The sequence below is a fragment of the Somniosus microcephalus genome, chromosome 13 (assembly GCF_052327205.1).
Source record: "Somniosus microcephalus isolate GS21.2 chromosome 13, FLI_Smic_1.0, whole genome shotgun sequence".
NCBI lineage: Eukaryota > Metazoa > Chordata > Chondrichthyes > Squaliformes > Somniosidae > Somniosus > Somniosus microcephalus.
In genome coordinates this window covers 25,522,253-25,644,148 of record NC_140999.1, presented here as the reverse complement: position 1 = coordinate 25,644,148, position 121,896 = coordinate 25,522,253, and the positions used below count along the sequence as shown (strand labels likewise).

The 121,896-nt window shown below is 42.5% G+C and overlaps 1 protein-coding gene across 2 annotated transcripts; it reads right to left on the bottom strand.

Annotated features, from left to right (window-relative positions):
* Positions 1 to 13,716: 13,716 nt before the first annotated feature.
* rexo1 (REX1, RNA exonuclease 1 homolog) lies at positions 13,717 to 116,035 on the bottom strand. Of its 2 annotated transcripts, XM_086004653.1 has the most exons (16): positions 115,662 to 116,035; positions 85,533 to 87,424; positions 78,282 to 78,377; positions 75,965 to 76,169; positions 72,349 to 72,512; positions 67,270 to 67,404; positions 65,647 to 65,770; positions 61,902 to 62,027; positions 57,496 to 57,636; positions 39,184 to 39,297; positions 36,501 to 36,574; positions 32,701 to 32,811; positions 31,792 to 31,907; positions 29,430 to 29,568; positions 27,698 to 27,818; positions 13,717 to 17,711 (listed from the first exon to the last, which is right to left on the bottom strand). In XM_086004653.1, exons 1-16 carry the CDS (start codon positions 115,810 to 115,812, stop codon positions 17,623 to 17,625), a joined length of 3,798 nt encoding a protein of 1,265 aa, XP_085860779.1. In that variant the 5' UTR covers positions 115,813 to 116,035; the 3' UTR covers positions 13,717 to 17,622. The 2 variants fall into 2 exon arrangements, 1 of the variants encoding a protein (XP_085860779.1); XR_015080534.1 differs by lacking the exons at positions 13,717 to 17,711; positions 27,698 to 27,818 and adding an exon at positions 31,069 to 31,328 and having other exon boundaries at positions 29,480 to 29,568.
* Positions 116,036 to 121,896: the final 5,861 nt, after the last annotated feature.

Genomic DNA, 121,896 nt, shown 5'->3' with positions numbered 1-121,896 from the left:
CACGGTACTGCACCCGCTGAATGCTCTTTTACAGAAGGGGGTACCATGGGAATGGAGCGAAAACTGTAAGAAGGCATTTCGCAAAAGCAAAGAATTGATCACCTCAGAGGAAGTGTTGGCTCACTTCAACCCGACACTGCCTATTCGGTTGGCTTGTGATGCTTCTCCATATGGTATTGGGGCAGTACTCTCACACAAGTTGCCAAATGGCACGGAAAGGCCAGTCGCGTTTGCATCCAGATCATTGACCTCCGCTGAGCGCAACTATGCGCAGATCAATAGGGAGGCTCTCAGCCTTGTATGGGGAGTGAAGAAGTTTAATCATTACCTGCAGGGCCAAAAATTCACACTTCTGACAGACCATCAGCTGTTGGTATCCATTTTTAACCCTAAGAAGGGTGTTTCGGTGATGACAGCACAGCGACTCCAGAAATGGTCCCTTTTCCTAGGGGCACATCAATATCAAATAGAATTCAAAGGTACAAAGCAGCATGGCAATGCTGATGGGCTGTCGCGCCTGCCACTACCTGAAGTGGAAGAGATGACGAAAGTTGACCCTGTTGAGTTATTTCATTCGACCATCATCGAGTGTTTACCAGTCACCAATGCAAGTATTGAAAGAGAAACCAGGAACGACCCGACACTGTCCCGAGTTTACGAGGTGACAGTGAAGGGATGGCCAACACATGGTGATCCTCTGTTACTGGCATTCTTGGCAAGGCGAGACCAGCTGTCCGTCTGCCATGGTACTTTGATGTACGGGACAAGAGTGATTATTCCTCCCAAGTTACGGGAAAGAGTTCTAAAGGAACTGCATGAAGGTCATCTGGGGGGAGTTAAGATGAAAAGTCTTGCTAGGGCTTATGTATGGTGGCCGGGCATTGACCAACAGATAGAGGAGTTGACAAAAAGCTGCGCTGGGTGCCAAAAAAGTGCAAAATGCACCTCCGATCGCACCGCTACACCCATGGGAATGGCCTTCAGCCCCATGGCAACGCGTACATATTGACTTTGCTGGTCCATTCATGGACTCCATGTTCCTAATTGCGGTGGACGCACATTCCAAATGGCCAGAAGTGATCAAGATGAATACCACTTCAGAAAAGACAATTGCGGTGTTAAGAACAATATTCGCAAGGAACGGATTGCCAGAACAGATATGTTCGGACAACGGACCACAGTTCGTGTCGGAAGAATTCCAAAAATTCTTAAAGAAGAATGGGGTGAAACATTATACCTCTGCCCCATATCATCCGGCGACAAACGGGTTGGCCGAGAGATTTGTCCAAACATTCAAAAAGGCCATGAACGATGATCAGATTCCATTACAACACAAGGTGGACAATTTCCTAATGGCATATCGAAACGCCGCTCATGCAGTGACTAACCAAAGTCCTGCCATGATGTTTTATAACAGGAGGTTGCGGTCCAGGTTGGACTTGTTAAAACCAAATGTGCGGAGGGAAGTGGAAAACAAACAGTTCCAGCATATTAATAACAAGTCCACTCGAAGTTTTGACGTAGGACAACCAGTGTTGGCAAGGGGCTATGGAAACGAAAAATGGCAGTCAAGGGCCAGACAAGGACCTCTGATGTACACAGTAGATATTGGTAACAATGTGATAAGGCGTCATGCGGATCAACTGGTAGAATCAAGAGCAAGGGTCGAACCCATGGTTGCGACAGAGACAACTGTGGAAGACGTTAATGAACCTGAAGCATCTACCTCGGCAGGGACTGTACCTGATGATGACGTCCAATACATAGGAAACCAACAAGAAGAGTCACCTCAGCAACAAGAATCAGAGACCACTGAAAGGCGTTATCCAAACCGAATCAGAAGGCCTCCTGAGAGACTGAACCCTTTGAACTGTTTATACCTGAAGTTATATATGTATATATGTTATTATGTTATGTTAAATGGGGATATGACTGTTAAGCTAAAAAGGGAGGATTGTGGTGTATGTAACCTGTTCCACCTTAAGAGAACTTAAGCCTGTTCCACCTTAAGAGATGTACTACTTTCTCTGGCTGCTGTATACGTAATACCGGTGGTGACCACCGGTATATAAGTACTGTGTAATGATATTGTATTTAGTATAGTCCTGACCTCCAACTAGTAAAGACCTGTTGAAACTTTATTCTTGTAGTCTGTGTCAGTAATTAATCTTAATACAACTGGAACACACAGACTTAACACACGTGTAAAAAAAAATGAACACTCAAAATATGCTGTGCAGCATGAACAGGTTAAAAATGGTCTCTCCCATTCAAGTCGCATTATTTTACTTAATTTCTCCTTTGGCAGTTTAGCATTGTTACTCCCCTCCTTTTAAAATTGCTTTCAATACGGGTACTTTAAAAAGTCACACCATCACCCTTGACCCCTTTGTCCTAATTACGTTCCCATCTCGAAATTCCCTTTTTTCTTTAAGGTCCTGAAATACATCACTACCTAACGCCACAGCTGCCTCTCCAAGTTAGATACTCTTCCAGCTGCTTTGCATTCCCCTAAAGCATGGAATATCTCTTTGTCAAAGTTTCAGTGTGGTCATGGTATAGCTTCCCTCCTCATTCTCTATGTGGCTCTGGCTGTGGTTCACCAGGGTCCTTCTCTATGGCATCATTCCATAATAGACCCACTCCTACTGGTCTCACTGTATTTAATACTTATCTAATGGATCATCCTCCACAGCCATACAGGCACCTCCTGAATGCCCCAAGACTCCATTAGGGTTGCCAACCCTCCTGGATTGGGGCATGAATCTCCTGAGCACTGCTGCTAGCAACCTTGGAGAATATTTCCCTTTAAATTTCTCACTGCAGCACTGCGCAATGTGATGTCACTGGCCGCCAGTGGAGGCGATGTCAACCCCCTGCCATAGAAATGACCACATTCAAGGTGCCGAACGCCTGTTTCAGGCAGGTGCTCTGGACTCACGGAAGTCTGCGGCTTCCAATTTGGCAGTCGGCGCACTTCTGGGGGTGATCGAGCCGGTGAGATTGCGTCCTTGAAATTAGTCCCTATGCTATTTTTTTGCCCAACAACAGGTACGGCAGCAACCAATTTCCCCCCATTCTGTTCACTTCCACCGGAAACTATATGCATCAGGTAGTGATCCATCACTCGTCACTCAGACTGAAGCGGAGGGTGTGCAAGCTCCGATGTCATGTATAACTTTGACCTAAATTGATTTTCAAGCCCCTCATCCAGTTCATCTACTTCCAACTTCACACCATTGCCTATCCATGTCCCTACTGCACCTCCATCACTGCAAAAAACCTTAATCCATGCTTTATTCACTGATAGGCTCTCTGGAGCTGTACCTTACTGTTACGTTTAAAAAAAAAATCTTATCCTAGATTATTTTGACTTTCATACCTTAGATCATTCTCATGGGTGAGTTCCAATTCCTCTACCAGTGAGTAGCTATCCTTGCCTTGAAAACTAGATAGGCTTTTAGTAATGAGCCCAGGAAATGTCAAATAATTGCTTTCAGCTACTGGAAATATCATGTCTCCATAAATCTCACTTCAGTCCTCAAAAGCAACAAAGCAATGTGATATCAAACCTAATTTTAAATTTAAGATATTAAATTTATTTTGAATAAGCACATGCGCAACAGCCTACATAGTTATACATTCATCGGAGACATTCTTCTACTCAATTCCTTGAATGGACAGAATAATTTAATAATTACACCTCTGAGAACCAAGAGAAAAAAACACTTGCATTTATATAAAAATAACAGAAAATGCTGGAAAAACTCAGCAGGCCAGGCAACATCCGTGGAGAGAAATTAGAGTCAACGTTTCGGGTCAAAACCCTTTATCAAGACTTGACCTGAAACGTTGACTCTAATTTCTCTCCACGGATGTTGCCTGGCCTGCTGAGTTTTTCCAGCATTTTCTGTTGTTATTTCGGATTTCCAGCATCTGCAGTATTTTGCTATTGTACTTGCATTTATATAGTGTCTTTCACGACCTCAGGATGTCCCAAAGCACTTTACAGCCAATGAAATAGTTTTGAAGTGTAGTCACTGTTGTAATGTAAGAAATGCAGCAGCCAATTTGCACACAGCACGCTCCCACAAACAGCAATGTGATAATGACCGGATAATCTGTTTTTAGTGATGTTGAGCGATAAATATTGGCCAAGACACCAGGGATAACTCCCCTGCTCTTCTTCAAAGTGGTGCCATGGGATCTTTTACATCCACCCGAGAGCAGACAGGGCCTCGGTTTAACGTCTCATCTGAAAGGCAGTACCTCCGACAGTGCAGCACTCCCTCAGTACTGCACTGGAGTGTCAGCCTAGAATTTGTGCTCAAGTCCCTGCAGTCGGACTTGAACCCACAACCTTGGGACTCAGAGGCAAGAGTGCTACCCCCTGAGCCACGGCTGAGACTAAGCTAACTCTTGGTAACTATTAAAAAAAACAGTATTTCTTTCCCAATGATTTCTTTACTACTGTGGGAGCTTAATATTCTTGGAAGTTCAAACCAATTTTTCTCTTTGAAACTGATGGTTCTTTTCAATCTGACTCCTCAGATTTTCAAACAGCCCCTTTGATTTGAGTTCTGGGACTGAATATCCCATCACTCGGATTTAAAAAGAGAACCAGTAATGTTTAAACTGAACCAATTACACATCATTGTTTAAATTTGAATGATTTATCTGCCCATTCCGTTAACTGACGAAACTTCCAACCTTGCATCAAAATAAGCTTGGTACAAGAGTCTGATCTTTACTTGTAAAATAAAGCTGCTTATGTACTGTGACTGCATTTAAAGGACAGTCGCTACATCAAAACTAGACAAAAAAAACTTAATTTTTTCTCCACGTCCCCTTTTGAAATTGACACGTGTGCACGTCACCAATGCGACATTTAGGATCGAAAGTTCAAATTATAAGAACATAAGAAATAGGAGCAGGAGTAGGCCAATCGGCCCCTCGAGCCTGCTCCACCATTCAATAAGATCATGGCTGATCTGATCCTAACCTCAAATCTTCTATCACTCTGCATCCACCCGAACCCATGTGATCTCCCGGGAGAGGCGAAAAACCAGATAAAGACCCAATGGCCAATTTGGGAGAAAAAAATCCTTGTGTGACAATGCGTTCCCATTTTGGAGACCGTAACGATGCTGACTGGCCGTGTTATATTCTTGCAGGGCAATGCTCCATTGCAACAGATGTGTAGTTTCATCGTGAGTTGATTGTGACCCTACTACAGAACGGTGGTCAGAACATACCCTAAATGCAGTTCTGCACAAGTACAGTTGCAGTTTCTAGTGCACAAAGGACACGCAAACATTCTTTTTTCATGTCTAGAATGTCATATTTCGTAATTTGCAACTTAACGTCATTTACTTGGCCCCGTATAACACAGATGCGTCAGTATGGATCAGGAAGGAGCTTGAAAACGCGGGGCACATCAGTCTGCACCCAGGCATTTCTCAGATTTTCAAAAGCATGTTCTGCCTTGAAAAACCTGATCACTTGATTGGACTTCCTCTTCCTTGTCAGTTAACAATACAGTTATTTGACTATAACTGGGAATGGTACTGCAATAAGAGCTGGCCAACACAAGGAATCCCTGCACTCGTTTCTTAGTTGTAGGATAGATCCAAAGTGCGAGAGTCCACTTGCACCTAATCGGGTCTCCACATGGTGACCCGAATATAAAACGGCAGCCATATATTTTGTGGCCTTGACCATCAGCCTTGCTTTACTTAATCGGGTTCATGCATCAGTGAGATGGGCGAGGTTTTTCTCCCATCTCTAACTATAACTAGCAGCACCATCAATGTACGATAGGAAATAATCTCCAGCTCATATCAGGAGGATAGTGGAATAACTACAGAACGTAACTGTGCTATGGTGGCGAATTTGACATCTGCCAATAAATTTCCTGCAGGTCTAGAGTCATCAGACACACAATGGTTCCTAGCCTCGCCAGGATCTCCTTTGTGCGAGGGATCGGGTAGACTTCAGCCTCGATCAAATCGCTTAGTTTATAAAAGTCTTCATAAAACGGTGTGGTTCTATGCGGCCGGGAGACCAACACCGCTGATGATTAAGGGCTCCGGATAACTGCATTACGCCCAGTCACAACATCTTGTGCCTCCCTCCACTTCAGCCCTCGTAGCTGAACTTTGATCCAGCTCACCGCTGCCCAATCAATTCTCTCCCTAACCCCACCCCCGGTCTTCCTCTCCCCATTTTTCAAAAGTGTTCTCAAAACCCAGTTCTTTGACGATACTTCCAGCCACCTTCCTGTCTGCCTGTGGGACACCCCACCATCCTGTGAAGAAGTACCCTTGAATATTTATTTACGTGAAAGGAAGTTGTAAATGAGTGGACACAAGTAATATTACACTCTTTCATACACTTTCCCCCAATATAGATTTAAACATGGGTCAATACTGTGGAAAGCATGTTATGTCATCAGACTTTTATTCCAAAAAATGATAAAAGCTTTAGTAATCTTCACCTTGGAAACCCTCAATCACGTTGTCGGCTCCAGCCTTGATTTCTTCAATGTGCTCCTCGTTGACCTTCCTATGCTCCTTAATCTGCAACTTGTTCAAAACCCATCCACCCATATCCTGTCACAGGAGTCTGCCACCGTATTACATTTTAAATCCTCATCTTCAAATCCCTCCATAGCCTTCCCCACTCTTATCTGTACTACTTCAACTCTCGTCCCCCTCCCATACCCTCTGACCTTTTATGTATCCACCCTCTGTCCACCATTGAGGTCAGAGCATTCAGTCAACTCAGCTTTCGCTCTGCCATTCCCTGCATAAACTCCTGCCCTCATCCATTTCTCCTTTTATCTTTAAAAGCTTTTTAAAAACGCATCTTTTCAACTATGCTTTCAATCCATTCCATCAGTCATGGTATTTTTTATTTCTTCTACCCCCATGTAAAACACCTTGGGGCATGGTCTATGTAAAAAAAAGTGCTATTTAAATACAAACTGTTGTCCCAAATCATAACTAGTCTGTTCGGGCCACAGGCTGATAAAGTGCAATGAACTATGATAATTGTCGTCTATGGTCCTCCTCCGTAAACAGAGAAAAAAATCATGTTAAACCTTGTTTATCAACATCGTCATACTGCCCTTATATATTCAATTAAAAAAGCACTGCAGCAGGACCATCAAGACAAACGATTTAATGACCAAGATCAAGAGTTGTAGGTCATAATGACAACTTCACAAGAAGCATATAATTTGATAATTAACATGCTATTGTGAAAGATCCGAGGATCCTTCTTGCTTTATTTTTTAAATTAAATTTTAACTGGGCTAATTCGCGGGGATTTAACATTTGACTTCAGCCACTGATTCCCTAGGTGATGCTATTATTTCTGTAGCTTGGATTCTAAAATTGGTTCATCTAGTTTGATGCCCCAGTAGCCCATTGAATTTTGCTAACCAAGTTTTGTATTCTTTGAAGAACAAAGGAATCCAGACAGGTGTCAAACAATGTAAGCTAATTGCTTGCGATTGCAGTTTATAGAAGGTGCCAACATGTAATCATATGTCTAGTAGTACATTGAGTCATGTATGATGCACTCTGTGGCCCATTATTCCACATCCTTAATACAGATGGGGAAGTTTCGGTTTATAGGCTTCCCTATGGAAGCAGACTTATGTATTGAGCAAATATAAAAATTATACTCAGAGCTCATCTCGTCCAGGAGGCCTACCTCCTGCTCCCTCGACCCTATTCCCAAAAATGCCTGACCATCCAGCTTCCCTTGCTGGTCCCCATAATGTTAACAGTTCTCTCCTCAGGTAATGTCCCATGCCCCCCGCCTCCTTCAAATCTGCCATCACCCCATCCTCAAAAAACCCACCCTTGATCCTTCTGTCCTTGCAACCTACCATCCCATCTCCAACCTCCCTTTCCTCTCCAAAGTCCTTGAATGCATTGTCACCTCCCAAATCCATGCCCATCTTTCCTGCAACGTCAGGTTTGAACCCCTCAAATTAGGTTTCCACCCTGCCATAGCACTGAAACGGCTCAGTCACAAATGACATCCGATGTTACCGTGACCATGGTAAATGATCCCTCCTCATCCTTCTCGACTTGTCTGCAGCCTTTGGCATGAATGACCACACCATCCTCCTCCAACACCTCTCCATCATCCAGCTGGGTGGGACTGTGCTTACCTGGTGTCATTCTTATCTATCCATTCGTAGCCAGAGGATCACCTGCCATGGCTTCTCTTCTCACTCCCACATTACCTCTAGAATTCCCCAAGGATCTATCCTTGCCCCCCTACTCTTTCTCATCTACAGACTGCCCCTCAGCGACACCCTCCGAAAACAAGTCAGGTTCCACACGTGCACTATTGACACCCAGCTCTGCCGTACCACCACCTCTCAACTAGTCCACTCAGATTTCTCACGGTTTGTTCCTCAAACTAAATATTAGGAAGACCGAAGGTCCTCGCCCCAAACTCCTTTCACTGGCCACCTACTCCATCCCCTTCCCTGGCTACCGTCTGTGGCTGAACCAAACAGTTCGCAACCTTGGTGTCCTATTTGACCTCAAGATAACCTTACGTCCACATATTCACTCCATCACCAAGGCTGCCTTCTTCCCCATCTGTTACACCGCCCATCTCCATCCCTACCTCAGTTCATCTGCTGCTGAAACCCTCATCCATGCCTTTGTTACCTCAAGACTTGACTATTCTAATACTCTCCTGGCCAACCTCCCACCCTCCATAAACTTGAGCTCATCCAAAACTCTGCTGCCTGTATCCTAAATCAATCACCAAGTCCCATTCACCCATCACCCCATGCTCGCTGATCCACATTGGCTCCTTGTCTGGAAACTCCATTTAAAAATTCTCATCCTCGTTTTCAAATCCCTCCACGGCCTCACCCCGCCCCATCTCTAACCTCCTCCAGCCCCACAACCCTCAAGATCTCCGCGCTCCTCCAATTCTGGCCAGTTGTGCATCCCTAATTTTAATCGCTCCACTATTGGCAGCTATGCTTTCAGCTGCCTAGGTCCCAAGATCTGGAATGAGCCCCCTAAACCCCGCTCTGTTCCCTTAAGATGCTCCTTAAAACCTACCTTGTTGACCTCAGCTGTTCCAATATCTCCTTGTGGCTTGGTGTCAAATTTTGTTCAACACTCCTGTAAAGTGCCTTGGGATGTTTTACTGTGTTAAAGATGCTATATAAATGCAAGTTGTTACACTAAGTAAATAATTCAATAAAACTTGACAAAAATAAATTCAATTAAAAGTAGACTCCAATAACTTATTTAGAAGTGCATATTTTGTAAATAGTTTTAATTCTCTTGCAGCCAGTCACCACCTGACACCTTTCCCCAGGTTGAGCTGAGCTGCTTATTGGTGAACATCAGTGCCTGTATATCAGCAGATGGCACAATGAAGCAAACTGAATAAAGTGGTTTTGTCTTCTTTTCGCTGGATGGGTAAATGGGGCTCTGTGCATTGTCCTTCAACCAAGCAAGAACTGAAAAGAAAACTCACTTAACTGAAGTAGAGGCTTGTGGCCCTGTTTCAACACCAATCATCTGGTCTAGAGCTGTGCACTCTAATGATTTCCGTATTCGGCTGCCATCAGTAACCTAAGCAGGTAGTTTTCCATTGCCCTAGAAAAATTACTTTAAACTTCTCACTAAAGCTTTGGTAACATTCTACATAGGAAAGTATTCAGAATAAAATGGCCAATGTGAAGGGAGTATGGATAAAATAATTAAACAGCTTTTTGTAAAACCTATTCACAAAAGAATTTGCACCTTCCACGACTTCCGAATCTCCCAAAGCGCTTCAGAGCCAATGAAGTACTTTTGAAGTGTAGTCACTGTTATAATGTAGGAAAACACAGCAGCCAACTTGAGTACAGAAGAGCTGACAAACAGCATTGAAATAATAACCAGATAATCTGTTTCAATGATGTTGGTTGCGGGATACATGTTGGCCAGGACAGTGAACAACTTCCCTGCTCTTCGAGTAGTGCCATTAGATTTTCTATATCCACGCGAGAGGGGAGATGGGGGCTCCAACTAACATCTCATCTGAAATAGAGCACCTCTGACTGTGCAATGCTCCCTCAGTACTGCACTGAAGTGTCAGCCTAGATTATGCACTCAAGTATCTGGAGTGATAATGATGACCTGCTTTTATACACTTCAAGAGCAAAATTTGATATCCACACCCCACATGCAGTGCTTATAGTACTGGACCAGCAATCCAGAAGTTGAGTGTTCAGATCCCAATGTGTGAAATTTAATTCAATACCATTGGTCATTTGTGGGCTGGCAACAGAAACAATGAGCATGAAAAGCTGCTGAATTGTCCCTAGTTGGTTCACTAATGTCCTTCAGAGAAAGGAACCTGCCACCCCTAGCTGGTGTGGTCTCCACATGACTCCAGTCCCACACTACATGGCTGACTCTCTGCCTTTCATGAAGTTTAAATTTTGGCCCCTTGTTCATAGGAACATAGGAATTGCTAGATGAAAAAAGACCACGTTCCATCTAGTTCTGGTAGCCGTATAATACAATGGTGTTGTTGACTATCACAGAAATCAATCTTCATCAATTAGTCTTCTAATATCCTGGTGTAGTACATCTGTTTTAAATTTGTTTCTCCAAACTAAAAATTGAAAACTAGCAGCAGTTATAACAGCACCCATTTTACTCAAATCTTTTAAAATTGTATTTCTTAATACATTCCTACCATAGGCACTGTGCAGTTAAGGTGTGTACTGACTTCATAAGCTATGGTTGCATATTTTTATAAAATGGGTGTGCTTGTACATCTAAATATACAATGACCCCAAAATATCAACATGAATATGCCCTTAATTATACAATGGATTTATAAAATATATGTACGAAAGTATACCCATTTGTAAAATAACTTGATTGTAAATGTACATTCTAGATCCCAATAAAAATGTTAATTAAAAAGTGTTCTAAAAACACACCTGAAAATAGCAATGTGATCAACATTTACAGAGGAAAGGGAGTTTACTACTCAAAGTAACGAGAGATTAAAAAATTACATCTTGCAGAAGAACTTACATTTATATATACTGTAACGCATAATATAGCAAATGGCACAAGGTCAAGACATTATAGACAACCATCTTTTGATGATTCTAAGATTCTGTGCCAGTTATTGTAATGAAGAACTACTTTTTAATACAATCACAAAATTATAACAGATGACAAAGGCCATTTTTGGGCCATCTTAGTTCATCCATTTAGAATGACTCTGTAGTCCCCCTATTTATGCATCCAATGGGTTCTCAAATGATTCCAGGGGTTTCAGCTCCACTGCCCTTTACAGGAGTCCATTTACAGGAGAAACAAGAGTGTTTCTACAATGATCGATGGGGCGCCCCACTCATTATATCCCTGCCACCATAACTCCTCTAGCAACTACTCATTGTTATCTATTTTTCTGCCAATTTTTAAGCCATATTCATGATATACCCTAAATTCCCACAGCTTTTTGAGCTTAACTAATAGCCTTTCATGTGGAACTCTGTCAAATACATTCTGCAATATGTCCAACTGAATGCCGCTTTTTCCAGAAGTCAAGATTGGTCAGGCATGATCTTCTTTTAAATCCACGTTGACTGCCATGTACTGTGTTATTATTGTACAAATAATCTTCAAGTTTACACCTGATAATCGATTCCATTAGTTTACATAGGATTGAATAAATTCTCCCAGTGTCCTGGCTATTACTTTTTTCCAGTTGCACATCGCCCACTAGTCATAGTCAGAGTCATAGAGTTATAGAGCACAGAAAGAGGCCCTTCGGCCCATCGTGTCCACGCCGGCCATCAAGCCCTGTCTATTCTAATCCCATTTTCCAGCACTTGGTCCGTAACCTTGTATGCTACGACGATACGAGTGCACATTTTGTTTAGTTTCAAAATTACATTTTGTTGTACATCTTTGATTCAGATTAGCCAATAGGTTAAACCAGTTATTCAGCACTACTGAATTCTTATTTGTACTTTCAGAAATGAAATATACTGATATTTAAATAGTGCTTTGCAATGAACTAATTGAAGGCAGAGAAAAGTGACCCACAACAATTAAATGTACTTCCCATCAGGTTGACACAGGAGTGGCACTGAACTCCACAGAGCTGTATGTGGCCTGACTTGTCCAACTCTATTAGCTAAACTCAGCTTGGGGAAAGAAAAATCGATTTAAAAAGGAAACATCTGTGGCTCACATGAAACTGATTTTTTTGTTTTGTAATTCTTCGCCAACAGACTCTTAGCGTAATGACAGCAGATAGGAGTGCACATTTTGTTTAGTTTCAAAATTACATTTTGTTGTACATCTTTGATTCAGATTAGCCAATAGGTTAAACCAGGTATTCAGCACCACTGAATTCTTATTTGTACTTTCAGAAATGAAAGATATTTAAATAGTGCTTTGCAATGAACTTACATTCCAATATTGTTTAGATTTGTTATAAAACCTAACTTTGAAAATATAATATATTTGAGCAGGTGAAAACTTGGTTTCTGACATTTGCATCAGCTTTATCTTTCTACAACAGATGCTCAATCAGCCAATCTGTCCAAGGTTAATTTGATAATCACCAATCAATATAGAAATTAACATTGGTATTCACTGGTCAGTTAAGCACTTAAAAGCTCTTTACAGCTCTGCAAAACTCAATTGGTGATCAATATCACCACAATGTAGCTTTTCAACTTTAAGAAACAGATGACAACATACCATGTGCTTCCAAAAGCACAATAAAGAAAAAGTTAAAAGACTTCCTGATTACCAAAATCGATCTCCTTGGTCACCTATAACCCCAAAGGTCATAGACATTGTATAGAGGTCAAGAGATGAGGCTATCCTCTGGGAAACAAAAATCTACATGGATCAGACATTCACCCAAAATCCGAGCTTTTCTACCCAACAGGATTTAAGATATAACAGATTACGATAAAATGTTGGTTACTGTTTAAAAGGTAGGATTGCAATGTATTTCTTCAATTAAATAAACTGTTGTACTGATGGGTTACTTGTACAAGAAGCTTAAAAAATGTTAGCATTCAGTGGTTTTTCAACTTTAATGCTAAAAAGACATTATTGTGCGATTTTAGTCGTCTTAGTTAAGGTATACTTTCCATTTCTGTTTAGAAGCAGACTTTAAAATTACCAATACCTCGCACTCATCCACAATGCTGTGACCAAACCAATTTAAATCAATGACCAACACCAATTGATGTAGTTATAATTCTTAACGTCCACTTGGATCTTTCAAATGTTTTATTTCACCTTCCTTTTTATCACCCACAGGGGCTGCTTTGCTGCCATTCAACCTCCTTCCACAATTCCTGGATTATGTATTTCTCTACCGATTTGTTCCATGACTTTTTAATTTGGTGGCGACAGAACGAAAGTGTTAGACTGACAAAGTCCTCTTTCCCCACCAGCCCCAAACCCTCCAAAAAAAATTATTAGACGGAATGTTTGATCACAGTATTCCACCTGGCTAATTACTGAGAAAAGCAATGAGACAACCAATCTCCTCAAAACTACCCAGTTGGAAGCAGGTGTTCTGTTACTTGTGCAATCAGGCTCATAGTAGCAATTTTCATTTTTACTGTAACTGGGATGTATCTTAAACAGCCATTTTAACACTAAAGAGTAAGCAAGTGTACGACGAGTGTTTTGCATTTTTTAAAAAAAAAGTTTATTGCAAAACAGGGAATGTAAATTACTACAGAATATATATATATATATATATATATGTATGTATACTCACAGTTCCAGCTCTTAGCAATGCTTATTATATGCTACAGAATTTAGTTTTCTATCCAATGTGCAAGATGTAATTTAAATTTATCAATAGATCTTTCCAAATTATTAGCACAATTATTTTCTGTTCAGAGACCAGTCATAAAGACCTAGGAATAGAACATTTTTAATACTGTGTCTTTACATAATTCACTGCATTTTCATGCTTACTGTACATCAGGGCTCTGCACTGATCTGGTTCACAGGACAAAACTCATCCCTCGCTGGGATTATTCTCACGTAGAACCTTAGTACTTTACATCCAAAATGAAAGTTAAACATGTAAAAATCAGAAACTTTAAACATGTAGTACATTAAACAGATAAAAATATTAAAGGGGGGTATCATGTTTTAGTACTGATTTGGGAGGTGATGACAGTTTGCAAATATTTTCTCCAGCTCTTGCACATGTCAAGTGAAATTTGTTCACCATTTACTATTGCTTAGTACTTATGATAATAAAATTAAACAAACAATCTTGATGAATAATCCGTCTCCTAATCCGCACTTCGCCACCAGGCAGTTATAACAACTTTACAAATATGCTTATTTCCTCATTTTGCCCCAACAAAAAATTTCAACCAAAGTCAAATTATGACTTGTCGCCCACTCTTTCCACCACTTTAAGCTTTCTCCCTTACACCAATGCTGTTCAACAATAGGTGCAACTCCATAGGACAGCAGTTGCTTTGTCCTGAAATGAACTGTTCTGCGATCATGAAGTAGCCGATTTAATTAGTAGTCTAGAAGCTGGTTTGCTGAAACAGAATGAGTGCCAGTGGAAGCAGAGATTCAAATTCAGGCCACCTGAGTAAAACCCATCTAAAGTAACTACTATCCTGATTTACTGAAGCCTGGGATTCTGTCGGAAGAGGCTGCCCAATTACTGCCAACACAGGGCAGACATGGCATACACTTTTGAGAGTTTAATTCAACTTTATTTCTTTGCCGTTACTCAGTAACTGAACACCTTCGTCACCTTTTCTGAAATAAGCCAAAAGATAAAGCTCAAGACAGTGAACGTTTCTTTAGCTGCAGCTCTGAACAATAATGAAACTTTGTGCATTTAACAAAAAATTTAAATGACAAATATGAACACAGTTTTCCCATTTGCTCCTTCCACAACAGTCCTGTACCTCATTTAAGTGGTCACAGCAAGTGTTAGGAGGCTATTGACAGCCCATCACAGTCAACTCAGATTCTGTCCTCGCTAGACACCCATAAATGTGACCTTTCCAGCAGTGGTTACTGGATAGCAATCAAGCACAGGAACCCTAGCTGATCGTGCCTTTAAGGAAAAGAACAAAGGCAAATTATGGTGCCCCAATTGCTGCTCTAACCGAGATCAGCTAACTGTTCAAATCAGGACTAGAACAGAGGACCATCTGTATGGCTTTGGACCACACCACATGATGCATTTGCCCACTAAGCCAGGAAGCTCCATGAAAATAATTTGAATAAGATGCTAACTTTTCCTTACCAAAAGTATTCAGTGCAGACGTTTGTCTTTATTAATCAAAGTAATAAAAAAACGTATTTAAAAGCATTAATTTCCAAACAAAGGCTGAAGAATCCAAACAAAGACTGAGGAATTTAGACGGTGTATATTTACTAGCCTTTACCTATCCCTTCCAGCCTGTACTAATTCATGTAGGGTGTGGCTGCATGTACACTGCCAGCCCTCCAGTACCCCACCCTGGTCTTCACCAGTTGCCCTTACATGTGCACCGTTGTGGATAATAATTAGGAGTGGGAACCCTGGCTGATTTTCCCTTCCCTAGTTCAGAGGCTAGAATTAGTACCCCTACCGTCACCCACTGAAATTAATCAATTCAGCATAGATTAGGGACTAAATTTGAAATCCTTCCAACCTGTATGTTCTGTTCCGCACTGAATAATAAAATCAACTGAGCTTTCAGGGAGCCTACAGTAATTATCTTGACCAATAACATTTCCTTATTTTACATCGTTGCAGCAGAATTCCCCCCTACATCACTAGCTATCTGTCACATGACACAATGTATCTAGTCACATCATGACTGTCATACTAACTTGTAAAGTCTAGATCCATAACCACTGCCTTCAAAAGATAGTTCATGGCAAACTTAATTGTGCCAAGCCACCTTAAGTATAAAATTAACAACCATTTTAGGAATATGTAAAGCAGTTACAAGGTATAACACAATCTTAGGGTTCCAGTGATATACATGAACTGCTGTCACACAGTTTAGGAAACTTTAGAATCTCTCTAGTGTTTCAGCCTTAAACATCAAACCAATATATATATGTAAACTTTAAAAAGATAATATTTCTAATATCTACTGAAAAAACAAGAAAATCAACTGCAACTGTCAGGACATGATTATGCTGCAGGTCAAATATAATGTGCAACTAAAGCCCTGTCTGAATTCTCATTTATAGCAATGTTTAGTGCTATCATAGGAGCTTTTTAAGCAAGTTCAATTCATCTAATATTCTGCATATAAAAGCAGTTCTTGGTTTTTAAAAGACATATTGCCATTGAGGTACAATTTTAAGCTACTAAAAACAGCCAAACATTTACCGTAAAAATACCTACATTCCATCTAACAGTTGAGTCCTCTCTCCTTTCTAAAATGCAGTGGGATTTTAGACTTGTTGTCCACTAAAGGTGGTGTAGGGGAGTGCGTCCATGTTGCATGCTGCAGCTAAACTATGCAGCACATTTTTAAGAATGATGTATTCACTAAAGATGCTCCCCAACAATTTCTCTCATTTCTGATGCAATAATTGGTGTGAAGATAGAAAGTAAAGATACAGTAATAAAAAGGAAATCACATGGGAAATAACACACACAGGATCAATCCAGTAACAAAGCCACACTAAATCTGCCAGTCCTGTTAAGTTATTAGTATGATGAAATGAGGCAGTAACATATTAGGCAGTGCAATGGATATGATATTGGAGGCAATCTGTCTTGGTTGGTCTACAATTGTCTCAATATGGACCCTCATGGCCAATTAAAAGACATAACAGAGGGGAGGTTAGGCTTAACCAGAACAAGAGACAAACAAATGAAAAAAGTCAGTCTGTCCTAAGTTGGAGGGAAACAGGTGAGGAAGTGACATCTGAGCAACAACTCTCCAAGTAAAAGCATAATGTAACTGTAGACATAAACAATAATGTACCAAGTCATTCTTACAAAAACACTTGAAAAATCATGTGCAGCTAAAGTGAAAAAGTTATTCAGCAGGCACTACTTACAAAAGAATCAGATTTTTTTAATCCTTTCAGCATTGAAAATCACGTAACGCACAAAATTGAAGAAACAAAACAAAAAAGTTAAGAAAAAAGCATACTCTCTCTTTGGGTCAATAGTCAAAATGTTTTTTCTTAAATCGGATTTAAAAAATAATCCACTGGCTTTGTACTGTTGAGTTATACTTACCCATACATACTAGTTGCTCAGCAGCAAGAATGACTGCATTTCTTGGAATGCCACTTTAAAGAAATGTCAAAATGCTACCAAGTCAAATTGTGGTCATTGAACATTTACAATGGGCGTGGAGTGATTCTTCTGAAAAGATCTCTACATGTATAAAAACACAAATAAATACTGTAAACAAAAAAGGCAGTTTTGGATTTTTTTTTTTTTTTATATATAAACAGCCTAAACTTTGCCTTTTGTTTTGCAAAACAATTATAAATCACAACATCTGTATCACGTCATATTCCTTATGAACCTTGCTGGCAATGTCAGTCCTTTATGCACATGACAAGAGATGGGGGACGGGAGACGTCATCTTCTCAGTTTCGCATCTTCTTTTAATCGCCACATCATTAACTCCATGCAGGCACAAGCATCTTCACTGGAATCGTGGCCTTCAACTAGTAATGGAAACAAAAATGCTGTCTCAAATCAGTTCAAAGACGACATGATTCCACAGTAAGACATACTGGGGGAAAAATTCAGTTGCTTTGCACCTCTTAGCGGGCGCAAAGCAACTAGTGCCTGGGCGCGGCAACGTTTGCGCCGCTTGCGAAATTTACCAGACATTTTGCAGCGGAGTTAAACACTACCACCACGATCTCCTGTGCCCGCAGATCGTGACGTCAGTCGAGCGTGCAATGCCCCGGACCGGATATTGAGTGGCGCCCCCTGCCTTACCGCCTGCAACGATGGGTTGAGGGGAACGTTTTGCAGTCGGGAAAGGACTGGGGGAGCGCTATTTAAAGGCAGCCGCTTCCTGACTTTCTTTGTACCACACATTCTGAGAGAGATAGAGAGAGAGAGAGAGAGAGAGACTGACTTCTGGTGAGATTCAACGCTGTGTGAAGGAGTTTTGGGTATTGAGCAGCACTTTACAGGTTCATTTTGATTTGTCCTTCCTTGCATCGATTTGAGAGAGACTGGGGGCTGCTCTTTCCCTGGGCCTCGCCATTGTTCTTTCCAGCAGAATTGATGTAGAGGTCTCTCCAGGCCAAGATTCAAGGCTGCAATGAGCAGGGTGTGGATGGAGAGCAAGATCGACCCTCCCCTTTAAGAACCGGCCGGTGCCAGTGTGTCTGTGTTCCATTGCTGACTGACATCACATGAGCTTCGCCAGCGCTCTGAATTACATAGAAACATAGAAGATAGGAGGAGTAGGCCATTCGGCCCCTCTAGCCTGCTCCGCCATTCAATGCGATCATGGCTGATCATCCAAGTTCAGTACCCGGTCCCTGCTTTCTCCCCATACCCCTTGATCCCTTTAGCCTTAAGAAATATATCCAACTCCTTCTTGAATATATTTAATTAATTGGCCTCTACTGCCTTCTGTGGTAAAGAATTCCACAGGTTCACCACTCTCTCGGCGAAGAAATTCCTCCTCATTTTTGTCCTAAAAGGCCTACCCCTTATCCTTAGACTGTGACCCCTGGTTCTGGGTTCCCCGACCATCGGGAACATCCTCCCTGCATCTAGTCTGTCCAGCCTTGCCAGAATTTTATAAGTTTCAATCAGATCCCCTCTCATTCTTCTAAACTCCAGCGAGTACAAGCCCAATCGATCCAATCTCTCCTCATATGTCATTCCTGCCATCCCAGGTATCAGCCTGGTGAATCTTCACTGAACTCCTTCCATGGCAAGAATATCCTTCCTCAGATAAGGCAGCCAAAACTGCACACAATACTCAAGATGTGGTCTCACCAAGGCCCTGTACAACTGCAGCAACACATCCTTGTTCTTGTACTCAAACCCTCTTGCTAAGGCCAACATCCCATTTGCCTTCTTAACCGCCTGCTGCACCTGCATGCTTACCTTCAGCGACTGGTGCACAAGGACACCCAGGTCTTGTTGCACTTCCCCTTCTCCCAATCTATTGCCATTCAGATAATAATCTGCCTTCCAGTTTTTGACACCAAAGTGGATAACCTCACATTTATCCACGTTATATTGCATCTGCCATGCTTCTGCCCAATCACCCAACCTGTCCAAATCATCCTGTAGTTTCTCGGCATCCTCCTCACAGCACACAGGCCCATCCAGCTTTGTCGTCTGCAAATTTGGAGATATTACATCTAGTTCCCTTGTCTAGATCATTAATATATATTGTGAATAGCTGGGGTCCAAGGACCGATCCCTGCGGTACCCCACTAGTCACTGCCTGCCACTCGGAAAAAGACCCGTTTATTCCAACTCTTTGCTTTCTATCTGCCAACCAGTTCTCTACCCAAGTCAACACCTTTCCTCCAATCCCATGTGCCTTAACTTTACACGCTAATCTCTTATGCGGGACCTTATCGAAAGCCTTCTGAAAGTCCAAATACACCACATCCACTGGTTCTCCCTTATCTATTTTACTAGTTATATCCTCAAAAAATTTCAGTACATTAGTCAAGCACGATTTACCTTTTGTAAATCCATGTTGACTTTGTCCGATCCGGTCACTGTTTTCCAAGTGCTCTGCCATTACGTCTTTCATAATGGACTCTAGCATTTTCCCCACTACTGATATCAGGCTTACCGGTCTGTAATTTCCCATTTTTTCCTCTACCACCTTTTTTGAATGGTGGTGTAACATTAGCTACCCTCCAATCCATGGGTACTGTTACAGATTCCATCGAATGTTGGAAGATGATCAGCAATGCATCCACTATTTCTAGGGCCACTTCCTTAAGTACCCTAGGATGTAGATCATCAGGCCCTGGGGATTTATCAGCCTTCAATCCCAATTTCCCTAACACCATTTCCCTACAAATACTGATTTCTTTCAGTTCCTCCCTTTCATCAGACCCTATGTTCCCCGACATTTCCAGGAGGTTATTTGTGTCCTCCTTTGTGAAGACAGAACCAAAATATGTATTTAATTGGTCTGCCATTTCTTTGTTCCCCATTATAAATTCCCCTGATTCTGACTACAAGGGACCTACGCTTGACTTCACCAATCTTTTTCTCTTCACATATCTATAAAAGCTTTTACAGTCAGATTTTATGTTCCCTGCAAGCTTACTCTCATTCTATTTTCCCTTTCTTAATTAATCCCTTTGTCCTCCTTTGTTGAATCCTAAACTGCTCCCAATCCTCTGGATTACTGCATTTTTTGGCCAATTTATATGTCCTCTCCTGGGATCTTATGCTATCCCTAATATCCCTCGTTAGCCATGGTTGAGTCACCTTTTTTGTTTTATTTTTATGCCAAACTGGGATGAACAAATTCTGTAGTTCATCCATGCAGTCTTTGAATGTTTGCCATTGCCTATCCACTGTTAACCCTTTGAGTGACATTCCCCAATCAATCCTACCCAATTCGCGCCTCAGACCATCGTAGTTTCCTTTATTTAAATTCAGGACCCGAGTCTGAGTCAACTACTTCATTCTCCATCTTAATGAAGAATTCAATCATACTATGATTGCTCCGACCCAAGGGGCCTCATACAAGGTTGCTAATTAATCCTTTCTCGTTACATAATACGCAGTCTAAGATGGCCTGATCTCTGGTTGGTTCCTCGACATATTGGTCCAGGAAACCATCCCATAAACACTCCAGGAATTCCTCCTCCACAGTATTGTTACTAATTTGGTTAGCCCAACCTATATGTAGATTAAAGTCACCCATGATGACTGCTGTGCCCTTTTTGCACGCTTCTCTAATTTCCCTTTTAATGCCATCCCCAACCTCCGCATTACTGTTTGGAGCTCTATATACTACTCCCACTAACGTTTTCTGCCCCTTGGTATTTCTCAGTTCTACCCATACAGATACCACATCATCAGAACTAATATCCTTCCTTACAATTGTGTTAATCCCTTCTTTAACCAGTAATGTTACCCCACCTCCCTTTCCTTTTTGCCTATCTTTCCTGAATATTGAATACCCCTGGATGTTGAGTTCCCAGCCTTCGCCACCCTGGAGCCATGTTTCCGTAATCCCAATCAAATCATATTTGTTTACCTCTATTTGCGCAGCTGATTCATCCACCTTTTTACGAATGCTCCTCGCATTAAGACACAAAGCCTTCAGGCTTGTTTTTTTAATGCTCTTAGACCTATTAGAATTATTATTTACTGTGGCCATGTTTGATTTAAACCGTTGATTTCTCTGACTGCCACTTTTGTTTTTCTCCTTCCTATCTTTTGCTTTTATCCTCGTTTCCCTTTCCTCTGTCCCCCTGCTCAGGTTCCCAACCCCCTGCCATTTTAGTTTAAACCCTCCCCCAGAGCACTAGCAAGCACTCCCCCTAGGACATCGGTCCCGGCCCTGCCCAGGTGCAAACCATCCGGTTTGAGCTGGTCCCACCTCCCCCAGAACCGGTTCCAATGTCCCAGGAATTTGAATCCCTCCCCCTGGCACCATTCCTCTAGCCACGTATTCATCTGAAATTAGTGCCCAAATAACTTCAAGGGGTGATAGAAGCCAAGTCTGCAGTCAGAGGCGATAATTAGCGGCAGGCGCTAAACTTTGCGCCCGGCTGATAATTGCGCCCCAAACGGGGAGATACCAAATTTCTCCCCCACTGTCTTTAAAATGACAAAGGGCAGAAAATTAAGAAAATAAGTTGGGTGTTATAAATGCAATTCATGCTTGTGATTCACTAACTGTGGTAGTGTAATATGCATCACTGCCCTTCCTATATGTTGGTATTAATTTTATTTTATCCTTTTTGAAAAAAAATGTATAATTCATTTCCACAACCCCACTCTCTAACCAAGAACGAACAAGTAATCTGGAAAGAATGGGCAATCTTTGACCAGGCCTCTACTCCATAACCATGCACTAGGAAATATTGCAATTGTGGCCAATGGTTATATGTTGTCCTACGCACAGCAATGATATTCAATAGTTATGGACAATGTTCCCTTTAAGCTGCGCAGTTGTGCAGCACGCGAGGCCCGCGCAGCCAGCTCTTACAAGGAACAACCGTGCATTTATGGAATTTTGAACAGGCTGCACAGCCCGCTAAAGAGACTGCGTAGCCCCCCCCAAAAAATTAGACGGAACATTGGTTATGGATACAAGGTATATACGCTCTATATTATGCAATCCAAGTTCAATAATAAAGAAAATGTTTAAAATATGAAAAACTGCTAGATACATTAAAGGAACTTTCAACGAACTTTAAACTATGGCTTCTCTTTCCAGTAGTAGGGCGACCGCCTTAGCACTGTAGGAAAGTTCTTAAACCCATGATAGGTGAGCTTTTAAAGAAATAATGCAAACAATGGTTATTGGATTCCTCCCAAGCTTTTACTGTAGTGTATGTACCTTTAAGAGCCCGTGTACTGTCGTGCCGGTAGTGGCCACTCGGGTATATAAGCCTGTATAGCGTCTTGTATCTTTTAGTTCACCTCCAGACTTCGTTCAGTAAACACCTGTTAAACCAACTCCTGCATTCCGTGTCTCCATTAACACACGGATACAACAGTGGCGACGAATTGGAAACGGACTTACCTGCAATTCGGCAGCACCTCAAGGAGATCGATTCCTCAGACGAAGGTCGAAGAAAAAAAAAAAACTGAGTTCACCAGCTAGCCGGGCTGGTGGCAGGTACTGCACTAATCCTTCCTGGGCGGCAGGCTGGGGCTCGATCGGGTGGCTCTGCAGCAGGGCCGAGCAGCGAGTCGGAAGGCGGAGGCAAACAGAAACGGAGGGTGGAGCACTCGGGAGACGGCCGGCGCTACAAAGCAGGTCGGCGTTTGGACCAAGCAGAGGGAGGGAAGAGTCCCAGAGAGTCCGGCGGGAACGAGTCTCCAACTATTAAAAATGTGTAAATAAAAACCGCGGAGAACAGCGTTGTCAGCAGCGGCAGCGGCGCGTGGGAGGCGCCATTTTTTTCTCGGCAGGGAAGAAAGGAAAGCGCGGGAGGCGCCATTTTTGATTTTCAGGATGCCGAAGACTGGCAATATTACTGCTTTCGATAGTGATAGAGGATTGGACCACATATGTGGAAAGAGTGGAGGTATATTGCACAGCGAATGAAGTAGAGGATGATAAAAAGGCATCGCTACTTCTAAATCTGATGGGCGCAAGGATATACGGGCTGTTACGAATCTTAATCACTCCAGCCAAACCGATGGACAAGAATTTTAAGGAGATTGTTGATACCCTACAGGAGCACTTAAACCCAACACCGCTGCTGATAGCGGAACGATTCAAATTCTTCAGGAGGAATCAGCACAAGAATGAAAGTAACGCTGATTACCTCACCGAATTAAGAAAGCTGTCAAAGCACTGCCAATTTGGGGCAGGACTGGCAGATTCTCTACGAGACAAATTCGTCTGCGGTCTCCTAAGTGAAGGAACACAGAAAAGGCTACTTTCTGAGAAAGATTTGACACTGGACAAGGCTTTCAGTGTGGCTGTATCATACAAAGCAGCAGCAAGAGGAGCTGCAGAGATACAGCAAAAGCCACAGGACTTCGGCACCCATGAAATGACACAGGGTTTCGAGAGATGTTATCGCTGCGGCAGATCCACCCATGACCAGAGGGACTGCTGGTTCAAGGACAAAGCATGCAGGCAATGCGGAAAGATGGGACACATTGCACGTGTATGCCGATCTGGAAACAAAAAATCCACTGACAGAAAAAAAATCAGTAAGGAAAAGTACAGAAAGGTACAAATGATGACGGACAGTAGCTCCGAAGACCAGAAGAGCGATAGCGACTCCGGAAACAAGAGACTAAGCTGTCTCAAATTACATAATGTAATTGCCAAAGAAGATTACCAGACCATTTGGGTTACCCTCACGATAGCGGGGTCCCCAGTTAAAATGGAGCTAGATACAGGATCAGCTCTGACTGTCATAAGTAGACGGGCTTACGAGCGGCTATTTCTGCATATACCTTTGAAAGACACATCCATTATCTTGAAGACATATACGGGGCAGAAAGTATACCCCAGAGGGAAAATAAGGGTGCCTGTTGTATACAACGGCAAGGAAATACAGAAGTTGTATTTATACGTTCTGCAAGATGGTGGTCCACCGCTGTTGGGACGTGAATGGATCAGGAAGATACGTTTAGACTGGCACTCCATTCAGGCACTGACGGTGACCAGTAAGAAAAAAAATGATGATGACGTCATACCTGAACGATTAAAAGACCTCTTGGCCAACGCCAAAGAAGTGTTTCAACAGGAACTAGGAAACTTGAAAGGCGTCACCGCCTCAATAAAAGTAGAAGATGCGGCAATTCCCAAGTTTTTTTTAAGGCAAGGCTGGTGCCATACGCAATTCGTCCAGCAGTTGAGGCAGAGCTGGAGAATTTGGAAAAGGCAGGCGTGTTATCCAAGATAGATTGGAGCGAGTGGGCAACACCCATCGTCCCGGTCATGAAGAAAACGTTGAATAATGATAAATCTGAAGAACAGAGAAAAATTCGCATCTGTGGGGACTTCAAGGTGACTGTAAACCCGGTCCTTCACACGGTACAGTATCCTCTTCCGAGGATAGAAGATATTTTCGCCTCACTATCCGGAGGGAAACGTTTCACCAAAATTGACTTGGCACAAGCATATCTACAGATGGAGGTTGAAGAGGCCTCTAAAAAGTATCTCACGATAAACACACACAAAGGCCTGTACCAGTACAATCGACTGGTTTTCGGAGTAGCATCAGCTCCAGCTATCTGGCAAAGAGCTATGGAGCAAGTCCTGCAAGGGATTCCGGGGACTCAATGCTACCTAGACGACATCCTTGTAACAGGAGAAAACGATAATGAGCACCTTGCCAATTTGGAGCAGGTGCTCACTAGGCTGAGAGAACGGGGCCTACGAGCAAATCGCCCCAAGTGCGAATTTTTCCAGAAACAAATATCATATTGTGGCCATATAATTAACAAAGAAGGGTTGCATAAGTCACCTGAAAAAATTGAAGCGGTCATAAAAGCCCCAGCACCTGAAAATGTCTCACAATTAAGGTCGTTCCTGGGATTGATAAATTACTATCATAAATTTTTACCGAACTTGTCAACTGTTCTGCACCCTCTTAACGCACTGCTACAAACGGGAGTAATTTGGAAATGGAGCGAAGACTGTAAACGTGCCTTCCATAAATGCAAAGGCTTGATCACGTCCAAGGAAGTGTTGGCTCATTACAACCCATCACTGCCAATCAGACTGGCGCGCGATGCATCCCCTTACGGCGTAGGAGCGGTATTATCGCATAGATTCCCTGATGGCTCGGAGCGGCCGATAGCTTTTGCGTCACGCTCATTGAACCCAGCAGAGCGCAACTATGCCCAGATCGACAGGGAAGCACTCAGCCTGGTGTGGGGAGTGAAGAAATTCAACCATTACCTACACAGACAAAAATTTACCTTGTTGACTGACCATCAACCCCTCGTCTCCATATTCAACCCTAAAAAGGGCGTTCCCATTATGACAGCGCAAAGGCTACAGAGGTGGTCCCTTTTCCTAGGGGCACACCAATATGACATAGAATACAAAGGATCAAAACAGCATGGGAATGCTGACGGTTTATCGCGCCTACCGTTGCCAACGGTAGAAGAGGCACCTACAGTAGACCCAGTGGAGATGTTCCACTCAACCATAGTGGAATGTCTACCAGTAACAAATTCTACCATTGAAAAGGAAACGAGAAATGACCCGACTCTACGATTTAACGGTGAAGGGGTGGCCAGCACATGGCGAACCACTGTTGCCAGCATTCTCGCAAAGAAGAGAACAGCTGTCAGTGTGCCGAGGAACCTTGATGTGTGGATCCAGAGTGGTGATTCCACCCAAACTCCAGGATAAAGTTCTAAAGGAGCTTCACGAAGGGCATCTGGGTGGAGTGAAAATGAAGAACCTAGCCAGAGCGTTTGTGTGGTGGCCAGGTATCGATGGAGACATTGAAGAAATGACCAAGAGCTGCCTAGGATGCCAGAAGGTCCAAAACGCCCCACCACAAGCCCCTCTACATCCATGGGAGTGGCCCTCATCTCCATGGCAAAGGGTACACATCGACTTTGCTGGTCCATTTATGGACTCAATGTTCTTAATCGCGGCTGATGCACACTCCAAGTGGCCGGAGGTAATAAAGATGTCCTCCACCACCACGGAAAAAACCATCACAGTATTAAAGGACCATATTTGCCAGGAATGGGTGGCTGAACAGATCTGTTCCGATAATGGACCGCAATTTGTGTCCGAGGAATTCAGGAAGTTCTTAAAAAACAATGGGGTTAAGCACTACATGTCCGCCCCATACCATCCCGCCACCAATGGATTAGCTGAAAGGTTTGTCCAGACCTTCAAGAAGGTCATAAAGGCCATGCGTAATGAAGACATAAATCTACAGCATAAGGTAGATAACTTCTTGTTTGCGTACAGGAATGCAACACATGTGGTTACAAACCAAACTCCCGCCATGATGTTTTTCAATAGAAGACCAAGATGCCGGCTGGATTTGATCAAGCCAAACATCAGAAGGGACGTAGAGAACCGGCAATTTCAAGGCATGAATGAAAAGCCAACTAGAACCTTCCAGATAGGTCAACAAGTTTTGGCCCGGGACTACCATACTGAGAAATGGCAGCCTGGAACTATTTGCACACGACTAGGACCGCTGATGTATACCGTGGACATTGGAGAAAGCATAATAAGGCGCCATGCTGACCAGATCATAGAGTCATCCGAAAAGGGACAACCTACACAACTCTATACGCCTAATGATGAAGCAGAGATACCCATAGTATCTACCTCCGATCCAGTGATACTGGAACCAGATGAACCCGACACTGGCATTCAAGCCAAATCGACCTTGCCACAAGAACCTACTACACCACCGAGGCGTTATCCGGACCGAGTCAGGAAGCCTCCAGAGAGACTGACTTATAATTGATTAACTGCAGCAAATGTGCAGATTATTGTTCTTGTAAACATGTTAATTAACATGATTACTTAAAATGTTATGTACTAATTATCTAAAAAGGGGAGGAATTGTAGTGTATGTACCTTTAAGAGCCCCTGTGTACTGTAGTGCCGGTAGTGGTCACTCGGGTATATAAGCCTGTATAGCGTCTTGTATCTTTTAGTTCACCTCCAGACTTTGTTCAGTAAACACCTGTTAAACCAACTCCTGCATTCCGTGTCCCCATTAACACACGGATACAACATTTACCAGCTGAAAAACAGAGTGCTTTCCAATGCAACTCCACGCATTTTCCATCTTCAAAAGAAAATATTAGGCATCTGTACTCTGGAGGAGTTATGGGATGGTCAGGCCTTGTACATTCAATATCAACAATCTCAAAGCCTAAAATTACACTCATGCTTAAATATAATTGTACGATAAAATTATTTACACAACTAGACCTTCCAAATCCCAGTCCTGATTATGCTTCTAATCATAGATGAAGATCCTTTGTCTTTTCGTCACCAACTACCACTTACCATTATCCTGGATGATGCGTTTGAGGTAGTCTGCCATCAAATTTTTCAGTGCTCTTTTATACGGCAATCCCAGTCGATGTGGAAACACAATCGCTGTGTCAACTACTATGCTATGTATAAGCTGAAGGAGAAGAAATACAGTTTAATTATTCTACGTTATATTGTATCTATCCCGCCACCTCTACTTATTGCCACCATAGAGTTCATGAGAATCAATTTCCTTCCGTATTTATTTTGAACTTTCCACCAAATTACCCTTAAATTTATTAAAATGCAATCCACAACAGCAACGTACATTTATATAGCACCTTTAACATAATAACATGTCCCAAGACGCTTCACAGGAATGTTATCAAACAAAAATTAGACACCGAGCCACTTAAGGAGACATTAGGATTGATGACCAAAAGTTTAGTGAAAGAGGTAGGTTTTAAAGGAGCGTCGTAAAAGGAAAAATAAGTAGAGGCATAGAAGTTTAGGGAGTGAATTCCAGAGCTTAGGGCTAGGCAGCTGAAGGCACGGCCATCAATAGTGGGATTAAAATCGGGGATGTGCAAGAGGCCAGAATTGGAGGAGAGCAGGGCTGGAGGAGGTTGCAGAGATAGGGAGGTACAAGGCCATGGAGGTATTTGAAAACAAGGATGAGAATTTTAAAATTGAGGCATTACCGGACAGGGAACCAATGTAGGTCAGCGAGCACATGGGCGATGGGTGAACGGGACTTGGTGCGAGTTAGGATTCAGACAGCAGAGTTTTGGATCAGTTCAAGTTTAAAGAGGGTAGAAGAGGCCGGCCAGGAGAGCTTTGGAATGGTCCAGTCTAGAGGTAACAAAGGCAAGGATGAGGGTTTCACCAGTCGATGAGGTGAGGCAAAGGCGGAGACGGGCAATAGTACAGAGGTGGAAATAGGCGGTATTGGTGGTGGAGCGGATGTGTGGTCGGAAGCCCATCTCAGTCAAATACAACACCAAGGTTGCCAACGGTCTGGTCCAGCCTCAGATAGTTGCCAGGGAGAGGGATGGAGTCAGTGGCTAGGGAAAGGAGTTTGTGGCAGGGAAAATCTTCAGCACATTTGATGAAACTTGCAGCTACTGGCAAGTATAATTAGATTGGACTCAAAGTTGTGCATACTTCATAATCTTTATGGCATATATGCATATAGCAGAATGTCCTTTACACGTGCATCAAATGTGGCATATTAAAGTTTCAGCTTTTGGTAACGAGCAACTTATGCAATAATCAAGCACATCAGTGATTGCGAACGTGCTATTGCATTTTGAACATATTTTATAGCCTTTGCCAGATTTGGTGTAGAGACATGCTGTCCCAACATGTGGAAGGACATATTGTACATAAGGACTCTCCCAGGTATGTATCTGCAAGTACTGTGTAACCTATATTCTTTTTCTGCATTGTGTAGCTACACATGAATATGTAAACTCCTGTATAACTTAATAGCCAATACATTTTAAAAAGACATTAGAGTGCTTCAGATATCCAAATCAAGAACCGTTTCAGTTTTTCCCATTAAGGTAACTGCAAAAATAAAAATTTGTAATGTTCATTATGAAATATATGCTATGTTTTTCTAAATAAAAAAGTAAATCCTTGTTATAATTGCCAATTTGCTGTGGAAACATTACTGCAAGCTTCAAGTTAACAGCTGCATTAGTTGCTTGTGAGAATGGATTTAAAATTATCAATTTTATTTTATTTTTTTAAAAACGCATACCTTTAGTGCAAATAAATCACTTTCCAAGCTGTGCCCAATTAATATGGTGCCAGCACTGAACATGTTCAGTAATACTGCCTGTACATCACGGATAGTGATTGTTGTATTCTCCATATCCTCCTCTGTTACACCAGAAAATCTACAACGAATAACAAAAGAATGAGGCCCCTCACTATAAACACAGTGGGGCCTGGTGTTTCCTCCACATTGGCACCAAGATACAACTGCAATTTGGGCACAAACAAGTTATGTGCTTTAAAAGATTGCTGAATTTTGAGCGCGAGTTACGCACTTAACTACAATATGTCCAAGTCTCCTTGATCTTCTGTCTGTCCAAACAATCCGTCAGATCGAAGTTGGAAGAACGCAGGGTTCTTGGAGAGTTGTAGGGCTGGAGGACAATAGAGATGGGTTGAGGCAAGGCCATGGAGGGATTTAACATGAGGGTGAGAATTTTAAAATCAAGACGTTGGTGGATCGGAAGCCAATGTAGGTCAGCGAGCACAGGGTTGATTGGTGAACAGGTCTTGGTGCAAGTTAGGAATCGGGCAGAGTATTGGATGAGCTCATGTTTATTAAGGGTGGAAGATGGGATATCGGCCAGGAGAGCGTTGAATAGTCAAGTCTAGAGGTAACAAAAGCATCGATGAGGAGTCCAGCAGCAGATAGGCTGAGGAAGGGGCAGAGACACGGGATATTATGCGAGGTGGAAATAGGTAGGCTGTGTGATGGAGAGAGTATGGGGCTGGAAGCTCAGCTCAAGGTCAAATAGGACAGCAAGTTGAGAATAGTCTGGTTCAGCCTGAGAGATTGGCCAGGGAGGGGGATGAAATCGATGGCTAGGGAACAGTGATTGTGTCAGGGCTGAAGACAATGATTTCAATCTTCCCAATGTTTAAATTGGAATAAAAAAAAATTTTTTTTATAAATCGAAAAGCATCCCCGATTGCAGGTTCCTAAATTTGCTGTGCCTGAATGATGGTTAAGAGTTGAAACTAAAATTTTCATGCTTAAAGAAACATAGTTCTGTTTGGTGCTTTACTTGGGCTCTGATTGTTTACACCCATTTTAAGTTTGGCCGCTTTAATGAGATGGGAGGATACTTGGGCCTAAATTGACATTGACAAAATGTATGCAAAATTTGGTGCATTTTCAGATCTAAATTTCAGCATGCACCAAAGGAGGAAGCTCCAGCCCAAAAGAGCTAAAATTCTGCATGAATAAAATATCCACTAACACAATTGCCTAAAATTAGATCAATGCCCAAGCTTCATAAGCATAGAATTTACAAGTTTTGAATTATACAATAAAATACAAAGGATGGTCTGGAGTGGATAACAAAGCAATGGAGGTGTTGAGGATGTCTAATCTTAAGAGAAAAACTATTACAGCCCATTAGGCAACTGATGCCCCAAATCAAAGTACAGGTACTGTCTCAATCCCGAGCCATCTGTCTAGTATTTTTATTTCATAATTTAAAGTATTTTTCTGTACCCTGGATGATGTAAAGTGACAAGCCCTTCCCACAGGACCAACCCCCACACCCTCCTGCCATAGAGCATGGATTGTTATAATTGTCAATTGCAAGAAATTCACCACTATGGGGCTTTCCCAATGGCGCAGGTAACAGGTACATCACCTGGCATGGTACTGAACCAGTTCTGACTCAGATTTGATCCTTGGCTGTGCGGAGTTAGCAGATCTCATTTGAGTAGCAGTAGTTGTCTCACTGCTAGTGTGCATCTGTGCACAGGACTGGTCTTAACTGCCTTGCCCTCCTTGGTTGAACAGTCTGCTGGCAATCACCATCTGGGCTCGCACAAAGGGCTGTCACTTAGGCCAGGCCGGTACCGGGGTGCTGATGGCATGCATCAAACTGTATCCCAGCAAGAGCCAAACCTTTGGAAAAGAAAGAAAAATGTATGGGGGAGGGAAATACCAATTTTCAAAAAGGTAGGAATGGGACCAAATAATTGGGAAAGTTTATAATAATATTTATGTAAGTAAATTAGTTATCACTTGCATTATTGTCCCCAACAGTCTAAATATTACATCCAAGCAACTCTGGAAGAATTCACAAGTTGCTGGAAAGTACGGAAATTGCAGAATTGAATCAAGACTTTGCTCCTGATTCAGTACAATGTCTTGAGTCCACAAAATAACATTTACTCTATAGAAATGACTGGTAACCCTTCTGCATAATTACAGTAAATGCTCATCGCTGCAATTCATTCTCGACAGTGATTCATCTGATCAAAGCCCAAGCTAACTACTAACTGCAGGAACTAAAGTGAGTGTTTGTGATGACAAGCTAAATCTAACAAGTTGCTAAGACCTCCCACTGTTGACTTATTAAACATACCTGGTGTTATAATCAATGACTTTATTGTCTGGTTTGATAAATGTATCATACACCACCTTTAGATCAGAGTTGATAACAGTCAATCTGGTCAGCTCCAAACCTTGCTTTGTGTAGCACTGGAAAGAGAGTCATCCAATTGTTAAATAAAGATGAGAAGGAAAACGAAGATAATGTAAAACTTCACATTACTGTAAATGGGTACATACCCAAATCTTATTTTTATTTATATAGCAATGATATATAAAGTAGTATTTCTGACATCTACAGAATTGCAATACATGTTCAGGGTGGATAACATTTCGCAAAGTTAGGGTCCTCAAAACTTACCATGCATATTTTTTTGTTGCACAGATTGTATTATGTTCCCAATAAATGACACTGAACAAGGCACCATGGGTGCAAAATAGTTCCGCACATCTACAGTTTGAATAAGCATATTCAGTGGAATCCTTTTCTAATGATTAATTTGACCAGTAGCCCAAATTATCACTTAAACCAACTGATCAGTAATCTCAACGTATACCGTTAATCTCATGTTTGCTACACTGCACAGAATTCACCAATGCTTGAAACAGCTGTTCAGCCCCTCTGCCCAGAAGTACAGCTCAGCACGTTAGTGCTTCTGTCTTGTTCAATTCATTGCTCTCAACACAAACCCAGCATGATGAACACTGCTCAGTGATTTAAAGTGCTGTTGAGCACTGAATAACAATGCACAGCAGCGGACCTGCTCCCATGCCTCTGCCAACAGTGGTGGCATGCATCATAAACCAGGTTTTAGGAACTCAGCAGTATGGAAGATAACCAGCACAAACCCACAGCTCACCATTCGGTGGTGCCATGTATTTGCATTTCTTTCCCCCAGTTACATACATGGGAAGAATAACGCAGTACATTGATATTACCTACCATTTCACAATCCAGAGCAAAGACCCCTGGGTTTTCATCTGGTGGCATTGCTTTTTCAAATGTCTTCATGAAACCAGCTAAGTTTTCTTTGCGACCATCCTGAACATGTTGCTGCAAGAAGAATACATTCTCCAATATACATTCAACAATACGATAAAGTTTTAACAAAAAGTTACAGTATATCAACATTATGCAATTTTAATACTTTTTTCTAGGAAATGGTCACTTCCTGTCTCAATAAAGTGCCCCTCTGACAGCTGCCTTTGTAGCTATTGCTATTATGCTTCGGTGAAGGTGTTGACGATGGTTTGGAGTTCGACCTCCGAGTGAGCGCAGACGCTAAACATCCGTAAGACAAAAAGGTCCTCCACCAACCTGCCCCCGCCACACAGTACTGCCCCCCCGATTATCAAAATCCACGACAAGGTCTTGGACAACGTGGACCACTTTCCATACCTCGGGAGCCTACTGTCAACAACGAAGTCCAACACCGCCTTCAGTGTGCCAGTGCAGCCTTCGGTCGCCTGAGGAAGAGAGTGTTTGAAGACCAGGACCTCAAATCCGGCACTATGCTCATGGTCTACAGAGCAGCAGTGATACCCGCCCTGCTGTATGCCTCAGAGACATGGACCATGTACAGCAGGCACCTCAAAGCACTGGAGAGGTACCACCAACGCTGCCTCCGCAAGATCCTGCAAATCCATTGGCAGGATAGGCGCACCAACGTCAGTATTCTTGCTCAGGCCAACATCCCCAGCATCAAAGCTCTGACCACACTCGATCAGCTCCGATGGACGGGTCACATTGTCCGCATGCCCGATACGGGACTCCTAAAACAAGCGCTCTACTCGGAGCTCCGGCATGGCAAGAGAGCCCCAGGTGGGCAGAGGAAACGCTTCAAGGACACCCTCAAAGCCTCCTTGAAAAAAGTGTAACATCCCCACCGACACCTGGGAATCCCTAGCCCAAGACCGCACAAAGTGGAGGAGAAGCATCCGGGAAGGCGCCGAACACCTCGAGTCTCTTTGCCAGGAGTAAGCAGAAGCCAAGCGCAGACAGCGCACGTCAACCCAAGCACCCCACCCGCCCCTTCAACCACCGTCTGCCCCACCTGTGACAGAGACTGTAGGTCCCACATTGGACTCATCAGTCACCTGCAAACTCATTTTTAATGTGGAAGCAAGTCATCCTCAGTTCCGAGGGACTGCCTAAGAAGGAAGTACTGCTATTAACTGTAGTAATCCAGATAAATCATCCTTGGTTTATTATAACTGGCGTTGAAAAGATGGTCACAAGTTCCTATCATTTACTTGTGATGACCACACGGTTCACTAGACAACCATCAGGGGTGGAAACCCTGTCTGATTGGGAATAATCACTAGCATCCCTACTGCTGTTCTGACATCAGCTAATTCAGCACAGATCAGGGACTGGACCTGCAGCTTCTTGTTCTAGCTGGCTTAGTTCTGCAACAGGTAGTATATTTAGATACGGAGCTGTCAGGGGAGCTATGCAATGTAACTACATTACAACAGTGACTACAATTCAAAAATACTTCATTGGTTGTAAAGCACTTTGGAACTTCCTGAGGGAGTGAAAGGCGCTATATAATTGCAAGTCTTTCTTTCTCTCACATTATATATCATTTCATTCAATCTTGATATCGTACAAGAAGGAACAAGAGTACTTCCTAATAAGTACAATATTCACATTACCTTTATTCTGTACTAATAAAATATTTGGCTGAATACAAAACAGGCTTCCCAATTTTTTTTGCTAACAGTAGCAAATGGAGGCAAATATACCCCTATATCACTGTAAACTAAATTCTTAAATTGCTTTCCAAAGTCCAGGGTGCTACAGACAAATTTTGATAAATACGAGAACCATTAAGCCAAAATAAAAAAATGACACCAGCATTTCAGGCTTTTACAATCAAAGATATTACTTGTACTAAGCACATCAGTTTAAACATTCGCTGTTCAATTACTATTACACATTTTTACTACTGCTTGGTCTGAAAGGATGTATAGTTTGACCACTAGTTTAAAAACAAAAATCAAAGAATACTGTAAACAAATTGGTGCTGTACCAACATTGTACAAATTATTCAGGTTTGCATATACTATACACGGTGGGGAAGAGTAGCAGCTTATATAAGCATAAACATTGTATCTATGAAACGTGAAGGTTGCCAAACTGCACAGAATGCCGGAGGGGAAAGGGGCAACTTTATAAAGTCACAGAGCAAAGAGACTCTGTCCTGGATCTCCTTCAGGTGGGTTTTCCGATCTCGGCTCTGTTGCTGAAACTATGCTCCAAGCAGAAGCCCAGCATTCTCCTCCCTAAAGGATGCCTGTGAAGATCAGAGACAGCTGCAGCCACTCCACTTCTGGCATCGGTCTCAGGGGGCTGAGAGCAGTTTGCACAACTACCCACGCTCTCTGCTGCCACTTATAAAAGCTTGTTTACTTGTTCAGAAAGTGATCAAAAGGATGTCGGGATATTGCGTCTCGTCACAAGTAGTTTCAAATATTGGACACTAATTGAATCAAGGGATATGGGGATAGGGCGAGAAAGGGCGTTGAGGTAGATCATCAGCCATGATCTTATTGAATGGTGGAGCAAGCTCGAGGTGCCATGTGGCCTACTCCTGCTCCTATTTCTTCTGTTCTTATGGAGTAGCTAAGTATTGCTGCAGTCACACAGATCACTGGTCAGACTTCATTTGGAGCACAATGTTCAGTTTTGAGCTCATCACCTTAGGAAAGATATACTTTCAGTCCGTTCCTTAAGGTGTAAAATACACTAAGTAAATAGGGCTGATATGTTGAAGGCTGTCCATAGTCCGTAATTTGCGAGTGTCCATTGTTTCCAGAGTGCCTCTTGTATCTTTTATAATGCAAAATATTTGGGACTGTCATGAAGTGTCCGTATTTTACGGTTGTCAGTCATTTGAGTGTCCATAGGACCAGGTTTCACTGTATATGTAAAGCACACCACTTCAGTGCAGCTCTGAGGCAATGCTGCATTGTTCAGGTGCTGTCTTTTGAATTAAGTTTTAAATCAAAGTCTTCCTGTTAGACCACCATGAAACTAGCAGCCATTCTGTTTCTCCAGGTAGGATCCCATGACACGATTTGAAGAGGAAGAGGGAGCTCTCCAAAGTTCTGGCCAACATCCCTTCCTCAACCAACACGGCCAAAAACAGATTAACTAGTTATTCATCTTGTTTCTGTTTGTGGGATCTTTGTGTAAATTGGCTGCTGCATTTGCCTACACAGCAATGACTACTTGTAGTTCAAAAATAGTTCATAGGATGCAAAGCATTTTGGGATGTCAGAGTCGGTCTTGAGATACTGTATAAGGGATAGTTCTTTTTTTCCTCTTTACAGTGACATGGAGTTTGATACTTGCACACAGAAAAGAGTAATACATATGGATGTGTGTGACTGCAACAGTTCTGCTAATGTCACCACTTTGTGCATGAGCTGCAGATTACCCAAAGTATGGGGGAAGCATTCTACACAGCATAAATGAGAACCAGATACCATTAACCTTCCCATTCCAGTACAAAGAAATCTTCAACTCTAGCAAACAGTATTAAGCTTGGGTGCTTACACACCCATCTTACTGCTGCCAGTCTTCAAATTAGGTAGTATGGACATTCTGATCTGCAATTAATTTACACCACATTACTACAGATACATGTGGGATAAGAATATTTCTCAACATTTTCTTTGTTCCTACTAGTTAATGAAGTACATGATCTGTCACCCTTAATTATCAGTTCTTCTTACCTTTGATGCCTGACACCCTGCAGATCCCACTGCTCCTGCACAGCAGCTGTACAGTGTTTCCCAACCACCGGGTACTGCAGCATAAACAAGATGATTAGAAAATATTCTCATGATTTCAAAAAGGAAGAAATTCTAAAATTTCATTTGGATTCAGTGCGGTCAGAAGTAGAATGTTCATATAGTACTCATTTGCTGAACTGTGTGTGGGTTTTTTGTAACAAAAAAAAATCATAATACAAACTATAAAGGACATAAACTACAAGTCAAAAATGTCAGAAATATCAAGGGGCTTAGGTGCTTTAGCCACTCAGCAGCCTCAGAGGTCAGCATTGTGGAGCCTGGAAAATCTTTGTGGTATATCACCACGAAATTACTTAGAATATACAGCACAGAAACAGACCATTCAGCCCATCGAGTCTGTGCTGGTGTTTAGACTCCACACGAGTCTCCTGCTAGTCCAGCTGCCTCATCTCAGCCTTTCAGCATATCTTTCTAGTCCATTTTCTCTCATGTACTCGTCTAGTTTCCTTTTGAAGCATCGAAGCTATTTGCTCAACCACTTCCGGTGGTAGCGAATTCCACATCCTAACCACTCGGAATAAAGAAATTTCTCCTCATTTCCCGATTGGATTTATTAGTAACTATCTTGTAGTTATGGCCCCTAGTTTTGGATTCTCCCACAAGTGGAAACATTCCCTCCACATCTACCCTGTACAACCCATTCATAATTTTAAAGACCTCCATCAGGTCACCTCTAAGTCTTCTCTTTGCTAAAGAAAAAGTTCCAATCTGTTAAATCTTTCCTGATAGCTGCAATCTCTCAGTTCTGGTACCATTCTTGTAAATCTTTACTTTCTCCAGTGCTTCTATGTCCTTTGAGACCAGAACTGTACACACCTTTGCTCTTCTACCCCATTCAGTTTCTTATTTTCTAAGGTGTAGGTGATGTTTCTATTTTTCCTACCAAAGTGCATCACCTCACATTTATCTATGTTAAAGTTCATTTGCCACTTAACTGCCCAGTCTGCAAGTTTTCTTGTATTATGTTTCATTCTTCCTCAATGTTAGCTAAATACACCCCACCCCCAAGTTTGGTACCTGCAAATTTTGTTAAGCGTTTCTTGTTCCTAAGTCCAAATCATTATTTTAAATTACAAACAGTGGTCTCAGAACTGATCCTTATGGAACACCGCTTTCTACCTTTCTCCAATCTAAACTACCCTTTACCACTACTTTCTTCATTTTTTAGCCACTTTTCTATTAATTCAGTTATTTATCCCCTAATCTTGTGGTACCTTATTGAAGGCCTTTTGAAAATCCAAGTATATGACATTTACTACATTAACCTTGTCTACTCTTTTCGTTACTTATTCAAATAATTCAATCAGCTTAGTTAAGCATGGCTTAGCCTTTTGGAATCCATGGTGACTATGTTTTCTGTCTCTAGATGCTCTATCACTTCTTTTAGTATAGATCCCAGTAGCTTTCTTATTATTGATGTTAAGAGATTAATTAATGTTGTTGGAGGTTGCTCTACACAGGCAACTACTTAGTTCCCCTCATTATCTCAACAACTTCTTCAGGTCCTCAAGGGCAGATACATACACACATTGTTTTGGTATGGTTAATGATAAGTATGGCAATATCCAAGGACAGCATGGTTAGAAAACTGTTCGAGTCAACAATCACTATGTATGACAGACAGGCCTTGTTTCAGTTCTTAAGAACTGCAGATGATAATGGTATAGTACAAACACAAGTAAGCAAACAGGGTTAAACTTGAACATTCAAATTTTGAGCATTACCCCAGCAAATATGGCAAAGGATCAGTGAGTATTTCTGGTCATTTGAAGTAGAGAGTGCACTTTAGTGCAGAAACCCAATAGAGGTCTTTAAGATTATGAAAGGGTTTCATAGGGTAGATGTACAGAAAATGTTTCCACTTGTGGGGGACACCAAAACTAGGGGTCATAAATATAAGATAGTCATTAGTAAATTCAATAGGGAATTCAGGAAAAACTTCTTTACCCAAAGAGTGGTTAGAATGTGGAAGTTGCTATCACAAGGAGCAGTTGAGGTGAATAGCATTACGTTGATAGGGTTAGATGAAGTAGGGTAGGAGGAGGCTAGTGTGGAGCATAAACACCAGCACGGACCAGTTGTGCCAAATGGTCTGTTTCTGTGCTATATATTCTATGTAACATGTTCACTCCAATGAGCTCACACGAAGGAAGAGATTCTTAAATTGGCCACAGCAAAAAAACTCTTCAAATATTCACTGATGTACAGGAAACACTATTATCCGGCACCAACGGGACCGGCGTGGTGCCGGTTTATCAAAAAGTCCGGATTACAGAGAGGTCTAGTTAAAAGGTACGAGAGCTCCGTACACAGCAACAAATCCAGGCTTCCCTGTTGCTTAGCAACATGTGCAGGAACTCTGGCCACAGACCAAGCGTCCCTGTTGCTTAGCAACAAGTGCACGAACCCCAGTTACACAGCCACAGATCCAGGAACTGCCACTATTATGAAGTAAAGCTTACTTGAACCTACTCCTGCATTTTGCCGGTTAACAGAGATTTCCGGTTATTTAGGTGCCGGTAAATCGAGAGTTTCCTGTAACAAGTTTTCTCTGTATAATTCTCATTTACTCAATTTAAATATTAATAAATATCGAACTCACCTTTATGTCGGCGCAACCGTCCCCAGTGGTAGTTGCACTCTTCTTTGCGGATACAATTCCCACTAACGGAAACACTGTACTCGGCTCCACAACGACAGCAGATCCTTATTAAATCTAAACATAAAAACACAAACCTGAAATATCTGAACATTGTTAGGCAGTCAAGTATAAGCATACACTAATTTAGCTACATGGGCATTTCCAGTAATCACCTTCACACCATCCTTTGAGCATCCCAATTTGTTATTTTAGCTCAAATTTTCTCCCCTGCTGAGATGCTTCCATGAGTTCTAACAACCCTGCAGCACTTCTTCATGCCCGAGCCGAGACAGGGAGATCAGTAGGATATTCAATTAAGCCCAATCCAATCACCCAACATCCAAACACTTGTAACTTCCAGAGGTCACTGGGTAGCAATTATGATCAGGAACTTCGGGTAACTTTTCTCCCCCATAGTCCAAGGGCATTAAGGCCATTTTTAAATACCCCAACAGCTACCAGGATGGAGAACAGCTGATTCAGCACAAGACCAGATTGTGAAGACAGCAGAGCTTTGTGATGCCTAAACAAGAACATTTCTGTTTGCATATAAACCATATATAGTACACACGGCCATTAAGCATTACACTTTCCCAGTCACATTTTGTTGGTAACACCGCTATTGCTAGAGAGCAGCATGTCCTCCAATTCATCCCAAGCAATGTCACAGGAGATCTGCTAATTTATTTATTTACTAATTACGTGGTTGTTTTTCAATGAACCAGAGTTGAGTGACAGCTGTCATTACTTGCTAGCTAGAAAATGGAAGCCCAATGCCAAGATGTCTATGAGGTGCAGGCAAGGCTCTTTGATCTGCAGATTAGCCAGAATGCAGGACTTGTATCTTGTGGCTAATCAGATTAAGCATTGCCAAAGCTTTAGTCAGGTGAGAGGGGCCGGGGTAAGGTGCAAATGCTAACTTGCCATATTATTCCATGTGTCTTTCAAATGGCTTGATTGATAATTCTCTATCCAGAAATCTTTGACAGAGAACAATTTTAGAAGTTGGCCTCCATTTGGAGAGGCAGGAATATCACCTCACATTTGTACAAACATTGCACCAGGATGTGTGCAAAATCTATCGGCCTCTAAATGTCTTAGATTATTGTACTATGTTGGAAATATGTTCTGAAGATATATAAACTCCCATGGGGCTAAATTTGATTGATTTGCACCTGGGCGCGGCGCCTCCAACGCCGCCTGTGAAATTCAGCGGAAGGTTAGCGGCGGCGCTAACATTATCGCCGTGCGCAGTGTCCCGCTCGCGCCCCGGCTAATATTGGGTGGCGCCCATGACTTACCGCCGGACGCTATGTCTGCTGGGGTCAGGGGGGCCTACCTGCGGCCAGGGCAGCGCTAGTTAAAGGGGAGGTGGCGGGCGGCCATTTTTGTTGCTGGCCGCCTGCCAGTACCTGCCCCCATTGCTGTCCCCGGCCCCCGTGAAGCCCCCCAGCGGGGTGTCGGCTGCTCTGCGTGAACCCAGCACTCCCGATCCCTGGTGGCCCAGCTGGGCACTGGGACGCTCTCCTTTAATAAGGGAAGGCCTGCAGTACCGCGGCGCGACGTGCCACACCGCAATATTGGCTCGCAGCACCCCAAGAGGGATGCGGGCACTTCCAGTAGCGCCCCTCCGCCCTCTCGGGGTGCTACCTGGGAAAAGTTGCCACGCTAACTTTTTTGGGGTGCTAAAATTAGCGCCCCGGTGAAGGTAGCGCGCTACCCAATTTTTACCCCTTGTGGTCTAGCCTTTTAGAAAAAGACCCAGTGTCACGTGTTTTTGTTTCAATGTATTACTGCATGTAAATAAATATTGCTATTAGATTTAGTCTGATGTTAACAGTTTGAGAGAGTGTGGTAATTCCTGCCTATCGAGTGGACAAGAACATAGGCATCTCGCACAGGTCTCTGGTGCAAAATACCTTGGTAAGAGAGTCATTGTTAGTCTTGTAGCATGCTATCTTGTTCACATCACACAAGCTACAATTCGCACAAAATGCAGGTCTACCGATAGTAATTTCCTATTCGAAAGGAAGTAAAGCACTAGGAGCTTGAAACACTCATCTGTTCTTTCAGTTTTAACTCCATCATTATAGTGCAGTAATCCAGACTACTCAGTCACACACGATATCCATTAGTAGATTGGAATGAATCCTATCCTTATTTGAGATTTATTTTTTGTTTGATACATGCAGAAACCCATCACCAAGTTAAGTGTTTCAACTAAATTGCCTTCCATGATTAATCTATAAAGGTAGTTTCCATTTACTTTACACGGAGTGCTCTCCCCTCCACCCTCTTCCCCAGTAGGGACACAGCCCATTTATCTCAGCCCAGATTGCAGGTTGGCAAAAGCAAAGGATTAGGAACCTCAAGTATACACAGATGAATTGCTGGATTGTAGCCAGACAAAACCGCACCATTTGATAGCACACAACATTGGCAAGCATTCTGCTTTATTCCAACTAGAACCACCACCTTTAAGAGCATTGGCTTTTTGGATTTTATAGAATGCAGTCAGAATCAGGGGAATTTATAATGGGGAACAAAGAAATGGCAGACCAAATAAACACATATTTTGGTTCTGTCTTCACAAAGGAGGACACAAATAACCTCCCAGAGATGTCGGGGAACATAGGGTCTGATGAAAGGGAGGAACTGAAAGAAATCAGTATTTGTAGGGAAATGGTGTTAGGGAAATTGATGGGATTGAAGGCCGATAAATCCCCAGGGCCTGATCATCTACATCCGAGGGTACTTAAGGAAGGGGCCCTAGAAATAGTAGATGCATTGCTGATCAGCTTCCAACATTCGACGGAATCTGGAACAGTACCCATGGATTGGAGGGTAGCTAAGTTACCCCACTATTCAAAAAAGGTGGTAGAGAGAAAACGGGGAATTACAGACTGGTAAGCCTGACATCAGTAGTGGGGGAAATGCTAGAGTCCATTATAAAAGATGTAATAGCAGAGCACTTGGAAAACAGTGACAGGATCGGACAAAGTCAACATGGATTTACAAAAGGTAAATCGTGCTTGACTAATCTACTGGAATTTTTTGAGGATGTAACTGGTAGAATAGATAAGGGAGAACCAGTGGATGTGGTGTATTTGGACTTTCAGAAGGCTTTCGATAAGGTCCCGCATAAGAGATTAGCGTGTAAAGTTAAGGCACATGGGATTGGGGGCAAGGTATTAACTTGGATAGAGAACTGGTTGGCAGACAGAAAGCAAAGAGTTGGAATAAACGGGTCTTTTTCCGAGTGGCAGGCAGTGACTAGTGGGGTACCGCAGGGATCGGTCCTTGGACCCCAGCTATTCACAATATATATTAATGATCTAGACAAGGGAACTAGATGTAATATCTCCAAATTTGCAGACAACACAAAGCTGGGTGGGTGTGTGTGCTGTGAGGAGGATGCCGAGAAACTCCAGGATGATTTGGACAGGTTGGGTGATTGGGCAAAAGCATGGCAGATGCAATATAACGTGGATAAATTGGAGGTTATCCACTTTGGTGGCAAAAACAGGAAGGCAGATTATCTGAATGGCAATAGATTGGGAGAAGGGGAAGTGCAACGAGACCTGGGTGTCCTTGTGCACCAGTCGCTGAAGGTAAGCATGCAGGTGCAGCAGGCGGTTAAGAAGGCAAATGGTATGTTGGCCTTTGTAGCGAGAGGCTTTGAGTACAGGAACAAGGATGTCTGTTGTATCCATGTGTTAATGAAGACACGGAATGCAGGAGTTGGTTTACAGGTGTTTACTGGACAAAGTCTGGAGGTGAACTAAAAGATACAAAACACTACACAGACTTATATAGCCCGAGTGGCCATTACCGGCATTACAGTACACAGGGGCTCTTAAAGGCACATACACCACAATTCCTCCCCTTTTAGACAACCAGTGCATAACATTTTAAGTAATTGTTATTTAACATGTTTACAAGAACAATAATATACATATTGCTGCAGTTAATCAATTATAAGTCAGTCTCTCTGGAGGCTTCCTGACTCGGTCCAGATAACGCCTCGGTGGTGTAGTAGTTTTCGGTGGTGTAGTAGGTTCTTTTGGCAAGGTCGATTCGGCTGGAATGCCAGTGTCGGGTTCATCTGGTTCTAGCATCACCGGATCGGAGGTAGATACTATGGGTATCTCTGCTTCATCATCAGGTGTATAGAGTTGTGGTGTAGGTTGTCCCTTTTCGGATGACTATGATCTGGTCAGCATGGCGCCTTATTATGCTTTCTCCAATGTCCACGGTATACATCAGCGGTCCTAGTCGTGTGCAAATAGTTCCAGGCTGCCATTTCTCGGTACGGTAGTCCCGGGCCAAAACTTGTTGACCTATCTGGAAGGTTCTAGTTGGCCTTTCATTCATGCCTCGAAATTGCCGGTTCTCTACGTCCCTTCTGATGTTTGGCTTGATCAAATCCAGCCGGCATCTTAGGCTTCTATTGAAAAACATCATGGCGGGAGTCTGGTTTGTAACCATATGTGTTGAATTCCCATATGCAAACAAGAAGTTATCTACCTTATGCTGTAGATTTATGTCTTCATTACCCATGGCCTTCTTGAAGGTCTGGACAAACCTTTCAGCCAATCCATTGGTGGCAGGATGGTATGGGGCGGACGTGTAGTGCTTAACCCCATTGTTTTTTTAAGAACTTCCCGAATTCTTCGGACACAAATTGCGGTCCATTATCAGAACAGATCTGTTCAGGCAGCCCATTCCTGGCAAATATGGTCCTTAAATACTGTGATGGTTTTTTCCGTGGTGGTGGAGGACATCTTTATTACCTCCGGCCACTTGGAGTGTGCATCAGCCGCGATTAAGAACATTGAGTCCATAAATGGACCAGCAAAGTCGATGTGTACCCTTTGCCATGGAGATGAGGGCCATTCCCATGGATGTAGAGGGGCTTGTGGTGGGGCGTTTTGGACCTTCTGGCATCCTAGACAGCCCTTGGTCATTTCTTCAATGTCTCCATCGATACCTGGCCACCACACAAACGCTCTGGCTAGGTTCTTCATTTTCACTCCACCCAGATGCCCTTCGTGAAGCTCCTTTAGCACTTTATCCTGGAGTTTGGGTGGAATCACCACTCTGGATCCACACATCAAGGTTCCTCGGCACACTGACAGCTGTTCCCTTCTTTGCGAGAATGCTGGCAGTGGTTCGCCATGTGCTGGCCATTCCTTCACCGTTAAATCGTAGGCGAGAGCGAGAGCGAGGTCGGGTCATATCTCGTTTCCTTTTCAATGGCAGAATGTCTATCAGTAACAAATTCTACTATGGTAGAGTGGAACATTTCCACTGGGTCCACTGTAGGTGCCTCTTCTACCGTTGGCAACGGTAGACGCGATAAACCGTCAGCATTTCCATGCTGTTTTGATCCTTTGTATTCTATGTCATATTGGTGTGCCCCTAGGAAAAGGGACCACCTCTGTAGCCTTTGTGCTGTCATAATGGGAACGCCCTTTTTAGGGTTGAATATGGAGACGAGGGGTTGATGGTCAGTCAACAAGGTAAATTTTTTGTCCGTGTAGGTAATGGTTGAATTTCTTCACTCCCCATACCAGGCTGAGTGCTTCCCTGTCGATCTGGGCATAGTTACGCTCAGCTGAGTTCAATGAGCGTGACGCAAAAGCTATCGGCCGTTCTGAGCCATCAGGGAATCTATGCGATAATACCGCTCCTACGCCGTAAGGGAATGCATCGCACGCCAGTCTGATTGGCAGTGATGGGTTGTAATGAGCCAACACTTCCTTGGACGCGATCAAGCCTTTACATTTATGGAAGGCAGGTTTACAGTCCTCACTCCATTCCCAAATTACTCCCGTTTGTAGCAGTTCGTTAAGAGGGTGCAGAACAGTTGACAAGTTCAGTAAAAATTTATGGTAGTAATTTATCAATCCTAGGAACTGTAAAGTCTGTGGGTTGTTTAGTTAATTAATACACAGACTCCAAGAGTAACTTAAAACAGGACTTTACTATTCGAAGGTCAGGGCGAATCTGCCCAATAACTCCTGGCACAACACTTATATACTGGTGTGGTCACCGTCGGTATTACCGTATACAGAAGCCAACAAAGTAGTGCCACACCTAAAATAGTTCTCTTAAAGGTGAACGGTTACATAAAATAGTTCTCTTAAAGGTAGACGGGTACATACACTACAGGAACGACCTTAATTGAGAGACATTTTCAGGTGCTGGTGCTTTTATGACCGCTTCAATTTTCTCAGGGGACTTATGCAACCCTTCATTAATTATGTGGCCACAATATGATACTTGTTTCTGGAAAAATTTGCACTTGGGGCGGTTTGCTTGTAGGCCCCGTTCTCTCAGCCTAGTGAGCACCTTCTCCAAATTAGCAAGGTGTTCGTTGTCGTTTTCTCCTGTTACAAGGATGTCATCTAGGTAGCATTGAGTCCCAGGAACCCCTTGCAGGACTTGTTCCATAGCTCTTTGCCAGATAGCTGGAGCTGATGCTATTCCGAAAGCCAGTCGATTGTACTGGTACAGGCCTTAGTGTGTGTTTATTGTGAGATACTTTTTAGGGGCCTCCTCAACCTCCATCTGTAGATATGCCTGTGCCAAGTCAATTTTGGTGAAACGTTTCCCTCCTGATAGTGAGGCGAAAATATCTTCTATCCTCGGAAGAGGATACTGTACCTTGTGAAGGACTGGGTTTACAGTCACCTTGAAGTCCCCACAGATGCGAATTTTTCTCTGTTCTTCAGATTTATCATTATTTAACGTTTTCTTCATGACCGGGACGATGGGTGTTGCCCACTCGCTCCAAATCTATCTTGGATAACACGCCTGTCTTTTCCAAATTCTCCAGCTCTGCCTCGACTGCTGGACGAATTGCGTATGGCACCGGCCTTGCCTTAAAAAACTTGGGAATTGCCGCATCTTCCACCTTTTTTGAGGCGGTGACGCCTTTCAAGGTTCCTAGTTCCTGTTGGAATACTTCTTTGGCGTTGGCCAAGATGTCTTTTAATCGTTCAGGTATGATATCATTTTTTTTCTTACTGGTCACCGTCAGTGCCTGAATGGAGTGCCAGTCCAAACGTATCTTCCTGATCCATTCACGTCCCAACAGCGGTGGACCACCATCTTGCAGAACGTATAAATACAACTTCTGTATTTCCTTGCCGTTGTATACAACAGGCACCTTTATTTTCCCTTTGGGGTATACTTTCTGCCCCGTATATGTTTTCAAGATAATGGATGTCTTTTTCAAAAGGTATATGCGGAAATAGCCGCTCGTAATCCCGTCTACTTATGACAGTCAGAGCTGATCCTGTATCTAGCTCCATTTTAACTGGGGACCCCGCTATCGTGAGGGTAACCCAAATGGTCTGGTAATCTTCTTTGGCAATTACATTATGTAATTTGAGAGAGCTTAGTCTCTTGTTTCCGGAGTCGCTATCGCTCTTCTGGTCTTCGGAGCTACTGTCCGTCATCATTTGTACCTTTCTGTACTTTTCCTTACTGATTTTCTTTGTCAGTGGATTTTGTGTTTCCAGATCGGCATACACGTGTAATGTGTCCCATCTTTCCGCATTGCCTGCATGCTTTGTCCTTGAACCAGCAGTCCCTCTGGTCATGGGTGGATCTGCCGCAGCGATAACATCTCTCGAAACCCTGTGTCATTTCATGGGTGCCGAAGTCCTGTGGCTTTTGCTGTATCTCTGCAGCTCCTCTTGCTGCAGCTTCGTATGATACAGCTACAGTGAAAGCCTTGTCCAGTGTCAAATCTTTCTCAGAAAGTAGCCTTTTTTGTGTTCCTTCACTTAGGAGACCGCAGACGAATTTGTCTCGTAGAGAATCTGCCAGTCCTGCCCCGAATTGGCAGTGTAGGGTATCAACAATCTCCTTAAAATTCTTGTCCATCGGTTTGGCTGGAGTGATTAAGTTTCGTAACAGCCTGTATGTCCTTGCGCCCATTAGATTTAGAAGTACCAATGCCTTATCATCCTTTATTTCATTCGCTGTGCAATATACTTCCACTCTTTCCACATATGTGGCCCAATCCTCTACATCACTATCGAAAGTAGTTAAAAAAAAATGGCGCCTCCCGCGCTTTCCTTTCTTCCTTACTGAAAAAAAAATGGCGCCTCCCGCGCTTTCCCGCCGCTGTTGCTGCTGACAACGCTGTTCTCCGCGGTTTTTATTTATACAAATATTAATAGTCGGAGACTTGTTCCCGCCGGACTCTCTGGGACTTTCCCCGCCTTCTGCGTGGTCCGAACGCCGATCTGCTTTGCAGAGCTGGCCGTCTCCCGAGTGCTCCACCCTTCGTATTTGTTTGCCTGCGCCTTCACTGCTTGGCCCCGCTGTAGAGCCAGCCGATCGAGCCCCAACCCGCCGCCCAGAAAGGATTATTGCAGTACCTGCCACCAGCCTGGCTAGCTGGTGAAACAACAGTTTTTTTTCTTTTTTTCTTCTTCCTTCGTCTGAGGAATCGATCTCGTTGAGGTGCTGCCGAATTGCAGGTAAGTCCGTTTCCAATTCATCGCCACTGTTGTATCCGTGTGTTAATGAAGACACGGAATGCAGGAGTTGGTTTACAGGTGTTTACTGGACAAAGTCTGGAGGTGAACTAAAAGGTACAAAACACTATACAGACTTATATAGCCCAAGTGGCCATTACTGGCATTACAGTACACAGGGGCTCTTAAAGGCACATACACCACAATGTCTTGCTGCAGTTGTACAGGGCCTTGGTGAGACCACATCTTGAGTATTGTGTGCAGTTTTGGTCGCCTTATCCGAGGAAGGATGTTCTTGTCATGGAAGGAGTTCAGCGAAGATTCACCAGGCTGATACCTGGGAAGGCAGGAATGATGTATGAGGAGAGATTGGGTCGATTGGGCTTGTACTCGCTGGAGTTTAGAAGAATGAGAGGGAATCTCATTGAAACTTGTAACATTCTGACAGGAATGGACAGACTAGATGCAGGAAGGATGTTCCCGATGATCGGGGAGTCCAGAACCAGGGGTCACAGTCTAAGGATAAGGGGTAGGCCATTTAGGACAGAAATTAGGAGGAATTTCTTCACCCAGAGAGTGGTGAACCTGTGGAATTCTCTACCATAGAAGGCAGTAAAGGCCAATACATTAAATATATTCAAGAAGGAGTTGGATATATTTCTTAAGGCTAAGTGGGGACCGGGTACTGAATTTGGATGATCAGCCATGATCGCATTGAATGGCGGAGCAGGCTCGAGGGGCCGACTCCTGCTCCTATCTTCTATGTTTCTATGTTATGGGGGGGGGGGGGGAGCTAAACACGATCAAAATCACTAAGGAAGTGGTACTCGGTAAAATAATGGGACTCAAGGCGGATAAATCACCTGGACCTGATGGCTTACATCCTAGGGTCTTGAGGGAAGTGGTGGTAGGGATTGTGGATGCATTGGTAATAATTTTCCAAAACTCCCTGGACTCAGCAAAGGTCCCGGCAGACTGGAAAACTGCTAATGTAACACCCTTATTTAAAAAGGGCAGTAGACAGAAGGCTGGAAACTATAGACCGGTTAGCCTAACATCTGTGGTAGGTAAAATTTTGGAGTCCATTATTAAGGAGACAGTAACAGGACATTTGGATAATCATAATTTAATAGGACAAAGTCAGCATGGTTTTATGAAGGGGAAGTCATGTTTGACAAATTTGCTGGAGTTCTTTGAGGAAGTAACATATAGGGTGGATAAAGGGGAACCAGTGGACGTAGTGTATTTAGACTTCCAAAAGGCATTTGACAAGGTGCCACACAAGATTATTGCTTAAGATAAAAAATCACGGGATTGGGGGTAATATTCTGGCATGGATAGAGGATTGGCTATCTAACAGAAGGCAGAGAGTTGGGATAAATGGTTCATTCTCAGACTGGCAATCAGTAACTAGTGGTGTTCTGCAGGGGTCGGTGCTGGGTCCCCAACTCTTTACAATCTATATTAACGATTTGGAGGAGGGGACCGAGTGTAACATATCAAAGTTTGCAGATGATACTAAGATGGGAGGGAAAGTAGTGAGTGAGGAGGACATAAAAAAACCTGCAAGGGGACATAGGCAGGCTAAGTAAGTGGGCAGAGGTTTGGCAGATGGAATACAATACTGGAAAGTGTGAGGTTATGCACTTTGGCATGAAAAATCGTAGAGCAAGTTATTATCTTAATGGCAAGAAACTGGAAAGTACTGAAGTACAAAGGGATCTGGGGGTCCGGGTGCATGAAACTCAAAAGGTTAGTATGCAGGTGCAGCAAGTGATTAAGGCGGCCAATGGAATGTTGGCTTTCATTGCTAGGGGGATAGAATATAAAAATAGGGAGGTATTGCTTCAGTTGTACAAGGTATTGGTGAGACCGCACTTGGAATACTGCATACAGTTTTGGTGTCCATACTTAAGAAAAGACATACTTGCTCGCGAGTCAGTACAAAGAAGGTTCACTCGGTTAATCCCGGGGATGAGGGGATGGACATATGAGGAGAGGTTGAGTAGATTGGGACTCTATTCATTGGAGTTCAGAAGAATGAGAGGCGATCTTATTGAAACATATAAGATTGTGAAGGGGTTGGATCGGGTGGATGCGGGGAAGATGTTCCCGATGATGGGTGAAACTAGAACTAGGGGGCATAGTCTTAGAATAAGGGGCTGCTCTTTCAAAACTGAGATGAGGAGGAACTACTTCACTCAGAGGGTGGTAGGTCCATGGAATATGCTGCCCCAAAAAGCTGTAGAAGCTACATCATTACATAAATTTAAAACAGAAATAGACAGTTTCCTAGAAGTAAAAGGGAATTAAGGGTTACGGGGAGCAGGCAGGAATTTGGACATGAGTCTAGGTTCGGATCGGACATGGCCCTGTGGGTAGCGGAGCGGGCCCAGGTAGCCTGATCCTGCTCCTATTTCATGTGTCTAATTCTGTTAGATTCAGGAGATGGTTCTGTGATAGTAGATTGGCGGTTAGGATCAGATCAGCCATGATCTTATTGAATGGCGGAGCAGGCTCGAGGGGCCGATTGGCCTACTCCTGCTCCTATTTCTTATGTTCTTATGTTCTAAATCAGAAACAGGTGCCAGGTCAACCACTCTAGTTCCAATGAATGAACCAGACTGGCTGGTCAATTATCAACAGCATCTGAATACTGTGGACCTGTCTGGATTAAGTATCAGATTATCAAATCTGCCACAATGGTACAACCCATCACCAGGCATGTCATTTTACAGCTGATTCAACCCCAAAGAGCTAACACTTACCACTCTCCTTTCCCTGATGAATAGCCACTACTTGTCATTAAAGAGCTGATAATGGTTTGCTTCAGCTGTAGCTAGGCATAACTATTGCCACCATCCTCCTGAGCACAGTAGGCACACACACCATACCCCACTTCTACCAGATGAAGGTGCAGAACTTCAGCAGCAATTGCTTGCTACACTGCAACCCAGTCATGATTTGTAAAGTATGGATAAATGAGCACCTCCAGATAACACATTCCATCATCGATCATCCCAACAGTGAACAACTTATGATATGCCAACCACCTTGATAGCTCTCAATGTCATCACCTACAGATTAAACCAAGTTCTCATGTAAAGGGCTTTGGGAAAGAGGCATGCCTGCCATGAGGCCACATCCCTCCCCAGGAGTAATGAAGATCACGAACTATTTTACCATTGTTACAAATCTACCAGATAGCTTGGCCCTGGATCTTGACCTGGCTGAAGGAAGCCTTTTAGCTGCATGCCTAGAAAGTTGAAACTAGGAGAGAAAACTGCTTGTACACATTTTTTATATACCAAAAAGCTCAACCTCATCGGGACTTTTGGGGTCATTAAATAGGGAGGTGAGAAAGACCTAAACACCTTTATTTGGGATAAATATAATTCTGTTGAAAGGAATATTATCAATCATCCCTCAAGTAAAATTCAAGTTATAAAGAACTATCACCCTATTTCAGAACACTCATTAATTGTACTTTATGTTCTGCATTAGTGCAACAGATTAGTGCTCCAGGTCACTGCACTCTGGACTAGCAGAACAAGGTTCAAGCCTGCAATTCCTTACATAGGGGGAAAGACATCAAGTAAAAGCACCTTTAGAATGTCTTCTCCAACTCCATGCTGGGAGAATAGCTTCAATTCTTTTGACTCTGCGTAAAGTATATATGGGAAAAGCAAGTCAAGTCAATACAATTAATTAACAACACATGTATGCATCTGTTTTTTTTTTATATAAAAGGGATTAGCCATCGCATCCCTAAGCATTGGTCTTTCTTGAAATTACTTAGGCTAAGAATAATTAACATGCACAACTAGGCTACCCCACTCACAAACAGCACCTTTCAAACACCACAGGTAGCCATCAGCACGCTTTAGTGCATGCATTATGGAACTTAGGATTTATTCAAGTACTACTGTCGCCTAGATTAAAATAAGCTCTTGTCTTTGAGCAGTTTAATAGATACAAGAATCTAACCCATTTGATGCAATAGTTATGGTTTTCACCTAGCCACAAACAACAACGACGAGTATTTATTTAGCGCCTTTAACGTAGTAAAACATCCCAAGGCGCTGCACAGGAGTATTTTAAGACAACAAATTTGACACCGATCCATGCAAGGATAAATTAGGGCAGGTGACCAAAAGCTTGGTCAAAGAGGCAGGTTTTAAGGAGCGTCTTAAAGGAGGAAAGAGGTAGTGAGGCGGACCGGTTTAGGCAGGGAATTCCAGAGCTTGGAGCCTAGCCAACAGAAGGCAACCAAAGGTTGAGCGATTATAATCAGGGATGCTCAAGAGAGCAGAATTAGAGGAGCACAGATCTCTCAGGGGGGTTGTGGGGCTGAAGGAGATTATAGACATAGGGAGGGGGGCGAGGCCATGGAGAGATTTGAAAACAAGGATGAGAATTTTGAAATGGAGGCGCTGCTCAACTGGGAACCAATATAGGTCAGCGAGCACAGGGGTGATGGGTGAACGGGACTTGGTGAGAGTTAGGACACGGGCAGCCGAGTTTTGGATGACCTCAAGTTTACGTAGGGTGGAATGTGGGAGGCCAGCCAGGAGTGCATTGGAATAGTCAAGTCTAGAGGTAACAAAGGCATGGATGAGGGTTTCAGCAGCGGATGAGCTGAGGCAAGGGCGGAGATGGGCGATGGTACAGAGGTGGAAATAGGCAGTCTTTGTTATGCAAAGGAAAGATGGCATGTGCAGGAATGCCCAAGTAATTCCAGGAAAGACCAACAGGCAGGGATTGGATGCTTATTTCCTTTCCAAGAAGTGTTTGCCAATTTTGGAAAGTTCTACAAAGGAAGCCAATCAAAGGAACTTACTCAATATAATTGCAAAATACTGCAGATGCTGGAAATCTGAAATAACAACAGAAAATGCTGGAAATACTCAGCAGGCCAGGCAGCATCCGTGGCGAGAGAGAGTTAACGTTTCAGGTCTGGGACCCTTCATCAGTTCTGATGAAGGGTCCCAGACCTGAAACGTTAACTCTCTTTCTCTCGCCACGGATGCAGCCTGGCCTGCTGAGTATTTCCAGCATTTTCTGTTGTTATTTTAAAGGAACTTACTCATTTGTCTGATATTTTCTTGAACTAGTTCAAAGCTGCTATGATATTTGGATTAAATTCAATAACTTTGTTACTGCTCATTTCGCTAAACAAGTATAAACCTGTTAGGTAGTTTAATCTGTTGCGAAAGTGCCTAGGTAGTCATTCTCTGAAGTGATGTGGGTGCAAAACATTAGCCCTGCGTATAATCCAGAGACAATCAATCAGTGGGTCTGCGGTCATGCAGGGAAAGGGTATCCCAGATTTCTTTGTGCACACTGCTGCAATCTACGTAAGCGATAGGCTTACCTATGGGCGCTTGTCTATTATTTGTCTTTCAATTGTTACAACTATCATTCCTTATGTGCAAGTCCATACAATGAGGGTCGGCAGCACATTGAGCAATAAGGCAGCACCAACACCAGAATCTCCTATGGTTAAGTAACCCGCATTCTTTAGGCGGACACAAAATGACCATTTGAGGAGATGGGGTGCTCGTACAAATCATCACCTTCAGAGAAGGGAAGTGATCCCATCTGGTGCACCCAAGGTAAAACATATCTACAATAGGTAATACAACTTTTCATGCTTCTTCACAATTGTTCCTTCAAAAACAGCCACTGAGTTGATTTGCCAACACTTTGCAACTACTTCCCACATCTCAGTCAGGGAAGCGGTTACAAGCCACTGCCACATCACCTGGACCTTGAGAACAGACAGACGGAATGGTGGCAGCCGACTGCACAGGATTCTACACACACAGAAATGAAGAATTGTATTTTCAATACCAGTAAGTCTGGTTTCTTAATATCTTAAGCTACAGCTAGAACATTCATTTAAAATGTCTGATTGATGTCATCATCTATTTGGAAGAAAGTGACAATGTTCAGTAATTGGCTATAAAATGCAGCCTTACAATTGATAGTCTTTACATGAGGTTTCACAGCCAAGAGTTCCAGCAGGACAAATGATTTTAATTCATTTATCTGAATGTATGTACATTTTACAAGTCCAAAAAGATTTGGTGCAGTTAAAAACATTGTTGTGTACTGCTCTCTGGGTGCAATACATCTGAAGTCAAAATAAACGAATTTTAACATATGTTTAGTCATATTGTAAATAATTCACTCAACCCTCAAGACTATTAACAATAAGAATGTAGTCCCTTGTTTTTAGGGAATATGGGTGAAACTTGATGCTTGTTGGTTACAAATGGCATTCTGCAAATATATGTCTCAAATGGATGATTCTAAAATGAAACCATAAAAAGGACTTTGGAATTTAGATTTGCTCAGAGCATGCAAGACTCATTTCTAATCCAAGAATAAAAAATTACATTTTAAAAAAGTTTGAAAGCACCATTTATTTTACAATATCTGTTAAAAAGCTTACATCTGTATCTAATTCCCGTCTACAAAACCTTACTTTTGTCACACTTGTCAACTTTTCCATTATAAAATCCCATCTCCACATTTATAATGGAAACTATTCGTTAGGCTGTAATTACACTGTCCCACAAATGGTGGCACTGCCATAAATTCTGTGATTTAACTTTAAATATATAAAGTCAAAGTATTATGTAAAAATGAGGGTCGACTTTGATGCGCCTCAATAACTTCAAGGCTCAAAGTTAACTGGATAAAACAAGGCTTTTATTAGCAAAGAAAGATGCCTGTCTTCACCTAGCTTTCTGCTGTTCTGCTGCAAGACAAGCCTGGGCTTGTCTTAAGTAGGGCCAGGTATGGGCGGAGCCGACACACCCAAAGGGGAGAAAGGGGGCAGTGCACTATATACAATACAAGGTAAAACACCGGAGCAGGCAATACAATATATGTAGTTAAATACAGAGTCTGATGAATGACATATTTCATCACAGACTTTATGACTCTTAAAATGGGGACTCAATTACATAAATGCACCATGGTACAATTATTCTCTGACATCTAACCCAACTTCACCAGAAGACTACATTTGGTCATGACTTCTCATATGCAATGTTATGGATGATCAAACTAGTATAATTTAATTGTCAATATAAAATATTATATAAATGTATCACTGCTTTAACTGGCAAGGCCAGTTTTGTGTCCTTCCTGGGCAACTTGTTTGAGTAGACAAGTGGGAGGCATAATCAGGATACCAAGAAATGGCAATCACTTGCAGAATTTTTGAGAAGTGTAATTAAGTCTTTAAAGAGTTCATCTCGTACATTTCCTAACAGGAATCAAGTCCAAGTGCTGAATCAACTCAGATGGCTCAGCTGGTTCAGGCAGTGAGCAGCTAAATTAGCCAATCTAAGCTCCGGCAGCAGTAGCGGTGTTGCAAATCGGCCTAGGAATTTTATCTCCGAATCACTAGCCAACAACCCACACTGGAAAGAAATGTGTGAATAAACTTGCAGAATCAGCGTTTAATTGGCAAATTAATTTCAATATAGATAAGTGCGAGGTGGTGCATTTTGGTAGGAAGGCGGCAGCGGCCACATACTGCTTGGATAATAAGAGTCTAAACAGGGTCGAGGAGCAAAGGGATCGAGGGGTACATATACACAAATCACTAAAAATAGCGATGAAGGCTAATAAGGCCATAAAAAAAGCAAACCAAGCACTGGGGTTTATTCCTAGAGGGATAGAATTGAAATGCAGTGAAGTCATGTTAAACTCATAGAACCTTGGTTAGGCCACACTTGGGAGTACTGTGTACTGTTCTGGTCTCCATATTATAAAATAATAAAGAGGCATTAGAGAAGTTGCAAAAAGGATGATACCAGAACTGAGAGGTTATATCCAACAGAAAAGGTTGAACAGGCTGTGGTCTTTTCTCAAGAAAAGCAAAGGCAGAGAGGTGACCTAACAGAGGTCTTTAAAATGATGAAAGGGTTTGATAGGGTAGACAGAGAAAATGTTTCCACTTGTAGGGGATTCAAATACTAGGGGCCATAAATATAAGATAATCACTAATAAATCCAATAGGAAATTCAGGGGAAACTTCTTTACCCAAAGAGTGGTTAGAATGTGGAATGTGCTACCACAAGGAGCAGTTGAGGCAAATAGCATAGATGCATTTAAGGGGAAGGTAGATGTGTGCATGAGGGAGAAAGAATAGACGGGTGTGCTGATGGGGTTAAATGAAGAGGGGTGGCTGGAGGCTCATGTGGAGCATAAACGGCGGCATAGATCAGTTGGGTCAAATGGCCTGTTTCTGTGCTGTAGACTCGATGTAACGTCTGGTGACAATAGGTGTCGGCTCCGTTGTGATGTCTCCCTAGTTAAACAGTCTGCCAAGATTCAGCCTGGAATTTCTGCACATTTCCCGCCCAGTTATCAGCGCATTCTAGGTGGAATCGACTGAAATAGCATAAAAGATCGTGGAATTTAAAACGCAAACGAGTTACGCCCATAACCACTTGCGCTCGAATTGCCATGAGTTACACTGGCTCAAAAGTCAATTCGGCCGAAGCAGTCCCTGCCCACAAAACTGGCACACCCCCCAGGTCAGCATGGCAAGTTTCCACAGATTACAGCCATTCGGGGGCTTTCAGCACATTGCGCCCAGAATGTCAGGTGCGCAGGTGATGTGAATCCATTGTTGATGACCTACAGTCAGAAGCCTCACTCAGGTCTGTTTCTTGTACTGATGCTACAATTACTTTAAATTCAATTTAAAGGGGTTCAAATTCAGTCAATTGATTGTTCCTTGGCACACAAGATCTGTGACCAGCAGTCAATTGAAATCACTGATTGGCCTGGTTCTTCAGCTGTAGCAATTACTTGAACACATTTTCAGTTTAAATTAGCTTAAATCAGTAATCTTGAGGTCCCACTGGCTATGTTCCAATAAATAATCAATTACATTCGATTATGCTGCTCGATTGCACTGATTCATGGGAGATTTTACATTTGGATTTATGCAAATGAGTGTGCAGAAACCTGGGCATGACTTCACTTTGGCAAAACCAGCACATTTTTCCAATTGCGCCCCTAGTGGACACTCCAGGCCTGTCTAAACCGGGAATGTCCAAACTGTGGCTCGTGAACCACAAGTAGCCCAGGAGCCCTGCCAATCAGCTCAAAGCCCATGCAGCTCTGTTCTATTTACACATTTCTTAATTGCTGGGTTTGCCCCATTTGGAAGTTTGGAGTAGGCTGTTTTTAGCAGATTGTTTCCTTTAATAGACACATTGTCAGAGCACCTAGATCTGTTAATATCAGCAACTTGAGATATATGCAACTCAACCAGAGGATTTAAACTTTACATATAGCCCAGGAGCCTTCAAGCTGCCCATTAAGAGAAAATGCTAGCTTCAGACTCGCACACACAGAATTGTCACTTGAGCAAAGCCTTGGATGGCAACGTGTTGTTGCTTAAACAATGATATTCTGCCAGTATGGCAAGTTTGGAAAGTTTGATTCTAAAAAGCTGTTCTGCAAAGAGTCATTATCAAGGAATGTGGAGAAGAGAGAAAACTGGCAGAAAAAATAATCAAATTTAAGATTTTAGACAATACAGTGAATTTTCATTTGGCCATTGGCAACAGAAATTATTTTACTGGTGTTGCAACTCAGAATTGGTCGCTTTAGTTATTATGAACATTTCAATTTTCACAGTGGAAAAATTAAAAGGTAACTGAAAGGAGGACCCCGAGACCATAAATCCGTTGGACCCTCTTAGTTTTTTAAAAAAAAACCTTACTAGTGGTATACATTTACTTACGGTCAGTGTTACTCTTTTTCTCATCCTGATTAAAAAGCACTGCAACACCAGACTTCTCTGGATGAGGCCTTGGGTAGCAATTTTCTTGCAATTGTTCTTCAGTTAAAACATACTCGCTCAGCCTCCTGTATAACACAGCACCTGCAATGAAATAAACTCGTATCATATTTGAAACTGGTTGCACATTAATCATTTCAATTTTAGGATCTATGTTTGAATCTAGCCCAAATTGATGGGTAAAAAATCTACTCTGCCCCCACAACTGTAATGAAGTTAGTTTCAACAGTCTAGAACCTCTTCCTAGTGCATGGAAATGCACAGCACAAAATTATTCTCCAGTAAAAAGTGACAGTTTCATTCAAAGTTGAAATGCTACACTGAAGCAACAGAGGGAGCTCCAAGGTTTTGGTTCAGGCACGGTATTGGGGCAAATGCAGTTTGAGCTTTCTGCATCATACCAATCCTACATCTGAATCTGACGGTTTTGATGTTAAAGTGCATAAATGTAAATACAACCTAGCTCTGATATTTTCCCCACACATACTTCACCCAAAATATAGATCCGATATATTTTTATTTAAATACCATTCGGTAAATTTTACAAGGTTCTGCTGATGGCGCATAAAATTTGTTCCACGCCCATTCTTTTTTTTTTGGAGATGCTGGGGGCACATTGGGGCTGCGCTACATTAGAGCCTCATTTATCTAGGGAAATTACTACAATGAGATCCCACAACGAATTTCACGATTTTGGCTAAGGATCCACCCAGAGCTTACCCATACAAAATGGGCACATGGGAAGTCCTGGAACCTGGGCTGTTCAAATAGGCTTCTTACAGGAAGGGGGATAGTTCGCAATTATATTTTGCTCCATGCATTAGTTGGTTTTGCTGGATAGTCCACCATTACTATCGTTTTTTTCCCCTAATACTTTCCTTTATTATTCTTGTTGCTGCCAAGATTTAAATTGCAGCAGACAAATTGGTGAAGATGGGCATTCTGTTAAGGGTTCCAAGCATACATGAGGTAGATCAAGAGGAGCTCATGAAGAAGCCAACAAAGACAGGTGCACGGACACCTGAAGTATTGTTTGCACTCTTCACTACCTCAAGACTGCTATCTAGAGAACTTCCACACATACCTCAATGTCATAGGAGAACCCAAAATGTAACCTGCCTTTTCCCTTACAGATTCTGCCTAACCTGCTCTTTTTATTTTAGTTTTCCAGCATTTGCAAAGTTTTTATTTTTATATGTCAGAGACCACGAGGTTTTGCAAGCTCCACTTCAAAAGACAGACTGTCGCAAGATGACCTGCAGACATCTGGAACAGGGATAGCTCTTTCCTTAGAACTATAATGGTTAGCACAGCATGAAGCTTTCATGCTACTGGATACTTCAAAACTGCCACAGCGTCATCTGCTATTCAGATGGTCTGTAGTGCAGACATGCAACAAGCAAGTGACAAACACTGCTGGCAGTAGACAATATTGCGTGTATGGTGCATGTTATCACTGATCACAATATTTTCTTTGTGTACCAAGACCTTTACCATACAAATAGCAGGAAGATTTGAAAACTTTTTTTTTTTTTTTTTTAAATCCAGAGACATTGTATTACTGAAGACAATCTTTCCTTCCTAAATTACTAAAGCTCCTCTTCCCAATTGCTCTGTGTAATGCACTGTCTGATATGGCACTGAATCATACTGACCAAGAAGATACTATGATACTTTTTATTTGGTCAGCCAGATGTGGAAATCAGTCACCATGTGAAGGAGTCTTCAAGTCAAATTGCCAAGAAATCCACATGTGGAGTCTATTTTTGCCCGATACAGTGCACACTCGCTCCTTGTTGCAATAGACCTCTCTTAGCTAAGCCTGGAAAACCTAGGCACAAGTTGGCAAAAGCCAAGGCTCGAGCACCTTGATGTTTGCACAGGTACACCGTTGGAAGTTCAAACAACTAAAAGTGCACTGTTTAACAGCACCGAGCACTAGCAGACTACCTGTTGCTTGTCCAACTTGTCCAAGGGGGTTCGGATGGTTGTTTTACTTTCAAGTTTCTGAAGTGGCCAGAGATTGTTTAGTCTTTTCTTTCCAAGGTCAGCACTCCCTCCTGGAAACCTTTGCAGAGTGTGCTGGAGCCAGTGACAGTGCTACCATTTCAGGTCCCATCCTGAGCAAGGCTAATTGATCCACAGGGTTCTGGAATACCGTGGATCTGGCTGGCTTAGGTATCCATAAGATCAGGAGAAGGCCATTCAGCTCCTTTAGCCTGTTCCACCATTCAATCAGATCATGGCTGGTATGTACCTCAATTCCATTGAGCCACCTTTGCTACATTTCTCTGGATACCTTTACCTAACAAAAATCGAGCGATCTTAGTCTTGAGAATTTCAATTGACTCAGCATTCACATCATTTTGGGGGAAGAGAGTTCTATATAATCACTACCCTTTGTGTGGAAAAAGTGTTTCCTAATTTCAATTTTAAATGACCTAGCTCTAATCTTAAGATTACCACCCCCCACACTGTTCTGAATTCCCCCACAAAAATGAAAAAGTTTCTCTATCTACCCTATCGAATGCTTTTATCATTTTAAAGACCCCCTCAACCTTCTAAAGTCAAGGGAATACAAACCAAGTTTATGCAACCTGCCCTCATAATTTAACCTGTAATCCCTTGTATAATTCTAGTGAATCTGCACTGTACCACCTTCTAAAGCCAATCCAGATGTTTGTTGTCCAAAACTGAATATAGTACTGAAGATGGGGTCGGGCCAAGGCTCTGTACAACTAAAGAATCACTTCCTCACTTTTGTATTTCTTGATGGTCTAGAATCCAAGCTTAGTGCCTCATTCTAGGCTTACTTGTCACTAACTGTTTAATTCAGGTCCAGATTTAAGGAATTTTAGCAAAAGACATGCCTGCTGACAGGCTACCTTGCTCTCTATGTTGTGGAGGGACTGGTCAGTGCAAGCTGAAGACCTCGCTCCCTGCAACCGTTTCCACATTATGCCATAAAATCGACCCCACACTTTGATCCTGGATGCTGCAAACGAGCCAAAAGAAACACTTCCAATGCATGCTTGCGGGCTTTGAATGATGGAGAGCCGTTTAGAAACACCATACACTACTTGCACTTCATTGGAACTTTGCTGTCATTGAGGACCAGTGTCTTTCATCCCTTCTCTGCGCAGTCCCAAAAACTGTTCAAGAGTTGGCATGCACCAGAACTGTAATTGGGACAGACGCCTCTCCCTGTAACTTCCAATTAAGGATTTGAGATCACCACAAACTATACAGAGCCACAACAATCTTGGGGGACCCTATCCCACTGGTTTGTCCACTGGATCACTAGACAAGTCCACAATCAATTCACTGTGGACAGCTTTGCTCCACTCCTTTTTCTATAGAGTCCCAATGAGTCTTTTGCCTACCCGCGACTGTTATCCAGCAACTACTGCTAGAAAGTCAGTGTGTGGGGACAGGATCAGGCTAAAATGTGATAGCCCCATGGTAAAATAACCTGCCAGCATTCAGAGTCATGAACTGCTAGATGAGCAAGGACAAAGACTGGTGTTCATCTAGCCATATGCCAAGAATCAGTCTTTTCAGAGAGGAGGATGAAGACATACCAAGAAAAGCAAACAAAATTGGGGAAAATGGTAGCTATTTCCATTTAATTATCTAGAAATGGAAAACCAAGTGAAATTCAGCAATTTTTCTCAAAAGAATCTAATCATGTAATTACAAAATGCACTTGTGTAACAACTCACACTTTTGAACACTGGCCCCATTATCTCAGTTCGTTTGTCGTCTTCTTTTGAACAATTCTTCAAACCCCTTTGTTCTCCTTTCACGACTTAGTGACCAAATAGAAATATAACCATCAGATACTTTTAGCTCATTATTTTATGGCACTAAAATATAGACTGAACACAAACTAGGTTACAGCCTTTGCAGTTCACGCCTAGATGCTCTTCCAATCTTCAAAAGTTTTATTGTACAACACATCATACCATGGGGGCAGATAGGGGATCTGCTACTCATCTTCTGCCAGTGCTTCTTTGATAGGTGGCCAGATTTAACTTACCTACCAATTTCTTCTCTTGCTGGTGAAAAGTATCTGGTCTCCATTCAGTACCTCCCCAACATCATGGCCAAGATCAGCAATCCACTGTGCTGAGAATCATTGGCACAATAATTCCATGGCACAGCACATTGGGAGTACTAATACACTATCACATGACCCCACAGGTTCCTTCTTAGAAGTTTGAGTAAGAATGGATAAAAATCGATATGAGTCTGGCAGTCACTAAATTTTCTTCCTTCACATTTTGACTTACAAACCACACAGCCTAACCAATGCGTTCAGTTTGATGATCAGAGAAACCTTCACTTACCCTTCAGTTCAACATCTTGCTGCTTTCCAGATCTATTTAGAGTGTAACTTGTCTTCATGGCCAACTTTCCCCCAAGCAATGTTTCATGTGACTGCACTCTCTTGTTTGTAGATACAATAGCAGTCTCTGATAGAGTGAATATACACAGTCAGTATTGAAATAGGATTCATCACAACCCTTTCAGAGTACTCATAACTGCCTATAATCAGCATAATTCTAGGAGGGAGCATAAACTATTCCCAGAGACTTCAATGCATTACAATTCTATGGTGGAGGAATTTTGCCTCTATTTTTTCCATCAGTTTTCTCTCTACCGACAGTTTTCTCTATTGTAATTGTATCAGAACCAATGCTTGTTGTATCAATAACAGACGTCTCGTTCTGAGTGATGTCAGTTGACACAATCTTGATACTCCTATTGATTTGTAGTTTATTAATCCCGCGCATTTCACACTTCACCTCTAATTGAAGTGCGCAAAGTGTGAAACGTAGATTATATAAACCCACTTAACTTGGCCCTTTAATAAATTGGGACTTTGCAAAAACTCAAGTCAGTTTAGCAAGCAATATGTGGAAAGCGTAAAATGCAAGCAGACTAGTGTCACTTGAAACGATTCAAATTTAGAACACTAGTCCACTAAACACCTAGCTTATGGAAGCTGCTGTCGTGATGTGCACTTACAGTTTTGGGGAAAAGCCCAACTTGTAACAGGGCTTCTCCAGCAATTTCTGCTGGCACCCACCACTGCCCCCTTAGATTCTGCCAGCGGATCAACAATCACTGCCCCTCTCCACATTTCACTCCAGAATGTCTGTTCACTCGCAAACAAGGCCCTTCCATCTATGACCTTATTGTAGACAAAAGCATAGACATCGTGGCTTTGACAGAACCTTGGCTCATGGGTGGCGACATCTTGCCCCTTATTGAGGCCTCCCCACCTGGCTATAGTTTCCGTCACTTTCCCTGCCCTAATTGCCAAAGTGGCGGTTTAGCCATTATCTCCAAATTTCATGGTTGCCCCTCCCTGGTCATCTGGCACCTTCTCTTCCTTCAAACACCTCACCTGGTTTCACATCTCTCATCGCTCCTTTAAAATTCTTGTTCTCCAATACCCTCCCAGTTCCACCCTGAATTTCTCCCAAGACGTCCTCCCGCAGCCTTTGCACTGCACATCTTATACTCGGTGATTTTAATCACCATCTCAACTCACTTTGCCTTCGCTCCTCTGATATCACCGACATCCCGTCCTTCATAAATCACTCGCTCCATATAAGCTTTCCTACCCATATTCATGGACACCCCTTTGGTATTGCCATCTCGCATGACCCCTCCACTTTCATGGTCTTAACCAATGACAAAGACATCTCTGATCACTCCCTTGTATCCCTCACCACCCAAATTCCACATCCTTCTAAGTCTTCACCTGGTAGAAATACTCTCCCAAGACACTTGCCATTGCATTTTCAAGCTGCCTAATACCAAGCTTTTGTCCTTCCATCCATCTATTGCCTTACATCTACCTCTGATGTCCCTTTCCCCAGCAAAACTTTTCCCCATCTTAGTCATTCCCCTAGTATGTCCCACCTTCACTCCCTCAGGTACAAGTGGTGCAGACTTGAATGCGTCTGTTGCACGACTAGTTTAGCCATCCATCACCAGATCTGGTTGATATCAAACACTATCGGGCTTCACTCACTATCGCGTTAAACAACTCAGCCCTTCCCCCTCACCTCCAAAAAGTGGGAGGAGCTCAGGCCTCAGTCACCTAAAATTGAGATCATCCGTTCAGCTACCTCTGCTGCTACCCAACAAACCAAATGTCCTCCCAGGTTCTCCCTTGCCCTAGCCCTGATCGCACGTCTTTCTCTAGCCCTGATCCCACGTCTTTCTCTAGTTTCTCACCGATCTCACCTCATGTCCTTTTTAGGCTTATCTTGTCCATGAGACTCGCCTCCTGCTCCCTTGACCCCTTTCCCATTAAACTGCTGACCATCCAACTTCCCTTCCTGGCCCCATGCTAGCTTAACATTGTAAATGGTTCCATTTTCCCAGCTACTGTCCCACTCCCTTTCAAATCCATCACCCCCCTCCTCAAAAAACACACCGTCAACCCTATTGTCCTTACAGCTACCACCCTATCTCCAATCTCCCTTTCCTCTCCAAAAGTCCTTGATGGTGTTATTGACTCCAAAATTAGTGCCACCTTTACCACAACGCCCCGTCTGAATCTTGCCAATCAGGTTTCTGCCTCTACCATAGCACCAAATCAACACTAGTCAAAGTCAGAAATGATTGTGTCTGTGACCGTGGTTCATTTTCTCTTTGTCCTCTTCGACCTCTAAGCAGCCTTTGAGAAGGTCAACCAGACTATCCTCCTCCAATGCCTCTCCTCTGCTGTCCAGCTCACTGGGACGGCCCTCACTCGGTTCTACACTTACTTAGCTAATTGTAGTCAGTCAGAGTATCTCCAGCAGGGCATCGCTTCTTGCCCCCACACCGTTATCTCTGGAATTCTCCAAGAATGTTTTCTTGGCCCCCTCCTCTTCCTCATCTACATGCTGCCCCTTGGTGATGTCATCCAAAGACCCGGGATCAGCTTCCACATGTACGCCGATGACACCTAGCTCTACCTGTCTCGACCCCTTAACTGCCTCTGTGCGGTCATACTGCTTCTCTGCCATCCAGTCCCCCAATTAAACACTGGGAAGACTGAAGCCATTGTCTTCAATCCCCACCATGAAGTCCATACCTTAGCCACTATCTTAGGCTGAACCAGACTGTTGACAACCACCGCGCCCTATTCAACTCCAAGCTGAACTTCCAACCCCATATCCTCTCCATCACAAAAGACTGCCTTGCTACCACCTTGCTGCCTCAGCCCATCTGCTACTGAAACTCATCCATGCCCAAGTCACCACCAGACTCGACTATTCTAATGCTCTGCTGGCCAGTCTCTCATCTTCTATGCTCTTTAAACTTCAGTTCACCCAAAACTCTGCTGCCTGTATCCTATCCTGCATGCATTCCTGCTCACCAATCACTCCTATCCTTACTGACCTACAGTAACTCCCAGTTCAAAGCCTCCAATTTAAAATTCTCATCCTCATGTTCAAATCCCTTCATGGCCTTGTTCCTTCCTTTTTCTGTAACTTCCTCCAGACCACAATGACCCGCTCCCCTACCCACCCTCCCCCCTCTCCATTGCTCAGATTCCAGCCTTGTGACTCCTCCTCCCTTTGCTCCATCATTGATGGTCGTGCCTTCAGCTGTCCAGGCCCATACTCTGGAATTCCCTCCCTAAACCTCTCCAGCTCAGTCTCCTCCTTTAAAACCCTCCTTAAAAACCCCACCTATCTGACAAAGCTTTTGGTCACCTCCTAATAATTCCTTTGGTTCAGCATGCATTTTTGTCTGGTTACATCTCTATGAAATGCCTTAGGACATTTTTCTACATTAAAGGCACTATATAAATGGAAGTTGCTGTTCAAATGCACTTGTGGATGCCATTTGAAGAGAAGATTGGGCTATCTATGCTAATCCAAGGTCAAACAGGCAAAAGACCATCACCACAGAGGCTCCGTTGTGACCAGACACTTGGACAAGTTACCAGAGGCCGCCAGTGAAACCATACCTTACTAAGCAATCAATGCCTTCAGGAGGGATGGGGAAGGGGAGAACACTGGTAAGAAAAAAGTACTATAGCCTGATGGTAAGCAAACCAATCAGCATCATATAGCAACATACTGTTGTTAGGCGATGGCATGGTATCATTTTGACTCCTCAACTTCTTTAAGGTATTTACAGCCACATTCAGGTACACTGTTCTACTGGTACTTCGGTGATAGACAGTCTTCTCTTCACTCAAAGCCTGCAACATTGAAATGGAATTATCACAGAGCTGGTCATGTATACCTTATGTCTAACAATTAACTATACAACCATAAAAATATATCTATACTAGCTAGGGGGGCCTGGCGTTGCCAGGGCAGTTTAGAGGGCCGCGCTGTTGACGGCCAGCGGCTGCCGCTCCCCCGCTCTATCTCGGGCCGAGCGGTTGAGAGGCCCGGCCCGAGTGACCCCAACTCACCTCCCGCTCCGGCGGGCCGACGCAGCTGCCCCGCTCGCTGTTGAGGAAAAGCAGGGGAAAAAATGGCAGCGAAGTTTCGGGAGGCTGCAGGATTAGGTCCCGCCCGTGACGCACCGATTGGTCAACCATCAGGTCACTGAACTGTAGGATTGGTCAACCATCACGTCACTCAACGCTAATGAGCGGTAGGATTGGTCAACTGCTAATGAGCGGATTTTTGAACGTTTAGTATACTGCCGGAACAATTTTTGTCTGACCAAAAAGTAAATACGCCTATGACACTTCCCTGATCATCAGCTTTCTTTTGATACAACATATATGTAGGATAAAATATTAGATAGATAGATGGCATAGGTTCCAATTTTCTACTGTAGCAAGATTAACCTGCATTTATTCAGTCGATAGTAATTACAGTAAAGTAACAGGCTCACAGGTCATTTTCAAATTTACCAGGTTATTTTCAAAATCAGAATTAAGACAGCAAATATAACTGGGGTAAAGTTCCAAATTTCCTGATATTAAACAGCATTTTTTATTTTAACACTATAAAAAGAGTTGTGCGCACAACACTTTGCAAGAATTAAAAATTCTGTCCCCCAAAATATAGAATTTAAAATCCTTGCCCCCATCTTGAAATTCCTCCCCAGCCTTTTCCAATCCTGTCTCCACAACTTCCTCAACCCCCTCCTGAATTGTTTGGTCCCCAGATTCTACCTTTCTATTGCCTTACCATTGTTGGCAGAGCAGTCAGCCATCTTGGTCTCATCCTCCGGAACTGCCTCATCAAACCCCCCTGCTTTCTCTAATTCTCTCTACATTTTTTTAAAAGCCTTCTTAAAAACCTAATTCTTTGCCACTTCTTCTAATTCCCTTTCTATGAGTTAGCACTATGCTTTATATCCCTGATAAAACATCTCGGGGCATTTTACTACATTAAAGGTGCGAGATAAATGCAAGTTGTTATTGATTGTATACTCATAACACTAGTTTATATTTCTCTTCTATTTTGAACATTTTTAAGTTATATTTTATGACAATAAGGAGAAAATAATAACTACATTGTTATTTAATTAGTTAAGGACTAATTCAAAGAGCAGCTCCAGATTAAAACAAGCACATTTATGCTAAATAGCAGATCACTTGACATGTGCTCCTTTAAAAAAAGCTTTTAGCAATTTAATTACATTCTTAGAGAGCTCCATTATTAGGATTGGTGCGCATTTGCCAGATAATCATTTGAATTATTTCAATAAAATGTACTATAAATATAAAATCTGTACCTTGTCAAAGGCTGTTTCTTCAGATCCACAGAATTTCAAACATTCATCGATGAAGGCATTCAAATATCGTTGTCTCACATTTGTTGGAACTTTGGAGCCATATTCTGAAGGAATTGTTGGTCTCCTCATGCTTAACTAATTTGCAGAAAAAAACCAGTACAGAAAATAATTTTACAGTATTTAGTTCCTGGTGCTTTTTCTAATCTGTACAACAGATTTAGACCTTTCAACTTCTCCAATAGCAGAGCCAACATGATTTTGATGCAAATGTAGGCTGCTTTGTGTAAATACTGCACTACAAACTTGAACCCTCCCTCAGGGGGAAAAAAAAGAGACTTCAATAATAGGACACACCTCTCAACCCTCCCAAGTGTAAACTATTTTTTTTTGCTTCAAAAAAGTATAGTCCATATGTGAGTTAATCCTGTAGTACACACTACTCTTCCTCTACTTTCAGCAAACATCTAAATATGTATCACCTATCCAGAAATTGAGTGTGAGCACCTCGGCATCTCACTGATGTTTTGATAAAGCTGATGATTTCATGTCGCAAGTATTGTTCTGTCTTTAGTCAAATGAAGGTGACAGCATCATTGAACAAGGCAGTGCAAAATACAAATCAGAATGGAAAAACTCAATGCTGGTGGGAATGGAAGAAAGTGTACAACTTAGCACACATGGATGCACCAATATCATACAAAACAGTTAACTGGGTGTGTTTCACCAAAACTGCTACACAATCTTCTGGATACTGATGATTGTATAAAATGATCAACGCTTCACGGTTAACAGTTCACAATATTATAGGAGCTGCTCCTATAACAATGCTGCTCCTGAAAATGCAGCAATACCCCTAGCCACTAGTTATTCTGCATGGGACATCGCAGTGCAATCTGTAAATACATTGCATGTTGAACATATAAATAAATACATTTTCAATACAAATTTAAATTGCAAGAAGTGGTCATTCTCTCAGTTGTCTTGCGGGGGGGGGGGGGGGGGGGGGGGAGAAAGAGTTTATAAATGTTATTTCCAAAAAGCAGTCAATATGCGATAAAAAGAATAGAATATTCAGGTCAGTGACTACAATTTTTTTTTTTTTTTTTTTTTTTTAAAAAGGGGACTTCTACCAGAGTCCTGGCCAACATTTATCCTTCAATACCACAAAAACAGATTATTTGTTCATTTATCTCAGTGCTGCTTGTGGGACCTTGCCGAGTGCAAATTGGTTGCCGCTTTTGCCTACAAAACAGTCAATAAATTTTAAAAGTCATTCATTGGCTGTTAAGATGTGAAAGGCATTATATAAACACAAGTCTTTCTTTCTATCATTATTTATTTTAGATATGCAGACTTCAGATTGAGGGAGGACAGGAAGAAAAATTGGGTGGAATAAGTTAGGAAAATGTCCTTTTAGGAATCTAGGTTGCAATTTGTGCTAGACTGACGGAATGAAAGTCTCTCTCCCCTCCCTCCCCCCCCCCCCCCCCGTAGGTTGAATAAAGCGCAAATTTGGACGAGTGGAATAAAGGCCAGAGAGAAACAATCATACTTTGGCACTAATTCTGGTACTCAGAAGGGACACAATAATGGTTGGTGTTCACAACAGAAATGTCACACTGATGGAGCTACTATTGCAAAGTGGTCATTATGGCAAACTGTACCAGTTGTAAGGTCCAAATATACCTGCAATTCTGACTGAATTTTCCAAAAAAGTCGTCATTACAAACTTCACTGGTACTCCAAAATATTACTATCACAAAGGAGCTATAACAAATGTTGCACTAATCCTATCTGACATGTGGTTAGAGACAAGTCAGAGGAACCATAAGATTCTCATGATGATGAGAGGGCTGTCCTATGATGAGAGATTGTGTAGAATCTCTCATTGAAACATACAAGATTCTGAAGGGAATTGACAGGGTAGATACTGAGAGGTTGTTCCCCCTGGCTGGAGTGTCTAGAACTAGGGGGCATAGTCTCAGGATAAGGGGCCAGCCATTTAAGACCAGAGGAGGTGGAATTTCTTCACTCGGAAGGTTGTGAATCTTTGGAATTCTCTGCCCCAGAAGGCTGTGGATGCTAAGTCTGAGTATATTCAAGGCTGAGACAGATACATTTTTGGACTCTAGGGGAAATCAAGGGATACGGAGATCGGGCGGGAAAGTGGAGTTGAGGTCGACGATCAGCCATGATCTTACTGAATGGTGGAGCAGGCTCGAGACGCAGTATGGCCTACTCCTGCTCCTATTTATGTTCTTATGTTCTCATTGTACCACATGCGAAGAGTGTATGAAATAGAAACAGAACTAGTCACTGTTACAATTAGAGATTGCTCCAGATACTTTTTCTAGTGTCCTCTACAAAATGCCACTTCCACAGCAAGCGGCCACACTCCCTATGAATCGAAATTTGACTTTACCTGTGAATTAATCTGGGATAGCAGGCCACAGGGCAAACAATTAACTCTTTTCACCATTAAGGTATGTACTGGACATGGTACAGAAACTCATTGCACTCTCCTGAAACATCTTACTGACGGACAAACGCCACTATGATCGACTATCACCCAAGCTACAACTACAAGCCAAGTTTAAGTGAAACTAAACAGAAGCAAGAATAAATACAGCAGATTCCATTAGATTTTATTATTTACTTAATTTAAAGCCCTGGTTTCAAAGCTCTAGTAGATCACAGAAGTATCACTCTTACTTTAGACCAGATGTCTATGATTAAGGTTTGACACAAGACTGGAGGCTTGTGGAGCACTAACAAACTTGTTAGTTGTCTGGAGAAGTAGAAATATTCTAAAAAGTCAATGCTACCGGTTGCAGGTATACTTATCATTTTAACGTCAGTACGGAGCTAAAGCAATGTCAAACGGGTACGCTTCACAATTGCATGAATCGGTCAATCACCAAAAAAGCACACAGACTTTCCGACATATATAAGGGCGTAGCTGGAATGTGGGAGCCATGCTTGCAGGACCACGTGGTTGGATAATTGGCAAAGGTGTTTAACAGATGCAAACAACTGATGGCCTGGTGATCCTAATTATTTCCATCACCTAGGTGCAGTTGGAAACAGTTACCCAGATGCCGTCAGGTAGTAATCGACTATTTGTCCAGCAAAGTTCATTGTATATTCTTACCTTCTCATTAGAGAGGCAAAGACAGCAGAAATTCTCTCAGCATGCAGTAACTAATTTAGAGTACTTGCAATCTGTAAATTCCCATAAAGACAGATTAAAGCAAGAGTCTCACATGAAACAGATCTCTGATCCGTCAGTCACATTTGTTGAAAAGTTCAAAAAGGGATTGTCCGACACATCTACAGGAAACTCTTTTTTATCCGGCACTGATGGGACCGGCGTGGTGTCGGTTTATCAAAAAGTCTGGATTACAGAGAGGTATAGTTAAAAGGTACGAGAGCTCCGTACACAGCAACAAATCCAGGCTTCCCTGTTGCTTAGCAACAGCTGCAGGAACCCTGGCCACAGACCAAGTGTCCCTGTTGCTTAGCAACAAGTGCAGGAACCCCGATTACACAGCCACAGGTCGGGAACGGCCACGAATATGAAGTAAAATTTACCTAAACCTACTCCTGAATTTTGCCAGTTCAGAGATTTCCAGTTATTTCGGTGCCGGTAAAGAGAGAGTTTCCTGTGCTTTGGTAAACAAAATGCAAGGAAATCAGCCACTGAGAATTTGCATGCTTTGGAAAGATTGGTTTCAAAAGAAGGTGCTTGCAGCCAGACAGGACAGCATTACCTAAATGATAGCAACATAGATATTAACACTAATAACAAAGGCAAAATACTGCAGATGTTGGAAATTTGAAATATAAACAGAAAATGCTGGATATACACAGGTCAGGCAGCATCTGCTTTTGCACCTTTCTTTTAAAACTGATTTTCCCCAAAGCATGCAAATTCTCAGTGGCTGTTGGCGGGGGATCATTTTCTTGAATTTTGTTTTCCAAAGGAGATGCATCAGACATGTCCTTTATTGAACATTTCAACAATGTGACTGAAACAGGACAGATCCCTGATCTGTCGCACTGGAGATAATAATAGATAAAAGTTCAGACCAGATGGCGGACAGAAAATTACCGCCATGTAGCCGCTAATGAGAGGCAATGTTGTGTTACGAAGAATGAAAATTTAAAGCAAAGTAGAATGTGGAGAATGGAGTTGTTTACATGGCACACAGGGGAAGCAGGGCAGAAGTTCCAAAGTGCTACTGACAACAATGGAACGAAACCCCACAGCACAACAGATCACCTTTAACAAGGAAGAAAACAGGAAGATATCGGAAAAAATAACTGAACGACGGTAGTAGCTTGACGCAGAGAAAAAAATAACTTCAAACTAATTGCTGCAAGAGAACCTGAGTCAGGAGCTAGTGAGAGCAGCACTGTTACACAACTAAAATAACAGAAAATGCTGGAAATACTCAGCAGGCCAGGCAGCATCCGTGGAGAGAGAAATAGAGTTAATGTTTCAGGTCTGGGACCCTTCATCAGTTCTGATGAAGGGTCCCAGACCTGAAACGTTAACTGTTTCTCTCTCCACGGATGCTGCCTGGCCTGCTGAGTATTTCCAGCATTTTCTGTTGTTACAGGAAACTTTCGTTTAACCGGAGGTTAAATGTCCAGAAAGCTCTATCTACCGGCAAAATTCAGGAGCCGTTTCCTAGAAGTTTTTTTTTTTAAACTTCTCGTTGCTTTTTTCTCCCCCCCCCCAGTCAGGCTCTGCAAGGTCTAGCTGAAGCTGTTGCTTAGCTGCAGAGACGCTTTTAAGCTGCGGCCAACTGTTTTGAAGCTGTTGCTAAGCAACAGGGTTTGTTGATTCATACGGAGCTCAAAAGCTCCGTATGTTTTAACATTAGCGCTGGTTTGTACGGCAGTTTTGATGGTACGGCACCAGCTCGGTCCCGTCAGTGCTGGATATCAAAGTTTCCTGTATTTCAGATTTCCAGCATCTGCAGTATTTTGCTATTGTATTACTGTTACACAACTTTTCTAAATTCTCAGCTTTCTATTTTGTAGCATGTATGGAGGCAGCATATGAAAGTTTACCTTCAAAGAGGGAGCATGAGCTATCCTCTTCTGTGTTGTAGTCGATACAGTTTTTGATGCCATACCAACAGTAGTTTGAGGTTTGAAACTGAGGCTCCTGTTTCTTGGACTATTAGGCGATACTACAGTTCTCTTTAAAGATTCCATTTTCTGCTTCACTGGAGCTAACGTACACAAAACACACTAAACAGTCTGACAATTCGACAGTAAATATTATACCCGTACACCATTTATACAGGATAATAAATTAAAGTTCACAAGTGTATCTTTAGACATGAACACAATACTTCTGACAGCATAAATCAATACATTTTTACTATTCACTATTTTCATAAGATGAAAAGCATTTGCACAGCAATCAATGCAGCCTAGGAAAGTCAAAGGTGTGACCTTGAATCTGTGTGGAGTAATTTGACCTCAGAAAAGATGCTGGTAGGGGCCCCTAAAATTGGCCTTGGGGCCACAGAGCTGGGAGGAAGTTAGGCACCAGAGCTCCTGCTCCCAAAGGCTTTACACTACAAGAAACTTTGTGTTATCCGGAGGCTAAATGTCCAGCAAGCTCGAGCCACCGGCAAAAATCAGGAGCCGTTTCATTCGGGTTTTTTTCTTTTCGTTGCTTTTTTCTCAACAGTCAAGCTCTGCAAGGTCTCGCTGAAGCTGTTGCTAAGCTACAGAGACGCTTGCAAGGTACAGCCGACTGTTTAGAAGCTGTTGCTAAGCAACAGGGTTTGTTGCCAGATACGGAGCTCAAAATCTCCGTATGTTTCAACATTAGCGCTGGTTTGTCCAGCAGTTTTGATGGGATGGCAACAGCTCGGTCCCGTCGGTGCCGGATAGCACAAAGTTTCCTGTACCAGTTACCAAAAAAGTGTGTGTTGTGCAGATGTCAGGTGAGGACAGGATCAGATCATCTGTGATGCTCCTCTTGGCAAAATAGTCTGCTAATGTTCACTGTCCAGGCTCATACATAAAGAATGGTTGTTTTGACAAGGTACCAAAGCAAGGAACATAGCAACATAGGAGCAGGAGTTCCTATTCAGCCCCTTGAGCCTGTTCCGCCATTCAATTAGATCATGGCTGATCTATATTTTAACTCCATCTTTTTGTTAGGCAATGGTATGGAGGGTTACCGAACCAAATGGCTTGGTTCCTTGACCTGGGATGAGAGAGCTGTCCTATGATGAGAGATTGTATAGAATGGGCCTATACTCTCAGGAGTTTAGAAGAATGAGAGCTGCTCTCATTGAAACATACAAGATTCTGAAGGGGATTAACAGGGTAGATGCTGAGAGGTTGTTTCCCTGGCTGGAGTACCTAGAACTCGGGGGCATAGTCTCAGGATAAGGAGTAGGCCATTTAAGACTGAGATGAGGAGGAATTTCTTCACTCAGAGGGTTGTGAATCTTTGGAATTCTCTGCCCCAGAGGGCTGTGAATGCTGAGTCTTTGGGTATATTCAAGGCTGAGATCGATACATTTTTGGACTCTAGGGGAATCGAGGGATATGGAGATCGGGCAGGAAAGTGTAGTTGAGGTCAATGGTCAGTAAAGGGAATTAAGGGTTACGGGGAGCAGGCAGGAATTTGGACATGAGTCTAGGTTCGGATCGGTCATGGCCCTGTGGGTAGCGGAGCGGGCCCAGGGGCCGTGTAGCCTGATCCTGCTCCTATTTCGTGTGTCTAATTCTGTTAGATTCAGGAGATGGTTCTGTGATAGTAGATTGGCGGTTAGGATCAGATCAGCCATGATCTTATTGAATGGCGGAGCAGGCTCGAGGGGACGATTGGCCTGCTCCTATTATGTTCTTATGATCTTATTGAATGGCGGAGCAGGCTCGAGGGGCCGTACGACGACCTACTGCTCCTATTTATGTTCTTAGCCCTCAATATCCTTGCCTAACAAAAATCCATCGATCGCAATTTTGAAATTTTCAACTTTCCTAGCCTCAATAGCACTTTTTTTTGCTGGGGGGGGGGAGGGAGGGAGTGGAAAGAGAGTCCCAGATTTCCACTACCCTTTGGAGGCATATCCTTAAATGAGTCACTTAGGGAAATAGAGACTGAGTTGGCTTTGCTACCATTATAGCATCAGAGATTCAAAAATAGTTTGAATGATACCAGTCACACAAGTGGAAAAATTGCACTCAGAACTAATGTTGAGAGGGTGATTAGGGTCACAATCCTAATCAATGTCTATCTCAAGAGCAACTCTCAAGAACGCTGTAACATACTACACCACAGAGTGAGAGTCTGCATCTCCTATTCCTCACATAAGCAGCTGCTAATTCCAAAATTGTAGAGCTAAGAGTTGTAATAACAAAGTTCACTTTTAATAGAGCCTTTTCACTTACTGCGTGACATAACCCTACTTCATATTTGCATTTGCTGCCTTCTTTAGTTGGAGAGCAAGAAAGAGAAAAAAAAAAACAGAATCCCGGATTGGTGCTTGGGCCCCAGCTATTCACAATATATATCAATGATTTGGATGAGGGAACCAAATGTAATATTTCCAAGTTTGCTGACGACACAAAACTAGGTGGGATTGTGAGTTGTGAGGAGGATGCAGAGGCTTCAAGGTGATTTAGACAAGTTGAGTGAGTGGGCAAATACATGGCAGATGCAGTATAACGTGGATAAATTTGAAGTTATCCACTTCAGTAGGAAAAACAGAAAGGCAGAGTATTATTTAAATGGTGATAGATTGGGAAATGTTGATGTACAGAGGGACCTGGGTGTCCTTGTACACCAGTCACTGAAAGCAAACATGCAGGTGCAGCAAGCAGTTAGGAAGGCAAATGGTATGTTGGCCTTCATTGCAAGAGGATTTGAGTACAGGAGCAAGGATGTCTTACTACACAGTTATACACAGGGCCTTGGTGAGACCACACCTGGAGTATTTTGTGCAGTTTTGGTCTCCTTACCTAAGAAAGGATATATTTGCCAGAGGGAGTGCAGCAGACTGATCCCTGGGATGGCAGGACTGTCACACGAGGAGAGATTGGGTCGACTAGGCCTGTATTCACTAGAGTTTAGAAGAATGAGAGGGGATCTCATTGAAACGTGTAAAATTCTGACAGGACTAGACAGACTGGATGCAGGGAGGATGTTTCCCCTGGCTGGGGGGTCTAGAATGAGGGGTCACAGTCTGAGGATATGGGGTAGGACATTTAGGACTGAGATGAGGAGAAATTCTTCACAAGAGGGTGCTGAACCTGTGGAAATCTCTACCACAGAAGGCTGCGGAGGCCAAGTCACTGAATATATTTAAGGAGGAGATAGATAGATTTCTAGACACAAAAGGCATCAAGGGGTATGGGGAGAGAGCGGGAATATGGTATTGAGATAGAGGATCAGCGATGATCATATTGAATGGCGGAGCAGGCTCGAAGGGCCAAATGGCCTACTCCTGCTCCTATGTTTCTATGTTTTCTATGTTTTTATGGTCAACAACCAGAGGACATGAATGCAGGCCCAGAGACACATGGAAGAGCAAATTGATCTCAGATCAGAGGTGAAAGGGAGCGGAACCACAAAATTACTCTAGGGAATTATTATGAATACAATTGAATTAAAAGAGTTACATTTGGTGTTATGCAAAAAACAGAAAGGGCAGCTTACATTGTTTTGCTGACAGCATTATCTCTGCATTTGGCTTATGTGCAACTCTCCTCTTCTCCCCTCGATTGGTGAGAGGTGTGCTAACTGATTTTTCCACTGCTGCCAGCTGTGCCGCTTGCTGCTGTGCCATCCGACTCCGCTGATAACAAACCTCTTGGGCAGTTAATCTACGAAAAGGGCGGATGACTGGTTTGGCTGGTTCCACCTGAAGAAAAATAAATTTAGTTGTCACATGCATCCTTATTGTTGCAAGAAGGTTCTTTTTCCCCCCCCCCACCATCTCTAAAATGCAAAATTGCAATCACATTTTATACTACATTCCAAGTTGAAGCTTGAGAAGCAAAATTTTATTCAAATCTGTCTAAATCATCATGTTTTAAAAAGGTACTACTGCCATTATACTACTAAAGTAACCTTTCAGTGGAATGATTAATCACTAATTTTAGCCTAGATGCGTGGATTTTAGCGTGGACTTTATGGTATTGAACTAACAACCCAGAAGTCGAGAGTTCAAAACACACCATGGCAACTTGCATAGTATTTACAGCACAAACAAGCCATTCGGCCCATCAGGTCCATGCCGGTGTTTACGTTCCACACGAGCCTCCTCCCACCCTTCTAGCCCCATCAACATATCCTTCTGTTCCTTTCTCCCTAACTTGTGAAATAGAATTTAATAAAGTGACCACAAAAACTGCCAGGGTGGAATAATTGCTACTGCTACCTGGTCTGGCCTACATGCGACTCAAATCCCTCTTGAATCTTAATGCCCGCTGAAGTGGTTCAGCGTACCACCAGTTGAACTGAGAAAGTAGTGGTGCGCATAACTATCCATGGGCAATAAATGCCCCCTTGCCAGCATACACACATCTGATTCAAATCCAGCCTGGACTAATGCAATTAACTTCTAATAGCTTTAAAGGTGAAATGACTAATCTTAATCCAATTCCAGTGGGCATGGTCCTACAAAACTATCAATTGACAATGTCACTCATAGGTGAACAGCTAGTTGCTGAAAATGTCACTGCTGAGTAGAGAATGTTCTTCTGAAGTTGGAGCTCAGGAAAGTTCCTTTGCTTTAAATCACCTAGGTGCTTAAAATGTGATGTGTTCCATTCCCCAGCACCAGCCTTGACAAGCACACAAATTAAAAATATACAGAGGTCCTAATGTTATTATTTTTGTTTTTAAGGTTTATTGTTGAATATTTTAAGCATTGATAGTTTAATATTTCAAACATATGGCAGATCCATACATTAATTTTGTTGAATGAGATATTTATTTGGATGACTCATGCCCTGTTTGTAGTGGCAAATAGTGAAATTGACGGTTTCCAAAATTTGACTCGAGATGTAGCTTTGTGGCCACAATAAACTGTGGCTTCATGCTGGAGCAGCAAGTTAACAGCACTACCTGATGCACGCAGAAAACTAGTTTTAGTGCCACACTTGTTTCATGGTTACCAGTCACTTGTGCAATGGCCAATGCACATAAGGAAAATTGCTCTATGAGAATATCAGTCAGCTACTTACCAACTTGCTAGATTATCCATGGTATAGATGGGGCAGTTTTACAAGTTAACATTCCTAAATGCAAGAATGATATACAAATTTTGCTCAATTTGATGTTTGTTTAAATGATAAACAGTGCAAGATACAAAGCAAGTGCAGTTCATTTTTCTTTTGCCAACATTCTCCCCTTGCCCGTCTCCTGAAGGTAGTGACTTGTGGTGGGGTAAGCTACCACAGGAAGTGGCAACCTTCTGGGACATCACACAATTGAAGGGCATCACTGCGGAGTTTAACACCACATTCACACACTTCCAATCAGGGGTCAATTTTCCTTTACCTAGCCTAGGGTCAAAGGCGATTGTAGTGTTCGAATCACTACTCCTGTTGAGGTCAGCGAACTCTGCACAAGCCAACAGTTGAATCTAGGATCTTCCTGGTCTGAATTGGTCAGTATCAATGTGGTTATTCACTAAGCTATCAAACAAAGTCCTAATTCGTATCAAGTTAACACACATTATCGAAATGATCAGCTAATTTTGAGAAGTAAAGTTAACCCTTTAAAAACTGGGAATACTCAACTGCTGCACAGCAGTTTACTACAGAAGTGATGTTTCTCAGCACAACTTTCTGTAATGGATAGATGGGTATGCAAGAAGCAAATATATTCACTTTTGCAAATCGTTTTTGCAGTGCACTCTTGACCTTGATGCTGGTTGAAACAGCAAATCTAGTACAGGGTGAATAAACAGATGAAGCTACCTAAATATTTAAAGCCCAAAAACATGATGGGATATCATTTCACTTACATTTTCTTGTTTTGAAACGTGTGAAATTCTCCTTTTCTGCCCCGGGAAGAGTGTGGTTAGACTGGATTCTGTTTCTTCATTACTTTCCACTGGCACCTACATATTATGAAACACAAAAATTTGCTTAGTACCAATTTGAAAGTCGTGGAAGTACAGCCCTTCTGCACTTCACAACACACACTTTCATGCACATTTTAGTAAGACAAAATGGGGATGGCAATTTCCTATATGCTACATCTAACAGAATCAGAAGCCTACTTTTAACAAATGAGTTTATGGTTTTGTTACACATAGCGCACAAAGGAAATTCCCCCCGCCCACCCACCTTATGCTGTGCAATATCAAGTTACAAGTTAATGTGCAAAACTGAACACCAGGAAAAACCCCAGACAATGTATTTAAGGCTTTTGTATAGCTGAATAACTGCAGTGCTTACATAAATTCTTCTTGGGAGGAATATTCCTACTTTCAAACTAAGTTTGTAAAGTACAGTACAAGAAACTGCCACCAATTTACTTCTTTACTCATTTAAAACTGTAGGCATAGTCATTCTTCTGCCAGAGCTCAACTCAAGGGTCAGCCCCACCATCAGTTTGTACACTGAACTCATACTTAAGGAATAACCTACCAGTAATAAAAAGCAAAAATAAAAAATTGAAAATGCTGGAAATCAAACAAAAATAGAAAATGCTGGATATAGACAACAGCTCATCCAGCAACCGCGGAGAGAAAAAAAACTGGTCGATATTTGGAGCAGGGCCCGACTTCAGAACATCACAGTGCTGGACATTTTTCAATGGCTTCTACAATACAGCACCAGAAAAATGGCATTAGAAAAAAGGACTGCAGATAGATGGAATAACAACGGTAAAGCTTTTTTCCAAGTTATGTCAGAAGCCAGAACGTGATTAAGGGCTGCATAGGCCCTTAGAGATTTAGCAGGGTGGTTTAGGTTTGAGGACCAATATATGGCTTACATGCTAAATGGGATACTTTGCATCTTTTCTCAGTATTGAAAATGCTACAGTACCAACAGTCCCAGATACGGGAGCTCCTAAAATTAATTCCATAGAAGTGAATGATCTTGTTTGCGATTAAGGCCAATAAGGCTGCTGGACCTGATGATATTTACTCCAGGGTGTCGAAAGAAGTTGGAGACGTATTATGCGAGACAGTGACATACATTCAATCGGTCTGGTAGTGTTCCAATGCACTGAAGGGAAGCTCGCCTCACGTGGTTCCAATATTTAAGATGAGGAAGAAATCAGACTGGGAATTATAGGCCAGGTGCAGAAATGAATAGGACTGGAAAAGACAGCACACTCTCTCTGGCAAGTCCCAGTTAGTCGGACATTGGCTGTAGGGAAAATGTTGGAAGGCATTATAAAGGATGGGATTCATCATCACCTGGAGAGATCAGCAGTTAGTAGAGAATCTCAGTGACTTTAGGAAATGGAGATCCAGTTTCACTTACCTGATGAAGTTCTTTGAAGAAATGACCAAAATTAGTGGATGGTGGCAATCTAGCTGATGTTGTATACCTCGGTTTCCAGAAAGCAGTCAGCAAAAAACTGGTCAGATTTCTTTGTGGGGGACTGGCAGTCCGATGTTATGCTGCATAGGAAATTAGTTGCAATCTCATAGGAAGAGGGTTATCAATAGGAGATCTGCATGGAGTCAGATTACAAAGAGTGCTGCGGGGCTGTGTCAGGGCTGTTGCCGTTCGTCATCTTCATTCATAATTTAGATGCGCGCGTGTTAATGGGACTAATCACAAGTTTGCAGATAACAAAAAAAAAGTGCGAGGGGGCTGGGAATTTAGATCAAATTAAGTACAGGTTCATTTAGTTAAGTTACGGGAAGTGGGCCTGTGTGTAGATGTTCTTCAATGTGAATAAATGCAATGGCAAACTCCAGGCATGTGTATACAATGCTAGTGTACCCACTAAAAGTTAATGAAGAGGGGGACCTGGGAGATCATAATGCATTAATCATTGAAGGTTCATAAGTAATGAGACGAGGCCTTGGAGAAAGATTTTAAAATTCTCATCCTCGTTTTCAAATCCCTCCATGGCCTCGCCCCTCCCCATCTCTGTAATCTCCTTCAGCCCCACAACCCTCCAAGACATTTGTGCTCCTTTAATTCTGGCCTCGAGCATCCCCGATGCCAAGGCCCTAAACTCTGGCGTTCCCTCCCTAAACCTCTCTACTTCTCTTTCCTCTTTTAAAGAGGCTCCTTAAAACCTACCTCTTTGACCAAGCTTTTGGTCACCTGCCCTAATTTATCCTTATGTGGCTCGGTGTCAATTTTTGTTTTATAACACTCCTGAAGCGCCTTGGGACGTTTTACTACATTAAAGGTGCTATATAAATACAAGTTATTGTTGAAAGCAAACAAGGCTTTGGGTTTTATTGAAATAGAAAATTAATACTACACTTAGATGGAACAAGAGTTTGATATGGCCACATTTGGAGTATCGTGTTCATTTTTGGTTCCCACATAGGCTAGGGAATATCAGGAGAGGACAGCCAAAATAATTCTCATTCTTAGATCTATTGGCTATCGAGATAGGCTCCCGGAGTTGGGCTATTTTCATTAAAGAAATGCAGTCTGAGAGAAAACATTTTTTTAATGATTAAGGAAATAGATTCCATCGCGTTGGATGGGCTAATTGAGAATGATAGGGATATGAAAACTAGGGGACATGATTATAAAACACATAGGCAGAGAGTTAGGTTAGATGCTAGGAAGTATTTATTTCCAGAGTCATCATCCTTGGCAAGAGATTACCAAAGCATGCAGTGTGTATGGATTCCTTTCTAAAGGGAGTCAGACATGTTACTGAGAGAGGAGGTAAATTCAAGTAATAAAAGGTAACTTGCAGGGTAGCTGGGAATGGGAGACTCATAAGTTCGTGAGATTTCCTAGTGCTCGCTTGAGTGATTCAGGGCGTTGAGGAATTTCAGACAAGATGGTCTTTTCCCATCCATATGTTGATATTCAAATGATTCAGCTCTAGTTTATTATGAATGAACATAATGAAGTCAAAAAATATGAAAGTTGCCTTGTGGGTTCACGTCAGATTTTCTAAAGTCAATGTTTCAGCTATAAACAGTGGCGGGTCCTAAATGGAAACTTGCAGCAATAAAAATTGAAGTCATGACATTTTATTTTACATCTATAAATATAATATCAGCTATTGTTATAGCACGTCAAACATTTGTCATTTCTCCCTTCTGCCGCTGAAGCCACATTTATTCTACACTAGAGCAAGCTACAAAAGGAGTCAGGTTTCCCACCTGAGCCATTTTCATGATCTATCTGGATCAGGTGTTGACTGCAATTTTGTTTTTACATACATATCTATCAAAAAAAAACTTGCATGCACCAACTGACTGCAAACAGAGCATGCATATAGAGACGTAGCTTTTTACTGCTTATTTTAAGTCACGGCAAGAGAAGCAGTGATATTGGTAGGTCTGTGAAAACACTCAGTGATCAGTTTGTGACAACCATCAATTAAATCTTCCCTCTGTTCACTCAGCAGCTTCACCATCAGAAAGACATGGTCAAATGTTCAGTACACTATACAATATTGTGTATCAATTATAAACACAGGTTTGGCAATAATGGATGAATTATATGAAGGACTCTTAGTACCTGGGGAAGACCAACCCTCCCGCTTCAGCTTAATTACCAATTATGTCATGGTGGAGTGGGAGGCATAGAACAAAGACTCCTTGGGGGGAAAAAAACCAAAAATAACTTATTAGCTCCATAATTCTGTTGTATCTCCTCCCAGTTACACTCCTCCTAGAGGAGACCCAATTTCAATTTGCAAGGAGCTCAAGAGACTCAACACTGTCCCATTGGGAGACTTAAAATTCTTCCCTCTTCATCTACACAAAGCTCATCAATTTACTGAGAAACAACAGACCACTAAAGACCTCCAGACAGTGAAGTGAAAAACCATCAAGACAATTCTGACAATATTGCAGCCTACAGTGTAGGCTGATAAATGGCAAGTAACATTCGCGCCACATAAATATCACAGGCAATGGCCATCGCCAAGAAGAGAGAGCATGACTGCCTCCCCGTGACATTCAATGGCTTTACCATCACTGACTCCCCCACTATCAATATTCTGGGGTTGCCATTGACCAGAAACTGAACTGGACCAGCCACCTAAATGCTGCGGCTACCAGAGCAGGTCAGAGGCTGGGTATTCTGCCGTGAGTGGCTCACCTCCTGACTCCCCAAAGCCTCTCTACTACCTATAAGGCACAAGTCAGGAGTGTGATGGAATACTCTCCAGTTGCCTGGTTGGATGCAGCTCCAACACTCAAGCAGCTTGACACTATCCAGGACAAAGCAGTCCGCTTGATCGGCACCCCATCCACTCCCTCCACCATCGGCATACCGAGGCTACAGTGCACACTGCAGCAACTTGCCAAGGCTTCTTCAGCAGTACCTCTCAAACCCATAACCTCCACCATTTAGTAGGGCCATAGCAACACCATCACCTCCAAGTCACACACCATCCTGATCTTCATTGTCGCAGAGTTAAAGTCCTGGAACTCCCTACCCAGTAGCATTGTACGAACACCATCACATGGACTGCAGCAATTCAAGAAGGCAGATCACCATCTCCTTCTCAAGGGAAACTAGGGATGGGCAATAAATGTCAGCCTTGCCAGTGACACCCATATCCAGAGACTGAATTTTTTTTTTTTTTTTTTTTTTATAAAAACACTAGCTAAAAATGAAAAAGCCAAACCCAGAAAGACAAGAGAGATAATTAACTTGGTGTTGAGGATATTGGCATTTTTTCCAGGTCTATGACTAAAATTAATTTGCTTGTAAAAGGCACTGATAAAATTATGTACTTTTGTCTAGTTTTACCTGTGACAGTCCCTTTAAAACGTAGTCATTATAAGTAAGCAATTTAAGAAGAAAATATGATTGCAGCTCGCATTCCTACATCAAGCTTATTTTGATACGTGTGTTGCTAGGGCAGCTCAAACTGTCTTTCAACTGTAGGCTGGAGGGAAGAAACCACTAAAAGCAAACAGCCAGAAACGATTGCAAGTTTGAAAATGGCTGCATTTCTAAATGTTATCAATTCTTATTTTGCCTACTCAAGGAATTAATTTTTTTAACACTTTCTACTGTAAATGTATCAGTTAGATTATTTTCTTGTTCAGTGTTTGTCCAAATTTAAAATGTGGTCCGATGAGTTTCTTTGCCATTTTTGAAGACTGAAGTGAGATCTTATGAGGAAGAAAGATTGCCCAGTAACCAATAGCTTCTGTCATTCAAAATGGCTTACAAGAAGAAAACCCAGATTGAACATAAAAGCTCCTTTAACAATATTAGCTGTATTATTATTATTCATATAGTGAGCAACTGCCTGGAAATTGCCCTGGTGTTCACCATTAACAAAGAGAAAGCATTCAATAGGATGGAATGGGAACACCAGTGGTGGACTATGCCCTGATCTTTATGGATTAAGCCTTATGCATATACTCTAGCCTGCAGGTCAACCCATGGCAAGAGCCTTACCCCATATAATGCAGAATGCATTATTCTGCTGCAGAGGTGAAACTGCCCTTTTAAGGTCACAGACTCCAACTGTTCACAAGTGAACACTGGGTGGGGTCAAAGTTTAATTGGTGTTTATGCTGCAGATCACAACATTGGTTTGGACTGTCTTTGTTAAGTGCAATTGCCAAGGTCAGTCAAAAGGCTACAAGACATTCTGGCTAGGAAACTGTTCATACTGCACAGCTCAGATTGCAGGTTCACCCTTCGCCGTATAAAGTCAATGTTCTTGGCAACAGTATAAAGTCCAAGCCCAAACTTTTAGGAAAGGCTGACGTCTTCAAGTAAAAACTTTAATAAGTATATTAAAGATAAAATCAGGTTATTGTAAAATATTTTTGAATTTGTTGCTTAAAACCATATTTTTGACATTAGAAAGTTCACTACTGGATCTCCATGGGTTTGCTCATGGTAAGTTGGAGGATGCTGTTTTATATTAATAGGGTTATGCAATGTCACTATTTTGCAATAACTTAATGAAGTCAAATTGTATTATTACATGATATTCTGGGATTTTTAAAGGTGCATTGGAGGCGACTGAGACACTAAGCAGCACTGAAGTTCTCCTGAGCTTTCAGAACAGGTGGGGGTTTGTTCCTGTTGTCTGGCAGCACTGATAAAAACTGTCTTGGAGTATGACAATACTGGGAGAGCAGTCCTGGGTTGAGCACTAGTAAGGGGATGGGAAAGAGAAGAAAAGGGCGCTGCTCCGACATCTCCGAGCCAAACTTCAGCCCATTCTTCTGAGGGGGGTTAGGTCTCAGGGGAAACAGATTTAATCGACTCAACCAATTAAAAAGGGCAATATTATGGGCAAGCTGAAATATTGTTTAAGCTTTTTTTATTAAGCAAATTAGAAAATGCATTTTTTTCTTTTTTAAAGTCTGCAGTTGAGAGGGAAAAAGCAGATTTAAAAATTCTGAAGTATTTCAGTGACTTGACTGGTTTGCCTTCTCCTTGCTAAAAATAAACTAAATATGAATGAATCACAATAAATTTGGTTATGTGGGAATCTGGCAGACAGGAAGGACACCCATATGTAATGTTTCTATAATAATTACTACTACGCAGGAAATTCCTGCGATGTTGCTTATGGTGAATCTGAGGATGCACTGCGGTTAAAGTCAAATTGTGGGTTCATGGAGGTCAAGCAAGAGAGTACAGACATCCTTTGCATCCCTTGGTACTCTCCTTTGAGGTGTAACAAAAGTTCAAAATGACAGAAGTGTGACAGATAGACATACCACTTTTAGTATGGAAGGAAGGAAAGAAAGAAAATGGATTGAATCTCAAGAAAAGTAGAATGGTGCAGTATGCTGGAGTATCAACATTGTGCCACACACAGGGCTAGGATCTCAGTCACATCACATGTAAAGCACGAAGAGACCACTGGAATCCCCACGTGGAAAACATCAGTCGAAAAAACATCTGGACCTGGTCACTCTCGCATATGGCCAATTACATTACACAGAGAGGCAATGATAGATACTCCAGAGCTGCTTCATCTGTGTTCTCAGACACAGATGGTGCAAAACCCAAGGAGATCTGAGAAAAGTGAAGGTTAACCACATTCAAAAACAAACTTTGAAAAACTCAGAACTTGACTTCAATAAAATGAAATATTTCAAAGAACACAATTAAAATCTTACCTGCTTGGAAACTCTGCCCTTATCTTCATTCTTTACTTCTTTAGACTCATTGAAAATCCTTAGACATTCCTCCATTGGATCAGATTCAAATTCAAAATCAAAATCCTTTTCAAGACCAGTGAAATCAATCTCATCCTCTGAAGAGAAAGCCCTTTGTTCAACACGTCCCCCAGTTTCATCATCACTAGAACCGCTGTCGATATAGGGGTCTCTATCAGAGTCAGAGTCCGACTCATAAGTCACAGCAGCGACAGGTTTACTGCTGCTTTCATCATCACTACTGTCATCACCAAACAAGTCTGTGTGGCTGAGTGATCGCTTTGTTAAGCTTGCTTTTTCTTTTCTTTTTTCTGGATGTTTTGCTTTATCTTTCACAGATTTTGACTCCTTGATCTCCTTACCTTTCCTTTTACTGCCTACATGAGCCCCATTTTTATGCATCAATGTTCTGGATTTTGAGTTATTTGTGTCAGATTTCTGGGTACTTATGATCTTAACTTCATGACATTTGATTTTACCTACACTATCCGATGAACTGTTTGATCTAGACTTTGATCGGATTTCATTTCTTACCCCAGCCAATTTGCTAATTTTTGCTTTTTCCATCTTTCTACTAGAACTTACATTACTTTTAATAATCTTTTGCTTATCTTCTTTGACCTCATTTTTCTCACCCCCTTTGTGTTTCTTTTCAATGAATGAGTTATCACCATTCTTTTCTTTGTTTTTCAATTTCACCCCTTGTTTTTCTCGCTTAATTTCTAGTCTTTCCTTTTCGCATTTTATTTTCCCCTTTTTGCTAGCTTTCTCTGTGTGGTGGGAAGGTTTGCTTTTAGTGCTGCCCATTTTGTCCTTTCTTGCCTTCATCTTTGAACCATCTAGGTCACTACCGTTATCCTTTTTCTCTGTACGGTCTCGTTCTTTAAATTCTTCCTTGCTACATTTTGAAATCTTGGATGAATGACTGGTGGACTTCAACTTCTGTTTCCTTCTATTCTCCTGCTGTTTGCGCTCAAAACTGCAAACATCTTCGACATCATACTGAACTGCAATCTCTTTCATAGACCGCTTATTCAAGTCTTTAGCCTTTAGAGACAATCCATCATCTGACTTATTCTCACCAAACACTGCATTTCGGTACTTTGAAGTGTTCCCATGACTTTGTGGATAGTTATTACTAAGTTCATCTCCAGAATCTGGGAACTCCATGTCCACATCATAGGTGCTCGAGTTCACACGATGGCAACGCTTCTTTGCTGTAGGTATATAAGGCTCCTCTGAGCGGTTCTCTCTGGGCCTCTTGGTCCCATGTTCCTTTGTCTTTTTTTTGCTCATCAGCCGTGCTGAATAGTTCAACAAAGGATCATACTCTAAATCAGTGCATGGCTTGGTGTTGTCAATCACATATTTATTACTGGGTACAGAGGTAGTATATTTGACTGGCTTAGTCACAAGCGTTGGAACATATTTTAATGAATTACCCTTTACATCAGCTTCATCATCCGTATCCAAAGTATATTTACTGGAACAAGGCGTAACTGAAAGTGGAGTAGGGGTGTACTCTACACTACTATTTAGGTGGTAACTATCGGGATTATATTCTAAAGAGTTTATCAACTTATCCGGTTTCGGTAAAGGCTCGGTGCAACTCTTGGTCTTGCTGACTGCCTTCTGTGTCGATGGTGTTGAAGGGACATACTCCTCCTCTGCATCCAGAAAATCCTCGTATCGCGACAGCTTTTTCTGCTCTCGTTCCACCTCATGCTTGACGGCCTCAATGGCTTTGTTGACCAGCTCCAACTCCAGCGTACTGGAGCCGGACTCTGGAAGGTCATCGGATGTCCTGTCTCCACCCTTAGGAAGCTCAGGGTTATAAGGATCATAACCATGTTCTAAAGAAAGACAGATATTAAAGCACTGTAAATATTAAGCAAAAGGATCTACAAAATTATTGAATTAATCTCCTACACAAATACAGTTTTTCCTTTCTAAGTATTCTATAGTCAGTAGCACCAATATAAACTATTGAAATCAAAATGAACCCAAAGCTCAGTTGACAAAAGTACACTTGCACATGGTAAGGTATCTACTATTACAATTTCTTGCTCTTCCTTTTCTTTACTCTCCAAGTACTTCCTTAAAGTATTAATACTATAAAATAACTTTAAATGAGAAAGAGTAGCATGAAGAGAAAAAGGAAACTGGTAGCAATAGTCCTTCTAAAGTCAAAATCAAGATGTTTACATTTTGATTTAGGAATCTAATCACTTAAACTGAGCTTGTCGTTAACTGAACTACTGGCTCAAGTATTGCCAGATAGGCAGCAAACTGTGCACTGAAAATGTAGCTGGGCGGGAATCACAAATGATAGCTTCAAAAGAGCAAGGTTCCTCTGCTGTTCACGGCATTTACTTCAGCTAGGTGCAGTAGTGGTGCAGTGCAAGAGCGGTGTGCTTTCTCTCCACCTAGAAGCCTTCCCTCCCCTCTCCCAATAATTTTCTAAAGTTCCTGGTCTGTCTGCCTCTGGGGGGGTGATGCTGAATGAGTTAGATAATTCCCCCCAGAGGGGCAGAGCAGAAACAAAAAGCTAAAAATCTAATGGGGGGGGGGGCACCCTAGAGACACACATTTCAACAGCTGTTTCAAAACCGCCATTGATAAAGGCTTGGGAGTTTTTTTGCTCGCCCATTGTTGACACAGAAATAGTGCATGATGAAGCAACCCCTACAACAGAGGTGAAAAAGAGATGAACCGAAAGGGGATAAACTAGTGTTACAACCATATAACTACTAAACATTTAACTGAAATAACATTTTTACAATGATCTTGTATTCTCATACAGATATTGCCGATGAGCTGTGTGTGCAGCTATTAATACTGCAGCTACAAACAATTAGGGCATCAGAGTCTTGACCTGAAACCAGGTTTATTTGAAGCACAGCTATCTTCATGCTCTGATACAAACTTAAGCTGAAACTTAAATGTATCCATTTTTGAAGACTGCCCACATCATTTATTAAAGGGACTTTCCCAACCAACTTTTAGTTCCCCAACAGTTTTTCTTAATACCAGGTACTGGTCCCAATTAAACTGTTAAGCACACCATTTATATTCTTTGTTGGTAGGCTACAACGCAAGAAAAGAACAGATTGTTGTGAATTTCAATGGTTTTTGACAATAATTATAGTAAAATAAACTTTAAAGATAACGGTGGCATAGTGGTTAGCGCTGTTGCCTCACAGCGCCAGGGACCCGGGTTCGAATCCGGCCTCGGGTGACTCTGTGTGGAGTTTGCACATTCTCCCCGTGTTTGCGTGGGTTTCCTCCGGGTGCTCCAGTTTCCTCCCACAGTCCAAAGATGTGCGGGTTAGGATGATTGGCTTTGATAAATTGACCCTTCGTGTTAGGGGGATTAAATACGTGGGGTTACGGGGATAGGGTGGGATATGTGTTGGCGTAGGGGTTACAGGGATCGGGTGGGATATGTGTCGGTGCAGGCTCGATGGGCCGAAATGGCCTCTATCTGCACTGTGGGGTTTCTGTGATTCTGTGAAACTTATAGCAGGATATAGATATAGATATAATCCCACAACCAGAAAGTAAATAATGTCCCGCTAGGTTTCACCAGCAGCAGATTTTCATATAGGATGATTTTCTGGTAAGGACTAACATGCAACAGACTAAATATCACTGCCAAATTTCAAGAAGTGACTTATCACTACAGCCTAGTAGAACAGCTCCCTTTCCTGCATTACAACAGTGACTACACTTGAAAAAGTACTCCATTGGCTATAAAGCACTTTTGGACGTCCGGTGGTCGTGAAAGGGGCTATATAAATGCAAGTCTTTCACCCGTTCTTTTTAAAAGGCCATCACACCAGCAGTTCACCTGCCAATCATTTTGTTGCTGAACATGATCTGCGTATGTACAAATCAGCTAATGGAACCGCGTTGCAATAGGAAAGTGAATAACCAAACACATTCTAAAACAGACGGATTGCAGTATCACAGTAATATACATTGAAAAAAGGCAAACAGCTCCTGCTGCCAGAAAATTAAATCGAAACGAAGAAACTTTAAGAAAACCTATGATTGTATATGGTTTCATTTTTACTATATGTCTGGAGTCTGGAAGCTTAGCAGATATGGCGGGCTGGCTAAACAACTTCTAGATCTGGTCTAACAAATGTCATCAAGGTAGTCACCACATTTCTTCAAGTCTTGAGTTATCAACGCTACAATATTACTTGATATGTATTTTCATCGTATTTACATCTTTGAAAAGTTGTCTTTTTAAACACAAAAGGCATCGTCAAATTTGGAAAGTCACTGGCATAGCTTTCCAGAAGCATAGCACACAAAGTAATACAATGTCATACACGGTGATGGAAAATGTCACACTTGCTTTCATATACGTAGCTCTTCTGGGATGTCTCCTTCCCTAAAACAGCAACAGTTCCCCTTAAATTCACACAAGTGTAATTACTTAAAAAGTAAGAACCTTATAACAAACAAGAGGTTAGCCCATTCAGTGCTAGGAGGGCCGTAAATTAGAAATCTTGGACTTGGTATTCACGGCGATACCAGGCTACAAGGGCCTACCGACACCATTATTCTTCAGTCTAAGTGGCTGTGGTGAGAAAACTAGCGTAAATCCAGGAAATTCACGATCACCGTTGACTTGAATGGGGGAGCGAAGCTATGATTATCAACTTTTCATGGTTTTGGCAAAGGTATTAGTGCAAAAGTCCCAGGAAATTATGGCGCAGTGTGAATAACTCAATTATGTCATGATTCATGCTGCATCATAATTTCCTGGGACTTTTGTCCGTAACTCATTCACAATATAATTTCCTGGGACTTTTGTGCTGGAAAATGGACCCAACAGCGTAGACGTGCCCTCAGGAAATTCACAACATTGCAAACTGCATTCACCTAAATAACTGATTTAATTTAGCAAACTAAAAGTGACACAGAATTGCTGGAGTCACAAAGATTGTATGCCCTCACATTGCAAATTGTAGAGTGGTACGGAGCCATTTAGACCAAGATGATCACACTTTCAATCTCTGATCCATACCGAGTTAGAAGATCTCAGCTGCAGCAACAGTACAGATCCTATAATTAGCGTCAACACCTCCAAGTTTGGGGATCGAAATAAACTAGGATCCCCGCTCCTTTCTCTACCCCCTTTCCTGAAGTTAGTGACTTGCATTGAGGTATGGCACTGTAGGTAATGCCAGCTTTCTGGTAGCTACCTCAAGATCATTTTCATTTTAGATTCACTGTGGAAAGCGGGTAAAGGCCGGGGAGGAGGGGGAAAAGAGAGGGGAGGGAGGAGGAGGCATCATCACAGCAAAGCTGAATCCTGTTCCCAGCCGACATTCATATTTGTGTATTTTCCAGCAAGGGTCAGACTAAGATACATTACTAATAAAAAATACCGCCCACATGTTTTAGACCAGAAAATGTTTCAGTCGCATCATCATTCCCGTGGCACGATCTTCAGGACTTGAACGGCAGGCACTCAAAATCTAATGCTGTGCACCTACTTTGCACACTGTATGCTTAATAAATATCACTGACAAAGTGCGCCACATTAGTTAACATTTTACAATTGTTTTCTAAATAACTTAAAGCTAATTATTAGTAACACTGAGCATGGAAGAAAAAATACATTGCTTAATTTATCAATGCGCACTAAACAAACAAGTTATAAAGCAACAGTCTGATGCAGTTGTACGCTATGGAGCAATACACAACCCTGTACACTACAAGACACTCATTAAAAAAAGGCAATTGCTAGCAGTACTTCCACTTATCAATAGCTGAATTATATTTTACCATGCTGAACCAAACATTTTATCTCAAATGCACCAGTTTAAGCTAAACAGCAAAATTCCTTTTGTGGCTACATTAAAGTACTGAAAACATAATATTTTCTATATAGTGCAAGCACCTATACTAGAAAAGAAAAGCACAAACTTGTACTACAACACATATTCTGAAATACTTGTACTTTTGCATTTCACATCAAGTATCTTAAGCATTATCTACCTACAGTACGCCACCATGTGCTATTCTATTCCAATGTCTAGAATTAGATCTGAAAACAGACAAACGTTTAATTACCACAATTCTGGTCGCTCAACAGGAATAAAAGATACTTGTTCATGTCTTCCTGGAATTTAACTTTGCAGCATACCACTCACTTCACCACTCATGTTTGCAATATGCACTGCTGACAAGGGACCACTTGGTTTCTGAAGATAATATGCTTGTGGTATCAGAGATCCCAGGGTTACACAGCTGCTAATGTCTCACTAGACCATCCCCTAAAAACACCTCTCGGTACGAGAAAAGTGCATATGCCTCAGCGATGATTTCGTCTTCAAGGTACCCTTCTTAATTCTGTGCATTGTTCGAATGCACATATTAATTACTTACACTATTCCACTGACCTGTGGGGAACTTCTGAGATTAAAATTAAAGGGAGTCAAGAAATAATTGTTCTCAATTCAAAAACAACAGCGCCTGTACTGGAATTCCTCTAAATCCCCAGCATGTAGAGTGGTTTCCTGGGGGTCAATGGGCAAGCACAGCTCTCGGGCTAGTCGGAATTCACAGCCTCTGCTGTTCCCAACAGATTTGTTCCAGGACGCTCCTCGTTTGAGTATAATCAGCGCCCACTCAATCGGTCCTGAAAACAGCATATTTACAGCACACACAACACTGCAACAATTTCTAATGATGTGCCAACTCCTGACTAAGTCCCAGTTGAGACACCATGGGGAGTTGAACTCCGCTCAAGTCAAAAATATCGAGATGCGACTCGTGCAAAGGTAAAGGCAGCTTGCAACTGAGGCAAACAGGTGACGTACGATTCTCTTTATGTGCTGAGTTAGCGATGTCCATTGAGATGGCAATAGGGGCACCCCTGCCCTACGGTGGGGTGAAAAAAAAAAAAATCAGCCTAGGCTCCGCTCCTGGCTTGTGCAATGATCCCTACTAAAACGTGCCTATTGTGGACATCAGGTGAGGATAGGCTCATGCTTGCCTGCAATGCCACCTACAGTTAAATAGCCTGCGCACCATCTCAACTCCCCCATGTAAAATGGCAACTTGAGAGCTACCAAAGAGCACCTTAGACCCCTTAAAGACAGAACAGGGGAGAAAACCAGTAAAAAAAAAGGTCTGATTCTGCAGTCACTTCAAAAGTTAACAAATATGACCAAATGTATTTAAAAAGTTAATTCAGTAGTGCCAACAGGTACCATGATGATACTCAAATGCCATACCAACCACTTCCATCCAAATTGCTATAAACTATTGGCCTGTATTTTCCAATGCCTACAGGTGTGTACGAGCTGTGTACCCGCCCGTAGGGACATCGGAAATGCCGGTTTCAGGCATGCGAAGCACATGCGCTGAAAACCAGTATTTCTGATGTCAAGAATGCTCTTGACAGATCGGACGCCTGCCCTGGGGAAGGGCCTCTGCGGGCAGAGAGTTCCGCTTTCTGGAGACCCTCCGCCCGCAGAAAACCCTTAGAAATCTTACGCCGGGTAAAAGCAGGCGCAAGGCCTGCTTTTACCAGCATAGGAGTTGAAAAAAGTTTTTAAAAAATTTCCCCCCACTCATTTATAATTTAAACAATACTTTTTAAAAAGGTAAGTTTATTTTCAACCCTGTAAAAAAAGTTATTTTTTTCAAAAAATTAAATTTGTCTAAATATTTAATTTATTGTAATTTTAACTCATTTTAAAAACGGGATTTAATTTTTATTTTAATGTTTTACAGTGCTTTTGGGGTGACCTCCATTCATATATTTGATAGGTCTATCTGTCAAGTGTATGAAGGGAGATTCCCTTCTGCTATTGGCTGGCCTGGCTCACGTGATCCCAGGGACGCTTGCGAACTGCAGACGCCTCTGGGATACGTACGTGGGCCCTGCGCATTTCGAATTTGATGGGGCCCAGGAGCCCTCAGGTAAGTTCGTAGATTTTTTCCAGATGGGAGGCCTCTGCACACAGGAAAATACGGGCCAGTGTCCAAGTTTCCCTCCTAACTCAGGCTGACTCTCACCTCAGAGCATTCAGTTTTTCAACGTGTAGGGTGAGCAGACCAGATTCAATCTAAAGCGGATCTGTGCTTAGCACCAAAAGGCACATTTATTGCAGTACAAGGTTAAAAAAAATCCTCAGAACATCCCAAGCATTTTTTATAGCCAATGAAGTAGGGACAGGGTACTGAATTTGGATGATCAGCCATGATCGCATTGAATGGCGGAGCAGGCGCGAGGGGCCGAATGGCCTACTCCTGCTCCTATCTTCTATGTTTCTATGTTTGAAGTGTAGTAACTGTTGTAATGTAGGCAATTGCAGCAGCTAGTTTATGGAGAGCAAGATGTCACAAACATCAATGAGATGAAAAACCAGCTATCCTGATTTTAGTAGTGTTGGATGAGGGAGAAATGTTAGCCATGACACCAGGAAATGCCCTCTGCTCCTCTTCAAATAGGGCAATGTGGTCTTTTATATCCACCTGAGGGAACAGACGGGGTTTAACATCTCATCCTAAAATTGGCATATCCGACAATGCAGTGCTTCCTCAGTACTGCACTGAAATAGATGTGCTCAAGTGGGGCTTGAACCAACGACCTTCTGATGCAGATGCGAGAGTACTATCACTGAGCCAGAGATACGGTGTTCATTCCTCTCAAGTGAGGCAAACCATTCTGTAGAAGCAGCACTGTGTGGTGGTACTCAAGTCACACAGACCAAACAGTCACAGGTTTAATCACTAATCTATGCTTAGTTAACTCACGTAAACTAGGCAGCAAAAAGCAAAATACTGCAGATGCTGGAAATCGGAAATAAAAATAGGAACTACAGTACTAGAAAAACCACAGGTCAGGGAGCATCCGTGGAGAGGGGAAGGTAGGGTCAATGTTTCAAGACTACTGACCATTTGTCCACCCGCAAGTTAGAGTTGGGATTCTGAAGGGTCAGAGGACCTGAAAAGTTAACCCTACCTTCCTTCCTCCACTGATGCTGCCTGACCTGCTGAATGCTTCCAGCATTTCCTGTTTTTATTTCCACCAGGCAGCAGCTGGCACATTGCAATTGGCCTCAGCACCTCTGGGTTGGTGATGTAGGATTCACACACTCCCGAATGTTATCTGCTGAAAAAAATGAAAGCATTCGTGTCGAGTGATAACCGATTGAACTAGACTATAAACTCAAATTACCTGGTGACGCTCTTAATGCCATCAAGGCTCACACAGGAAGCATGGCCAGTTGCATAATACGGGGCAGCTGGCACCTGCGATCCATAAGACGGACAACAGACTTGCATTTATACAGCGCCTTTCACAGCCACCGGACATCCCAATGCGTCTTACAGCCAATGAAGTACTTTTTGAAGTGTAGTCACTGTTGTAATGTAGGAAACGCAGCAGCCAATTTGCACACAGCAAGTTCCCCACAAACAGCAATGAGGTAATGACCAGATAATCTGTTTTAGTGATGTTGATTGAGGGATAAAGATTGGCTAGGACACCCGGGATAACACCCCTACTCTTCGAAAAAGTGCCATCTTTTACATCCACCCGAACATCTCATCTGAAAGACAGCACCTCAGACAGTGCAGCACTCCCTCAGTACTGCCCTGGACTATCAGCCTAGATTTGTGTGCTCAAGTCTCTGGAGTAGGACATGAACCCACAGCCTTCAGGCTCAGAAACCCACTGAGCCACAGCAAGGATTCAACGCACTCAGGAGAGGACAGAATGGAGAAAAAAAGCTGGCAGATAAGAGGGAAAAAGTGAATATGCCATTTGTTTAACATGGCACCGAAAGTTCAGAGTTCATATCAAACATAGAGGAAGTTTATAATTACAAAGTGAGAAAGATTACAAACCAATTCAAAGAGTTTAAATGCACTGGGTGTTGTGGTGCTGAGCCAAAACAGACCATAGTCAGCATTAGAGGTTACAATTTGCCTCAGCACTCCAAGCCTGTAGGGGCACAGGGGTGAAATTAAGCCTGGATTCCTGCTCCTGTTGGTGTCAAATTATCTTTGTTTGAAGTGGCACAAAATGAGTCCAGGACTGAAGGCAAATGCGGTTGCTTTCATACTAGTACATCAGCTGATTTAACAAAATATTTTTAAGCCAATTTCATGTGTTACTCTCAGCATTTATTTCACATACTGTACAAGCCATGCGATTAGGGAGAAGGCATACTGCAATTTTTATTACTTAAAGATGTGCTTTAATGGACGGTTGTAAAATGTACTGCCTCAGCATTATGGCTGTATCCTTAAAGCACTGCTTTAAATGCAGTAAGATTACAACAAAGATGTATTTTAACTAAATGACTCTTATTCAATTTAATTGTTTGTTTTGAAAATCAGTTTTAAGAACATAAGAAATAGGAGCAGGAGTAGGCGATACTGCCCATCGATCCTGCTCCACCATTGAATAAGATCATGGCTGAACTTCTACATCACTCCACTTTCCCGCCCTATCCCCATATCCCTCGATTCCCTTAGTGCCCAAAAATCTATCGATCTCTGTCTTGAATATACTCAATGACTCCGCATCCACAGCCCTCTGGGGTAGAGAATGCCAAAGATTCACAACCCTCAGTGAAGAAATTACTCATCTCAGTCCTAAATGGCCGACCCCATATCCCAAGATGGTGACCCCAAGTTCTAGACTCTCCAGCCAGGGGAAACAGTCTCTCAACAGCTACGACGATAGCAAAATACTGCAGATGCTGGAAATCCAAAATAACAGAAAATGCTGGAAAAACTCAGCAGGCCAGGCAACATCCGTGGAGAGAAAAGAGAGTCGACGTTTCGGGTGAACCCTTTTTCAAAAAGGAAATGAAATAGGTCAAAAGGCAGGGCTGCGAGAGAACAAAAGAAGGGAAGAGACATTAAGAGGTATTCAAAACGAGACGAGATGGTGATAGGACTAGTGGAGACAAAAGACGGCTCTAGATTAGATGTGACGTGTTCTGGCAGAATGAGAGACAGCTGCCATGTGGGAGAGAAAAAAAAAAAGGGGGGGCGGGGGGGAAAGCCAAAACAAAGATGTGGATAAAATATAAGCAAAAATGTAATGGGGGTCGAGGTTATGATCTGAAATTGTTGAACTCTATGTTGAGTCCGGAAGGCTGTAAAGTGCCTAATCGGAAGATGAGGTGCTGTTCCTCGAGTTTACGGTGAGCTTCCGTGGAACAATGCAAGAGCCCGAGTACAGTGAGGTCTGAGTGGGAATGGGGCGGTGAATTAAAGTGACAGGAGACCTCAACAGCTACCTTGTCAAGGCCTATAAGAATTTTATAAGTTTCTATGAGTTCAGCTCTCATTCTTCTAAACTCCAGAGACTATAGGCCCATTCTACTCCATTTTTCCTCTTAGGACAGCCTCTCATCCCAGGAATCAATCGAGTGAACCTTTGCTGCACCCCCTCTAAAGCAAGTATATGCTTCCTTAGGTAAGGAGACCAAAAGTATACACAGTACTCCAGATGTGTTCTCACTAAAGCCCTATATAATTGCAGCAAGACTTCCTTACTCTTATACTTCCTTGCAATATAGGCCAACATACCACCGTATTTGCCTTCTTAATTGCTTGCTGTACCTGCATGTTAACTTTGTGATTCGTGTACAAGGACATCCAAATCCCTCTGAATACCAACATTTGTGTCTCACCTTTTAAAAAATATTCTGCTTTTCCATTCTTCCTACCAAAGTTGATAATTTCACACTTCTCCACATTATACACCATCTGCCACCTTCTTGCCCAATCACTTAACCAGTCCATATCTATTTGCAGCCTCTCCTGATGTCCACAATCCATTTTTATATTTCTTGCCAATATATTCATTCTATTTACTCCCTCTATCAATTTCTTGGTCATCCTTTGCGGATTTTCAAAACCTTCCTAATCCTCAGGCTTACTACTTTATTTTGGCAACATTGTAAGCCTCTTCTTTTAATCTAATACTATCGTTAACTTCTCTAGTTAGCCACGGATATGCCACTTTTCCAGTGGTGTTTTTATTCCTCAAGGGAATGTATATTCGTTGAGAATTATGAATTATTTCTTTAAACATTTGCCATTGCTTAACTACCGTCATATCTTTGAACCTAATTTGCCAATCAACCTCAGGCAACTCGTCCCTCATACCTCCGTAATTGGCTTTGTTTACATTTAAGAGCCTAGTTTTGGACTTAATCACATCATTCTCAAACTTGATGTGAAATTCTATCATATTATGATCACACTTCCCCAGAAGATCCTTTACTATAAGATTACTAATTAACCCGGTCTCATTACACAATACTAGATCTAAAATAGCCTGTTCCCTAGTTGGCTCCTTGACATTGTGCTATAAAACTGTCTTGCATGCATTCCATGAACTCGTCCTCCAAGCTACTTTTGCCAATTTGGTTTGCCCAGTCTATATGAAGATTAAAGTCACCCACAATTATTGCATTACCCTTGTTACATGCTCCTCTAACTTCCTGTTTTATACTCTGTCCAATACTATTACTACTGTTAGGGGGCCTATAAACTACACCCACCAGAGTTTCCTACCCATTATTATTTCTTAGCTCCATCCATACTGATTCTACATTCCGATTTTCTGAGCTCAGATCCTTTCTCTCTGCTGCCTTTATCTCATCCTTTATCAGGGCTACCCCACCTCCTTTTCCATTTTGCCTATCTTTTCTAACAGTCAAGTACCTGGAATATTTAGTTCCCAATCTTGATCACCCTACAACCACATCTCAGTAATAGCTACTAGATCAAACCCATTTATCTGTGCCATTAATTCATCTATCTTGTTACAAATGCTTTGTGCATTCAGATATAGCGCCTTTAATTTTAACTTTCAACTACTTTTCCTCGATGTGGCATTAGTCGCTAATGCCCTATTACCATTCTTAAACTCCGTCCCTTCCTGACACAATCTGCATGATTTTACCCAAATCGCTACTCTGCTCCACAGCCTTGACTTTTCTCTTCAGACTTGCAAATTAATCCTTACCTGAACTCTCCCTCCCCCTTATTAGTTTAAAGCCCCATCTAAGCTTAGCAAGTAAACTTAACCTTCAAAGTGATACTGAGACAGAACAATTGGAGTGCTACAACTTGGGGGGGGGGGGGGGGGGGGGGCCAACGTCAGCCAGGGGCCCATGCCTGTCGAGGTTCCTGCCGCCCTGTGTCAGCATTTTCAGAAAAGTAGAGCATATTGAAATCAAAAAAAGCAGCTTCAGCTCAAGGGCATCAGACCCATTATACATTTATCATATTGAAAGTAGTCTTTCTTTTTTCTCAAATACAAGTGGAAATCACTCAGTGCATTACTTTTTCTTTGATCATCCTACTGAGCAACATTTTTTTTTTGCCACTTTTCTCAAGGCATTGATTCCTTGCTGGGGTATCACTGCATGGGTCCTGGACACCTCCCGTATCTCACCCAAGTGGCCATTATTCTTGTGTTAACAGGGTATTCAACCGCACTGAAGCATCTGACCCACCACAACCTGTACCAACCCAACCACCACATAATTGCACTTCCTAATAGAGGTCACTTGTTATTGAAATAGGAGTAGGAATCCCATTTTTCCCCTACATAGCCAAAAGGCACTGAGGGCATCTATAGCATTCCTACTGCCACCTCAGTTAAGAGGAGTTAACTTAACATACAGGCTAGGGATTGAATTTGGGACTTTCCTGGTCTCCGGCTCAGCTACTCACTGCATAAGTCATTGGCACGTATAATGGCGTGTTAATAGCGCACGCTGTCATCAATATCCAAATTGGCCAGCAAGTTCAGGGGATTAAGAGATACAGCAGGAGTTGTGAAACTCTCGAACTTGCTCGTCAATTTATAGAAATTTGCAGAAATGGCATCTTGCCCTTAGCCTCATTATTTTGAAGAACTTGCTGGATTTGCACATAAAAAGTGCCCATTAAACTCACCACAGAAATTTACATTTGACAATTAATCATCTTTTTAATGATGCGATAATTGTTAATGCGGTGCCAATTGACCTTTCTGGCCCAGAAATTGTACAATTTAAACTCTGGAGCCTCGTTCCTTCAGGTGGTAAATTGTTTTGAGAGATTTTAATAGCGTCAAATATAAAATCTTACATTTGTTTCCTTACTTTTCCTTTCAGTCTTTATTTTTCTCTCTCAATCCAATCTTTCTTTCCTTCTCTTTTTCTATCTGTATCTGATTTGACTAATTCACCCTCCTCAGTCGTTCCTGTTTCTTTGCAATCCTTAAATCTCATTGGTTAAGGAGATACACTGTTGGTCTCACCACTCACTGAGGTCCCAAATGCCCTTGCCACACCTTTATCAACTCGTATTTCCAGCAAGTTATGGAGCAAAAACATTTTGAGCTGAAGGCTGCAGAGAAAAGCCTAACGGGGCATGCCTCGAGATGCCCTGCCCCAGCAAGATTCCAATGTCCCACACAACATAACTGACAAGCCTACGCCAAACACAAATCCATGTATAGCATATGCAATCCCGATAACACTTGTCATCCAGTCTCACTTTGTTTCTAATGTACCAAGTAGAGTAGTGCCCCCTTACATATAGTTCTGTCCTGACCCATTAAATGGAACAGGATGGCATTTCAGAACTCACTCCTAGTAATTTATCATTTTTGTTTTCACTCCCTGGCATCCACTTTCTCTAAGAAAACAGATTTGAGACCTGTCCCAGTGGAATAAGCAAGCCATGATAAGATGTAGTCAAATGGGTGAATGGCTACCCAACTCCCTCCCATTCCCACAATAGGGCTATCATAGAAACATAGAAGACAGGAGCAGGAGTAGGCCATTCGGCCCCTCGAGCCTGCTCCGCCATTCAATGAGATCATGGCCCTGTCCCTGCCTTCTCCCGATATCCCTGAACTCCATATCACCACTCTATTGTGCAACATGTTGGAGCATTGATAGGAGTACCCACCAGCAAAACACCAGACAGGTGATGGGGTCCTCAACAATAAAAAAAGTTAAAACACCGACAGAAATGGTCAAATTTAAAGCTGCAGCCGCTCCATGTCACCATCACACTGCTTTCTAGTCATCCACCTTTTCCTTCAAAAGCATAAAATAAATGCAGTGGCTAACATACAGCTGCTCCAACAAGAAAACAAGAACTAAAAACATATGACCCGTGGAGCTGCCTTGCTAAAGCCAGCAGTATAAACAAAGCAGATCCACTCAAATTGTCCGTATCAAGAAGCCAAGGTACAGCACCAGAACTCAGTACTGTATATGCAAGAAGGGTTAGAAATTTGGGGTCAAGCTAAAGTTTTTCCAAGCATATAATTTGCATGGTGCACACTGGGCTAAGCATACAACTCACATTTGCACGGTCTGCACCCGACTATTTTACCACATAGCTGGTCTAATTTTGTACATTCTGCAGATTACTGTGAATCTAGTGAAGAAAGCCGTTACAAAAACATGTTCAGATAGACTATGTAGACCTTAGCACAAGAGCCATTTTATAAAACAAAATAATTACTTTTAACAGAAGCACGGTTTCCCTTTCACATACAGTACTCCATCATAACACTATTTGGACGCTAGCCAATATTCAAGTCATAAGACCAGTGCTGGAACGGAGGGCCTTTTTGTTGACTGCTGTACATTTGCCAAATATACAGACTGTGTTGGAACATTGGTTCAAAACAAGAAACAAAGATGAAAGAAAAGGGAAGCAAGACGGTTTATTAAATTTTGCTTTTTTTTTAATAAATGATGCGGTTAGGGTACATTCACATAATAGACTAGCTGTACACAGTTTGTGTCAATGTGTTGTGGGTTCAGCTTTGCAATACCAAGCATGTACTGTAATCTGGATGTGAAATCAACCAAATCATATTTAAGCAAGGAGTGAGAGACCATCACAACATCGTCAGCTTCATACCCGCTGCAGTATAAATGCAACCACAATAACTTGAAGTTTAAACTGTCTAAAAACTTTTGAAACTTAATTTATTAATTTGAACATTAAATTGTAATCATTAACCTAACTTCTTTACTCAGAGGGTGGTTAGAATGTGGAACGCGCTACCACAAGGAGTAGTTGAGGTGAATAACAGATGCATTTAAGAGGAAGCTAGATAAACACGAGGGAGAATGGAATAGAAGGTTCTGCTGACAGTTAGGTGAAGAGAAGTGGGAGGAGGCTTGTGCGGAGCATAAACACCGGCACAGACCAGTTGGGTCGAATGGCCTGTTTCTGTGCTGTACATTCCACGTAATTCTATGCAAGAGTGACTCAGAACTGGCAGTTAAACTTGGGTCTGCAGCTCTTTCGTTCTAAATAGGTAGCAGTCTCAAACCAGTACCTGCAGTACAACAATGTCCTTTCAATATAGATATAGTTACTGATTTGTATTTTTGAAACTAAGTTTGTAAGACTACTTCAAATAAATATAGGATGATGGCAATAAGATCAAAGGCAGTTAGTCAGTTGAGCAGCTTCAATGGCACCATGAACCTTGAGAGCAAAACATAGCTCAAACTATATCCAAGATGGTGCTACATGCACCAGAAAAGTATATGCCATCATATAACTTGACTAATATCAGATTCTATCTATTGTCATCACCCAGTTTCTCCACCTGCTCCCTCTCAGTCATCTACCTATTTGCCCACTCACTCCATCTTGGTCTGGAAGGGAATGAGGGGTACTTGGTCATATATGCAAACATAAAGCAACACACCACTCCAAGGAGGACACCATTTCTGCTGCAATTATAGAGTCAGAGCCCAAAGTCTGGCTCCAGGTTGGGAGGGACAGGCAGACGTGTGAGAGGCAAATAGTGAGAAACAGAGAAGGGACAGAAGGTAGTAATTACACTCGGAGACAAACAGATACAGAAACAACAATGAGTTGCAATATTTTTTCCAGTTTCTATGTGTTTGTAACATCATGGACATAGTAAAAAAGGTTGTAGCAAAATTGTAAAAGTATTCTGAAGGAATGGGTTTACGATTTCTCTAGATGAGGTGTAAAGGGTGATGGCAGACTCATCAACAGTTACCATGTGAGAAAAAAGGGAAGAAAAAATATAGGGGACGAGGTTATAGTCTGAAATTGTTGAACTCGATGTTGAGTCCGGAAGGCTGTAAAGTGCCTAATCGAAAGATGAGGTGCTGTTCCTCGAGCTTACGCTGAGCCTTATTGGAATAGTGTACGAGGCTGAGGACCAAGAGATCAGAGTGGGAGTGCAGTGGAGAATTAAAGTGACAGGCGACCGGAGGCTCGGGGTCACACTTACGGACTGAACGGAGGTGTTCCGCAAACCAATCGGTGTTTGGTCTCCCCAATGTAGAGGAGACCGCATCGTGAGCAGCGAATACAGTATACTAGATTGCAAGAAGTACAAGTAAATCGCTGTTTCATCTGAAAGGAGTGTTTGGGGCCCTGGACAGTGGGAAGGGAGGAGGTAAAAGGGCAGGTGTTGCATCTCCTGCGCTTGCACGGGAAGGTGCCTGGCGAGGGGCAAGGAGCGTTGGGGTGATAGAGGAGTGGACCAGGATGTCGCGGAGGGAGCAGTCCCTTTGGAATGCTGAAAAAGGGGGGGGGGGGGGGGGGGGGAGAAAAGAGAGAGAGGGGAGAAGATGTGTTTGGTGGTGGGATCACGCTGGAGGAGGCAGAAATGGCGCAGGGTGGTCCGTTGAATGTGGAGGCTGGTGGGGTGGAGGGCGAGGACAAAGGGATCCCTTTCGTGGTTCTGGGAGGGAAGGGAAGGGGTGAGAGTAGAAGTGTGAGAAATGGAACGGACACAGTCGAGGGCCGTGTCAACCACAGTAGAGGGGAATCCTCGGTTGAGGAAAAAGGAAGACATGTCGGAAGCACTAGTATGGAAGGCGGCATCGTCAGAACAGATGCGACGGAGATGGAGAAACTGGGGAGAAAGGAACAGAGTCCTTACAGGAAGCGGGGTGGGAGGAAGTGTAGTCCAGGTAGATGTGGGAGTTAGTGGATGCTGGTCGATAGCCTACCCCAGAAATGAAGACAGAGAAGCCGAGGAAGGGAAGGGAAGAGTCGGAGATGGACCATGTGAAGGTGAGGGAAGGGTGGAAATTGGAAGCAAAGTGAATGAAATTTTCTAGTTCAGGGCAAGAGCAGGAAATGGCACCAATACAGTCATCAATGCACCGGAAATAAAGGTGAGGGATGGGACCCGAGTAGGACTGGAACAAAGACTGTTCCACATATTTCACAAAAAGGCAGGCATAGCTAGGGCCCATGCAGGTTCCCATAGCAACACCTTTAATCTGGAGGAAGTGAGGAGTCAAAGGAAAAGTTGTTCAATGTGAAAACTTGTTCAATGCGAGAACAAATTCAGCCAAGCGGATCATTTCTGTAAAATGATCCGACTGGCTGATTAGCAAGTGCAGTCCAAACAGTTTAACATGAAAAACGATGCCAAAATGAGAGAGTTCGGACAATACTCTTCAGAAAACTGTCCCCATTTCACTTTGTTTCTAAACTTGCTTTCTTTTTGATTGTGCCAACTGATTTTCAAAATGCAACTTCAGACTCTTGCATGATAAATTTTAAGATGTAACGTTCAAATGAAATTTCAGAAAAAAATAAATCCAAGCTTCTCCAATAGCTAGGTTGATAACAACAACACAACTGCATCACACAGGCTCGAAGGTCACAGGTTTAATTCCTAGCCTGTGCCGAGTTAGCTGATTTCAGCCAGGTTGGATAAAGGGACACCACTGTTGGCTTCAACATCAAAGGTTTAGGGCGAGGGAAATCAGCAAATTAGTAAGGGTGCTAAAACTAGCCTCAAGACTCCCAAGTTAGAGAAGGAAAAAAATAAAAATCAGCCAGGGTTCCCACTCCAGCAACCTGAGTGTAGATGTTAGGTGAGGACAAGATCAAGCTTGGCTGTCATACTCCACAGCAGAACACTGTTCAAATCCACAGATGAATAATGACCACTTGGGCAAATTACTGAGGGCAATCAGTGCCCCTTGCAACCATACCTCCAACAACAACAAAAATCTAAAACGGAATGAAGTGGATTTTTGATCAATAGGATATACACAGCACAGAAACAGGCCATTCGGCCCAACCAGTCCATGCCGGTGTTTATGCTCCACTCGAGCCTCCTCCCGTCTTTCTTCATCTAACTATCAGCAAAACCCTCTATTCCCTTCTCCCTCATATGCTTATCTAGCCTCCCCTTAAATGCATCTATACTATTCACGAGTTCCACATTCTCACCACTCACTAAAGGAATTACTTCTGAATTCCCGATTTGATTTCTTGGTGACGACCTTATATTGATGGCCTATAGTTTTGCTCTTCCCCACAAGTGGAACCACTCTCTCTGTGTTTACTCTATCAAAACTGTTTATAAATTTTAAGACTTCAGCCTTCTCTTCAAGAGGGAAAAAAAAAGAGCCCCAGCCTGTTCATCCTTTCCTGATAGGTATACGTTCGCATTTCTGGTATCCTTGTTGTTTTGCACCCTCTCCAGTGTCTCTCTATTCTTTCTATAATATGGCGACCAAAATTGTACACAGTATTCCAAGCGTGGTTTAACCAAGGTTCGATACAAGTTTAGCAATAACTTCCCTACTTTTCAATTCTATCCCTTTAGAAATAAACCCTAGTGTTTGGTTTGCTTTTTTTTTTTTAAATGGCATTAACCTGCATCGCTACTTTTAGTGATTTGTGTATTTGCACTCAGAGATCCCTTTGTTCTTCGACCCCATTTAGATTCTTATTTTCCCAAGTAATGTGACCTCCCTACTTTTCTTACCAAAATATAATGCCTCACATTTAATCGGTGTTGAAATTCATTTGCCAATTATATGCCCATTTTGCAAGTTTATTAATGACTTCTTGTGATTTGTTGCAGTCCTCCTCAGTATTAACTATCACCCCCAGTTTGGTGTCATCCACAAATTTAGAAAATGTTTTTTATTCCAATTTCTAAATCGTTAATATAAATTGTGAACAACAGTGGTCCCAGCACTGATCCTTGTGGACCACCACTTCCCACCTTCTGCCACTATGAATAGTTACCCTTTACCCCTACGCTCTGCTTTCTGTCTTGACGCCAGCTAGCTATCCATTCTGCTACTTGTCCCGACTCCGTATTCCCTGACCTTGTTCATTAGTCTATTGCATGGTACCTTATCGAAGGCCTTTTGAAAATCTAGATAAATTACATCTACTGCATTATCCTTGTCTACTCTTTGTTACCTCTTCAAAAAATTCAATGGAGGTTGGTCAAGCAATACTTTCCTTTTTGAAATCCATGCTGACTATTCATTATATTATTTTTGGTTTCTAGATGTTTTTCTATTTTCTCCTTTAGTAGGAGTGCCATTATTTTGCCTACCTCTGATGTTAAGCTGACTGGTCTTTAGTTCCCTGGACATGTAATACCTATATTTAAGGAGGGAGATAGAACGTTAGCTATCCTCTGGTACTACACCTTTTTCTAACAAATTATTAAATATGTGCAGTAGTGCCTCTGCTATCTCTTCCCTAGATTCTTTTAAAATGCGTGGATGCAATCCATCTGGACCAGGGGTTTTATCCTCTGAGTTTGATTCGTTTATTTAATATTTCTCCTCTTTATTTTAAATGTAGTTATCTCATTTCTAATATCATCCAGTGTCACGTTCAACTGATCTGTCTCCCTGGTAAATACTGGAGCACAAGGGATTTGTAAATTGGGTAAGAAAACACTGCCACAAAGACCCAGGAATACTATGGAAAGCAGGAAAAAAACACCCCCAAGGATTGGAAATTGAGCACTAACACACGGATAGTCTTCCAAGTTGTTCTTTCAGCTTTGCCAAAGCTGGAAAGGCACTTGCCCAGGGCCAGTGTAGACTGGAATTTTCTAACCCCAAAGAGCAGCCTGCACAAAGAAAAATTCCACAAGGAAAGAAAGTGGAGGGAACTCAAACAGATCTACACAGTATTACAAATACTTTATTTTTATCCAATCAAGTAAATTGAACTAAATTTCCAGTAGAGAGAGCAGTTTTTCCATTTTCATTCTCACCCTAATCACTTTCATCACATTATTTCATCTAGGTTGATAAAGAAATTTGAATTTCATAACACTTCACGACCTCAGGATGTCCCAAAGCACTTCACAGCTAATGAAGTCCTTCTGAAGAGTAGTCACTTTTGTAATGTAGGGTAATGCATAAATATGCTTCAAATTTAATGTCATCCACATATTTAGAGCAGATATCAATTGTCATGCAAATATTAGAATGTTGACAAAGACATCAGGTCAAAATGCAGCTGGCTGAAATTAGGTACACCTTTCTTTGCAGCTACTCTGATGGTAACTGTCCTGCTAAATAGGTACTGATCGGCACATATCTGGTCCCTAAATCGGGATCAAGTTAGCTTATCTCAGTTAAAGACAAAGATGGGCGCACAACTGGCCTCCGCATTCTGGACAAGGTGGAGGGAAAAACAAGTAATTAGCCAGTGTTTCCTCTCCTGATTGCTATACAGTGACCCCTAATGGATAACAGACATGTGTGTATGTGCACACACCCATCAAGTGCAAACAGTACCAGGCTCAGCTGTGTTGCCAACCATTGCGAATAACCCATCAACATTTGCTGTCTAGGCTCACGTCTTGGGCAAGGTATCCAAGCACAAAACATTGCAGGTTAATCAGGTCCTTAACAAAGCAAATAAAAGAGTGGGGTTCATTTCTAGAGGGACAGAATTGAAAAGCAGAGAAGTTATGTTAAACTTGTATAGAACCTTGGAGTGATGTGTGCAGTTCTGGTCTCCATATTATAAAAAGGATATAGAAGCACTGGCGAAGGTGCAAAAAAGATTTACAAGGATAATACCAGAATTAAGGTGCTATACCATCAGAATAGATTAAACAGGACAGGGCTCTTTCCTCAAAAAAAAAAAGGCCGAGTGTTAACCTGATAGAGGTCTTTAGGATTATGAAAGGTTGTGTTTCCACTTCTGGGGAAGACCAGAACTGGAGGCCATAAATATAACAGTCACTAATAAATCCACCAACGAATGCAGGAGAAACTTCTTTACCCAGAGAGTGGTTAGAATGTGGAACTCGCTACCGCAGGGAGTAGTTGAGGCAAATAGCATAGGTGCATTAAAGGGTAAGCTAGATAAACACGAGGGAGAAAGGAATATTAAAAAAGGAATGCCGAGAGGGTTAGATGAAGAGGGGTGGGTGGAATCTCGTGTGGAGTATAATCACTGGTATGGACCAGTTGGGCCGACTGGCCTGTTTCTGTGCTGTACATTCTATGTAATTCAGCTGAAGTTATAGACCAGATATTACAATACTATATCTTAAAATGTATTTTGATTCTCAACTTTCCTTTTTAACCATGCATGACATATACTCTCACATTTTGCTGCGTACCCAAGAGACATTAGATGACCACATAGCCTTTATACCACCTATGTCAATGAGGCAACTTAGCACTACGCGTGGTCATGATTATTAATAGGCGTACTGTTTGTATGTGTAACCTATATATTAAATTCCAGTCGCAGAAGTGGCTACAATGTATTAAGGAAGGGAAAATAAAAGGTGGGGGGGTGGGTGGCTGTATTGATCAAAGACACTGTTATTTCCCTGGAAAGGGATGAAGGGATGATGTGCTTGAGGGTTCAAAGACAGCATCTATTGGGTTACGCTGCTGGGGGTATACTATAGACCACCAAATAGTGGGAAGGAGGTGGAGGAGCAAATTTCAGAAAGATGTAAAAACAATTGTCCGAATACAGACTGGGGAAAAAACAGTGTAAAGGGCAAGGAAGGAGAAGAATTCTTGAAATGACTTGGATGAAGGGACCTTGTGTACCGTAGCCAAATTTGCAGATAATACAAAGATAGGTGGGAAAGCAAGCTGTGAGGAGGACACAGAGTCTGCAAAGGGATATAGACAGGTTAAGTGAGTGGGGCAAAAATTTGGCAGATGGAGTATAATGTGGGAAACTGTGAGGTTATCCACTTAGGTAGGAAAAATAAAAAAGCAAATTATTTTTTAAATGGGGAGAGACTACATAATGCTGCGGTACAGAGGGATCTGGGTGTCCTCGTACATGAAACACAATAAGTTAGCATGCAGGTACAGCAAGTAATTAGGAAGGCAAATGGAATGTTGGCCTTTATTGCAAGGGGGACGGAGTATAAAAGTAGGGACGTTTTGATGCAACTTTACAGGGTGCTGGTGAGACCACACCTACAGTACTGCATACAGTTTCGCTCTCCTTATTTAAGGAGGGATATACTTGCATTGGAGGCAGTTCAGAGAAGGTTCACGAGGTTAATTTGTGAGATGGAGGGGTTGTCTTATGAAGAAAGGTTGAGCATGTTGGGCCTATACTCATTGGAGTTTAGAAGAATGAGAGGTGATCTTATTGAAACATACAAGATTCTGAGGGGGCTTGACAGGGAGGATGTTTCCCCTCATGGGGGGAATCTAGAACAAGGGGGCGCAGTTTCAGGATAAGGGGTCGCCCATTTAAAACAGAGATGAGGAGGAATTTCTTCTCTCAGAGGGTCGTGAATCTTTGGAATTCTCTGCCCCAGAGCGCTGTGGAGGCGGAGTCATTGAATATATTCAAGGCGGAGATTGACATATATTTGAGCTACAGGGGAGTCAAGGGTTATGGGGAGCGGGCGGGAAAGTGGTGTTGAGGCCATGATCTTATTGAATGGCGGGGCAGGCTCGAGGGGCCGAATGGCCTACTCCTGGTCCTATTTCTTATGTTCTTATGAAATGTGTACAGGAGAACTTTCTTGATCAGTCTGAAAAAGGACAACAATCAAAATGTGAAGATACTCAACTGGAAGAGGGTTGACTTCAATGAGTTGAAAGGGGTTCTGGTCCAGGTAGACTGTATGGTAAAACAGTAAATGAACATGGAGAGGCCTTCAAAGAGGAGATGGTTCGGGTACAGACACATTCCGATGAGGGGGAAAAGGAAGCACATCCAAAGCTAGAGCTCCCTGGATGACTAAAAATAGAGATTAAAATGAAACAGAAAAAGGAGGCTAATGATAAATGTCAGATTAATACAGTAGAGAATCAAGCAGAATACAAAACGTGCAGAGTAGAACTGAAAAAGAAAGTAAAAGTGGCAAAGAGTGTGTATGAGAAAAGATTAGCAGGTAACATAAAAGGGATCACTGAAGTCTTAAAGGACTGAGTAAAAAGATGGTCAAAAGGAAGGGTGGGGACAATTAGGAACCAAAAAGGAAATCGTGTGGAGACAGAGAGCATGGCTGAGGTACTAAATGAGTACTTTGCATCTGTCTGCACAAAACAGGATGCTGCCAATATCATAGTAAAGGAGGAGAAGGTGGAGAAATTGGATAAAAAGAGAGAGAGGAGGTACTTAAAAGGTTGGCAGTGCTCAAAAGTAGAAAAGTCACCCAGTCCTAGGTTGCTGGAGGTAGCAAGGGCGGAAATAGAGGCTGCTCTGGCCACAATCTTTCAATCCTCCTTGGATGTTGTGCCAGAGAATTAGGAGGTTGCAAATATTACACCCCTGTTCAAAAAAGGAGGGGGTGAATCGGTAGCTATATAAAAGGGGAAATTTCTAGAGACCATAATCCTGGACAAAATTAATTGTCACTTGGCAATAAATGGTTTAATAAATGTCAGCCAACATGGATTTGTTAAAGGCAAACCATGTCTGACAAACTTGATCGAGTGCTTTCAAGGAAATAGCAGAGAGGGTTGATGAAGGTAGTGTAGTTGATGGCATAGAGTCATAACAGAAGGAGGCCATTCGGCCCATTGAGTCCGTGCCGGCTCTCTGTAGAGCAATCCAGTCAGTCCCATTCCCTCACTCTATCCCTGTAGCCCTGCAAGTTTATTTCCCTCAAGTGCCTATCCAGTATCCCCTTGAAAACATTGTCTCTCTCCGCTTCCACCACTTCCGTCGGCAGCGAATTCCAGATCACCACCACTCGCTGGGTAAAAAAGTTTTTCCTCACATCCCCCCCTCTCTCTCTTGCCCAAAACCTTAAATCTGTGTCCCCTAGTCCTTGTACCATCAACTAGTGGGAACAGCCTTTCCCAGTCTAGCCTATCCAAACCTGTCATAATCTTGTACACCTCTATCAAATCATCCCTCAACCTCCTTTTGCTCTAATGAAAACAAATCCAGCTTCTCCAACCTGTCCTTGTAGCTAAGATCCCCCATCCCCGGAACCATTCTGGTAAATCTCCTCTGCACCCTCTCAAGGGCCTTCACATCCTTCTTAAAGTGTGGTGACCAGAACTAGACGCAATACTCCAGTTGTGGCCTAACCAGCGCTTTATAAAGGTTCAGCATAACTTCTCTACTTTTGTACTCAATACCTCTATTTATGAAACCCAAGATCCCATATGCTTTGTTAACCACTCTCAATGTGTCCTGCCACCTTGGACCTATGCACTTTAACTCCCAGGTCCCTCTGTCCCTGCACACTAAAACTGTGCCATTAAGTGTATATTGCCTCTCCCTGTTCCTCCTGCCAAAATGCATCACCTTTCACTTCTCTGTATTAAATTCCATCTGCCACTTGTATGCCCATTTTGCTAGCCTTTTTATGTCCTGTTGCAGTCGATTGGCATCACCCTCACTGTTTGCCACACCCCCAAGTTTGGTGTCATCGGCAAATTTAGAAATCCTACTCTGTATCCCAATATCCAGGTCATTTATATACATCAAAAAAAGCAGTGGCCCCAGCACTGACCCTTGGGGAACACCACTGTCTACCATCCTCCAGTCTGAAAAACAGCCATTTACCACAACTCGCTGTTTTCTGTCCTTAAGCCAATTCCTTATCCAAGCTGCCACTGACCCACCTATTCTATGAGCCTCAATTTTATTAACCATATGCATATATGGACTTGCAAAAGGTGTTTTGATCGGGTGCCATATAATAGACTTTAATGCCATGGGCTTCAATTTTTCTAAAGGGGCAGTGGCAGCGTGGATACAAATTGGCTAAGAGACAGAAAGCAGAGTGTAGTTGTGAATGGTTATTTTTCAGATTGGATAGAAGTATGCAGTAGTGTCCGCCAGAGTTGGTATTAGGATCATTGCTCTTTTTGATATATATTAGTTAAACGGACTTGGGTACAGAGGGCATCATTTCAACGTTTGCAGACGACACAAAACTTCGAAATGTAGTTAACAGTGAAGAGGACAGCAGCAGACTTTAGGAGACTGTGAAAAGGGCAGACAGATGAAATTTAATGCAGAGAAGTACAAAGAGATGCATTTTGGAATGAAAAATAAGGAGGCAATATAAACAAAATGGTACAATTTTTAAAAGGGGGTGCAGGAACAGAGACACCTGGGATTCACATATACGAATCTTTGAAGGTAGCAGCATAAGTCGATAAGGCTATTAAAAAAGCATACGGGATCCCTGGCTTTATAAATAGAGGCATAGAGTACAAAAGCAAGTCATGGTAAACCTTTATAAAATCACTGGTTGGGCCTCCAATTCTGGGCACTGCACTTTAGGAAGGATGTCACGGCCTTGGAGAGAGTGCAGAGGAGATTTACTAGAATGGTACCATGGATGAGGGACTTCAGTTATGTGGAGAGACTAAAGAAGCGGAGATTGTTCTTCGAGCAGAGAAGTTATGGGGAGATTTAATAAAAGGTGTTCAAAATGAGGAGGGGTTTTGGTAGAGTAGATAGAGAGAAACTGTTTCCACTGCAGGAAGGTCGGTAACCAAAGGACACAGATTTAAGATAAGTGACAAAAGAATCAGGGGGGAAATTAAGAGATTTTTTTTTTTTTTTTTTTAAGCAGCATGTTATGATCTGGAATGCACTGCCTGAAAGGGTGATGGAAGCAGATTGAATCGTAACTTTCAAAAGGGAATTGGATATATACACTTGAAAAGGAAAAAACTGCAGGGCTACAGAGAAAGAGCAGAGGTTTAGGACTAATTGGATAGCTCTGTCAAAGTGCCATCACAGGCACAATGGGCCAAATAGCCTCTTTCTGTGCTGTATGATTCTATGAAGTGCATAAATAAAATGAATAAGATATTAAAACAAATTCTGTAACATTCTATGACATTAGCCAAAGCATGTATTTAAGATTCTGGCAATTTTGTGATCAGTCAGTTACTGTTCGTATTGCCAAATCTAGGTCAATTTTACATGTAGGTTTAATTACCATCAAGCCAGCTATTATTACACATCATAACACAAAGTACTGTTTCAGAAAGTCTTAGCCAAAGAAAGAAATTGCATTTATATAGCGTCTTTCACAACCTTAAGATATCTCAAAGCACTTCACAGCCAATGAAACACAGCAAGCTCCCACAAATAGTAATAACATTAATGACCAGATAATCTATTTTGACAGGGGTTCAGAGATAAATATTGGCTAGGAGAATAGTGCCATGGGATGTTTCACATCCACCTGAAAGGGCATACGGTGTCTCGGCTGAACATCGAATCTGAAAGATAGCATCTACAGTACAGCACACCCTCAATACTACACTGAAGTGTCAGCCTATATCGAGTTCAAGTCTCTGGAATGGGGCTTGAGCCCACAACCTTCTTACAGATGCAAGGGTGCTACCACTGAGCAACAGCTGATGCTTAACCAAGGCTTTCTAGTTTCCTGTAAATTTTGAAAACATTTTTTCACTTATTTCTCCTTAGGGCCCTTCAGCTTCAAATATACACTTTCAAATAAATTGAGGGGACCAGCACTCTGATGTACCCTCATTGTTTACCATATCACAAGGTCACTGTGCTCAGCTAAGAACAAATGTCAGACAACATGCCACAATTACCTCCATTGAGGCAAGATACAATGCTCAGGAAATGACAAAAAAAAATCTGAATCAACACATGTAATACAGGACTTCAGTGTCAGGTATTCCAGTGACTGACCTAAGAAAAATATGAATTTAGCTTCAAGGTAGAGAAGTCATCACACCCTTAACAGGTTAACTAAGAATAACCAGCACATATTTGTTTATGGAAAGGTTGTGTTTGACAAAGTTAATAGAATTTCTTGAAGAAATTACCAATTGGATAAGAGAATACAAGTAAATGTACTGCATATGGATTTTCAGAGGCACGCCATAAGGTGTCTAAGAAGACTTGTTACAAAAATGCAGGTGTATGGTATATCAGAAAATGTAGCAAATGAATAGAAGGTTAGCTAATGGATAGGGAAGCTAGGATTAATAGGTGCTGCTTGGATTGGAGAAAGGTTGGAAGTGCCGTGTCCCATGAATCAATACTACGTTCACTATTGTTCAAGATGACATTAGATGATTTAGATTGAAGTATTGGGAGCACATCAACAACATTTACCGATGACAAAAGTTTGGGAAAAAGAAAACAATAAGGTGGATTGTTAAAGACTTCAGGAGGACATCAACAAGTTAGAATGGACAGATAGGTGGCAGCTACAATTTAATGGCGAGAACCGTGAGCAATGCATTTAAAAAAGAAAAAGGAATGAGAATATACACTTAATGCAGAAGGATGTGAAGGAACCAAGACCTAGGGATTCAAATACATAATTCCCTGAAATTGCAAGTAGGGGTAGATAAAGCTAGAAAATGTGCCAATAGTATTTTGGGTTTTATAAATAAGGGCATAGAGTCCAAGACCAAAGAGGTAATGATAAATTCGCACAAGGCAATAGTTGGGGGGACACAGCGCAGTCTTGGGTGCACCGTTATAGAATAGGCATTAAAGCTATTGAGTGCGGAGTAGATTCATTAAAATGATACCTTGTATGAGAAACTATAGTTATGAGGAGAGACTCGAGATACTGGGACTATTTCCATTGGAACAGAGAAGCTAAAGGGAGATTTAATAGAGGTTTTAAAAATTATGAAGGGTTTTGATGGAGTGAATACTGAAAGATTGTTACCTCTGGTTGGGGAATCAGTGATGAAGGACCATCAATTTAAAACAGTTACTAAGAAAGTGAACCAAACTTATGAGAAAATGTCTTTACGCAGAATTATTGGAGCATGGAATGCTTCATCACAGGCAGGAGTTGAGTTAGAGATTATTACATTTTTGAAGAGAAAAATAAATATTTGAAGCAGAGGAAGATTCAAGGCTATGGGGAGAGAATAGGGCAATAGGGTTTGTTTTGAATTTCTGTGGCAAAGAGCTGAAATATCCCCTTCTGAGCTCTAAACTTATATATGACTATGTTATATTCAGGGACATGCATACATTTCCTATCGCTCTTTTCATTAGTGCTGCATGAAAAAGTGCACTTAAAATATCTGTGAAAAACACTGATGTGGCCCAGATGGATTTATCCAAGTTTACTCTGTGCTGCATATTAAAGATACATTTTCCTTGAACTTTGTCTAAATGGACTAATACTAATGGACCAATAACAGTAGATCAGTTCGCCAATCTTTATAATTAGTGCTGTAAGAAAGCTGCAGATCTCTGCTCACTTCTCAGATTCAAAGCCCCAGTGTCCCTATTGTGAAGCACAATGCTGATAGCACCAACTGTTTAGATCTCTACTAGCTGATAAACTAAAATGTAGACCATGACAAAACCTTCACTATAAATGCACATTTGAAGTCAAGTTACACCCATACTTAATGTATTCTGCTGAACAATGTGTTACACCCTTTTAACCTACTAATCAAAGTCAGTTACATAAAGCAGCAACAAAAAACACAGGGCTCTCATATCTTTATATACACCACACAAAATAACTTTATAATATAATCTACTCTGTCCTGTCGTTGGACCAGTTGGCTGCATAGAAACTCGCTGGCCTTGACATCTTAAGTGTTAAAGCTGTTCCTGAATAACGCCGCGACCCAAACAGTGAAGCATGTACAAGGCCCTCCCACTTCTCCGAAAGAGAAATTCGATCGCACTTTCCAATTTGAACACACAAACACAGACCCCCAAATACAATGACCAAGCCTATGCGTTGAGAAGGTGACCAAGGGAGGGGAGGCTCACTGGAGACCCTAGGCTACCTAGGTCGATAAGACTTATTCCTCCTTATTATAAACCACCCACCTCCTCCCGCCACTCCCGACTCACCTCGGTCGGCTGCTAGAGGCTGCTCGTCACCCGGCGGCTTCTCCCTCGACTTCTGGCTGCGGTGCCTGAAGTGACAGTAGGGCCGGTTACACGAGTCGTCGCCGTAAAACGGACACTCGATGCTGCGGAAAAACTCGGTGGAACGCAGCATTCTGCACTCGAGTCCCGGCCTCGACAATAAGGCATAATCCCCGAGAGAATAATTTTGTGTGTGGTTTGGGGGGGGGGGTGGGGGAAACAACAACAAAAAACAAAGTACAATAGCGGCAGAGGAGAAGGGGGGAAACACAAGGCCTTCACTCCCCCGAGCGGACTGCGCTGGCCTCCCTCTCTCCCCGCTCAGCGGCGGCCGCCATCTTGGCTCTTTAACTGGGCCCCTCTGACGTCAGGGAGCAGGCACAAGCACACATGACACTGAGGGGATGGCAAGCCAGAAAATAAAGTCACATTCTTGTCTACATTCTGCAACTTGCTTTTCTCTCTCTCTCTGGCTTTGTAATTGTCCTCCATTATTTATATAATAATCCACAAAGCTGCCCTGTCAACATCAAGGGACTGTTACAAGGGGGATATACAGCGCAGAAACAGGCCACACAAGAAAGAAAGACTTGTATTTATATGATAGCAAAATACTGCAGATGCTGGAAATCCGAAATAACAACAGAAAATGCTGGAAAAACTCAGCAGGCCAGGCAGTTTTTCCAGCATTTTCTGTTGTTACTTGCATTTATATAGTGCCTTTCACGACCACCGGACGTCTCAAAGCGCTTTACCGTCAATGAAGTACTTTTCAGCTGTTGTAATGCAAAAAAAAAAGCAAAATACTGCGGACGCTGGGAGTCTGAAATAATAAAAACAATAAAGGCTGGAAATACTCAGCAGGTCAGGCAGCATCTGTGGAGAGAGAGAGAGAGAAACAGAGCTAACGTTTCGGATCGATGACCTGCTGAGTATTTCCAGCATTTTCTGTTTTTATTACAGAATCAGGCCATTCGGTCCAACCAATCCATGTCGGCGTTTATGCTCCACTCGAGCCTCCTCCTGTCTTTCCTCATCTAACTCTATCAGCATAACCCTCTATTCCCTTCTCCCTCATATGCCTATCTAGCCTCCCCTTAAATGCATCTATACTCTTCGCTTCAACTACTCCCTGTGGTAGTGAGTTCCACATTCTCACCACTCTCTGGGTAAAGAAGTTGCTTCTGAATTCCCTATTTTTGATTTCTTGGTGACTGTCTTATATTGATGGCCTCTAGTTTTGCTCTTCCCCACATGCGGAATGTTAGGAATAAAAACAGAAAATGCTGGAAGTAATCAGCAAGGTCAAGCAGCATCTCTGGAGAGAGAAGCAGAGTTCATGTTTCAGGTCGATGACCTTTCGTCAGAACTGGAATAGTTAGAGATACAACAGGTTTTAAGCAAGTGCAGAGGCAGGGAAAGGGGGGAAGAGAGGGAAGAACAAAAGGGAAGGTCTGTGATAGGGGGTGGCAGGAGAGATTAACAGGGGAATTTTGCCAGCCCTGGGGAGGCGGGTATGGAGGCGGGACTGCCGGGAAAATGGCAGAAACCGGGAGCGGGTACTGAACCCACTCCCAACCCACCTCCGTGCCATCTTCCTGGGAGGTGGGTCCCCGACTCGCACAGGGACCCGTCTCCTCGAGGCGGGAAGGGGATTACAGCCAATTAACTGCCTGTTAACAGGTAGTTAACAGGCAGATAAGAGGCTTATCCCCATTTTACCCCTTTAAGTGCAGGCTTCCCGACATCAGAGAACCCCGCCAGGGTCAGCGATGCGAGCAGTGGGTCTGCGGGGGGCGAGAGGGATCAAAAAGTGCGCTGTGGAGGTGAGTGATGGGTGCAAGTGTGGAGAGGAAAATATGAGAGGTGAGTGTAAAGTGTTAGAAAAAGTTTACTTACCTTTGTTTCTTTCTGCAGGCTTCAACCCTTGGGGATCCGGAGGTGCCTCGTCTCAACGGCAGAGATGACAGAATGGCTGCTGCATTCTCAGATGCAGCAGCCATCTGATTTCTGCAGAGGAAATAGGTTTTGGTGAGCCTTCAGTAAGGGCTCACCATAAAACAGAGATTGTCAGTGTTTGACAGTTTCTCTAAGCTGTCAAACGCTGACAATTCATCTGTCAAAATTTTTTTGACAGATGAAACATCATACACTGACGTACTCTGTCACTGGCTTTCCCTTAATTGGCCTGCTAATCCTGCAGGGCGGGCTTAACAAGGTCAATCAAGGGAAAATAGCGTGGGTTGGCCAGACGTCATTGGGTGCGGAACTGAAACCCAACAACCAGCAGTCCTGCCCCCAACACGCCCTCATTGATAAAATCCAGCCCTAAATAACAAAAGGTATGATGATACAAGGCAAAAGGATCTGGTAATGGGACAAGTAAAGAAACAAAAGATGGGACCAGAAGAGGTGTACTCTTTTTGATTGAGAGCTTAAACAAATAAAATATAACTAATATAACTTTAAATGAACCTTAACAAATTAAATTAAAATTTTATTGGCCGGGGTGATGATGCATTCCAGTCCCCGCGGCGCCCACCGGTCGCAGAATGCCTCGAGCATGCCGGCGGACACCGCGTTCTCCATCTCCAGGACCACCCGGGCGTGAACATGGCCGTGGAAGAGAGGCAGGCAGTCGAGCCGAACAACACCCTCGTCCAGAAGAGGTGTAAATGGGAAGAGCAGAATCATCAACAGCTGCTGTCTGAAAAAAGTGGGGGCAGAGGTTATGATCTGAAATTGTTGAACTCGATGTTGAGTCCAGAAGGCTGGTTTCCCAGAAGTGAAGAGACATTAAGAGGTATTCAAAATCAGACGAGATGGTAATAGGGCAGTGGAGACAAAAGACGGCTCAGATTAGGTGTGAAGTGTACTGGCAGAATGAGTGACGCTGCCATGTGGGAGAGAGAAAAGAAAAGGGGGGGGGAGGGAAGACCCAAAACAAAGGGGTGGAAAAAAATATAAGTAAAAATGTAATAGGGGCCGAGGTTATGATCTGAAATTGTTGAACTCGATATTGAGTCCGGAAGGCTGCAAAGTGCCTAATCGGAAGATGAGGTGCTGTTCCTCGAGTTTACATTGACCTGCCGTGGAACAATGCAAGAGGCCAAGGACGGTGAGGTCCAAGTGGGAATGGAGCGGTGAATTAAAATGACAGGCGACCGGAAGCTCGGGGTCACCCTTACGGACTGAACGGAGGTGTTCCGCAAAACGGTCACCCAATCTGCGTTTGGTCTCCCCAATGTAGAGGAGACCGCATCGTGAGCAGCGAATACAGTATACTAGATTGCAAGAAGTACAAGTAAATCGCTGTTTCACCTGGAAGGGGTGTTTGGGGCCCTGGACAGTGGGAAGGGGGGAGGTATAGGGGCAGGTGTTACATCTATAGGATAGGTTATCGACCAATATTCACTACAAGCCCACTGACTCCCACAGCTACCTGGACTACACTTCCTCCCACCCCGCCTCCTGTAAGGACTCCATTCCATTCTCCCAGTTTCTCCGTCTCCGCCGTATCTGCTCCGACGATGCCACCTTCCACACCAGTGCTTCCGACATGTCTTCCTTTTTCCACAACCGAGGATTCCCCTCTACTGTGGTTGACACGGCCCTCGACCGTGTCCGTTCTATCTCCCGCACTTCTGCCCTCACCCCTGCCCCTCCCTCCAGGAACCACGATAGGGTTCCCGTTGTCCTCACCTTTCACCCCACCAGCCTCCACATTCAACGGATCATCCTCTGCCATTTCCGCTACCTCCAAAGTGATCCCACCACCAAACGCATCTTCCCCTCCCCTCCCCTTTCAGCATTCCGTAGGGACCGCTCCCTCCGAGACACCCTAGTCCACTCCTCTGTCACCCCCAACAGCCCTTCCCCTTCGCCTGGCACCTTCCCGTGCAAGTGCAGGAGATGTAACACCTGCCCCTATACCTCCCCGCTTCCCACTGTCCAGGGCCCCAAACACCCCTTCCAGGTGAAACAGCGATTTACTTGTACTTCTTGCAATCTAGTATACTGTATTCGCTGCTCACGATGCAGTCTCCTCTACATTGGGGAGACCAAACACAGATTGGGTGACCGTTTTGCGGAACACCTCCGTTCAGTCCGTAAGGGTGACCCCGAGCTTCCGGTCGCCTGTCATTTTAATTCACCGCTCCATTCCCACTCGGACCTCACCGTCCTTGGTCTCTTGCATTGTTCCACGGAAGCTCAATGTAAACTCGAGGAACAGCACCTCATCTTCCGATTAGGCACTTTGCAGCCTTCCGGACTCAATACCGAGTTCAACAATTTCAGATCATAACCTCAGCCCCTATTACATTTTTACTTATATTTTTTTCCACCCCTTTGTTTTGGGTCTTCCCTCCCCCCCACCCTTTCCTTTTTTTTTTCTCTCTCCCACATGGCAGCTGTCACTCATCCTGCCAGTACACTTCACACCTAATCTGAGCCGTCTTTTGTCTCCACTGTCCTATTACCATCTTGTCTGGTTTTGAATACCTCTTAATGTCTCTTCACTTCTCTTTTGTTCTATCGCAGCCCTGCCTTCGATCTATTTTATTTCCTTTCCAGTTTTGAAAAAGGGTTCACCCGAAACGTCGACTCTTAATTTCTCTCCACGGATGTTGCCTGGCCTGCTGAGTTTTTCCAGCATTTTCTGTTGTTATTTCAGATTTCCAGCATCTGCAGTATTTTGCTATCGTCCTTCATAGAATGATTGCCTGCCTAGTGGGAAATAACTGCCCTGAGCTTTGGTGTTACAGCCTGATTGGAATAATATAAATGCTGTTGTTTTTCTCTATTCTCCATCTCCCTGCTTGCCTGTATTTATGCTGGAGCAGTGGGAGAGGAAGCCCCCATGCTACATTCATCAATTAACATTCAGTTAAAAGATTCTTAAAAACGCTCAAAGAGTTTGGATCTTTTATTATTTTCAAGATTGTTTAAAGTGTAAGTTAAATATAGTACAGATTATTTTCTGTAGTCTTTTGCTTCTGTGTAATTATACATTATTGTAAATAAATTCAACTATCAGTTTTAGCCTGAATGAAATGGTCTGATACTATCATGGCTTCCGCCATTCAGGGGCAGACAGGAGAATGTGGTGGACAACCTACATGGCTCTCTGGTACTTAACATGGTAGAAAAAGGATTATTGTTATCCTTGTGGCACACTATCCCATACATGATGTGCATAAAGTTATGAGATTTAGGTCGAAGGAGGTGCAGATCTGCTTATGGAAACTGCTTGTTTGTTGTGAACCTGAGTCCAAAAGTGTTGTGAGAAAATCTGAATTGTAACAATTCACATACATGCACATTCCAGCAAAGGTTAACTGAATTGCAGTCAGGAGTAAGATCCTTGGTCAATTTTTCCCTCCTTACACTAGGGGTGCTGAGGCCAATCGTAATGCTTCATTGCTGACACAGCTACCTTATGTCAACAGCACTTTACAGCCTCACAACATCTAACAACAAGAAAATGAAGAGCAGCAAGATCATGGGAACACGGTTACCTTCAAGAGCACATATACCAGAAACGCTGTTTACGGAGGTCACGGACCATCATCAAAGACCCTACCCACCCCAGCCACAGTCTGTTCGCCCTCCTGCCATCTGGGAGATGCTACAGATGCATTCGCACCCGTATGACCAGATTTAGGAACAGCTTCTTTCCCAGGGCTGTCATCCTACTGAACTCCACAAATAAACTCTAAAGCCAGCACATCTGCCAATGCACTTTATTATGGTTATGTTTATGTTAATGTATTACAAGCCAAATGAATGTTGAATGTTTAAATGTCTTAATCTAAATGTACACTCTCGGGAGCTGCAAGCCTACATTTCGTTGTACTGCACCTGTGCACTAACAATGACAATAAAGTTGATTATGATTATGATTATGATTATGAAGTAACACACCATCCTATCATTTTGTCGTCATCAGCAATGGGACAAAATTTAGGAATTCCATTGTGGGAGAACCATCACCATGTAGAGTTACCAAATCTAGTCGGATGTATTCCTAGAGGTTTCATCACATGACCTCCTACCACCCGACCCAGTAAAACAGTCATTTTTCCTCATCTCCGATACTTTTATAACTAATAAATAAAAGTGTTGAAAGAAACTGAAGTAAACACACAATTTTTTTTTTAATGTCCCTGTGATTTTTCTCCCGGGTTGCTTGCAGCAGTGTCCTGGAGATTAATCT

What these genes read in the sequence shown, in the direction of transcription:
- rexo1 (XM_086004653.1), bottom strand. Translation starts at nt 115,812, where the DNA reads ATGCTGCGTTCCACCGAGTTTTTCCGCAGCATCGAGTGTCCGTTTTAC. An exon ending in AGGGCAGAGTTTCCAAGCAG is followed by an intron (nt 78,378 to 85,532) that starts GTAAGATTTTAA and finishes CATAATATGTAG; the next exon opens with GTGCCAGTGGAAAGTAATGA. An exon ending in CAGGGTGTCAGGCATCAAAG is followed by an intron (nt 32,812 to 36,500) that starts GTAAGAAGAACT and finishes TTCTTCTTGCAG; the next exon opens with CAACATGTTCAGGATGGTCG.